Below are 107356 nucleotides of genomic sequence, written 5' to 3'. Positions count from 1 at the left end.
CACGAATTCACAACGACAAACTTTGAATTAATTTGCGATAGATGCTAATAAAAATAGGAAGTCGTCAAGCCACGTGAGCTTTTGCGTCGCAGATGATGCATATGCGTCCATGCATCGGCCGGCCGGAGGAAGGAGATAGCCAGGTAGCTCAAGATAGTTATATTTGACCATACTATTGTGGATTTGTGGTGAGAAAAATCTAATATATAGCAGCAGTTCATAAAAGATAATGCATACACGTGTGTATGTATATATGTTGTAAAAGGAGACAAAAGAAAAAGGCAAGAACATCGATCCTGATTGGATTATTCGCGTAGAATTTTCTTTTTACCGATTGAAGTATTATATATTGATATAGTAGAGAAAAAAAATTGTAAGATTATAGTCCTACAAGGAGTATATGAAGTATGGCAGATATGCAAGTACCAGAAGACATTTTTTTTAAACATATTTTTGATAGAATTGGACATATAATATACTCTATCTATTTCACATTATAAGTCGTGTGATATTCTCTTCTAGTCAAACTTTTTTAAGTTTGATCAACTTCATATAAAAATTTAACACCATCTAAAATATGAAAATAGTTTTTATTAATCTAACATTGAATATAATTTGATAATATGTTTGTTTTGTGTTGCAAACACTACTTAAATATGAGATGGAGGGAGTAGAAAATTTGGACACAGTTTATAAATTAACGGCAGGAATCCTCGTTGGTTTGGTGCCTAGTGTAAAAAACCAGATCGGACCGGCGGTTCAATCGGAAAAAACCGGAACCAGAGGTTGGCACGGTTCGGTCGAATAGAAAGACTGGACATGCAATCAGACCGCCTGAACCGGCCGGTTTTGTGTTGAACCGGGCAATAAACTGCTTTCGGTCGGACCGGACTTGTGTTAGACTTGTCCGCGGGCTTGATTTTTTTAGCAAAAATTGAATGAAATGTGCGCGCTTGTGGGGAGTCAACCCCTGGTCGATCGTTAGTAAGCCAATTCCCGTAGCCATGCTACCATACAGATCTTTGTGCTTGTATGCAAACACATATGCTACATGTAGTTAGTGAACCGCGGTTCGACCGGCCGGTTCACGGTTGGACCGTCAAACCGGTGAACCAGCAGGGTGACCGGGTCGTCTACCGGTCCGGTTTTGGTGTGCATGGCCTTTTCTTCGAATTCTCTATGACTGGCAAGTGGGCCCCGCTCCTTACTTGAAAGCCATTTCAGTTGGGCCGGACCGGTATCGCGGAGCACGTGCCAACATGGGCTGTAACGTCGCTGCGGAACACGCGCGGCCCATAAACTAGTTGGGCCATCAGCCCATAAGTGCGGAACGGTAACAATGGCGTGCGCGCGGCCCAGATTCAATTGCGTTTTAATGTGATTCTGTCAATTATTAGCAGTATAAATTTTTTCGCAAACACATAAAAGGATTAGCCGTAGAAATAATCCTTACCCCATTAGCATTGGCGTTCTGCGATACAATTCTCACCTCAACGAATGACGAGCGAGCTTTGCTTAACGTAGGAACTAGTTTACAAAATTAAGTTAATGCACGTAGTAAATTTGATACGACCAAGTCCAAGATTTACACCCACAGACCCACTTGAATCATCACATTCACGATGATACGCAAAATACAAAAACCCAGTCAAAAATGTCAAATCATGAAGCAGATTGCATGTCAAGTGGCTTAAAAATTAAGAGAGATCGGACAAAGGATCGCCTCAGTAGAGAAGAAAATTCTGCACAAAATTATAGACTTGTTGTAGCCGTCAGTATCGTACATATCTTGGTAGTATGGCACCGATGTCAACATGCTCATAATTTTTTCTTAAAAATTGTTTGTATGGATATCTCTTCCTCCTAATATCATTTTTTCGTATGTACCATTTTTCTCAAACAAAAAAATTATTCACGAAACTCTTACTTACTAATAAAAATCTTAACTACTTTTTCCGTCCAAATTATAAGAAACCTTTGTTTTAAGGAAAAACTAGTAATTTTTTTACTAATCATTATACTAACAATAACTATGCTAAGTATTATGAGTGTTATATCACTATTTTAGTACTTTAAAATACTTTCACTTGATGTTAACTTTATAGTTATTGATAACACAATATAAAATAAATTAGTTATCAAAGTATATCATTGAAGACCGTGTAAAGAAAATTGTAAACCTTATAATTTACAATAGAGTGAGTAATAGGTACTCTTGTTATGAAAAATCATATCAGTTTCTAAAATGTTTTAAATAATTTTGTTAGGTGTATTAGTATTTTTCAATAAGGAATTGTCCAATCACTTACGTTTCACGTAAGCGTCCGATCTGGCACGCATCGCATCGCCTGTCCCGCGGCCGCATCGCATCGCAAATTGCATGCCAAGTGGCTTAAAAATGAAGAGAGATCGGACAAGGGAGATCGCTTCGGTAGAGAAGAAAATTCTGCACAAAATTATAGACGAGATGACTTGTTGCGGACATCAGTATCGTACGTGTCAATTTTTTTTTGCAAAAAAAAAAAAATCTTCACTAAACTCTTACCAATAAAAATCTTAACCGTTGGATTTAATTACTAATAGGTACTGTTGTTATGAAAAATCATACTATCAGTTTCTAAAACTGTTTGTAAATATTTTTTTGTAGGTGTATTATTTTTCAAAAAGAAATTATCCAATCACTTACCGTTTCACGTAAGCGTCCGATCGCCTCTCCCGCGGGCGCCGCTGCTCCCACTGACAAGTGGGCCAGCAAGGCTGAGGTGGCCCACATGTCAGTGGGACGTGGCCCAGCTCACCTCGTCCCCCTCCGGCCATCTCCCCTCTCCTCCACCAAAATCCTCCTCCGATCCAAATCCACCAACCCTCGCCGCCGCCGCCGCCGCCGCCTATGCCGCCGCCGCCGTCGCCGGCTGCCTAGGGTTACGGCGGCCGCCGCTCCCCCCCACTTCGCCGGCGGGATGGGGAACACCTGCGTCGGCCCCAGCTCCGCGGCGGACCGCCACGGCTTCTTCCACTCCGTCTCCCTCGCCGTGCTCTGGCGCCCCGGTGGCCGCGCCGAGCCGTCGCAGCCGCCGGATTGCCCGCCTCGGGAGTCGAGCCACTCCTCCGTCACCTCGTCCACGGCGCCCGAGCGCGTCACCATCGCCAACTCCGACCTCTCCTCCTCCACCCCCAACAAGGGCGGGAATAAGCCCAAGGTGAGGCGCGTCCAGAGCGCGGGGCTCCTCGCCGACTCCGTCCTCAAGCGCGACTCCGAGCGGCTCAAGGACCTCTACACCCTGGGGAAGAAGCTCGGGCAGGGGCAGTTCGGGACCACGTACCAGTGCGTGGAGAAGGCCACGGGGAAGGTGCTCGCCTGCAAGTCCATCGCCAAGCGGAAGCTGGTCAGCGAGGAGGACGTGGAGGACGTGCGCCGGGAGATCCAGATCATGCACCACCTCGCCGGCCACCCGAGCGTGGTCTCCATCGTCGGCGCGTACGAGGACGCCGTCGCCGTGCACCTCGTCATGGAGCTCTGCGCTGGCGGGGAGCTGTTTGATAGGATCGTGCAGCGCGGGCACTACTCCGAGAAGGCGGCCGCGCAGCTGGCGCGGGTGATCATCGGTGTCGTCGAGGCGTGCCATTCGCTCGGGGTGATGCACAGAGACCTCAAGCCGGAGAACTTCTTGTTTGTCAACCATAAGGAGGACTCGCCACTCAAGACGATCGATTTTGGGCTTTCCATTTTCTTCAAGCCAGGTCCGGTCTCGATCCTTGCTGCTGGTGTTGTCTTGTAAGATGCAAGATTTTGTTGGCAATTGCGGATTTTACCCCCACCATAGGCAATGCTAGTTAAGTTGATTTTGCAAGCTTAGCGAGGTAATGGTGGTGCATTGCGACCCCCTATAGCTTTGATTTCTCGATTGGGTTCTAGTTACAACTAGATGGACTTCTTGCATAACTGCACATATGTTGCAATGGATACGTTTGTTTTTCAGATAGATGTGTATTTGACTATCTGTTAAACCCTTTTTTGGTCCCAGTAGTATTGTGAAACTGTTTTTTTTATTTCCTGGATTACAAAGAAAGAGACTGATTTTTTTTATCACAAATTGCCAAAATCTGCAATCAAACTCTTGTGCACATAACTTTCATATCCATTCACTATGATATATGCTTCTTAATTGAATGCATGCTGTACTTGCGGTGATCCTGAAATTCATGTTGCTTAAAATGCCAAGGGAATGGGATGTCATTCCATCTTTCCTTTGCATTTTGGTTGTCAATTAATGCATTGATGTGACAGAGCCTTAATGTACTTAACTAGTACTGTAATATGAACTCTAATACACTGCTGTCCCCTTCTTTTAGAACACTGAAATACTACTGATTGTGCATCTTTTCCAAACTCTAATGCATTAAGATTGACTTTACAGGCGAAAATTATTCGGATGTTGTTGGAAGTCCTTACTATGTTGCACCTGAGGTTCTGATGAAGCATTATGGCCGCGAGGTGGATGTATGGAGTGCTGGTGTAATCATTTATATCTTGCTTAGTGGAGTTCCTCCATTTTGGGATGGTGGGATATGTCTACCCTTTATGCTGCCTTTTCAAACCCATGCTTCTGCTTGATGCTGACAGTTTTCCTCTGTTTTTTGTTCTTTTGGATGCTGGCCTGCTTGCACAGAATCTGAACAAGGGATATTTGAACAAGTTTTGAAAGGAGATCTTGATTTTTCATCTGATCCCTGGCCTGCTATCTCAGACAGTGCAAAGGATTTGGTGAGGAAAATGTTAAACCGTGATCCCAGAAAGAGATTGACTGCACATGAAGCTCTATGTAAGCATAAATATCACATTGCAGAGCATCATGTCAGAGCCTTCTCTAGTGACCCATCTTTATGTTGGCAGGTCATCCTTGGGTTTGTGTTGATGGAGTTGCTCCTGATAAACCTCTTGATTCTGCTGTCTTAACTAGATTGAAGCAATTTTCAGCAATGAACAAGCTAAAGAAGATGGCCCTTAGGGTGAATATTGAGTATATTTTTGCTTGATTTTCTACCAAAGTACAAGTTACGTTCCATACTGATGCACTTCTGTGTGGCATCTGTAGGTCATTGCTGAAAATTTATCGGAAGATGAAATTGCGGGATTGAGAGAAATGTTCAAAATGTTGGACACTGATAATAGTGGTCAGATCACATTGGAGGAACTAAAAACTGGCTTGCGGAGAGTTGGTGCTAATTTGAAGGATTCGGAAATTACAACCCTAATGGAAGCGGTGAATTTTCTAACATGACTATGCCCCTTCTATTTCCAGTTCAATATATGCTAAAACAAACCTTTGTTTTTTGTTTCTGAGTCCACTATCTTGAAACACTCTGTTAAGCTAGTGTATTCAAATACCAAACTTGACGATAGTTGTTAAAATATGTGTATTTGACATCCTTTTTTAGCAGCTTGCAAAGATTTTCTGACGTTGGTAGTGGTTATTTGTAAATCTATTGTATCTCATCCAAATTTTGTGGTTCTGATAAGTTTAACAGTACGTGAGAATGGACCTTTTATGTTCTAAGAAAGTATTGCTGTGAGGCACGTTAGCTGTAATATATGATATATTTTTGGGCCAAGATATAATGAATGCATATGTTCTTCGACTTGCAGGCTGATATTGATAATAGTGGTTCAATAGATTATGGGGAGTTCATTGCTGCAACTATGCATCTGAACAAAGTTGAGAGAGAAGATAATCTTTTTGCAGCGTTTTCATACTTTGATAAAGACAGCAGTGGTTACATTACTCAAGATGAGCTACAAAAAGCCTGTGAGGAATTTGGCATAGGAGATGCACATCTGGAGGATATCATCAAAGATATTGATCAGGACAATGTAAGTGGACATTTCATTCATTATGAGATCTGAAAGCCTAGAAGACTAAGAATCACATCAAATGTCTGCTTCTCTCTTGTTTCGTCTCTGCAGGATGGCCGGATCGACTACAATGAATTTGTAACAATGATGCAGAAAGGGAATAATCCACTAGGGAAAAAGGGGCAAGGCCAGCTAAGTTTTGGTCTAAGGGAAGCATTGAAGCTTGGTTAATGGTAACTGCTCAAATCTTGCATTTTCTTTTCAGTTGATAAAGTGAACAGCCGGAAGGCCCTAAACTTTGGGATCCACGTATTAGCATGAATTAGACTAATTAGAGGACCTATATTTTGAATTGCTGAAGCTCTTCGTATGCTCATTGCTACTAGTGGTAGGATATACTCCCTCCGTTTCACAATGTAAGTTATTCTAGCATTTCCCACATTTATATTGATGTTAATGGATCTAGACATATATATATCTATCTAGATTCATTAACATCAATATGAATGTGGGAAATGCTAGAATGATTTACATTGTGAAACGGAGGTAGTAGGTTAGTGGCACCATACAGTAACAGATCAGTATAAAATCGTGGGCTGTCAGAGCATATTTCATTTGAAGTAGTCAGGAGAAATACTCAGGACTCAAGATCTTTGTCAAGTTCCTGATAATTATGATGCTATCTTGATTGTTTCTGCTACTTCCTTCCCAAATCCCAACTTAGCATTTCATTCTCTTGCGTTTTCGAGAAAAAAAAAACCTTAGCATTTCATTCACATTTTATTATTCCCTAAGATTTTGAGTTGCTTGTTTATGGGTTTATTTTCGATGAATAAGCTTACTGTGAGGTGGAAGAAGCAAACATTCTGTTATTGTTCATGTCCATTAACATTTTCTGCTATACCTTCACTACCTTGAAGTGAGAGCTTATGGTTCAAATATGAATCGAACTGAACATAGGAAAAAGGCTTTGATAGTTTGTTGTGTTAGCTTAATTATAACTCCTTTAGTTTACTAAATAGTGATTGCCTTTTGATCTAGTGCATTGGTGGATATTACACTTTGATACATAATAATAATATGGTTATCCCTGCAAGAAAATTAATATGGTTATCATTTACTCTCTCTCTCTCTCTTTATTTTTGCAGGAATAACTACCCCTGAATGTAGAATGGAGTGCTATATTAATATGGTTATCATTTACTCTCTCTCTCTCTCTTTATTTTTGCAGGAATAACTACCCCTGAATGTAGAATGGAGTGCTATTTAGTAAAGGACGAAGACTGAATTCAAGAAAGCAGAAGATCAAAGACAAACGTTGGTGTTACTCCTTTATCAACACTCTGTGAAGATACAAACTAACTTTTTGGGTTCCATCAGCCGGACACAGAAGAAAGCCACGTACTTGGGTTTCTTCAAAGAGTTCAACATCCATGGACCCTCCAACCGTATAGGTGTTTTTTTTTTCCTTTTTTAAATAGGCACAACTCACAAGAATAGCGTGTGTGTTGTTTCATACTTTCATGTCCTCCTTTTCCGTTCTGGAAACCCTTGTGGGATGCTCTGCTGAGACGGTGAAGCTTTGACACGCTTGGAACTTCGGATTGGAGAGTTGGACGAGATTCCTTTGCATTGGAGAGTTGTATTGTTGCTAGTATTGAAATGTTGTAAGAATTCGTAGGTTGTAACATAAACAGTAAAATGAATGAAATGGTTGTTTTAGTATATTTCTCAAGAGTGTAGCTGTTTTATTACTTAATTCTTATACTTGTCAAGTGTATCATCCTCGATGTACTATGGCCCAACCTCCAATTTTATGCTGCATAATTACATGAACAAGTGATGTCAACTGCAAAAAAAAAATTATATGTTCAGGCAATTGCCATATCAAATGCCTACTCATTAATGCCTGTATATGTTCACATCATTAGCATGAGCCATAGTCCTATGAGTTGGTTATGATTACCATCAAGGAGCTGAAGAAAATTAGTCCGTTCTAGAAAAATGGGTAAAGGGGGAAGAGCAAAAGTGCAAAACTCTTTTAAAATAGAATGAGAGGTTTTTAAACATGTTGGAATGCATTAGAACTTATTAAGATACACATTAGAATTGATTAAAATATGAAAAAAAAATTGAGGCCCTAATCCTCCATGTCTCTGGTCCAACTGATACACCCAAGGCGAACATGTGACATCACCTGTCAATCTCCAAGTATCTGTTTAGACAATGGCCATGTCCAATTCAAGAGAACACACATTTTTTTCCCTATTTCATGCAGAATTAAACCTTTTTGTTTCAAAGAGAACAAACCTTTTCTTTTCACCAAAAATTTAAGAGTAAATTTCACAAAACTACACGTTTTGTAGTCCAAGTTGCAGAAAACCACACACACTTTGACACTTGGCACTTAAGTACATATATTTTGGTAGTGTAGTTTCACAAAACCACACTATCAATGAATGGATTCACCCGCGAGATGACGTGACTGTTTCATCTAGGACAAGGACATGCCATCCTATTACCAGCCATCGCACGAAATTAATAGGATGCCACGTCCTCATCCTAGATGGAACGACCACGTCGTCTCACGGATGAATCCATTCATCGATAGTGTGGTTTTGTGAAACTAAACTACCAAAATATATGTACTTAAGTGCCAAGTGTCAAAATGTTTGTGGTTTTCTGCAACTTGAACCATAAAACATGTAGTTCTGTGAAATTTACTCAAAATTTAAATACATATATATATTTTTTAATCGACTCCATCTTATATGATGCTCACACAACTTCGACGACGTTTCGATGGTCAGCTTTGCAAACAAACTCCATAGCGGCGTCACGACCATCCACAAAATTGTGTGCCCCTCTTTTTGGCGGTCGATAAGCATCGTGAGGCACTATTGCAATTTCTGGATTTATCACCATGTTCTTGAGCACGGTTGAGCTGCAAAGGATATGAAGTGCCAGCTCTACCTGATCTTTCTGACCGAAAAATCCAGTGATCTGAACCTGTTTGAGATGATTGTGATGGTGTAATGGAAGGCTTCTTAGATCACCATCCTCTTCACTGTATGGTTTGTGAGGAGCGTCTATCCACATCTATAAATATGAGAAAACCAGAATATTAGTGAGTGCCCCTGGAATGAAAAACAAAATACTCCATCTATTTTTCTAATAAATGATGTCGTTGACAGTAGGCATTACGTCTACCCATTTGCCTTATTAAAAAAATTAATACAAATATGCAAAAATTTAAATAAATTAACAAAACAAATGATATTTACATATTTTTTTAAATAAGGTGAACATTAGACATGAATAGCTTAAATGGAGGAAGTGATCAATGACGACATTTATTGAAAATGGAGGAAGTCTATAAGATGTGCACCCAATTGTTTTAATTAAGAATGAAAAATTCATTTCATTTTAGCTGTTATACTTCAATATAGCAAAGTATGACGTGTGTTCGGGCACAATGCAGGATCAGGTTTTGTGTTTTAATTAAGTTCAAAAACACAAATTACTACTACTGCACAATAGACATCACATCGCATTTAATCAATCGGCCAAGCAAACAGAACCAAAATTTGGATAAAACTAATTCATGAGTATATACTTTTATTTGTCAGTTGGAAGTGAAAAACTTACATGTAGTTCCAGTTTTTCCATAAAAGGAGCAATTTCTAAAAGATATGCATAGTCAAGGATATCAGTCTTCCTGCCATATCCAAAAACAATCGTTTCCAACTTCAAATGTCGAAGATAAATTAATTTGGGAAGCCTCTGAGGAGAAATAGCTTTCTGGCGTGCATCAGAACAAAAAAAAAAAAGCTAATGAGAAAGTTGACAATAATTTATATGCATGAAAAAAAAATGAACTGCTACAGAAACAAACTAAGTGGTCATATCACAAACCTTATATTCAACAACATGAAATTCGAGCATTCGAACAACCGGCAAATTACTGATGAATCCTGTGACAATATAGTCAAGACCAGTACAAAAAGGCATCGTTTTTAAACGCACATTTGTCAGGCTGGAAGTTGTAGCAAAAATCAAAGGTGTCATTGATGAACCAGTGAAATCAAGTGTTGCCAGATCACAGTTCATCTCTATCTTCTCAAGTACAGGGCAACAATCCACTTGCAGATGCTTCAGCCGGTTCAGAAAATGAGGTGCATGAATCTTTATGAGCATTCTGCAGAAGGAGATCTCAAGGAACTCCAGGACATTGGGACTGCACAGCAAATTCTGAACCCCTTCATCTGTGATATTTACACCTATCAGGTTAAGCCTTTTAAGGTTCAGAAATCCAGTGAAATCAGCAGCCGGTTTCAGATACATAGAGGTAAGCTGCAGACACTGCAAATGAGATCCACCATTGTTGGCATCAAGAAGCTGACAAGGAAACTCATAAAATCCTTCTCTGTCTAGATATGGGTGAAATACCATAACTGGCAACATGAAGAACCTAGTAAGATCTGATAGATCAAGAATGAGTTCTTTCGTCTTGGATGCGACGGCAAATTTCACCCATCTATCTATGTCCCGCCGCGCATTGCGCAATAAGAACTTGATCTCCATGCGCTCAACGCCTACACCACTATGTTGCTGCAGGATTGAATCAACTCTCCTTATGAAATTTTGCTGGTTAAGCATTCTGCAACTAGGAAATGTGGCGCGACTGAATGTTAGCATAGTATGATCACGCCAAAGATCCTTCCATTGCCTTGATATAAGTCCAGTCCTTATAGCATCTCCAATTGGCAGCCGCGATATGATCAAGCCCAAAACATCCTGCATCATAATTTGGAGTCAGAGAATGCAAAGCATCAAACTACACAATTATTCAGCATCATGCTGAAGCACAAGGAGTATATGTATATATATGTAACTTGATTTCAGTTTGACAGCACGATCACGTACTATGGGAAGATCGTTAAGTTGGAGGCCTGATCTTCTCCCTTGTCTGTTCTCAGCTGCGCAATCCAAGGATTCCTCTGGTTTTCTCGTCATGTTCAAATCAAATCTCAGGGTAGGCTGGATTTACTGAGGTTAAGGGCAAAGAAAAAAGATCCCAGATCAGGAAGAAACGCTAGGGTTTAACATAAATTCGACAAAAAAAGATTGTCGGTAATGGATGGATGCTCACCAGAAGAACGGCGGAAGCAGCAAGGGGACACCGGCGACGCTGCTCGCACGATGGAGATCGGCTCAGGCGGCGGGCGAGGAGACGGGAGTCGGCGGCCGAGAAGACGGGGAGATTGAATGAATTTAAGTAAATTGGGACTCTAGGTCCAAAAGATAAATTTTAGGAATCTAGTTTGAAAGCCTCATCTTTTGCCTTATACTTATGCTTATATAAGTCAAAATTTAAATTTTTAACCTTAAATTTAAAGTTGATTTTAGTGTTTTTCACCGTAGTTTATTTTTCAGCCTTTGCTTCGCTTCTAGATCGCTAAGAAAACGTATATAAAAGTTTTAAGTTGCAAATATATCGTTTTACTTATTATGCCAATAAGTGGAACGATAGAGTCCTAAAATCATGTCTCCAAGAGATGCCTAAAGCTGATCCCAATATTTACCCACACCCAGAACCATACTCTATTTGAACCAATTTTGGGCATCTCCACACACTCCCAATTGATGAAATCGCGGGAGGTTTTTGCCGCTCATGCCTTTTCTTCCCCTTGCCGTGCCCTGCCGTGAGATGGCCATGCCCTACCTGCCCCCTCGACGTGCCTTGCAAACTTGCCGACACCCTCGCCGTCCACTGCTGCAGCTGCCAAGAACTCGAAAGATCACCCTGCTGCACAGCTTAGCTGGGCTGCTAGTGCGCCATTGGTTGGCAGCGCCCAGCGCCGATCTCTCTCTTATCAGAAAAATGGAAAGACATAAACAGTTGAAGCAAGATTTACTTGAGATGATGTGGCATAGTTTAAAGTTATTGGAAATCAAAATTAGGGGCACTCTTTAAGTATGAGGTGATTTTTGGGCCCAATTTCCTATGGGATGGTCCCAATCCAAGATTTTTAGGAGTTAAATTTTAGGATGCTCTAAGGGTGTGTCCTTTGGTGTGGAAACTATTAAATCTCATGCACGGAAAACGAAGCAATGGATTAGCATACAATTAATTAAGTACTCCTTCCGTTTCATTAACATCTATATGAATGTGGACAATGCTAGAAAGTCTTACAATATGAAACGGAGGAACTATTAGGTTAAAAAACTTAAAAGATGAGTTAATATAATTTTTTTAAAGAAACTTTCATATATAAATTTTGTAAAAAAGTATACCTTTAACAGTTTGGAAACACATGCACGCGAGAAAACGAGGGAGGGAAGGTTGAGAACCCCTGCAAACGAACTCAACCTAAGGGTGGAGTTTGAATCGCGTCACTCAATCGTAAAACCAGTGCAATATATTCCTCGTCTCAATGAAACCAATTTAAACGAGGTATGAAGACAGTTTGAACGGCGGTTTTAGATGATATGACTAGTTTAATTTGGTCCTTATTCCATGTGACGTTGAGGTGACAAAATAAAACTAAAACAAAACTAGTTGGGTACCCGTGCGTTGCAACGGCAAAAAATGTATGCATTAAAGCATCTCGCCTGTTATGACTGGCAAATGAAGAGGATAGAATGTGGCTAATGTTCCTCTCTAAACAAAGGAATATGGTTAATGTATCAGACTATCAGGTATACTTGAAAAGAATTTTCTCTAACCATTAGGCATTGGCATAGAAGAATATGGTTTCATTTTCTAAGATCACAAGTTCTGAATATTACCCTCTTAGGTGATACATAGTTAGTTGATGTTTTCCTCAAAACAAAATTGGTTGGTGCTTCGGAAGCAGTCACGGACATCACACACATGAGTAAATTTATCAAGGGTCATGCACTTGATAAATCAAAATTGGAGTGTGACCTTTTTGGGGTCTACTGATAATAATCTTCTGGTACATGCTAAATTTCAAGTTATATGCCTTAAACAGACTATATATATATATATATATATATATATATATATATATATATATATATATATATATATATATACAAAACTGAAAATCATCTTAAAGGATTACCACTGAATTTACTTGGAATCCAATCCATTAAAGACATAAATGAATCTGAGTAATTCTCTGGACAGTACACTATGTGTTCACGGTAATCTTTAAAAGCTTATAGAATCCTCAGTACATCGAGTTGCAATTTTGCATAGATAAATACAATTCTCTAAGAAATAGGAATGAATAATAAGAAATGTCAGTGGTAGCATATGAGGCAACTGTGGAGGCACAAATGGACGCGCCAAGAAAATGTAAAAATGTGCTATCAATTGCAACTTAGTGAACAAATCTTGGAGAAGAACAATAGTTTATTAGTTCAGACAAAAATGAGAGTTTTAACTTCTATACTGAGAAATGGAATTTTATACAAAAACCATATACCTTTGAAGCATGAAAAAAAGGGTCACTCCTATGATCACCAGGAAAAAGGCAACATCAAATGAGATTGTAATTTTATAGTGATCAATAGGATTTTAGTACTTACCTGATTATTTGAAATAATCAGAGTCTCTGTTCACTTGGTAAAAGAGTTCACAATTCAAATTAATCTGCTTTAGTCACTACTCATATTGGAACACTATTCCATGTATATACCTTGAGACAAATTCCAGGCCTGATGATCGATTATGAATTGACCAGCACATTTGGACTGCAGTGAAAACAGAAGAAAAATGATATCTCAGTCAATAAAAAGCCAACGTGTGAGAATAGCCGGTAAATTAGAACTAAACTGCACATAGATATTATACTGCTCTTCCTTCCTAATATCTGACCATGTACTGATTTGGCTACTCCCAAGAATCAGATGGGAATGATTAGAACAAACCACTGTGTACAACTATAATATGAAGTATATGAACCGTTCATATCTAAAACTCTGCATTGCAACAAGACTACCTGACCAAACTGATCCATGGAAGCAAATATGAAAAATGCATCAAGCTTAACCAATGTAAACAAAGAAAAAAAAAACCGAATGGGATGCTCATCAGCCGGGATAACACCAGATAAAATATGACATGCTCACAGCCATCAAGAAAGAATGTTGATGGCAGTGGCATGCATGCCAGGAGATACTTAACGATCTTCTCCACCAAGAACCAGCACAACCCATGTCATAATTAACATGCAGCATGGATCTGGCTAGGCCATTGAATGAAGAGTACCCTGAGCTAAATCTTAGCAAGAGGGAAATATATTAGGTACGAATAAAGGTTTTATCCTAATGAAATTATGTTGCTAGGCTATCGAGAAAAATAAATTGTATTTACCATTAGCTTCTAGGTATTGATAATCCATCAATATATGCATATTTCCATCCAAATAGTTCCTTTTTGAATATCTTCTGTTGTTTTTTGATATCTTCCACTAAATTGATGCAAGAGGAAATACTAGTAGTGATTCTCATAGGTAAATTAAAAACATCTTATTACATTGCACTAACTTTACTTGACAACTCATATTATGTTTTTAATATGCAGAGCTAGCTGACGATGATGCCGACGACATCGCCGGTGACTCGCAGCAGCGGGCGCGCGCCTCTCCACACTCCAGCGAGCGTGCTGGTGGGCGCGCCTGCAACCACCGCCATCATCTCGTCCTACCCCTCAACCATACTGAGGTCCGCATTCCTATCCACCATTCCGATGGGTCCGATGCAACAGCGGCAACGGAGGATGATGATCGAAGAGCTCGGTCCGACGATAACGACGGCTGCGCAGATGATCGGGATTTGAGAGAGGTTATGGTTTATGGAGGGGGGCGGTGGCGTGATGGAGAGGGAGGGGGCGGAGCGAGGGACGGCACAATACGGAGGGAGGACAACCGGAGAAGAAGGCACGGGTTGGGCGGGATGGGAAGGCGGCGCGTCGGTGGGGTGAGGAGGCGGCGCGCCGAGGAGGAAGGATGGGGGGCTGGGAGTGCGATGCGAAATTACGGATCGAAGAGAGAGGGAGCGCGATGCGGATCAGGGAGATGAGAAGTGGTGCGACGGGTGGATCGTGGGAGAAAATCTCATCCGCTGATGCCTGTGAGAGGATCCTCCAATGAATGTTAACCATTCGATCGTTCAGGACTCACTACCACCACTACAAATTTTTTAAGTAGTATAAAGATATATAGAGCTACATGTCGGTGGGTCCAACCCTCTTGATCTCCTTCCCCTTTATCGGCAGCCCACGTGCGCGCGTGCCATCTCACCATGGTGGCCCATCAAAAGGCCCATCTCACATGCTGCGTTTTCACTTTTTCTCCGTAGTACTAGTAGTCAGTTAATAAAACTTTAACCGTATTTTTTTTTACTCAAACCAGAATAAAAATAATAAACAAAAAAATATACCGAAAGGGAAGCTCGCAGAGGAAAAGAAGAGCACAAACCCCAATTCCCAACACCTCCGCGACGCGAGCGAGCGAAGCACGAGGAAAAAAAAATCCCCGAATCCGCGACGAGCGAGGCGGCGAGCTCGCTGCTTCGATCGATCCGGAGAGGGAGGTAGGGAGGAGTGAGCTTGCTCGCTGTTGCCGCGGAGGCGGAGGCGGAGGCGGATCGGGGCGCCGCGGCTGCTCGGCTCGGCGGCGGCATGATGGATCCGGAGATGATGCGGCTGGCGCAGGAGCAGATGAGCAAGATGTCCCCCGCTGACCTCGCCAGGATGCAGCAGCAGGTCAGATCCGCGCCCATCGAGATCGATCGTTTCGTTGGAGATGGCGATCTGGATTAGGTTTTGGTGTCGTTCGTTTAGATCGGGAGGTAATCGCGTTTAATTCGGTCCGGTTTCGCGTTTGCGTCGAATCAGGATCGTGTGCCAAGTTCAAGTTCGGCCGGGATCGCGTTTAGGGCCAAAGCAAAATCGTGTCACAAACGCACGTACAGATGTGGAGTTCAGTTTGGTTGAGTTTGCATCGAGGCGAAATCAGGATCGTGCCATGATGAGATCACAGGGTTAAATTGTTCTTAGTAGTTGATAGTATTATTACTCCTTTTAAGTCAAAATAGTGATGCAATTATACATATAATAAAGAAAATGGTGTTTACTCTTCTAGTCTTCAAGTTTTCAAGTCAATTAGACAGTGAGTTGTGGGTTCCAGGTTGGGTTTGATTTGGTCAGTTAATTGATTGGTGATGACAATCTGCGAATGTTTTTCTTTCTGTTGCTATCAACAACTGCGTGATTGTATAAACTATAAGCAATAGGAGCGTTGTTGCTGGGTATTTTACACATTAGTTTATGACTTTTGCTTCAACTGCTGGTGTTTTCGCATGTCCTTACATCCGTTTAGACTTTGTCAGCGTTATCCCATACAAGCACAACCATGCCAAATGGTGATCATGGCATATTTCGTACCACAAGCCTGCTTTTGGTGCTTGTATTGAACTAGAGGCCTTTCGTATTGATCTTCTTGTTGCTTGACATTGCTGGTTATTTTCTGAGGAGCCATGCATGACATGAGATTGACATTTTCCTTGTTATGATTCGGATTGTTGCAGCTTCTGTCAAATCCTAACCTGGTAAAGTTAGCATCTGAGAGCATGAAGAATATGAGAGCTGATGACTTCAGACGAGCTGCACAGCAGATGAATCAAACAAGACCAGATGAAATGCTTGATATGGCCGAAAAGCTTGCCAATGCTAATCCCGAGGAGGTTGCTGCTATGAAGGTTCAAGCAGAGCAACAGATGTCATATGTGATATCTGGTGCCAAGATGTTGAAGCAGCAGGTATGTATAGCAGTCCAACTTCACTTTTTACTATCATATTCTGTTGGAATTCGGTTATAGTAAGGCTGAGTTCGGTACCCATGTTTCCCACCTCACTCCCCTCATTTTCCGCGCGCACGTTTTTCGAACTACTGAACGGTGCGTTTCTTGAACTTTTTTTTTTTTCATTTTTTCAATCTAGAACTAGAATAGAGCTTCATGTTACACTTTTTGGCAAGGACAAATGAGTAATAAAATTTAAATTCACAAAAAAATTGGCGAATGCTGTATATGCTATGAGGTTCATACCATTACAGGTTTGGATCACCCTGAGTTAACTAGTGGAATGCTGGAAAATATACATATGAACTTCATGCTGACGTGAACACTAAAGGGCATTTGATGAGCCTCCTTTTTTCCTTTTACCAAAGAACTACATCTACTGATGCATTAGTCAGGCTGAGCCAGATACACGTACTGTTTTGTGACAAATGTTTACTGAACCTATGCACCTTTACCAATATTATCTTGTTTAAGAAAACTCTGCACCTCTTTAATTGTTTAACTATTTTGAACTTGCAAACTTCCAAGTTTTAAACTATTTATGTAATATTGATATTTGTAATTCCCATAATATCACCTTATTTGTTTCATTTTTTTTTAATTTCAGGGAAATGAACTTCATAGGTGTGAGCAGTATAGTGAAGCTGCTGCCAAGTACAAGCTTGTATGTTTTGAACGTCAAACCTTCATTTTGTAAGTAAATTTGAATGTGATGTATGTTAAATCAATGCATTCCTTTCCTGACCAGGCCAAGGATAACTTAAAGAGCATACCATCGCAATCAGCGCATTCTCTGCAGTTGGTGTGCACCCTTAATTTAATGGCTTGTTACCTGAAAACACGGAATTTTGAGGAATGCATAAATGAAGGCTCAGAGGTATGCCTGTTGTGAATGTATTGTTGTTTTATTACTAAAAGGCAACACAATCTTCCTGTTAGTTTTATTTGTTATTTGAGGTACTAAATCTAAATATGCCGTATGTGTATACTGGTCTAGCAACCTTGAAATAAAAAATATTTTAGGTCAAGAAGACTAACTTTTCAACATGTAATTGCTGTAAATGAGTTATTATATCATTCAACCATAATCTTATAAACAAAAATATTTTGTTGTTTCTGACTGCCACCTTTGGCTATTTCTGAGCTGATGAAATGGAACTTTATACTCTCTTTGAGTTGGGCTTTTCTAGTTATGGTGTATTGTTGTTAGTTTGCTTTCGTTGAGTTCCACCAAGCACATTAGCTCTTCTTTCACATCAAGCTGATTCAGCTATCAAATGTACTTACAGGTTCTAACTTATGATTCAAGCAATGTCAAAGCATACTACCGGAGAGGCCAGGCATACAAAGAGCTAGGAAACCTGGAAGTAAGATTTGCTTGACCCTTTTCTTTTGACATGCCAATCCCTTTTGTTCTTTTTCCCGACTATGGTTGATTGTACAAATGCTTTCAGGCGGCGGTGGGTGACTTGAGTAAAGCACATGAACTTTCCCCAGATGATGAAACTATTGCTGCAGTTCTGAGGTACGGTTTTCAATTATAGGCTTCTTGAATTACAGTCATGTTAATGGGTCAAGGCCCATGGGTCCTTTCACAACCCTACAAGTTGGCAGTAGACCCACCGCATTTTAGGTAAAAAAGAATATAAGTTCGGCCCACCGCATTTTAGACCTAGCCCTCAAATTTATTGGCTAATAAATGGTTGGGCCCTTTACCACCCCTAATTACAGTTTAATATGCATTTTCCGAGATCCCCACATGAACAATTCTATGGCCCTTGTTAAACAATATATGCAATTTTTTTATTATCACTGCTGTACTGATGGATTGCAGTTTCATATGCATTTCACGACAGTCCCCCAGAATATATAATTTTGCTAACGTTATTCAAATGTCATTAATATGTACTTGTCAATTTTCTGCTTCTGATTTCCTTTCATGATATAGAGACGCGGAAGAAAAACTTGCAGTGGAAGGGAAAGGAGCGAAGCATCCAAAAGGTATTTTCCTGGATATTTCTTCTCATGAGAAACAAATTTTTACTGGAATTTCCATTGCCTGGTTTTTTAGAACATTAGTGTATGGAATCTCTGTGTTTAGATGATTCTTTTCATGATGATGTATGTTACTTTTTTCTTTTGTATAAATTGGTCTTAGTAGAGGAAAGTACTATTTTGCTCTCAGATGCTGAATAGAGGAAAGAAATTAAATCAAAGTCAGGCTTGATTGTGGCATACTATAGTAAGCATTTAGCGGGAAAGTACAACAGCATCCCTTTCTGCATTAGTTGTATCCTGACCTTATCACTGAAGTTTGGCTCAAGCAACTCAATTTTTTAAAATTTTACTGCTTGGAAGGTGTGGTCATTGAAGAAGTTGTAGATGATGCTTCTGAGCCATCAAGCAGTCAAAGAAGTTCATCCCCTGGATACACTGTTTCACAACCTCCTGAAGAAGGGAACTCTAGACCTTCAGGGTCTTCAAGCATAGATGCTAATGGCTTATCGAAGCTGGGAATGCAGGGAATGTCACCTGAACTAGTAAAAACTGCCAGCGATATGATTGGCACAATGAAACCAGAAGAACTTCAGAAAATGTTTGAAGCTGCTTCTTCGTTGCACGGAACAAGCTCCAGTCCTCCAAATTTGGGACCTAATATGCCAGAAATGTCTCCTGAGATGTTTAAGATGGCATCTGACATGATTGGGAATATGTCTCCTGATGAATTACAAAATATGCTGAATTTTGCTTCTAATATGGGTGGACCTAGTGCTTCCCCCTTGAGACCAGAGAATAAGCTTCAATCTTCATCAAGAGCCACAACAAGTAGTACTTCCCAGAGATCAGTGGATAACAGCCAACCTTCATCTTTTCAAAATGTCATGGAAAATCCTCATGAAATATTAAGCAACCAAAGGATGGGTGAATCATCATCCCCTGGTGCACCTTCTACAGCTGATATGCAGGAAACCATGAGAAATGCTATGAAAGACCCTGCGATGCGGAAGGTATAGAATCTTTGAACAGAAGGAAATTTTGAATGAACTTGTTACCTAGCAAAAAATGGTAGGCTTTGGATTTTAACAGTCTTTTTCTAAATCAACAGATGTACGCATCCATGATGAAGAACATCAGTCCAGAGATGATGTCAAGCATGAGTGAGCAGTTTGGAATGAAAATGACGAAGGAGGATGCTGCCAAAGCTCAAGAAGCCTTGTCTTCATTATCTCCTGAGGCTTTGGATAGAATGGTGAGAAAACTAATCTAACACCCCACATCCATCAAATGTTTCTAGCTCTTCTTAGCTAGTATTCATCGCTCTCTCCTGGTGCACACGTGCAACTCATACAGCGGGCTACATGTGCTGTGCACCTCATACAGCGGGCTACATGTGCTGCGATGTTTTCCTTAGACCGCACATTAACCACAACTCTGCAATAGTTTTAAGGGATGAGCTAGTTCTACAGGGTAGATTTTATGTTTGTTCATCTTCGGCCTAAATCCAAGTCATGATTTTAGTTTACCTACCCAATGTCAAACTAGAATCCGATGAATCGTTAATGTTTGTTCTGCATCCAGATGAAATGGATGGACCGAGCACAGCAAGGAGTAGAAGCTGCGAAGAAAACCAAGAACTGGCTGTTAGGCAGGAAAGGATTGGTCCTTGCTATCGTCATGCTGATCCTGGCCTTCATCCTTCGCCAGCTTGGGTTCATCGGTGGGTGATGTCCTGAATGCAGAGATCGGCTGTAACTAGCTTGCAATTTGCAAATAATCGTCGGGTAGCGATATTGCGTGCTTCCACTTTCTAACACCTGCTGAAATTCTCCATGGGAAGGAAGGGGTATGAATTCGATGGATCTGCTGCTTTCTTGTAACACTGTTCGTTCTTATTCTTTTTGTCGTGTCGAGTCATAATTATTTGTAGCATCAATTCATCGGATTCTTGTTTTTCGAGAGCGTGAAGGAATCGACTTCAAATTGAGGTAGCACTGTTATTCAGATTCAGATAACTTGCCGACATGTAATGACTAAATGAGATACCACTGTTGTTATTATGCACCTGAGATGGTTGAGAATTTTTTGCTGGAAGGTCCTGCACATGTGCATCTCAGAGACTCATCGTACTAAACCTTTTATATTACTTCCTCCGTTTCACAATATAAGACTTTCTAGCATTACCTACATACATATAGATGTTAATGAATCTAAACACATACCTATATTTAGATTCATCAACATCTAAATGAGTTTTACATTGTGAAACGGAGGAAATGAGTTTTACATTGTGAAACGGAGGAAGTAGTATTTGCAATGGCTACATGAGCGTGTACTTTAAAACGATGCGATTAATTAGGGGGAAAAAGAACTTACATAAACCAGAAGTATCAAATGTACCAAGGGAACATGTACGAGTATCGCATATGCCAAGCCCATGAAATCCGTTGATAGAACGAGAAAAAAAAATTCCGCAACGCAACGCAGTTTTAGATTTAAATTCTGCCCACTTCTCTAAAACAAGGAGAACTTAAATTCATTTAAATTCTGCCCACTTCTCTAAAACAAGGAGAACTTAAATTCCGCAACGCAGTTTTAGATTTAATTCCGAACAGGCAAAGCAATTTTAAATTCTGCATGATGAATCCGTTGATAGATGGTATTAAAAATTCGGGTGATTTTTTTAAAAAATTAATTCCTAACCGACAAAGCAATGCAAATTTAAAAATTTAAACTGTGCGATGTAATTTAAAACAAAAAGAAAAAGGGCCCAACCGGGGACCTATTGATCTGCAGTCAATTGCTCTACCACTGAGCTATGGACCCTTCAACGAAATGATTTACTTATTTACGTTATAAATAAGGTAAACGCGGTACATTTAGCTAAATAAGCGTTAGTGAAATTAAATATGCTAGAGGGTCCATTGTAGTCCGTACCGATCAATATATACTAAAAAATTTGAAGGTTAAATATGCAAGTATTTGATATAAAGCTTAAATGAAGTAATTTATTTGTAACTGAGAGATTAGCATGGCCATACGTTTGGATCTTGTAGGTGTGTCGAATAAATTAGAGATATAATCTCACGTAGCAGACACACACGCTTGACCACCAAACACATGCATATAGGCCGTGTTTAGTTTCAAAGTTTTTCTTCAAACTTACAACTTTTTCATCACATCGTTTCAATTTCAACTAAACTTTCAATTTTAGCGTAAACTAAACACAACCATATGATACTACGTGGTATTTCATCACATAGAAATTAAATACAAGCGACTACTCTATCCGTATTTTTTTTTAAAAAAAGCCAACCTAGTAACCCTCCTCCTAGATTTTTTTTTCGACGGAGTGTACTAAGCTCAGTATAGTTCACCTTATCTACACTGATTGGGTGATTTGATGTCAAGCACCATAAAAATATAATATTACTTTAGTGTAATAAAACATAAAATAATTTGATCCGATGAAATACATTCTAATACCATGAATCTAAATAGTCACGTGTCCCATCCAACTCAACCAAAGTCTGGCGATCCTCTCAACAGGAAGGACAGTTCGTCCGTTTGGTCCGTACGGAATTAAGGTTTTGAGATTTAACAGAAGAGCTTTGCAATAGAGCATATTCTGATTTATTACACTAAAAAAATATAGCATATTCTGATTATTGGAGTTCACATATCATGGGTAGATAAATGTAACATATATAGTAGTGTTGAGGTTTCATTGGAAGAGCTTTGCAATAGAGGATTTTGACTGCAGTTTATACGATGGATAGATAAGGGGGAAAAAGAAAGGCCAATACCTGATTGTAGTTAACATGAAAAGATAAAATTTAAAATAGAGGATTCTGATTGCAGTTTACATGATGGATAGGTTAAGAAAAAAAAATTGCCAATACCGTACCTGATTGTAGTTAACATGAACAGATAAAATCTGCAATAGAGGATTCTGATTGCAGTTTACATGAAATAGATAAAGAAAATAATTGCCAATGCCTAATTGCAGTTCGTACGTGAAAAGATAAAAAAAACTAAAATAAAAGAACTTGAAAACAATAAAAAAAAGAACAATAAAAAAACAAGAACTAAAAAAAGAACTTGAAAATAAAAAACAAGAGCTTGAAAATAAAAAACAAGAACTTAAAAAAGAACTTGAAAATAAAATAATAAAATAAAATAATAAAATAAAAATAGAAAGGGCCCAACCGGGTTCGAACCGGTGACCTATTGATCTGCAGTCAATTGCTCTACCACTGAGCTATGGACCCTTCTGTGTTGATTTTTGTATAATCATATAACTAAAATATCCTTATCAAATTTGTTCTTCATTTCGATGCATGGAGCTATCTACGTTTTTTCTTGAGAATTTTCTGTGAAAATTTACGTGAAATACATATTTATTATAATGTATATATACATGGATCATTAACCACTCGGATGATAAGTTTAATCACGTAGTCCCTACGTTCAGAAGTACTATATATGAGTCATATTTTGACTATGTAATTTTTAATTAAGCTTTCGCCAACTACTAACCCCCATCAACAATATTTAGTTTTTTGACCTTAAAAATGATATTGTTGGATTTTCATCCCACGAGGGGATTTCCTCTACAGATAAAATTTATTTTTTAAAAAAATAACAATATAAGTTAATACGGGACATATCACTCCACAAACATTTAAGTTTAAATTTGACTTATACGGATTACATATTATAACTTATGAACAAATTAAACTAAAACTAGTATACATACATACGCAGTTATATTTGTTGTAGTTTATAAAATTCGAATTTGAGCATGCATATCTGTCAAGTGATCGGTATTTCTTATATTAATTATCTTGTTACTTTTTAAAAAATAACTATTTAGATGATTAAAAAAGAAATGAGTGGATATCAATTTTGTAACTTATATTCGACGCGGTTGACTATTGGATATAAGTTTAATAAAAAACTATGTAATTATCATTTATTTATTGTGACATATAACTAATTTTTATATTTACATAAAATTTTTAAATAGGATGGATGGTAAAAATGGAGGGAGTATATGTATGCATAAATTATAATCATCGATTTACCATGTCCAAGCGTGTCAATGTTGGTCAGAATGTGTTGCAACTTAATTGGAAGCGACCAAAAATTTACCGACCGAGAAAATTCCCGTATATATATATAACACCAACGAGATGATGTTGGCATGTGCGGCCGGTGTGCCGTTTAGATAGGTTGAGAAAACGATGATGTGAGATGAAGTACTCAATCGCGAGCCACGCGCGTAATTTCCTTTTTAAAATATAGAACAAATACAAACATTCGTATTCACAATAATTGTGACCGTAAATTCCCGATTCCTTTTATTGTGATATATATATATATATATATATATATATATATATATATATATATATATGTATGTATGTATGTATGTATGTATGTATGTATGTATGTATGTATGTCTGTCTGTCTGTCTGTCTGTGTGTGTGTAAGAAAGCCTCTCGTGAGAGATGAAAAATCCATCTCCACAAGTCTATATTAGTGGAGGAGTTTTTTTAGATAATAGAATACAATATTAACCTTTAATCAAGAAGCTACAGCTAATTATTACAGCAGTTCAACAAAACAAAAAAAACACAATCTTTAAAAAAAATGAGCGCACCAACTACAAAAGACGCACACAACATGAAAAGTTTCCAAAATTATTGAATTCAATTATTGAATTCTATTTGTGAATCTGCATCCAAAGTTAGCGAAAAACTGTATAACCGTTGACTCAAGATTGCGACATACAGCCTTCACTAACTTTATATATTCATCACACTTCAGTAGTTGAGCCCAAGCTCAGAAGCCAGTATATTAGTGGAGTGAGGAGAGAGATGGCGTCAACCAATTCAACCAGCTGATCAGTGGCCAAACCTAGCTATAATTAATTAGCGTAGCACGTAGGAGTACGCGTATATGGCCGGCGGCAGGTTATTGCCGTCGACTTCCGGCAGCAGGCAGCCATCCATGGCCGGCTTAGACGGCGGCGGCGCACCACCGGCGGCGTGTGACCCAAACAACTTGCCGGCGGCCATCGTTCTTGTGTTTCCGGTGATGGTGGTCGCGCTGCTGTGTTGGAGGGCGGCGAGGACCCGCCGGAACAAGGACGAGTGCCGGCGGCTGGCCCAGCGCGTGGCGCTCCTCCGCGACCTGCGGCAGCTGATGGCGCCGGCGCCGCCGCTGGCGAAGGCGGCGGCGGTGTCGGCGGAGGTCAGGGCGGTGCTCGCCGGGCAGGTGGACGCGTGGGTCAAGGAGGCGGAGAGCGTCGTCCTCGGCTGCACGAGCAGCCGCTGGCCCTGCCGGTTCGTGAGGTGCGACCGCCACGGCGAGCAGCTGAGCGTGGTGAGGATGAACCTGGACGAGGCGTACGACCGCATCCTTCCCGTCGTCGCCCAGATCGACACCGCGCACCGCCTGCATCACTTGCTCCAGCTGCAGGTATTGTACTTCTTCATATATACTAGTATTTCACATTATTAGACGTTTGAGTTTTGAATAGATTCATATATATGGATTTATGTGTTACTTATATATATTCACATGTTAGTGAATCCAGACGAGTGATGGATATGCTAAAATGTTTGTAATTCGAAATGAGTAGGTACTTCAGTTTCAATTTATAGTATCATGGTATTCTCTCTGTCTCGAAATATATTATGATAGTACTATATTATGATAGTACTATTTTTGTCTCTTATACTTTATGATAAAGATAACAGTACTCCTCAAAATAAATTCACTTTTTAAACCAAGTACCTCATTCATGTTATAAAAATATATAATTATTGTTTATTTGGTTGTGATTTATTTTATCTGAATATACTTTAAATGTGATTTACATTTTAGTATATTTAATAAATAAATTGAATAAGAAGAATGATTAACTGATAGTAAAAGTGAATGATCATTTATTAAAATCGGAGGGAGAATTAATTAACCAATACAAACTTTCTAGATATTCGACTAAAGCCAATATAATTCTAAACATAAAAAATCAAATAGGAGTATCTAATGAAGCATCTGTCCCTGGCATTTCAGGTTATTGTGCAGGATGGGCATAAGTCAGCAACTACAACCGCTAGTTGTCCTCCTCCGGCCTGACGATCGTCAAACTCGGTAAATTAGCTGCGTGCCTATAAATACTGACTAAGCCCTCCGTCTAAAATATAAGTATTGTAGCTTTAAATTTACACTAGTGCATATCTAGATTTGGAGCGCTTATATTTTAACAGATACAAATATTTCATCCCCATCTTTAAAAAAAAATTTATATGAATGAATCTGGACATTATCCTAAAAAATATCTTTTATTTTGACAGAGGGTGTATAGTTTTTTCAGGTACAAACACACATACACCACGCTCACATACACCCCCATATATATATAGCTAGCACGTATACTGATTATATATAATTTAATCACATCTGATATTCATCCTTACGTACTACTTCCGTTTTTTAAATAGATGACGCCGTTGATTTTTTCTCACATGTTTGATCATTCGTCTTATTTAAAAAATTTACGTAATTATAATTTATTTTGTTATAAGTTGTTTTATTACTTATAGTACTTTAAGTGTGATTTATATCTTATGTATTTATATAGAATTTTTGAATAAGATGAATGGTTAAACATGTGAGAAAAAGTCAACGGCGACGTAAAACGGAGGGAGTATATATAAGAACGTCAAAGCAAGCTCTCTACTACTCCGTCCCAAAATGTTACGGAGTACTACAGTACTAGCTAATTAATCAGAGCGATTGATCTTGTGAGCGGATGCGTAATTTGCAGGTATGAAGAAACCGACATGTCGAACGGCAGGCAGTACTGCCAGAGGCCCCCACGTCCGAAAGTAATTGATTTGCAGTAGTTTCTATTGGATCAACACCGTTTTCAGTGTCTAAAATCACAGGGATATATATACTCATACATGCATTTCGAGTGCTTGTAGGAGTAGTATGTACAATGCCAGGACTGGACATTAAGTATATTGTACACAGTTATATTATGGGTCTATTTGGCACAGCTCTAGCTCTAACTCCATCCCTCCTGGAGCTGGAGCTCAGCCAAATAGTTTCAGCTCCACCAAAACTAGGAGTGGAGGTAAGTGGAGCTCTCTCACAAAATGTACTAGAGTTGTGGAGCTGGGTTTAAGCAGCTCCACAACTCCACTCCAGACTCAACTCCTAGAGTTATATTTAGGAGTTGGAGCTGTACCAAACAGGCCTTGTTGGCCCAAAACCGGAAGACGTTGGTCCAACCGAGAGAAAGCCTTACTACACCCTAAAAGCTAGCTCGATGAAACACAAAGTAGTAATCACGCACACACAGGCTTCGGCAACGAATGCCTTTATATTTTATCTGTGACTCACACACAACTCAAACAAACGAGTACCTGGCTTATATAACCTGTTTACATGCTGTATATGGGAGCAACCACTACCCGGGTCTTCATGCGCACATACGCACGATCTACATCTACATGCGTGAGCCACTAACTCTTGCATGGCTACTGACCACGAGTCACGCCGAACGTGCACAACTAACAAGCATGCATGCAGCTAACTAATTACTAACTTGCCGCGCTCACTAACCACACAAGCTAATTACTCAGTCAGCTAATCTCCAACACATGGCTGTTAACTGAGCTAATCTCCTACACGCATGCAACATATATGCAGTACTTCACTACGCGCATGACACACATACACAACTAACTAATGCTGATAATTTAAAACATGTGCAAGTCATGATTAATGCTAACAGGCCCTATATTCCGAGTGATCTGGACTCTGGAGCAGTACATTTTATACTACTCCCACGGTCCCACCATGCTCGATATTCTCTTATATTATGGCTAGTTCCTAACTTTTTTTCCAAAAAAACATCACATCAACAACAACAACGTACTCCTATAAAAAAACTACTGGTGTCAGAGATTGTAAAGCCAAAATTCCTTTTTTTTCTCTCATGGACGGATGGCGTATGGAGAAAAACTGTGTTAGGGTTGCTTTATCTTCAGCTCTATCTCTATTTTATCTTTTTTTTTTAAGGTCGGAGTCCAATAAAATAGTTTCAGCTCTGCCTGAAAAAGGAACGGAACCTTCAGAGTGATTTGAAAAAATAAATTAGAAGGGTAGAGTATGTTCAGGTCTCTACACTCAAAACCTATACTACTTCCTCCGTTGTAAAATAAATCAATTTAAGTTGGGATAAAATATAACTTAGTATAACAAATCTAGATATATATCTGTTCAAATTCTTCGAATTAAATTGCGTAGGTTGTTCAAATTCTTCGATGGACAAAATATTTAGGAGTCGGAGTTAGATTATGTAGGTTGTTCAAATTCTTGTTCTAAAAGTCAAATATTTAGTACTCCCTCCGTTTCGAAATGTTTGACACCGTTGACTTTTTAGCACATGTTTGACCATTCATCTTATTCAAAAAATTTAAGTAATTATTAATTCTTTTCCTATCATTTAATTCATTGTTAAATATATTTTTATGTAGGCATATAATTTTACATATTTCACAAAAGTTTTTGAATAGGACGAACGGTCAAACATGTGCTAAAAAGTCAACGGTGTCAAACATTTCGAAACGGAGGGAAGGGAGTATAAAAGAGAAAAAAAAATGTTATGTTACATACACCACTCCCATGGAGAGGACTTGGATTCGCTATGATACATATTCGCCAATTTGACAGATGTGGATGGAAATGTGGATGTCCTCCGACCGTCTTCCGTATCGTAAGCGCCATGGCGAACTTCGGAGCCTCCCTTCTCACCCTTACCCCCATCTCAAACGGGTGAATGCCACTGGTTTTTTTTGGTTTGAAGGATCAACTGGAGCTGCTGCTTCATATTCTCAGGAATTCAACCGTGCTCAAGACAATGAGGATAGAACCAAAGCAGACGGTAGTTGCTGGATTTTGTCCTCTGACCTCAGTAGATGCATTGGCTTGTGCAGATGGTTACAAAGTTGCTAAGAAATGTATCTTTGCAAGGAAGATCACCGTGGTGTTGTCCAGATTGCAGGAGTTCGGTTTGCGAATGCTCCATTGTACCATTGATCCACAACGGCTTCATGCAGGAATCATGCCTGGAAGCTAAATACATAAGGTTTGGCTATTTTGATGGAGCTGACAAGATCTATGCCTCGTTTCTGTGATTTGATTTATGCCATGAAGTATAGCAATTTTATCCCTTTGATGCATCATTTTTTTGTTTTTTTAGACAAAATCAGTGGTCAAACATGGAGAAAGGAGACGAAGATAAAGGTCCATGAACACTGCAATTTTTGTTTTTGGCATTCCTCATTATCAAAAAGCGCTGAACATCATCATCAACAAAATAAAATAAAACAAATAAAAAAATAGAAAAGTTTAATTGCTATACATCGGTGTTTGATCTTCACTGACCAGTATAAACAAATTTCCATCCTTTTTTTTTTCCACCTCCAACAACCAACCAGAATGTCTGCCATCCGTCTCTCTCAACTCGTTCTCATGACACCTTATTTCTTCCTCTTAATTAAGCTTATGTAAAACCATCATCAATTTGTTCGTCCATTCATCCATCCAACCAATCATCATCTGTAGCCTTCATTTCGGTTCATGTTTCAGCGTCATGAGTTGAGCAAAAAGCAGTGGCAGATATACATATTTGTCCATCAAGCCATTGTCGTAGTCTATTGGCAGCTCGCGAATCGCGATCTTCGGCCTAGGAAGCCCATCACTTGGCATGCCCCTTCCAACAACTTCCCTGCAACATGAAGCAAAATGATTTTTAGGAGATCTGAAAGGAATTTTAAAATAACAAACCGTAAAGCCATGGAGATAGATGACAGCAATTGTATATTAGTAAATACTAATTAGTTGCAGAATCAGTACTGTGTCTTTATATTGTTGTGTCGGTGTTAAATTGGTTCCATCAAATTATTGGTACTAAGTCACATCACCCCCTGATGACAATAATCTATATCTATCAACAGTGACCCTTGTAATCTTTGCTTGCAATGGACATCACATTTGGCTATTCCATAATACTTCTAGAATATTATGGCACAAGTAGCAAGCATCTCTACATTACATCAGTGTCAACTACTCCTGTTTTTCAGTTGTCTCCCATTTTCTTTACATCCCATAACACAATTCATAGCTATGTCAAAATTCAGGCCACGATTGCATAGTAGTAATTAATAATAGGCTAATCGCTATGTCAAAATTCAGATATTGCAAAGTAGTAAATCGGATAAAACAATGGTGTTTCAGCTGCATCCATTCCAGCGACTGTGCGAGAGAGACAGAGGAAGCGAGGCCCAGACAGGTGGAGTACAGCCCTCCCAGACACAGACGAGCGGGGCCCAGCAAGAACAACAAAGCGACACCAACCCGGGCCCACGAGTCAGCGGCGTAACTACCCCCCTCCCGAATCACGAGGGCACCATGAAGGCATGAATGATCGATCCACCAACGCACGGACCGTCACACTGACAGCTGGGCCCCATCTAAGGCAATCCAGCTCAGTTGGGTTGAGCCGTCGGTGTCAACCGACAGCTCAGCCCTCGCTGTCTCCCCCGCCGCGTACGGACTCACGCGGTTTCCTCCAACAAATCACGGGTTAATTAAATAGTTCACCCTCCATCTACTTTTATTAGTTATATTTTCAAATCTAAAAATTTTACTCCCTCCATCTATTTTTGATAGTCATATTTCATCTTGGCATACAGATCAAGGATAAATGATTGTACTTATCATCCATTTAAACATGCTACTAGTCATTCCTCGTAAACAAGCGACTCATTAATATTTACATTTCATCTTGTGTGGAAAAATGGAGAGTCATGCATTAAATCCAATAAAGCCATTAAGATGATAAATTGTTAGATTGAAATATGTCTATCAAAAGTAAATTGAGGGAGTATTTTTATAGGTATATTTCAATCCAATAACCTATCATTTTAATGACTTTCTCGGAATTAATACGTGACTCTATTCCTCTACACAAGATTGGCTATATGGGTATCGAGAAATGTAAATATTAATGAATCGCTTGTTTACGAGAAATGATTAGTAACATGTTTAAATGGATGATAAGTAGAATTACTTATCCTTGGTCTATGTGACAAGATAAAATATGACTCTAAAGAATAGATGGAGGGAGCAATAATTAACCACGGCACCTAGCTTGCATTTATTTACCTCGCTCCCCCACCCAACGGAATAACGTGCCGCCAATTTATGGTCGCTGTGCTGCGGGTCCCACACTAGCTGACTGACCTAAAGACTTCAACGTGACACAGCTAAGCTGAGCTAAATGAATCGATTAAGATGGAGGCCGGGCCATGATTAAGTGGAGTAATATTTATCATTATTTAATAAGAGTACTTTGCTATACTAATTAACTCAAAAAAAAAATGTTGGTGAGATGCTTGGCTAGCTGGATGCGTCTTTGCTTCGATTCCCGGCAAATTGCGGTGACCAAACTGCCCGCGACAGCGACCCACTACCTCCAACAGTAAAAACACCCCGCACCGACACTCACTTCCGTTTTTACCCTCTCGTGTACTAATCAGTAATCACAACAAATTAATTAACCAGCATTGTTAATTATATTTTTTTACTGACCTCGTCGGAGCTTGGACTTGGAGTGGGCGGTGACGGCGGGGGCCTTCCTGGCGGGAGCGGCGCCCGACGAGCCGGAGCCTGAGCCTTCGCCGCCGGTGGCGGTGTCCTTGGGAGGGAAGAGCACGGCGTCGATGCCCTGCACGGAGATCCTCCCGTCGGTGTAGATGTCCGGGTCGAACAGGTAGGCGGAGCCCTCGCCATGGCCGAACTTGACCGACCCGTCGGCCTCCCTCGCCGTCACCTTGTTCGGCAGCCGCAGCGTGTCGTACCTCACCTTCCCGAAGCGGCGCACCGCGTTGTACATGCTCTCCTCCGTCTGGTACTCCGGGATCATGTGGTAGTAGAGGATGTTCTCCGGCGACCCCGGCTCGCTGAGCTGGTCGGTGGTGAGCCGCGCCATGGCTTCGTCGTTGGGCGCCAGCACGGTGAGCACGTACCCCTCGGAGACGAGGCGGCCCATCTCGGTGGCGAGCGAGGTGAGGTTGACGAGGATGTCGGCGAGCTCGTTGTAGCCGCCGTAGAGGAGGAGCGTCTGGATGAAGTCCTTCACCTGGCTGTGCCCGTCGAAGTGGTGCTTCCCTGACCCGGGCCCCGGCGCCGGGGCCGGCGCGATGGATGGACCCGGCGCCATCGCGTCCCAGATCGGCAGCACCGGCGGCGCGCCGGGGGGGACGGGCGGCGCGGGCTTCTTGAGGCGGTGCGTCCTCGGATCCACCTCGGGCGCCCCCGTCGGGAGCACCGCCGAGATCGCGGCGAGGCTGCGGCGGCGGTTGAAATCCTCCTGCACTGAGCGGGGGACAAGCAGCCGCTCGATTCCATGTATGACGCCGTCGGGGCGCACCACCGCGTCGGGCCGCGTGACGGCCGCGGCGCCCACCCGCATCGGCGAGGCGGAGAGGTCGACTTGCTCGCCGGAGAGGGTGGGGTGGGAGGAGGGGAAGTCGGGGGAGGAGGAGTCGGAGGCGTGGAGGCGGGCGGGGAGGACGTGGAAGAGGAGGAGCCGCTGCAGCGAGCGGAGGTTGCGGGGCTCGAGGAGGAAGCGGCGGAACTCCGGGTCGAGGTCGCGCTCGAGCGCCTCGTTCCGCGGCGCGAAGATGGTGACGTTCCCCTTCCCGACGGCGTCCTCCAGCGTCTGCAGCAGCAGCGCCTTCTCCACCAGCTCGGCCAGCTCCGTGTAGTGCGAGTCCAGCAGCGCCACCAGCACCGAGTTCGAGTTCACCCCACTGCTCGGCGCACCACCACCGCTGCTGTTGTTGGACAATGCGGGCTGCTCCGGCGGCGCGGCGGCCGCGGCCGCGGCGAGGAGGAGGAGGAGGAAGGGGAGGAGCAGCAGGGCGGGGGCGCCCATGGCTGCGGCGGCGGCGACGGCGGCGAGGTGGTAGGTGGATGAGATTGGGTTTCTTCTCTGTTCTGATTTGTGTCGTGGGAGGAGTGAAAATGGAGGTGGGGGTTTATTCGAGGAGAGAGAGATGGAGACTTGGGGTGGGTACAGGCTGGCAGGTGGGGCCGGGGGGAGAGGGGGTGTGTCGGTGTGCGGCGCTCTGCACCAACCTGTGCAGGTTCGCGACACGTTTTTTTTTACGCCTTTTTAGGTTTTTTTTGTTTCCCTTTAAAAAATTAGTACTCCCTACTCTAAAAAAAATTTGATTAGTTTGGTGTGTGTGATGCCTTTGGGTCATGTTTGCTTTGCGTGGTGGCGCGGGTTTGTGTTGTGTTGTGCCGGCGCGCGAAAACTTTTTGGGGGCGAATTTGCTGTCGTGTGCGTTTTTTTGAAAAACTTTTTTTTTTGGCTGTGCTTTTTGGGGGCATTTGACCTTTGCTTTCATCCGTTGCGTTTGATGGCGTATTGGGCATTTGAGTATTTTGACCATGCCGCTTTGCACGCTGCGTTATACTAGTACTAAGGCTGTGTTTAGTTGAGGGGGAAGTTTAGATTTTGGTTGAAATTAAAGATGATGTGACTGAAAAGTTGTGTGTATGATAGGTTGATGTGATGGAAAAGGACTGAAGTTTGAATCCAAATTTTAGATCTAAACACAGCCTTAACTTTTGTACAATAATACGTCATGGTGGCACAAGATGTAGGAAAGGATGAGTTTTGTTTGGACCACCGTTGAGTCATTGATACATTGACCACTCATTTTCCATCACACGTTGGTAAACATAATTCTGCTTTTAACTGATTGTTTGCCATTCGATTGAGGGCATTGGAAACCTGGGATTTAGGCTGTGTTCGTTTTTTTTTTTTTGAACGCAGGCTGTGTTCGATTCAGCATCATTTAAGATTTTGTTTTTTTATTAACACTTTCCCAAACTGACAAATGCTACATTTTGTGAAAAAAAATTATGTATATAAGTTTTTCAATAAACAAGTTTATAATAATTAATACTTTTTTTATCAATGTTAATGATCTATCTCGTTTTGTGTGAAATATATATTAGGTTGTGTTTAGATCTAGCGGTGAAAAGTTTTGACGTGTCACATTGGAAATATGGAAACATATTTGAAGAATTAACATAGACTAATAACAAAACAAATTACAAATTCCGCTTATAAACTGCGAGACGAATTTATTAAGTCTAATTAATCCGTCATTAGCAATGTTTACTGTAGCAGTACATTATCAAATCATAGAGCAATTAGACTTAAAAGATTTGTCTCGCAATTTACACACAATATGTGTAATTGGTTTTTTTTCTATACTTAATACTCCCTCCATCTACTTTTGATAGTCATATTTCCAAATCTGAAAAATTTATTTTTGATAGGCATATTTCAATCCAACAACCTATCATCTTAATGACTTTTTCGGACTTGATGCGTGACTCTCCATTCTTCCACACAAGATTGGTTACATGGACATCGAGAAATATAAATATTAATGAATCGCTTGTTTACGATGAATGACTAGTAGCATGTTTAAATGGATAATAAGTATAATTATTTATAATTGGTCTGTGTGCCAAGATAAAATATGACTATCAAAAGTAGATGGAGGGAGTACTTCATACATGTATCAAGCATTCGATGTGAGTTGGTGAAAAGTTTTTTGCATGGAAACTAAACAGGGCCTTAGCCCTAGGTGAAAGTCAATGTTCAAACGCACCGGAAGACAAGGGACAAATTAACTCGTCTACAATCAAGGGAGCATACGATGGAAATGCATCGGTGAACAAGGGGAATATTGGGCTGATTGGTGGAGGGAATGGAGATGGTGAAATTAGGAGTTCGTCCATGCTGGTGTCAAAGAAATTTATCAAGTTATTTGCAACAAATGGAATAGTATTTTTCATCGATACTAACAAGCGGCCGGTTACAGTTGTTAATACTTCGATGATTATTATTATAAGTACAAGGCTAACTAGTACGAAGGAAACAACATAGCTACAGTAACAACTAACAAACAAAGGCTTTAATTTGGTGATTCCGTAGGTGCGTGGTCAATGCCAAAATATTGTCATTTTCATATATACGGGGATGATATATACGTCGGATGTGCATTTGTGAACTACCAACCTTACCGAGCCAAGATGTTGATTGATGAACAGATCTTGCATTGCAGCAGTTTCAGTTCCTTCCAGGTATATGCGTCTTATAGTTTTGGACCATATCGATTAGCCACAAGATGACGCCATATAATTCAGCAACAACACTAATCTAACAGAAAAAAATATTATGTTATATTGATTGTATTATATCCTATCAAAAGAAAAACTTCATTGGTTTTTGGTTGGTGTTCACGCGTTTCTGTTGGTGTTGGATGAGTGGCATGATTTTGGTCTGAACTAAAGAGGCGTATTCATATTCCCCATCGTTTAATCAATCGCCGGCCGGGCACTCATATGAATCATGATTCACGGCTAACACGCTGCACATTTTAAAATTTAAAACTGAATAAGATATCGCGCTATGCACATCTCATAGAAAAAGAGTGGGATAAAACTATATATATATCACTACGTTGGTAATGAACTTATGTTGCTCAGTTTTTGATAATTTTTCAACTCGTTGATAACTTGACTTTTTTTTTTATTTCTTAATTATCAACCTATACAGATATTAGTTAGTAGTACTATTTTGAGATCGTCGGACGGGACAAGTCTGGTATCAGGTTAGGTGAGCCCGTTATAAAATCAGCCCAATAAAAGAACTCCAACCCAAGAAACAAGCCTAGGACAATCATGCTAACAGGCACAACCTCGTTTGAGCAAGTGGTAGAGATTATTTTTATTTTTAATTTTATTATTAAAATATTTATAGAAATAACCCTTTGGGAGGGCTGCCAGGCCACCCCCCAGGCCACCCTCACCGCTCTTTTGCAGCAGCCCCCTACACAATAAGAAATCGCCCTCCGAGAGGGTGGCAATGAGACCGCCTGCAAATTCCCCCTCCCTCGGTGGCCGATCGTTAGGGGAGTGCCAACGGCCATCTGCCACGTCGGCAAAATTATCCTCTGGAAGGGCAATGGGTGCCTAGTTTGGTAGTAAATTTTTCAAATAGAAAATTATTTTTATAAATATTTTAATAAATAAGCATAGAGTCAGTCAGTAATAAAGCAAATTTCGCTTTACACCATCCTTTTATTACCGATATTTCACTTTAGATCATCCTTTAATAAATGTTTTTAATTTGAGATGGACAATAAAAGCTAAACGCCCAAAATGAAATTCACTCATAAAAGTATATCTCCAGAAACGTTACGGCGTCTGGCCGCGTTACAACATCCTCTCCACTTTTACAACATCCTCTCACTTCTCCATTTAATGTACATAATTGACAATATCAACTAGTTCCTTCCAAGCAAGCTTGACTGTGTTCTTGAAAAGGGTTTCAGACTGGTCCGATCAGAAATAGCTTACCATAGCTTTCGGCTCTTGAACCCAACGATCCTTCATAATCGCATGAATTTCACGCTTTTGAACATCCTCAAGCAGGATTTCATGAACATCAAGAACATTGCGGTGGTCTGATTTGCTAAGATATTCCATGGCAACTCTATATCCATTCAAACAATTAAGCCCTTCAGTATATAACATCACCGTTCCATGGGGAACAGCGACAACCGGCCTTGGATCTATCTTCATTGCATCGAGCCTGACAGAATTTATTAGGATATGGCGTAAAAGCTCCAACTGATCTTTCACGCCGTAAAATCCAGTAACATAGGCGAACTTGAGATTGGAGTGAGCGTGATTGGGGAGACTTCGAAGAACACCATGATCTTCACAGTAATGTTGGTTATCATAGGGCATCCACATCTAGAAAAGAAAATGGCATATGTAATGTTAAACAGATACTATATGGTACGTGAAATTAATTGTAAATGAGTGATAAACTTACATGCAATTCCAGTATTTCAAGCAAACGAGCAGCTTTCAGGATGCAGGCAAAATCAAACATATCAGCTTCCCTTGGCCGTACGCAGAACGTCAATTCCAATCTCAAATGCTTTAGATACATAAATTTTACGGTCTTCTCTGGCAAAGTAGCCCTCTGACAAACACAACATGAGAACAATCAATGCCACAACTTACACAGGGATGGGTGCACATGCATTTTGAAAATGGAAAACTGAGTTTGTGTCACAAACCTTGAGTTCTGAACAGTTTACTGTCAGAGTTTCAAGACGAGGTAGAGTACTTGGCAGTTTGGTGAAGATATATTCAAGAGCAGAATCTATATCTGATAATTTCATCATGACATTTGTCATCAACAAAGGTCCAGGAGGTGCTAAAGGTATCAGTGGGCCTTCATACTCAAGTTTTGTCAAACCAAAATTTAATTGTATATCTTGAAGCATTGTACAGTTCTCGACTTGCAAATGCTTAAGCTGGTTTAGAGGTTGAGATGTCTGCAATCTTGTAAGCATTCCACAATAAAGGATACCAAGAAAATTCAAGGCATTGCAGTTCGAGACCAAAGTCTGCATATCATCATCACTAATATCTGTGCAATCTAGCTTAAGCTTTTGAAGGTTCCGAAAGCCCATGAAATTCGCTGGCAGCTTTAGAGAAACAGATGTAAGTTTCAATGCTTGCAACTGCAAGCTGTTAGTAGCATTGAAAAGCTTAAAAGGAAAGTTATATGGTGCCACTTTAGGATAGTAAGGATCCAAATCAAGAATAAGCTGTTTTGTCTTTGAAGCAATAACAAAGTTCAGCCACCTATCTATATGGTCTGCATCTTCGTTTTCTAATTCATAAAGAATTGCCATTGTTTGAACTCCTAGACCACTGCGTTGCTTTAACACTGAATCGACTCTCTCGATGAAAAGTTCTTTATTTAACCTCTGACCATTGGAAGTCCAACATCTTTTGATATGATGATGCATTGAAAGCACTGTATAAAATCTAAACACCAAGCTTTCTCGGGAACACCAAATATTTTTCCAGTGGTTTGATAATACACTTGTCCTTGCAGCCTCTTTTAATGGCAGAAGTGATATGATACGATTCAATATATCCTGTAATCATGAAGCAATAATATCAGAAACAAACACTAAAATTTATTCTACCAAGTAATATGCTAGTGCACGCAGGAGAAGGTTGCAGCACTACAAATCGCATACCGTGTGCAAGTCGCCCAAGTGAATCCTTGGTCTCTTTCTTTCGACCATTACACCATTAAGTTGTTTGAATTTTTCACTCTTGCCCTCTGCCATTCGATTCGATGAAACTCTCTATCTGCATGAAGAATATTGAAAAGAACATCAATGTGCGCAGGTGATTATTTGGCCATACAACAACATCTGTATTATTAGTTCACTCCAAAAGCCAAACCAGTTCAATATTCCATAAATGTAAGCATTATCATCCTCGTTGGCTTGATGCTTGATTTACTATTTTTATATACAAACAGGTCAAGGATTTATGTTTTTCTTCAAAAGACTTGAAGGCCACCCAAATAAAGTTACTTGTAGAAGATATTAAATCGCCAAGTGTTCTTTAACACTTAGTCGAAGCAACTAAAGATTGCAAAGTGTGCAGAGTTGTGAATGACATCCTCGCCAAAAGCCATTTACTGTAAATCTAGCATATGAGAAAAGCAGATCTAATCTAATTGTGCCTGTTCCAAAGCAGTAGATTTGCAAGATGTTTATTTTTTTTTCTTTCTTTCCATATGCTAAGTCCCTGGGGTTAAAAGTGTCGTTTTTCTCTACTACTTCGAGTCGGCGGGATCTTGTATGGCTGGATGTTTGCTTGCAGATATATGCTCCTAATTTCCAAGTCAAGAACTTAAAGATAGTTGCAAGACACGGGTATTTTGCTAGCTTTATTTTGGGAACAAGGATGAGTACCTGAGACAGACGCCGGACGACGAGATTGTCGGATGCAGGAATCTAGCAAGCAGCAGCAGGAGGTGCAGATGCAGCCGGCCCGTTCTGTGGAGGAAGAAGACGACCTAGGACCCTGTTTATTGGTGCGGAAATCCGATCCGAAACTGACATGAAATTGGAGAAACTTTCCGAGTTGGTGACAGCCTCACTGGCTGAAACGGACACTGAAAAATTAAATTAGAGTAGGAAAAGAAATACGTACTAGTACAATATAATTCGGTTCGGTTTGCCTGCTCCTCCACGATTATGCGGCGACGGCGATCGACTTCAAGCGCCGGTCTGCTCCGCGGCCGGCCGGCGAGGATTCGCCCTCCCTTCTCCGTCGCCGGCCGTGTCGCCCCGACCTTCTGCTGCCGGACTCCAGCGTCATCCCAGCTCCGCCGCTCGAGGCCCGCGACGGACGACGCTTGGGTATTCAGATCTGCAGAGAGATCTCTGGAGATTCGGGGAAAAAGGGATTGGAACGGGGAACGGATTCTCGCATGGGATGGAATTTCAATGGAATAAGTCCATTTTACGTCCCCCAATTTTTCATACAATACCGCCACCAGAGAGAAATCCGTTGACGTGGCAAATCAGGAATTTTTTTATTTTACATTTTTATTGAATTTTTTTAAAAAAAAATTATTTAAAAATTTATAAACCTAGCCGCCTCGCGCCCTCCTATATGTAAAGGCGTTTATATTTGTAAATTTTTGAAATAAAAAAATATTTTTTTAATATTTTGTAAAAAATGTAAAAATAGAATGCAAATGAGTATGTGTGGGCTGGGCCCCACTCTCTCCCACCTATCCTCTCCCCCAGAGCAAGTACAGCAGCAGCGGCACACCTAAATCTCTCTTCATCCCGAGCTTCGGCAACGGGGTGTAGGGAGGACAGCAAGTGCGGTCTTGGTGACTTGACGTGAGACCAGCTTCGCGATGAGGTTGATGTCTTGATGAGCATTGCGAACATTGCCATTAACAATCGACATTGCCTCTAGGCATTGGCTATGGATGAGGATGAGGCGGCCGTTGCACATTACCTATAAACTTGTGCCTGTAAATTCAGTTAAATCAGTTAGGATAGTTTTCTTTTTCATGCATGTTTCGGTATTTGTTTTTATCTTCCGTATCAGTTAAAAGGAAGAAAAAGAAGAAGAAGAGAAGAAAATGGCACATCAAGTTTTAAGCACCACCAAAACTCTGATTCTTGCGAACCTTTCAATTTTCTATTCATCATCTAGGCTTTGTGTGGAGAGAGAGAGAGAGAGATCCTGTGATTTAGCCAACAGAGACGATCTCCATAAGCAAGATGATGACAGCGCTAACCAACGGGACCTACTCACCGTGAGAGAGGATCGAGAGGAAGGTGTCCATCGATGCCTGCAAGGGCGGAGCTATGTAGGAGAAGAGGGATGCCAAGAAACTCGGCCAAGAAAAAAAAATAGCTATAGATCATTTATTTTCACCATATATGCACCCCGCTCAATCCAAACTCAAGCACTCGTATTAGTCTAAATTTGGTCTAAAGTTGAGCAAAGCAAGCGAGTGGCACCTCGCTCTCTCCATTTTGTTCTAGCTCCGCCATTGGACATTGGAGATGAGGCAATGCGGCGTTGCACAACGGGGTGTTCATGTGGGTGCTCTGCAACATGCAACATGCAAGTCACCATGTTCTGCCTCTTCCTTGACCTCAACGAGGAGCTCGAGGCGATCACGCTCCGCTGCAAGCAGATTGACACGGTGCTCCCGCTCATCACCCGACGCCACGCCATGGTGCACAACATGCAGGCTGGGTCACCTCTCGATCCCATCGTTGCCACGCCGTATTCGTACCTCGACTCTCTACTCGACCTACGTTGAGGTCTGTGACACCGTGCCTACTGACGAGGAGCTGGTCACGCTCTACGGGGAGATGATCAATGGTAGGACCTTGCCAGCTGTGCCATCCTCGGCCTCTACCTCCCTGCACGCTGCCAAAGCTCGGGATGGAGAGAGGTGTGCGGTCGCCGCTGTGCACTAGCGGAGAGGTGGATGAGAAGTTATCTTTTATATTTTTTTATGAGACTTACATGTGGATCCTATTCCTATATTAACTCAATTGCTTCGTCAGTGAAACTGGCCATCTATACTGTCCGAGGATCTATTTTAACATGGTTTTTGCAAGTCTGGGAGAGGGGGGGGGGAAGGGTCAAGATTTTTGGTATTGCGTTTTTGGATGTGATTTAAAGTTGATGAAAAGATGAATGACGTAAAGTGGACTTATTCCAATTTCAGTAGCTATGCTGCAAATACAAGTGTTGGAAAAAAAAGATTATTTGGAGCATGCCATTACAAATTGACATGATTAAAAATCTGCTATTATTGTTTAACTATTTAGAACCATGCCACCGTAAGATGACGAAAATCATGTCCATACCACATTGTGTGTTCGAGATACGTTGAGTTAATTTTGGTGTACCGTACTTTTATTCTATAAACTTAAAACAGTTTAACTTTGACTAAGGTCACAAACGACGTGTAACCTGATGAAAATGGAGGGAGTAGTTTTCGGTGAAATTCGGATAGCACATCAAGCCAATAGATGGGCCGAGATTAAGGCCCACGATAGAGACAGGCCATGCGTCTATAAGGCCCACTAGGCCATGATCTAATGTAAGATGGTAAGAATTCGAGAGGAGAGACGAGTCAAGCGTGTGCCACGACCTGTCCGTACCAGGAGGGTTTTGCTGCAACCATGGCGGCCGCCGCCGCCGCCTACCGTCACGAAGGGGATGGCCCCTTAGCCGACGCAGCGACGCCGACGAAGAGGCTGCAGGAGGGCTCGCCGCGGCGCGGAGGCCGAACGCGCATGGGCACGACGGCGCGCTCTCCACAGAACCTCGCCTTGCACAACCGCGCCGGCCTCGCCCCTGGAGGCTGGAGGTATGCAGCTTCCACTACTCCTCTCCTCGGGAGTATTTGTTCTTAATTCTCAACTCTATCATACTAGAATGGTATTGGTCAATTTGATTTCATGTAACTTTGCAGTAAAAAGACCTATACAACCTGGAATGAAGCACCTGTGCGTGTGGCAATGGCATGCGGCCTTTGTGGCAGTATGTTGTGCTATTTCGCGTTGAAATTCAATTTGGTGAATTTTTAATTGTGCAGGACTCGAAAGGTAGAATGAATGTGGGATGTCAAATTCAGTGACGACTGCAATAAGGATCGCACAAGGGAGACAGCAATTACAAAAATAAGGAACACAGAGAAGGCTGACCATGTTACACTAGAACAGGTATGCACATTTTCTCAGTAGGCTTGTATTTATTTCACTCTGTGCTTTAAATTTTATTTCTTCTGCTCAATGCTATCTGATCGTCGATCAGTCCTAATCGCCATGGTACTGATCAGACGATTAATCGTCAATCAGGCTGATTAATCGACCCTTGTACATATAATAGGACCTAGATTACTGTAATGTCTCAGGACATAGGAAGAAGAGCAAATGCAGGTCTCAGAACAAGGAAGCAGGTCAAAGATACATGGGAACTTTAGGGAGAAGATGGAGAGGAGGTACACTAACCTTTAGATGAGAGTCAAGAATTTGGGATAGAGGCAGGCTGCAGAGTGCAGACACTCAGGCAGGCACGGTACGCGTCCAGCAGCGGAGTATGTGGAGGAGGGGAGAGCAGAGAAGGTGGCAGCAACAGCAGCGGCGCTGGCAGTGGAGAGAGCAGCGATGCAATGGCGGCTGGGGGAGAGGGCGACGGCATCAGGGACGGCAGGGAGTAAACCCTATGGGGAATGGGCCAGCACAACTTCTCAGGCAGGTAGCCCAAGGCCCAAAACTCAAGTCACAATTAATCGTACCCCTTCCCTAATCGAGCGCTCAGATTTCTGATCAGCTGATCAAGTTGATTGCACCTAATCAGAGTTAGGGGACTGATCAGGACGATTAATCGTGATTAATGAACGATCAGATAACATTGGTTCTGCTTCCCTTTTTGTTCATACAGCAAACTGAAAATGTATCCATCTCTGTTCATCCTATTGTGCTCTCCAGTTAAGAGGCAGGTGCCTGGTCCAAAAGTTTAAACCCTTACTACGTGTACAAGAACTCCACATGTTATATATCATATAAATTTGGTTTAGCTATGCATGGATGAGAATCTGTACTATATTATACAAGAAAAATCACTGTAATACAGTTGACTACTTTGCTAGGAGATTCCTGAGGTGTATTTTTTTGGCCTGTTATGTTCATAAGGTTGGGTGGCAGTAGTTGTTTTCCTTCATGTCTAGTGCATTTACTATATATAATGTTGATAACTAGCAAGTTATCTTATATTGTCATGTCTCCCTAACATATTCTGCATTAATACTTACGAATATGTTATCGGTTTTTAGAAGGTAAGGCATGGACATTTCATGGAGAACCAACATCTTCTTTTGCACAATCTGCACAACAAACCGTGTGTAATGAATTTGTGGTAGAAGATAGTTCTGAGGAAGATAACGAGATGTTTGAACTGCTTAATGATGTAGCACATGGATTAGATACAGGGGATGTAGGTCGGCATAATTATTGTTTTCTAGATCCAAGTGAGGGGAAAAATATTTGTATGAATTATTTGGTGATGCAAGTAAAGAGATTTATCCAGGGGTAAAAACTTTTCAAAGCTAAGTTTTGTAGCCAAATTACTATTTACTCCACATCAAATTTCTTGGTGGTTGGGGTGATAAAAGTTTTAATATGCTACTAGAGCTGCTTGGAGAGGATTTTCCTGAGGGTTCAATACTCCCTCCGTTTCAGCTTATAAGACGTTTTGACTTTGGTTAAAGTCAAACTGCTTTAAGTTTGACTAAGTTTGAAGAAAAAAATAATAACATTTTCAGCCCAAGACAAATTTATTATGAAAATATATTTAATTATTGATTTGATGAAACTAATTTGGTATTTTAAATATTACTATATTTGTCTATAAGCTTACTCAAACTTGAAGTAGTTTGACTTTGACCAAAGTCAAAATGTCTTATAACCTGAAACGGAGGGAGTAGTTCCTAAGTATTTTAATGAAGCTAACAAAATGGTTAGATGCTTTGGGCTTGGATATGTCAATATTCACGCGTGCGAAAATTAATTTGCATATTGTCTCGAAAGCAGTATGAGAATGCAAATATCTGTCCCAAATGTTGCACTTCTCGCTGAAAAACAGACATAAAAATCCCAATGGAAATGAACACATAGGGTTCCCAGAAAGGTTCTCCATTATTTTGTATTAAAGAAGAGGATTCATAAATTGTTTGTCTGCAATGTCAGCAACTGATGCACGGTGGCATGATGAGAGGTGCAGAAGGGATGGATTGCTGAGGCATCCAGCTGATTCTCCAGCTTGGAAGCATTTTGATTGCAAACATCCAGAATTTTCCGAAGATACTACAATATCAGGCTAGCTTTAAGTACATGATGACTATGATATGTCTAATGTATTGTTTGAAGATTTAAGAGTGTAAAAATGAACATGTAGACCCATGCCCTGACATAAAGCAGCAATATTGACATTACTGTTGATCCTAGTGATGTGCCTTCAACTAGGTTAGACATAGATGGAACACTTGTTGGCTCAAGTGAAAAGCAAAAGTATGGCATTTTACCTCTGCTGCTATTCCTTCACTTCAATTTTGTGCAGTTATGCTACACTACGGAATAATTTTTGCTGATGCATTTTCCTTTGCAGGGGAAAAATGGCGAGCGGACAAGGCAATAAGTACGATGAAGAGAGGCAAGAAAGGATAAGGGGAAACAATGAAGCCCTTCAAAAAGTCGTTGCTGAAAGAAAGGAGCTGCCTAACAGCAGGGGCAGTCATCATGGATCTGGATCTTCTGATGAATCCCAAAAGAACCAGAAAGGTAGCCCATAGCCCTCTATTTTGTTATTGCAACATTTGTGAGCCTGTTGCCTTTTTTTTTTCCTTTCTTGAAGAGAATGGATACCAGAAATAATGGGCTTGATGAAAATGAAGTTGGGCGTCCAAATCTAAGATCCAGGGTGACAAGATTGGGTGCAGGGAGTGATGCAGTAACACAAGGTGATAGTGAAGGTGTTGATACTAATACAGTTGACACCTGCAAGAAGCATGATGATCAAATAAACAATTTGAACATGGCTAATGATGAGCTAGGGACTAGGGGTGGATAGATAGAGGTACCTATAAAATAAAGTCTTGTGCCTCCTACTAAAATTGGTAGCTCAGTGTTTATTCGTTGCTATTTGAATCTCCTGCATATTGTGGTTGTAGTTTTAAATGTGGTGGTCAAGCTAAGAAAAAGAAGGAAGGTGTTACACAAAATTGCACAGCATCCATAAGAGAGGTGCTGAACAATTCAGCTGGTTATCAACAAACATGGACAACCTGTTGGGGGAAATGCAAAACAACTATCTAATTTCATACCTACACATACACTTGTGAAATCCAAGAATTTTTTTGTTCAGACACAAGGGTTGGAGACCCATCTCAAAGATTGAAGCTCTAGAGATACTTAAAGGTAATTCCCAAACTCCATTGTCAACACCTGATGATAAAGTAAATCCATAAAATTCTACTAAGGCTTGCTTTTTGCATGTAATTCTATGAACTAAATGGAAGAGTTCAAGACTGGGTTATGGGAACAGCTGCCAAAATATGGAAGGATTTCAAGGCGAATCTAAAGCAGCACATTTTGATGAGACAATGACTGGTAGCTACTTATTGCTGTTTGTGATGAAAGAGTTAATCCAGCTGACTGGAAATAGCTTATCGACCATTGGAGAAGTCCCTTGGCTAAAGTAATCCTATTATGAAATACCAAATATAATGCCTGTTACATTGTCCTGTTGTTGCAGGAGCGAAGTGAGAGAGGCAAGGCAAATTGGGCCAAAATGTCTGAGCTGCATACAACTGGCAGTAAGAGCCCCATGAAATGGTATGCAATTTTCCTTTTATGCTATTACTCATTGCAGAAATATTGAATGATTCTATTACTTGTATGATATAAACTGAAACGAAGTTAATTAGCATATATACTATTGTCTGAATGATATGTTCAATTAATTTAGTTGGTTTAATACAAGCATATTGACCATTTTTGTGAGTCTGTGTTGCAATACAGCATGGAGACTATGAATCTTGTTGCAGTACGATGTAGATAGAAGAGTTTTTCCTGCATGCTCGATGTCCATGGACTGATAGTCTTACTGGAGGCCATGACATGTGGGCTCATGCTTTCTGCTTTAGGTCTTCAGTCTTCACCCAGTGCACCAAGCCCATTGGTAAAGAACAGAGTTCAGTGAGATATCTCACTGGTCTGCAGAGTTGCAGACCCTCAGCATCCCCCGCCTCCTCCTCCTTTTCCCCTCCGTGCTCGTCCTATTAGCTCGAGCAGCCTGTCCGCTCTCCTTCCTGTCTACTACCTCCAATGGGTAGCACCAAATCTACAGTGTGGAAGCTTCGGGTGGAGCCCGTGTTGGATCAGCGACGCCTTGAAGCAACGGTGACCATGCAGGGGCAGTGCATGCTAGGTTTGAGCATTGGAGCGCATGGTGCGGTCACAAGAGCTGGTCCCACGTAGTGGAGCAAACGGGAGCAAGCGTGGGCAGCGCGTTCCAGAGCCGACCGCACTACTCCTTCTCCCAAGCTTCTTCTCGCAGTGTCCGTTTTCCCGAGAGAATGCAGGATTCATGGTCTGCAGTGAGGCCAGGCTGGCCGCTGGTAGTCTTTCCTATGAGTATTTTACTTTTCTAGCAGAGTGTTGGAGTAACATATTGATCTGGATGCCTCCCATCGTCCTTTCCTCTGTGTGATCTTGCTTCAGTTTTTCAGTCTTTGATTAGAGCTTTACTTCTCTCTTCATTTATGGTACTGCATATCTTTTGTTACACTATTGTGTTCTTTTATTAAAATGATATATGCTTATTTAATTATTTTGGAAAATGCAGTGCAATAATGCATTATTTGTTGGAACAATGTATATGAGATGGTTTATCTTTTCTCCCTGAATTCTGAGGATCAAGAGTTACTATGCTTGTGTGCAACGTGAACAATCTGCTCTATGAAACTTGTGAGCAAAAATATTGTACATTGTGTATTCATTTTATTTAGCATGTGACAATTGAAATCAGGTGGATAATAGGAATGATTCCTATGTGTGGGTGTGGGTGTGCAGGTGGTTTTCTACTAGGTATTGTGGGTGGCTGGTGAGTTTTATGGAAAAACAATAGACTTTCATGCTCTGTTTAGTTCCGATGTTTTACTAACTGTTCAAATTACATATTAAATTTTAAATTACAACTTACATTTATATGCAGTTCATTTTCCCCCTTTCATTATGATTTGAATATGCTCTGGAGTACAATATGCAAAACATACTGTTTGAATTTCCTCTGTAATTTTGCATGCACTTGTCTAGCTATGGAGAGTTGGAAACCTACTGGCAAGGTTACTTATTTACCATGTAACTGTATTTCAATTGTTACCTGGTCGTTTTTTATTACAGTAGATTTATAATTTTCCCCCATCTTAATGAAATTTGGTCGCCGTTCCTTCGGCCGACCCGGCAAAAGTAGATGTATAATTTGATGCTATTCCAGTTCCAGAAGTCACCCCTTCAATGATCTGAACTATGCTCTCTGACTTCTTTGATGTCTGATCAACACTGTGCTGAAGTTATGTTATTCTAGATTGCAGGCTAGACGTGAAACAAATTTCTCTTCATATCCTCCATTTCATCATATTATAAGTTGTTTTGACTATTTTTCCAAGTCAAACTCTTTTAAATTTAACCAAATTTATTGAAAAAAATAGCACCATCTAAAACACCAAATTAGTTTTATTAAATCTAGCATTGAATATATTTTGATAATATGTTTGTTTTGTGTTGGAAATGCTACTATATTTTTTTATAAACTCGGTTAAACTTAATAAGTTTAACTATGGAAAAAAAGTCAAAATGCTTATAATATGAAATGGAGATTAGTATACAATATGGAATTTCTTATTAGCTGTACTCCAAATTATAAAGTTGCAATAGCCTATCTGAAAGCTTCTATACATGGTAGATACCTCGACAATAATTGCTCAATTTCACTTTTCCATGAACATGCATGCTGCATATAACTGTAACATGAGAGTTTGGCGCCCACACCTGGTGGTGCGTTTAAGGCATAGCATGGCCACTGGCCAGTTTCCTACCTCCACTCATTAGAGAATTGAACAGAGGATTTGGTTTTGCAGAGTGTTACTTTTGCTCAGTTCTAACCGTGGCAGCTGATTTGATTTTGCATTTTATTTTCTTCAGGTTGCTATGAAAGAACATTGTGTTCTTGTTTGGCTAGCCACCACAAGGTGACAGGGTACCAGCAGCTCGTGGGAACTGGTATGCAGCTCCCCTATCTTTATGTGGATGATTACATACATTGATACATACATTTCATACAATACCTGTTTACAGTATGGTACTCCTAAATGGTTATGTGAACCCAGTAATTGTTATGGTTTTTTTAGACGAACTTAGTTGAATAAAACTGTACCATGAGCTCAATTTCTGATATTTCCTCATATCTAGGTAGGAGTAGCAGCTATTATTGAGCTTGTATGAGATAGTGAGAATGTGGAGCTATACCATTAGCACCATGCCACCATCTAGACTAGAATTGGTAGTAACCTGGATGTAGTGTTATGAGAATCGGTAGTAGCCTTAAAATATGGAGCTCGGGGGACTATAAGACAGGGTAGTTACTATGTGCTGTACAATTCGTAGGTCAACGTAGAAAAATCTCTCCCAAAATTTTCTGGCGAACATTTGCAAAAAGGTTCAGGTGTGAATACCATGTGAATAACACATTTGTCAGGTCTGATTGTCTGAACATCATGGTCACGGAAATTAATTCTTCAGGTTTTCTGCTCCAGCTACACGCCGGCGCCTCTTGCCAGGCAGGCTGGCTGCCACAATTCCGGCCCACGGGCCTAATGGTCCGTAGCTCCGGCTACAATCACACAAGATCTGTGACGTGGCGTAACCCTGGCTGTTCGATTCAATCGGTGGATCGGGCCATGGCTCAACTCTGGTCGTTGGATCCGAATATTCTATCCGCCGGATGTGCCTAAGCCTCTATAAAAGTCGGCGTTCCTGACGGGGATCGCAACGAGTACTACTACTGCGCTAACCAGAGAGAGAGGGGGAGGCGCCGAGAGCCCGAGAGGGAGAGGGAGAGGGAGAGAGAGAGAGAGAGAGAGAGGGGGAGAGGGAGAGAGAGAGAGGTCCTCGTCGCCGGAGTCGGAATGGCCGAGGCGGTTGTGTTGGTGCGCAGCCTCGCCGACGTCGAGAAGTATGTCGCGGAGATGAAGGCGTCCGGGAGGAGCGGCGCCGTCTACTTCCTCCTCGCCAGCGACGCCACCCTCGCCGACGCCGCCGAGATCCAGAAGCGACTGGGCCAAGGTGGCCCTGGAGGCTACCCCTTCGCCAATCCTACTCTCCTCCTCCGCAAGAACCAGGCTGAGTCGGCCGTCAACCACTTCGTCAACCAGATGACTCGCGACTGGGTGAAGTCCATCGACGAGGAGATACGCAAGGTAGATGCCATGATGGAGGAGGTGAAGAGCAAGAAAGCATATGTTGAGCCGCACGGCGAGATGCATACCATCGCCATCCACCACGGGCAAGCTTTCAGTGGAATATCAAGCGGAGACACCATTCATCTGGTATGTTTTACTTATTTCCTCCATTTCCTCGATTTGTCTTCCTTTTGATTCCTCTGATCTGTCTTCTCGTCCACTTGAGTTTGAGTGGGTTTGGGTTTGGGTTTGGGTCTGGGCGGCGTTGGCGGCGTCGGCGGCGTCGGCGTGGTGTTGGTGTTGGTGTTGGTGTTGGTGTTGGCGTTGGCGTTGGCGTTGGCGTCGGTGTTGACGAGTTCGAGTTCTGGTGGTCCAATTTACTGTAGGTTGTGTTTGATCGAGATTTGAGTTATTGGTTTCTGCTCTGTTTGTGCGTAGTTCTAGTTCGAGTTCTGTGCAGAGGTCGAGCGCGACTCGTCTTCCTGTTGTTTGCGCGTAGTTTAGTTCGAGTTCTATGGAGAATGCATTTCTAGTTCGAGTTCTGTGCAGAGGTTGAGCGCGACTCGTTTTCCTGTGTTGTTTGCGTGTAGTTTAGTTTGAGTTCTATCGAGATGTAGTTCTAGTTCGAGTTGCAGAGGTTGAGCGCGATTCGTTTTCCTCTTTTGTGCGTAGTTTAATTCGAGTTCTATCGAGATCGAGTTCAAGTTGTTTTGGTTTCCTGTCCTAACTCTGCATTCTGAATAGGGAAAGGACCCTATCCCTTTCGTCCCCTCAGGCTCATTCGCCCCGTACTCAAGGCCTTCTCCGCCCAAGCTTCCACACCCCGAGGATAACATTATCCCGATGTTTGAGGAACTTTCTTTCAAGGCCTTCCAAGCTTTCAACCTGAAGGCACTGGCGGCGAAGCGCAACGTGTTGCTCGCCATGCAGAATGAGTTTGTCAGTCAGTCACAGACAGTCCTGAGGGAGACACTTAACACCCCTTCACTCATGGGCGCAGGCATCGGTAGTGGCTTTGGTGTAGGTAAGAACTGAGAGCCTCATTCTAGATTGGTTTGGTATAATTGGGTATTTACTGATATGTTTTGCTTTGTGTGCAGGTTTTCACTTTGTCGGTTAGCAGAAGAGATGAGAACGATTGACAGCTGGTAGGTCGTGAGAGTTGATATAGTGCCTACTTAGTCAGGAGAGAGTTTGAACATTGTGAGAAGTTGTAGTGATAGAACAGGCCTGGATACGATTGTGAAACATAGTGGCGTGCTTATCCAGTAAAATTACTGAACTGGAGTTCTTTCTGATATATATATATATATATATATATATATATATATATATATATATATATATACAATCATATAACTGCTTGCATTCTATTGTCTTACTGAATGATTGGTACTTGCTTTGCATACTGTCTTTGTTCATGGTGATGATAGGCTGAAATCAGATTTTGTGATTTTCTCTAGAATTTCTACAAACTAATAGTGATAAGTAATTTGAAACGGAAGGAAACATAATTTGATACGTGGGGAAATGGAGGGAGTATCTTGCCTCCAAGGTTATGCAAGGAAAATAAGTGTATTTCTAATGTGGTTGACATACTTGGAATGGTCAAACTCCATAATTTATAGCCCTTCTGACTTGATGTGGTTCTGTGATCATGTGAACACACTGAAAATCATTTGGAAGGGTGTACAATCATGATCGAATTAACTGATACTTTTGTAAGCAGAAAATTCCATATACAAGATTATTGCTGATCCTAAATATGAGAACACTGTTCTTTCACTAAGGCATAAAATACACACAATTTTTTTTTCCCAATTCAATTCCGGTGTTGAAACTTTTATCTTCAAAGTTAGCTCTCAGAGCTCATTTCTGTACTGACCACACAAAGGGCCTTTCTAGTATTCTTTAATTACTTTCTCAGCTGCTAACGATTGGCTACATAGCTTCATGGATGACCAGGAAGCATACAAAGTTCTCCAGAAGCATCCTGAAAAAGCTTAAAACTATGAGCTCTTCTGTTTGGTAAGTTCATCTCTCCTTAAACATAAGCTATACACACTATATAATTGCAACTTGAGGTCTACATAGTATATAATTGCAACCTGAGGTCCCTTTTTGTTATATCACAATTATGTGTTATGAAACTGTGCGCAAAATCTGTTTTTCTGCACTATTAGTGCTTAGCAATCCATTACCCAAGTCAGGGAAATTACATCTCAAATGATGTTGTGGGTTTATTTTGTCAGTTTGTTCAATCAGGTTAGAACAATGACATGTGTATGCTTTTTAGTTTCTATAAAGAGATATTTTCTTCCATCAAGATTTAAGAGATCTTACTTTCCATCCATGCAATACAAATTTATTTATTATATAACAGTAGGTAATTACAAGAGCAATCTTGCTTTTGCATAACCCATTTTTGTGCTATCTGTAACTGGCATGTTTACAACGAGTTTCCTGGGGTTGACAAAGAAAATTCCATGAACAATGCTGTACATGAAACGTGGGAACCATGGACAATAGAACTAACATTTTTCATGTACAGCATGTAGTTCATGTGAACCATGGACAATAGAACCAACATTTTTCCCATGGTTCTATTGTCCAAGAAACGTGATGGTGGAGCTTCTATTTTGACAGGTTCAGAAGGTGACAACTCCATTAAATCAACTCTTTGTCCTTCAAAACCTATTGGGGAGTGTTATATCAAATTCTTTGGTTGGTGAGAGTGCATTAGCTGATCAGTTTAGCATCGGCTGGGGAGTTCCCTACTGACAGCCTTCCTGGAGAAGAAAAGCTCTGGTAGGTTACGTGCATTTTTGGTAATTAAAGGCCAAAATTTGTCAGATGTTCCTAGCAGTTAAACAAATGAAAGTTGATAAGATAATGGTGTACTGGGTTATGAATCCACTATGTTTTGGACACAGCCAACAGCTGAAGTTTGTTTATTGTCGTATGTTTTCCTAGCTAACATGTACTAACTGAAAAGAAGTGTGTTCTAGTTTGAAAGATATTATTTCAGAAAATTGAAGTGCTAGCCTTGGATGGCTCATGGTGTAGGGTACATGATATCATAATATGTTGGTAGCATTACTGGGACAATCACTAACAGTTTGAATTACTTGCTACTATGAACTTTGTAGACGGGTAGAAAATTAATAGAGTTGGATCTTAGTTGATATAATATAAACATCATGGTGTCTTAGTAATCTGATGCAAAAATAAATAAATAAATTGTTTGTTGAACTAATATTGTGCCTATTCTGGATCTTGACAGTAGAGTTCTCTGCTGCTTTATTATCAGCCCTACATGTTGTTTTTCTTTGGCATGTTTTGATGTGTGATATGTTGACAGGCCAGCAGAAAAAAACAGTAGATCATGTTAACTTATTGTGAGGCAATTGAAGATTTTGTCAGGGGAAGAAAACCAAGATGCCCCTCATTAATAGTACTAGTATTAAGCTTTTGAAGTCAACAGTACTCCATTTGTTATGCAATATAACTCCATTGTCATGGATGGAATGTATGTGATCAAACAAAATGTTAACCCCCCCCCCCCTTCCTGAACCTAGTATGGTTTAAGCTCAGATCAGGATTGGCCTTACCACTTCGCACTCTGTTCAAAGAAAAGCTATACTTGTGCATATTGAATACAGCTTTGTGCAGGTTGTTGTTTTATTAACAGCACATTGTTTCTATTATTTGAACCAAGTTGGCATATGAATCTTCATTTGTCCTCGTTTTTTTTTCTTTAATTGCAGGTGAAGGCAGCAGATAACAGATAACACAAGACCAGCTAAATGAGGTTAGATATGCTAGAAAATCAATTTGTTTTGGGTAAGTTTTGCTGAAAGTTGAATGGTGGAACAACTGAAATCAGTTTATACAGCTTCTCTGAATTTCTTTTGTTGCCAGACAACTGAATGCATGTTAGTTACAGGAGGATTGACTCTCACCTAAAGCTCACCTAAAGAGCAGCTTTACCAAAGCTCTTCAAGCTAAGGATTGACTCTCAAATAGCATTATGATGCAGAAGAATGCAGGAATTGATCATGAAATTGATAATCATGCTGATCAGGAACAATCAGTTCCTGGAGAGGTCTCTAGTGAACGTTGCCAAAAGAACTACACGTTTGATTCTATCTTCTGTCTTTCTTTTGCCTTACTTTCACTTCTTTCATAACTGGGACAACAGATCAGAACCTAGACCAATTAGAATCTCCTTGAAAATTGAAGTTCCTCAGTTAATCTATGTCTGATTGTCTGTTTGCCCTATAACACCATATTTTCACAATATCATTCACAACTATACACACTTATATTTCCCCACAAAGAAAAACTTTTTTCTCAAACTTCTGTTTGCCCTTTAAAATGTTTCTTTCTCAAACACAAAGAAAACATTGTTTTAGGTGAATAAAAAGTTTTCTAAAACTTTGCAAAGATAAACTTTTAGGTGAACAAAAAGTTTATCTAAAACTTTGCTTTTGACTTCTCAACCTGCGGTGCTTATGGAGAAGGAAAAAAAAGAAGCAGAACTCCAAAAGAACATTGAGGAGTCAAAGCAAAAGGAAGCCTTCTTGGAAGGTGAGCTTGCAAACATGTGGGTTCTAGTGGCGAAACTGAAGAAGTCTCAAGGCAATGGTTTTGACAATAGTGGCTCATGGCATCATAACTCTAGGCTTTATAATTGTCAGTAGTGTTCCTGGCTTGGATACGCCTGTCTGTATGTAAGATAGGAGATTTCTACCAGGTTTCCTGTTGCAGAGTGAATCAGTGCCTAATCTTGTATGTTGAATCCCCTATACATGTAAGTGCTCCAAACCAGCTATTTGCTTGCTTGACATTTGGTTGCCACTAATTCAGCCAAAGATAGACAGTTTGATTTTTGTTTTGATATATAGATTGAAATTGAATCCATAAAACAATTCCATCTTGTTAAAAATGGGTGCATTTCTACAGGGAAAGATTTTTTCTTTAAAGAAGTTGCACTGCATATCTTATTGACATTGCTTTCTGCTATTTGTCAATGCCCTTCCATATGTGGATTAAAAAACATTATGAGAATGCATACATAATATAGAATTAGTTTAGTTGTGTTATCTAGAGAATGTGGCCTGGACTGCAAATTGCATTTTCCTTTCCTCTATGCAGGCAAAAATGTCCATCTTGCGTCAAAGGTAGATGGCCAGGAGTTAGCGATTAAAGCCTATAAAACATATGCCCTTGTTTTAAATAAGGCATAGATTTATCTGTGCATTCGTCTATAACTGAGTACTTGTTGACAGCTACCTCTTATATTTTGATTATGGATATGTTCTGTATTTTCTAGTAGTAAAATCACTTTGTTCTGGAAAAAGCTTGCATATGAACAAACCGTATCATTTTCTTCTTGCAGGAATAGAGACCAATATGTCCAAGGAGATTACCGCTTTAGACGTGCTTACTTCAAGCATGATCCTTGGAAAATGGTTAAGACCTGCGCTGAAAAGAAAAATGGGAAATTTTTACGGTTAGATTATTTTCATGTTTGCATCAGTCATGCTTTATTCACTATCGATTGTCAATTTAGTGATTGGTAATATTCTTCCCTGCTGCCCTGAGTTTATTTTTGTGTGATGAAGCGTAATAGAAGGATTTTTAAAGACACAGCCCAAAGCGAGACTCAGGTTGCCCATTTAATCAGGGAGAATATAAACTGCCCATTTAATCAGGGAGAATATAAACCAATCCTAGCTCTCAAGTAGTCCCCTACACTTGTAAATATCTGATAGGGCAAATTCTATCCCAGGGTTTTTCCCTTCAAAACCTCTAAAAAGTGTGATGAAGGGATGCATTTATAGACAAATTATTTCTGTTTTGTTTTGATAGTGTTTGTTATTCAGTCCATTAAATTCTGAGCCAACCTATATCTCTTGTTCAACAAGAACAATCAAATAAGGCAAATGCAATAGTTCTATCATCTGAATTTCATGTGTGTTGTTACCAGTTTTCAGAGTTCGAGCAGCTGAAATCTGATGCCCAGTGGCTCCTGACTCCTGAGGCTTCATATACTGTTGGTGGAATTTACAGGTAAAACTTATGTTGACATCTGTCAATTGGATGGTTGTCAACTTCTGTAAAAATGGTACTTCCTCCGTTTCACAATGTAAGTCATTCTAACATTTCTCACATTCACAGTGATGTTAATGAATCTAGATAGATATATTGTCTAGATTCATTAACATCAATATGAATGTGGGAAATGCTAGAATGACTTACATTGTGAAACGGAGGGAGTATATCGTTAACTAATAGCTGTTCATGAACGCTATTACATTGCTTGCAGTTTCTGTAAAAATGGTATACCATTAACTAATAGCTATTCTGGAACGCTATTACATTGCTTGCAGAATATCTCATCTCAAAGTACTTCCTATGTAATTATCAGTAATTTAATACAGTACATCCTGTAATTTGATTTGGTTCTTTCAGGAAAAGGAGGTTGGGCTACTACTCGTCTCAAGGATGCTGCTTTATCTGATGACAAGTTGCGCGAAGGTTATTTCAAGGTACATGACATATCCCAAGAAGATAAAGCTAATGTTTGTAGTTCATATTAGAGTAGAACACATTGGTAGTATCACAACTTGCAAGGTAGGTGCAATTTAGTCACTTGCAAATTGCTCAAGTGAGTTTCATACATATTTTGGTTATAGGAATGCATTATGTTACAAAATACATGTCAGAAATGCAAATCTTACAAAACATTGGCCTAACATAATGCATTTCTGAGCCATACAGGCAGGGCAAGCTTACATGTTTTCTGTATGGCCTGACTATTCTAGAGGATTGTGCGATAGTATTGCGGAATACTGAGCAGAGGCTGGAACAACCCATAGAAGTGTAGGGCCGCAAATAACAAAATTATAAATTAGCACTCATATTTCATGTATGGTGGTATTTGCGTGCTTTCAATGAACAGTCATATAGTGCTTAGTAATCAACAAAAATTCACCTTAAATTGAATTTGACTATCAATAGTTTTGCACGTTGGATTATTTGTGTGGATCTTGTGTGGTCATGTTTGCAAAAGAAACCAACATGGCATCCAAGTTAATAGCGAGCACCCCACATGACACATGTTTTATGTGATTTGCACCCCAAAAACAACATGAGTGATTTATTTGAGCATTTTACTAGATGAGTGACTAAATTGCATCCACCTCGCAAGTTGTTGTACCACTGGTGTATTTTACTCTTGACATTAACTATAACAGGTCCTGTCTATTACATGGAGCATGGCAATTTCTATGCAATGGCTGGCATCAATTATCAGATATTCCGCACTGATGTTCAATTCTTCACATCCTGCTATCATGTCATGTAGAAAGGATTGTTTGTATCCATGTGTATTTATCTTTATGTAAAGAAGACCTTGTATACAAACAATCTACTATTATTTGTAATCTGACAACTGAAAACAAGGCTCTCTGTCCACATTTTCCTCAGTTCATAGAAATTTGGGAAGTTTTTAAGTGAGTAGTGCCATGAATCCAGGAGAGTCTAAATGCATTTGCATGCCTACATAATTAAATGGCAACTTCATTCTGACGTGCTATCATGAAAAATGTGTGGTGGTAATGTTCATGTGTGAAATCAACAAAAGTTTAGGAGTTGAGTAGATTGGTGTGGTAGTGTGGAATTTATCTTGTGACAGAACTTGACATGATAAAATTGTAGCCGCCCTTCAAGAAATGGAGTTGGCAATCTACTAATTTCTGACACCAATTTTCCTTTACGTATTTCAGTATCAAGAGAGATTGGATTCCTTTCTCCCTGCAAATAGAAGCAGAAGGTATATCTTTTTGTGTAGCAGACATTAAACAAGCAGGAGTGGAGGGCCTGACTTTTAGATCTTTTAGCCCAAGAGAGTTGATGGAATGTCAACAGTTGAGGGGAATCATTGTGAACATAGAGATAGAGATCAGTCAGGACCCTGACATTCTGAAATGGGACCTAAAAGCGAATAAAGCCTTTACTACCAAGCGCAAGGTCAATAGTGCAGCCCGCTGCTGGCTCTAAAAATCTCCATGTCATTTTATAGCTAATATTATAGCCAACTACTCCATCTGTTTTACAATGTAAGTCATTATAGTATTTCCCACATTCATATCAATGTGAATGTGGAAAATGCTAGAATGACTTACATTATGAAACAGATGAAGTATTACAATATATTGGCTATTGTATTGACTGTAGCTTAGTATGCTTTCATCCAAAGGGTAAGTTTTTTTTTTTAGTGTGGGGGGGGGGGGGGGGGGGGGTTGGCATTTGACCTTGCTTTCAGCCGTTGCGTTTGATGGCGTACAGTATGTATTTGACCATGCTGCTTTGCACGCTGCGGTATACTAGTACTAACTTTTCTACAATAATACGTCATGGTGGCACAAGATGTAGGATGTGTGTTTTTTTTTACCACCGTTGAGTCACTGCTGAGACATTGAAACACCTCGAGTCTTCATGCTAGCTTCACAAGATATTATATTTATTTGATATATTAAGTCATTTCCTAATATTAGTATCTTTTCATTTATTTTTTACACCACACATTGTATTTATTTGATATAAGGTCATTTTCTAATATTCATGTCCTTTCATTCATTTTCCACCACACATTGGTAAACATAATTCTACTTTTAACTGATTGTTTGCCATTCAATTGAGGGCATTGGAAATCTGGCTTGAGGTGTTCTTTCTATCTACGGGTGATGGAGGGGAAAAGGTCCGAGGAGAAGGAGATTGGGAGGATTGGGAAGATACGCAAAACGATGTGAGCTATTAGCGCATGATTAATTGAGTATTAACTATTTTAAATTTTAAAAATGGATTAATATGATTTTTTAAAGCAACTTTTCTATAGAAAGTTTTTGAAAAAAAAAACGCACTGTTTAATAGTTTGGAAAGCGTGCGAGCGGAAAAGAAACAAACTCACTCTCTTTCTCCAGCTGCCGAACATAGCCTTATGGCTGAGTTCGATTAAGCGACTCAGGTGGTAGGGACTTGTGCTTCTGTGAGAGGGACTAAAGTTTAGTCCCTCATTCCTAAGCACCACCTCAGTTGAGACCTCCTTCCTAAGCACCACCTCAGTTGAGATATTTTTTTTCTTTAACACGTTTCCCAAACTGAGAAAAACATATAGAACCTTTAAAAAAATTATTTACTATTAAGTTTGTTATAATAAATATTTATTTAATCAGTGTTAATGATCTATTTTGTTTTGTACGAAATTGATTAGCCCAGGTGAAACTCAATGTCCAAACGGTCAAATTAACTCGTCTACAACCAAGGGAGGATATGATGGAAATGTATCGGGGGAGCGTATCCTATGCACACAGGCCCTCACATGTACACACCGTGTACACCAACTAAAAATTATCACAAAAAATTCTAAGAAAATTCATACATATACTTTCAATAGTATTACATCTACGTGCAAAGTCGCATCTTCAAATTCATTCTACATAGAGAATAACAAAAAAGATAAAATTCTGACAAAATTGCAACCTTAAAACTGTCAGATTTTTTGTTTTTTTTTGTTACGGCTAAAATATAATGAATTTGACGTTAAGATTTTAACCCTAGGTGTAATACAATTGAAAGTATGTGTATGATTTTTTCTAGATTTTTTGGTGACATTTTTTAGTTGGTGTGCACGTGTGTACACGTGAGGGCCTGTGTGCATAGGATATGTTGCCATGTATCGGTGAATAAGGGGCAAGGTCGCCTTCTCTAATTAGGTGCCGAGTTAGGTCATTAGGCTGATTGGTGGAGGGAATGGAGATGGTGAAATTAGGAGTTCGTCGATGCTGATTTGGATAATTTTTCAACTCGTTGATAACTGGTAGTTCTCAAAAAAAAAAAAAACTAGTTGATTACTTGACTTTTTTATTTCTTAATTATCAACCTATATATTAGTTACTCCTTTTTGAGATAGTCGGACGGGATAAGTCCGATATCGGGTTGGGTGAACCCGTTATATATTCAACCCAATAAAAGAACTCCAACCCAAGAAACAAGCTTAGGACCAACATGCTAACAGGCACAACCTCGTACAATATTTTTTTTATTTCTAATTTTATTACTAAAATATTTATAGAAATAATTTTCAATTTGAAAATTTTATAAAAATAGTCACCCTTCGCTCTTTGGGAGGGCTGCCAGGCCACCCTCGCCGCCCTTTTGCAGCGCCCCCCCGCACAGTAAAATCGTCCTCCTAAGATGGCAAGGAGACCGCCTGCAAATTTCTTCCCCTCCCTCGGTGGCTGGTCGTTAGGGGAGTGCCAACAACCACCTGCCACGTCGGCAAAATTGTCCTCTGGAAGGGCGATGGGTGACTAGTTTGGTAAAATTTTCAAATAGAAAAATATTTTTATAAATATTTTAATGAATAAGCATAGAGTCAGTCAAGTAGTCAGTCAGTACCAACAAAAATAAAGCAAATTTCGCTTTGCACCATCTTTTTATTACCGATATTTCACTTTGGGACATCCTTTAATCAATGTTTTTAATTTGAGATGGACAATAAAAGCTAAACGCCCAAAATGAATTTCACTCATAAAAGTATATCTCCAGAAACGTTACGGCGTCTGGCCGCGTCACAACATCCTCTCCACTTTTACAACATCCTCTCACTTCTCCATTTAATTTACATAATTGACAATATCAACTAGTTCCTTCCAAGCAAGCTTGACTGTTCTTGAAAAGGGTTTCAGACTGGTCCGATCAGAAGTAGCTTATCATAGCTTTCGGCTCTTGAACCCAACGATCCTTCATAATCGCATAAATTTCACGCTTTTGAACATCCTCAAGCAGGATTTCATGAACATCAAGAACATTGCGGTGGTCTGATTTGCTAAGATATTCCATGCAACTCTATATCCATTCAAACAATTAAGCCCTTCAGTATATAACATCACCGTTCCATGGGGAACAGCGACAACCGGCCTTGGATCTATCTTCATTGCATCGAGCGTGACAGAATTTATTAGGATATGGCGTAAAAGCTCCAACTGATCTTTCACGCCGTAAAATCCAGTAACATAGGCGAACTTGAGATTGGAGTGAGCGTGATTGGGGAGACTTCGAAGAACACCATGATCTTCACAGTAATGTTGGTTATCATAGGGCATCCACATCTAGAAAAGAAAATGGCATATGTAATGTTAAACAGATACTATGGCTGTGTTTAGTTGGATCCAAAGTTTGAATTTTGGTTAAAATTGGAGATGATGTGACTGAAAAGTTGTGTGTGTATGATAGGTTGATGTGATGAAAAAGGACTGAAGTTTGGATACAAACTTTGGATCTAAACACAGCCTATATGGTACGTGGAATTAATTGTAAGTGAGTGACAAACTTACATGCAATTCTAGTGTTTCAAGCAAAGGAGCAGCTTCCAGGATGCAGGCAAAATCAAACATATCAGCTTCCCTTGGCTGTACGCAGAACGTCAATTCCAATCTCAAATGATACATAAATTTTACGGTCTTCTCTGGCAAAGTAGCCCTCTGACAAACACAACATGAGAAAGAAACAATCAATGCCACAACTTGAGTTTGGGTGCACATGCATTTTGAAAATGGAAAACTGAGTTTGTGTCACAAACCTTGAGTTCTGAACAGTTTACTGTCAGAGTTTCAAGACGAGGTAGAGTACTTGGCAGTTTGGTGAAGATATATTCAATAGCAGAATCTATATCTGATAATTTCATCATGACATTTGTCATCAACAAAGGTCCAGGAGGTGCTAAAGGTATCAGTGGGCCTTCATACTCAAGTTTTGTCAAACCAAAATTTAATTGTATATCTTGAAGCATTGTACAGTTCTCGACTTGCAAATGCTTAGGCTGGTTTAGAGGTTGAGATGTCTGCAATCTTGTAAGCATTCCACAATAAAGGATACCAAGAAAATTCAAGGCATTGCAGTTCGAGACCAAAGTCTGCATATCATCATCACTAATATCTGTGCAATCTAGCTTAAGCTTTTGAAGGTTCCGAAAGCCCATGAAATTCGCTGGCAGCTTTAGAGAAACAGATGTAAGTTTCAATGCTTGCAACTGCAAAGCTGTTAGTAGCATTGGAAAGCTTAAAAGGAATGTTATATGGTGCCACTTTAGGATAGTAAGGATCCAAATCAAGAATAAGCTGTTTTGTCTTTGAAGCAATAACAAAGTTCAGCCACCTATCTATATGGTCTGCATCTTCGTTTTCTAATTCATAAAGAATTGCCATTGTTTGAACTCCTAGACCACTGCGTTGCTTTAACACTGAATCGACTCTCTCGATGAAAAGTTCTTTATTTAACCTCTGACCATTGGAAGTCCAACATCTTTTGATATGATGATGCATTGAAAGCACTGTATAAAATCTAAACACCAAGCTTTCTCGGGAACACCAAATATTTTTCCAGTGGTTTGATAATACACTTGTCCTTGCAGCCTCTTTTAATGGCAGAAGTGATATGATACGATTCAATATATCCTGTAATCACGAAGCAATAATATCAGAAACAAACACTAAAAATTATTCTACCAAGTAATATGCTAGTGCACGCAGGAGAAGGTTGCAGCACTACAAATCGCATACCGTGTGCAAGTCGCCCAAGTGAATCCTTGGTCTCTTTCTTTCGACCATTACACCATTAAGTTGTTTGAATTTTTCACTCTTGCCCTCTGCCATTCGATTCGATGAAACTCTCTATCTGCATGAAGAATATTGAAAAGAACATCAATGTGCGCAGGTGAATATTTGGCCATACAACAACATCTCTATTATTAGTTCACTCCAAAAGCCAAACCAGTTCAATATTCCATAAATGTAAGCATTATCATCCTCGTTGGCTTGATGCTTGATTTACTATTTTTATATACAAACAGGTCAAGGATTTATGTTTTTCTTCAAAAGACTTGAAGGCCACCCAAATAAAGTTACTTGTAGAAGCTATCAAATCGCCAAGTGTTCTTTAACACTTAGTCGAAGCAACTAAAGACTGCAAAGTGTGCAGAGGTGTGAATGACATCCTCGCCAAAAGCCATTTACTGTAAATCTAGCAAGCATATGAGAGAAGCAGATCTAATCTAATTGTGCCTGTTCCAAAGCAGTAGATTTGCAAGATGTTTATTTTTTTTTCTTTCTTTCCATATGCTAAGTCCCTGGGGTTAAAAATGTCGTTTTCTCTACTACTTCGAGTCGGCGGGATCTTGTATGGCTAGATGTTTGCTTGCAGATATATATATAATTTCCAAGTCAAGAACTTAAGATAGTTGCAAGACACGGGTATTTTGTTAGCTTTATTTTGTTGTCAAGAACTTAAGATAGTTGCAAGACACGGGTATTTTGCTAGCTTTATTTTGGGAACAAGGATGAGTACCTGAGACAGACGCCGGACGACGAGATTGTCGGATGCAGGAATCTTGCAAGCAGCAGCAGGAGGTGCAGATGCAGCCGGCCCGTTCTGAGGAGGAGGAAGACGACGACCTAGGACCCTGTTTATGTTGGAAATATGGTCATAAATCGGCATATTTTAATCTAAAATGTTAAGACAATAATCATGGCATAAATAGTGTAAGGTGATCTAGTGACAACATGTAACATAACCAGTAGCATACTAAAGGCATCATGCGCATTATTAATATCAGGAACAAGAACATAGCAGTAACGCAGTAGCATGCTAGAGACATCATGAATATCAGGAACAGGAACATAGCAGTAAAGCGCTAACAACGGGAATAGGAACCGGAGAAGAAGAAGAAGGATATACCCCGAGAATGGCCCTTCGCTGAGGCAGAATTGCCTCCGTTGGTGTTGTTATTCGCGGCACCGGCTCCAGCTCCTGGTGGCGCACCACCTCCGCCATCTCCTCCAGCAGCAGCAGCGGCGCCGGCTCCAGGCGCAGACATGGTGGGCGAGGACGAGCAGTCATGCGGGAAGCACTACCCCAAAAACCTGATCACCCGCCTACCCGGTGCAGATCTCAGGCGAAGGTGTGGTTCCGGAGGCCCTGCTCCTTCCGATCTCTTGTGCGCGCGCAAGCGATCAGAAGCGAGGAGGCGAGAGCAGCACAGGCGCGGAGGAGGAGGAACTAACACCCAGGAAAGAAGCAAGCGAATCGTACTGATCGGACTCGCGGCCTCCTTATCTATCAGGAGAGAGGCAGTCGTGGGAACGTGGGATCGTGGACGCGCCGTTGCGGAGGCAGTCGTGGGAACGTGGGTTTGTGGCTACAAAAGAGTAGCGACGTGACGCACGCACGCACGCCAGCCCGCCACGCCTCGCCTCGCCCACGGCCACGGCCTGGCCCGACGCGCGCGTGGCTTTCCCACCCCCACCTCAACCAGTCAACAGGGAGCTCCAATAACTCCCTATTTAGGTTGAGATATTCCTCGCTTAAATCTTGAGGTGGTATTATTATCCTTAACACTTATTATGGGCCTTTGAGATTTAATAGGATAAATTGGGCCCAGCCCAATTATTCTAACAATCCCCACCAAATTTCAAGGCTCATAAGAAATGTTCTCAAGGTTGTGCCTGTTTGATATACCAGAGTTTTGGTGGAGACTGTTAAGTTGAACTTCCACCTAGGAAATGAGCTACATCAGACCACAATTGAACAATGGACTATGCCTTGAATTATCAGTTTTGTATGATCAGGTTTCACTCAAACCCTTGACTGGTACTGGGCTGCCGTTCGCATCCCCTCTGTTTGGAGCATATAAGTCAAACTCCATGCCTTTCATGAGTATCTAGAGATCGCCCAAACCTCATAGACTGTGACTAGCAGTCGGACTCATATAGGTGTGTTCCTTCTGAGATGTTCTGCAGGTCAACATCTCTGCTTGGAAAAGCCACTCGGATCACATTAAGGCATGAGCCATCCTACCATGCAGGAAAGAAGAGAAGTACATCATGATCTCTCAGTCACACAATAGTTTGTTTCGCCATCCAAATTCACGGGATCTCCGATCACAATGGACAGGTTTTCACTATTGTGCAACCTTAGGTGGGTATCAAGCCCATTTCCCTCGATGCACTATCTATCACATTACGTGGTAGCCCCTTGGTAAACTGATCTGCCAGATTTCTAGCCGTTTGGACATAGTCCAATGCTATCACTCCGGAGTTTTTCTGCTTTCTGACAGATTTCAGTCTTCTCTTGATATGCCTAGATGACTTCATGTTGTCCTTTGAACTATTCACTTTAATAATCACCGTTTGATTATCACAGTTCATTAGGATAGCTGGCACTGGTTTTTCAACCACCAGCAAATCCATCAGGAGTTCACGAAGCCACTCGTCCTCAACTGTCGCAGTATCTAGTGCTGTGAGTTCTGCTTCCATTGTTGACCTCGTTAAGATGGTCTGCTTGCAAGACTTCCAGGAAACAGCGCCACCTCCAAGTGTGAACACATATCCACTTGTGGCTTTTATCTCATCAGCATCAGATATCCAGTTTGAGTCACTATACCCTTCTAATACTTTTGGATATCCGGTATAGTGAATTCCATAGCTCATAGTGCCCTTTAGATAGCGCATTACTCTTTCCAGAGCCTGCCAATGATCATCTCCCGGATTTGAGACAAACCGGCTCAGCTTGCTTACAGCAAATGAGATGTCAGGCCTCGTTGCACTAGCCAAGTACATCAATGAACCAATGATTTGAGAGTATCTCAGTTGATCCCTTGCTATTCTTCGGTTTTTCCTTAATAGCACGCTGGGATCATAAGGAGTAGGAGCTGGCTTGCAGTCACTATATCCAAAGCGACTCAAAACCTTGTCCACATAGTGGGATTGCACAAGTGTAATCCCACCCTCATCTCCTCTTTGTAGTTTGATGTTAAGAATAACATCAGCCTCTCCCAAATCCTTCATTTCAAAACTCTTGGACAGATAGTCCTTGACCTCCTCAATCATATTGAGGCTGGTCCCAAAGATCAATATGTCATCGACATATAAGCACAAGATCACTCCTTCTCCCCCACCATAGCGATAGTACACACATTTGTCAGCTTCGTTCACAACAAAGCCTGTAGAGGTAAGCGTGGTGTCAAACTTCTCATGCCATTGCTTAGGTGCTTGCTTGAGGCCATACAAGGATTTCAACAGTTTACACACCATTCCCTCCTGACCTTCTAGTACATACCCGTCTGGTTGATCCATATAGATCTCCTCCTCCAGCTCTCCGTTTAGGAAAGCTGTCTTAACATCCATCTGATGGACGAGAAGACCATGAGAGGCTGCCAGAGCAAGTAGTACTCGAATTGTGGTCAAGCGAGCAACTGGTGAGTATGTGTCAAAAAAGTCCTCGCCTTCCTTTTGGTTATAACCCTTGGCCACAAGCCTTGCCTTGTACTTTTCAATTGTACCATCAGGCCTAAGCTTTTTCTTGAAGACCCATTTGCATCCTACGGGCTTGCACCCATATGGACGCTCAACGACTTCCCAAGTACCATTAGACATAATCGAGTCCATTTCACCGCGTACTGCTTCCTTCCAGTAGTCAGCGTCAGGAGATGAATATGCCTCTTCTATGGTTTTTGGGGTGTCATCCACGAGGTATACAATGTAGTCATCTCCAAAGGATTTTGCAACCCTTTGTCTCTTACTTTTGCGAGTATCTACATTGTTGTCCTCCTCAGGATTTTCCTCAGGCGTTTGATCATTATGTTCTATCGGTGCAAAGTGCTCATGGGGCATGACAGTTTCTTGACTAGAGGTGCTAGGTGTATGTTTCATGGGAAATTCATTCTCAAAGAAAGTAGCATCTCTGGACTCAAAAATTGTACCAACATGCATGTCAGGTACTCAAGAATTTACTATTAAGAATCTATAACCCACACTGTGAATAGCATAACCAAGGAACACACAATCAACAGTATTTGGTCCAAGTTTTCGCTTTTTGGCTATAGGTACATTTACCTTGGCCAAACAGCCCCATGTTCGTAGGTATGAGAGATTTAATTTCTTACTTTCCCATTCCTCGAATGGTGTTACTTCCTTATGCTTCATTGGAATTTTATTCAGAACATGACACGCAGTCAAAACTGCCTCACCCCACCATTCCTTGGAAAGCCCCGCAGTGTTTAACATGGCATTCACCATCTCAGTTAGAGTACGGTTCTTTCTTTCGTCCACCCCATTTGATTGGGGTGAATAGGGAGGCGTCCTCTCATGAATAATTCCAAACTCTTCGCAAAAGGATGCAAACTCATTGGAAAAATACTCCCCATCTCTATCAGATCTCAACCGTTTGATTTTCCTTTCAAGTTAGTTTTCTACCTCAGCTTTATAGATCTTAAAGTAATGCAATGCTTCATCCTTTGTTTTCAATAGATACACATAACAAAATCTAGTGCAATCATCTATCAGTGTCATGAAATATTTCTTTCCCCCTTTAGTCAACACGCCGTTCATTTCGCACAAATCGGAATGAACAAGTTCTAGAGGTGCCAAATTCCTCGCCTCAGATGCCTTGTGAGGCTTGCGAGGTTGTTTCGATTGAACACAAGTATGGCACTTGGAACCTTTGACCAAAATGAATTTTGGAATTAAACTCATGTTAGCTAGGCGCGTCATACAACCGAAATTCACATGACAGAGTCGCGAATGCCACACATTAGACTCATCATTCTCGCTAATATGGTTCACAACATTATGATTATTACACATGTCATTCAAAGAAAAGCGGAACAAGCCTCCGCTGTCATAACCTTTTCCAACAAAAGTCCCATATTTAGATACGACACATTTATTGGACTCAAACACAAGTCTAAAACCTTCTCTACACAATAGAGAGCCGCTAACAAGATTCTTCTTTATTGAAGGGACATGCTGCATGTTCTTCAGCTGCACGGTCTTTCCCGAAGTAAACTTCAGATCGACCGTACCAACACCATGAATAGCCGCAAGCGACCCGTTTCCCATCAACAAGGAGGAACCTCTCCCGACCTGATAAGAAGAAAACAGAGAAATGTCAGCATATACATGAATATTAGCACCAGTATCCACCCACCAATCAGGTGAGTGAGAAACAGAGAGAACTGTAGGTAATATTTTACCGTACCCCGATGTTCCTCCGCCCTCGCTAATGACCATGTTGGCAGACTTCCTGTCTTTGCGCTCAGGACAGTCCTTGGCCCAATGCCCAGACTTGCCGCACACAAAGCAGTCTCCCTTTGCCTTTCCCTTGCCTTTCTTCTTAAAGTTGGTTGCAGCCTTGGGTTTGACATCAGGCTTGACTTTCTTGTTGTTGTGGGATGCATGAGGGTTCTTCTTCTGTACCATATTGGCACTAGAACCTCCCTCAACCTTTTTGCCCCGGACGTCCTTTGCCCTCGCCTTCTCCTCAACACCCAAAGAGCCAATGAGATCAGAAACACTGAACTCTTATCTCTTGTGCTTTAGAGAAGTGGCAAAGTCCGACCAAGAAGGTGGCAATTTGGCAATAATGCCACCCGCCACAAACTTGTCTGGCAACTCACAGTTGTTGTTCTCAAGTTCCTTAGCCAGCATCTGAATCTTATGAGCTTGTTCTCAAATTCCTTAGCCAGCATCTGAATCTTATGACTACAGAACGGTCATCGACCATCTTGTAGTCATAGAACTGCTCCATGACATACAGCTCACTGCCGGCGTCGGAAACTCCGAACTTGGCCTCAAGTGCATCCCACATGTCCTTCCCGGAAGGCATGTGCATGTACACGTCCACTATGTTGTCAGCGAGTACACTGATCAATGCTCCACGGAACAGGCAATCCGAAGCCTCGAACTTAGCCTCTTCCTCAGGAGAAAGAGGTGGTTCACTTCGTTTGCCCCGTGAAACATAGAAGCATTGCATCGCTGTCAACCACAATAGTGCACGTGCTTTCCATCTCTTATAGTTAGAACCATCAAAAGCATGTGGTTTCAGTGCAGCAGCAAAGCCAACTACCGAAAATGACCTATCAGGTTTTTGGATTGTTGGAAATATGGTCATAAATCGGCATATTTTAATCCAAAATGTTAAGACAATAATCATGGCATAAACAGTGTAGGGTGATCTAGTGACAGTATGTAACATAACCAGTAGCATACTAAAGGCATCATGCGCATTATGAATATCAGGAACAAGAACATAGCAGTAACGTAGTAGTATGCTAGAGGCATCATGAATATCAAGAATAGGAACATAGCAGTAAAGCGCTAACAACGGGAACAGGAACAGGAGAAGGATATACCCCGAGAATGGCCCTCCGCTGGATTGTGAGGCAGAATTGCCTCCATTGGTGTTGTTGTTCGCGGCACCGGCTCCAGCTCCTGGCGCACCACCTCCAGCTCCAGCTCCTGTGGCGCACCACCTCCGCCATCTCCTCCAGCAGCAGCAGCGGCGCCGGCTCCAGGCGCAGACATGGTGGGCGAGGACGAGCAGTCGTGCGGGAAGCACTCCCCAAAAACCTAATCACCCGCCTACCTGGTGCAGATCTCAGGCGAAGGTGTGGTTCCGGAGGCCCTGCTCCTTCCGATCTCTCGTGCGCGCAAGCGATCAGAAGCGAGGAGGCGAGAGCAGCACAGGCGCGGAGGAGGAGGAACTAACACCCGGGAAAGAAGCAAGCGAATCGTACTGATCGGACTCGCGGCCTCCTTATCTATTAGGAGAGAGGCAGTCATGGGAACGTGGGATCGTGGACGCGCCGTTGCGGAGGCAGTCATGGGAACGTGGGTTTGTGGCTGCAAAAGAATAGCGACGTGACGTACGCACGCCAGCCACGCCACGCCCTCGGCCTCGGCCTCGGCCCGGCGCGCGCGCGCGCGTGGCTTTCCGACCCCCACCTCAACCAGTCAATAGGGAGCGTCCAATAACTCCCTATTTAGGTTGAGATATTCCTCGCTTAAATCCTGAGGTGGTATTATTATTCTTAACACTTATTATGGGCCTTTGAGATTTAATAGGATAAATTGGGCCCAACCCAATTATTCTAACAGTTTATTGGTGCGGAAATCCGATCCAAAACACTAACAGACAAGTATACTAGCTGAAAACTGACGGGAAATTGGAGAAAACTTCCCGAGTTGGTTTCAGCCTCACTAGCTGAAACGGACACTGCAAAATTAAATTACGTACTTTTATCGTTTGTTGTTAATAACTAAAATATTTTATACTTTTAACTCGATTATTAAAAAATATTAAAAGTTACTTAGGAATTTTCGTAGTAAAACACGGGGAATCACCTAGTTTTCATAAGGCTACTAGAAGAGAAATCCCTTGACTGGCAAATGAGGAAATTTTTTACTAAAAAAATACATTTTTTTATTTCAAAAATTTATAAACCTAGTCGCCTCACACCCTATGTAAATGGCATTAACGCCCTCCCAAAGAGTGTGAGGCATTTATATTATAAATTTTCGAAATGAAAAATTAGTTTTTAAATATTTTAGTAAAAAAAATGTAAAAATAGAATGCAAATCAGTTCGTGTAATTCTTCTCTCTCACCTCTCCTCTCCCCCAGTGCAAGTATAGCAGCGGCGGCACACCTAAATCTCTCTATATCCCGAGCTTCGGCAGCGGGGTGCAGGGAGGACGACAAGTATGGTCTTGGTGACTTGACGTGAGACCGGCTTCGTGATGAGGTTGATGTTTTGATGAGCGCGGCGAACATTGTCGTTAACCATGGACATTGCCTTTAGGCATTGGCTATCGGATAAGGATGAGAAGGCTGTTGCACATTATCTATAAACTTACGCTTGCAAATTCAGTTAAATCAGTTAGGATAGTTTTCTTTTCATGCATGTTTCGGTGTTTGTTTTTATCTTCTGTTTTCGTGGACGCCTGTAGCGCGTCAATGTAATGTGTACTTTCCCTTCGATAAAAGGAAGAAAAAGAAGAAGAGAAGAAAACGGCACGGCAAGTTTTAAGCACCACCAAAAGTCTGATTCCTACAAACCTTTCAATTTTCTGTTCATCATCCAGGTTTTGTGGAGAGAGAGAGAGAGAGATATCCTGTGATTTTGCCAACAGGGGTGTTCTCCACAAGCACAATGACAGTGCTGACCAACGGGACCTGCTCACCGTGAGAGAGGATCGAGAGGAGGGTGTCCAGCGACGCTGGCAGGGGCAGGGGCAGAGCTACATAGGAGAAGAGGAATGCCAAGAAATCCGGTCAAGAAATTTTCTTAGCTATAGATCATTTAATTTCACTGTATGTGCATTCGCTCAATCCAAACTCAAACACTCGTATTATCCTAAATTTGGTCTAAAGTTGAGTAAAGCAAGCGAGTAGCACCTCACTCTCTCCATTTCGTTATAGCTCCGCCCTTGGACACCGGAGATGAGGCAATGCGGCGTCGCGCGACGGGCCATTCGTGTGGGTGCTCTACAACATGCAGTTCACCATGTTCTGCCTCCTACTCGACCTCGACGACGAGCTCGATCGAGGCGATCACACTCCGCTACAAGCAGATTGGCACGGTGCTCCTACTCGACATGCAGGCCAGGTCACTACAAGTTAGACCACTCACGCTGGCGGCGCCGACCGACCGACCGACCACATCACCACGACGGCGCGCGCCGCCGGCTTCCAACGTACGGCCGCTTCCGCCGCCGACCGATTTCAAGCGCCGGCTCTGCTGCGCCGCCGGCCAGGATTCCAGAGGCTCTCACTTCTCCGGCGCGACCTTCTGCCGGACTCCCCCCGCGCTATGGCTATGCCCGCTCTACCCTCTCGAGGCTCGCTGGTAGCGTGCTGGTGCCTGAGGACTGACGACGCTTGGGTATTCAGAATTTCAGAAGTCTTTGGAGATCTCCGGAGATTGGGGGATTTCTTTTTTAAAAAAACATTTAAAATTTTAAACTTTGGAATAGACTATTCAAAAACATATTTAAAAATCTGAATCTTCCATACCACTTACACGCGCACGGTGAATAATACGACATTGTTGTTTTGTCACACCAGACATGGTAGGGTAGCCAGAAGATTTAGTTTGAAAATAAGTTTTTTTTTTTTAATAATCACCGGAGGGGAAAGGTTCTCCACCTAAATCTTTCATTGCACTTAAGAAAACTGGTCTCGGGATTACAGGGAGCAGGCATTACAGATGGTGAGGTAAAAGAGAATTCGAGAAAATAGCATTCCAAGATTAATTCACTTTTCTATCCGAGCGTTTTAGGCGTTCTGCCCAGAGGCTCATTTCAAAGCTGCTACAAGCAAGGTTGTAGGCTACCAGCTCATGCCGGTGATTCCATAAGCTCCAGAAACATAGCAGATAAAAGGCTTTGAAATGAGCCAAAATGAAATTCACTCATAAAAATATATCTCCAGAAACGTTATTACAGTAGTTTAGCCATAAAGATATCTCCACTTTTACAACATCCTCTCACTTCTCCATTTAATTTGCATAATTGACAATATCAACTAGTTTCTCCCAAGCAAGCTCGACTGTGTTCTTGAAAAGGGTTGCAGATGATCTGATCAGAAATAGTTTACCATAGCTTTCGGCTCTTGAACCCAACGATCCTCCATAATCTCATAAATCTCACGCTTTTTAACATCCTCAAGCAGGATTTCATGAACATCAACAACATTGCGATGGTCTGCTTTGCTGAGATATTCCATGGCAACTCTATATCCATTCAAACAGTAAACCACTTCAGTGCGTAGCATCAGCGCTATAGGAGGACGAGCGACTACTGGCCTTGGGTCTATTTTCATTGCATTCAGAATGGCAGAATTTCTGAGGATATGGCATACAAGCTCCAACTGATCCTTCGCGCCATAAAATCCGGTAATGTAGGCAAACCTGAGATTGGAGTGAGGGCGATTGGGGAGGCTTCGTAGCTCACCATGATCTTCACAATAAGGTTGGTGATCGAAGGGCATCCACATCTAGAAAATAGCATATATAGATATAAATATATCAACAACTCAAACATATTTTACAGAGATATCGTTTTGTTTTTCTTCACTAGCTAAGTAAAAAAACTGTTAGGTGTGCCTTGCTAATTAGGTTGTGATTTTAGCTGAAGAAGAATCAAGCAAATAACTATATACTGGGAAACATCTTTACCCATAGTAGACAGACTGCAATACTGCATCTAATGACGTAGGTAGATAAAAAAAAAAAGGCACTAACACAGTATTAAATTTACATAAAATTAGATAGTTTTCACATGTGAAATTGTGAAATTAATTAATTGTAAGTGACAAACTTACATGCAATTCCAGTGTTTCAAGCAAAGGAGCAGCTTCCAGGAGGCAGGCAAAATCAAACATATCAGCTTTCCTTGTCTGCTCATAAAAAGTCAGCTCCAATCTTAAATGCTTCAGATACATAAATTTTGCAGTCTTCTCCGGCAAAATTGTCTTCTGACAAACATATAACATGAAAAAAGAAAGAAAATTGTGACAATCAGTGTCATAACTTATTCAGGGATGGGTCCACATGCATATTGTGAAAATGGAAAACTGAGTTTGCATCACAAACCTTGAGTTCTGAACAGTTTACTGTCAGAGTTTCAAGACGAGGAAGAGTACTTGGAAGTTTGGTGAAGATATATCGAAGAGCAGAATGAATATCTGATAGCCTCATCCAAATATTTGTCATCAACAAAGGTTCAGGAGGCGCTAAAGGTATCAGTGGGCCTTCATACTCAAGTTTTGTCAAACCAACATTTAACTGTATATCTTGAAGCATTGTACAGCTCTGGACTTCCAAATGCTTAAGCTGGTTTAAAGGGTGAGATGTCTCCAATCTTGTAATCATTCCACAATGAATAATACCAAGATATTCCAAGGAATTGCAGTTTGAGACCAAAGTCTGCATATCTTCATCGTTAACATTAGTGTATTCTAACTTAAGTTTTTGAAGTTTCCGAAAACCATCGAGATTCGGCGGCGGTTTTAGAAAAACAGTGTTAAGTTTCAATGCTTGCAATTGCAAGCTGTTAGCAGCACTGAAAAGCTCAAAAGGGAAATTATATAGTGCCTGTTTAGGACAGTGAGGTTTAAAATCAAGAATAAGCTGTTTCGTCTTTGAAGCAAGAGCAAAGTTTAGCCACCTATCTATATGGTCTGCATGTTCGTTTTCTAAATCAAAGAAGACTGCCATTGTTTGAACTCCTAGACCACTGCGTTGCTTTAAGACGGCATCGACTCTCTCGATGAAAAGTTCTTTATTTAACCTCTGACCATCGGAAGTCCAACACCTTTTGATATGATCATGCACTGAAAACACTGAACAAAATCTGAACACCAAGTTTTCTTGGGAACACCAAATATTTTTCCAGTGGTTTGATAATACACTTGTCCTTGCAGCCTCTTTTAAAGGCAAAAGTGAAATGATACGACTCAATATATCCTGTAATCAGTAATCAGAAAGCAATTATATTACTTATAGATATTCAACAGAAACAAACATACAAAATTGTTCTACAAAGTAATATGCTACATATGATATTCCAGTTTGAGATCCCATACCGTGTGTAAGTCGCTCAAGTGAATCTTTGGTCTTATTCTTTCCACCATTGTACCATTAAGTTCTTGTTTGAAATTCTCACTCTTTCCCTCTGCCATTTGACTATATAAAACTCTATCTGCATGGCAAATATTGAGAAGAACATCAATTTACGCACGTGAATATATTATTAGTCCACTCCAAAAGCCATAACAGTTCAATATTCCATAAATCTAGGCATTATCAAATTGAATGTTATCTGAAACATATCATCCTCGTTGGCTTGATGCTTCAGTAGTTACTATTGTTATATACAAACAAGACAAGGATTTATGTTTTTCTTCAAAATACTTTGAAGGCAGCCCAAATAAATTTACTTATAGAAGCTACTTCCCCCGTTTCACAATATAAGGCTTTCTAGCATTGCCCACATTTATATAGATATTAATGAATCTAGGCATACATATGTGTCTAGATTCATTAACTTCTGTATGAATGTGTACAATGCTAGACAGTCCTACAATATGAAACTGAGGAAGGTTTAAAAGGGGACGGACGGATGCACTGTGTGCCGAGATGCGAATGACACCCTCACCAGAAGCTATTTATTGAAAATCTAACAAAGTAGAGAAGAAGCTTCTCAAGCAGATGTGATATAATTAAACTCAGTTTGGATGTAAGTGGGCCAAATCGAAGCCCATTTTAAGGAGGGTCAAATTATCGAATCTCTCATTTGTGCATTAGGTGGCTTGTTCCAAAGTATTACTAGTAGATTTGCAAGATGTTAATTCTTTTTACCCCATATATGCCAAGGCCCTGCGGATGACCCCGCAAAAAAAAAAAAAAAAAAAAAGGCCGTGCGGATGAAGAAAATGTCGTATTTTGATGAGATTTTGGGAATAAAAGGGGAAAAACCTGAGACGCCGGAAGACGAGATTGTTGGATGCAGGAATCTCGCAAGCAGCAGCCTGAGGCGGTGTAAGATGCAGCCGGCCGTTCGTCGGAGGAGGACGAAGACCTACGACCTTATATATTGTTCGTGTGCTACTCCGAAACAGAGAAGCATATAGTTGGAAAAAAAAAACAAAAGTTAGTCGAAAACTGACAGGAAATTGGAGAAATTTTCCGAGTTGGTCGCAGCCCGCTCGATCGCTCACTGGCTGAAATCGGACACTGCAAATTAAATTAGAGTAGGAAAGAAATACAAATTCGGTTCGGTTTATTCTGTGGAGATTGGGGAAAAGGGAAGAAGGGGGCGGGGGATCGGTGACGTGGATTCCACCACTGATGGTGGCTGGGCCGGCCTTTATACACGGACGGCTGATCACAAAAGGCCCACTACTACCGGCCCGACCCAACTACTCAAACTGACTGGGCTTGATCGATATTTTGTGGACGAATAAGTTCACCGGAGGTCCCTCAATTTAACAGCGAGATTTTTTAAGATCCCTTAACCACAAAACCAGAAATCTCCACCCCTAAACAATACAAAACCGTTCACTAAAGGTCCCTAGGCAGTATATATGGGTGGTTTCGCTGATGTGGCATCCTAGGCAGCAAAAATAATTAAAATTAATATGTGGGGCCCACATGTAAGTGAGACAATGGTGTGGATCCCACATTTCTTTTTTTTTCCCTTTTTCTCTTCTCTTCTCTCCAGGTTCTCTCGAGCAGGCGCGGCGACAGAGGGGGAAAGATGTGGCCAGTGGCAGAGCGGGGACGGCGGTGGCGGGAGAGGGAGAGAGAGGCGGTCGGCGGCGACGGCGGCGGCGGGAGAGGAGAAGAGGTAGCGACCGGCGCGACGGCGAGCTCGGCGGCGGAGATGTTCAAATGCGCCGTGTGCTCGACCTTGGGCCCAGCCGCCGGCGAGCGGCGCGCTCCCCCCGTCGACCCTCTCTCCCTCCCTCGCCTACTCACCGTCTGCCTCCTCTCCTCCTCTCCCTCCGCCGTCGAGCTCACCACTCCTCCGCTACTCCGCCCGCGGCTGTGCTCGCCCTCCGCTGCTCTGCCCGCATCCACGCTCGCCTGCCGCTGCGCTCGTCCTCCACTTCTCTGCCCGTGGCCGCGCTCGCGCTCCACTGCTCGGCCCACCGCGCTCACACCCACCGCCGCTCCGCTGCCGCGCTCGCCCTTCGCGGCACCACCCGCATCCGCGCGAGCTGCTCCGCCTACCATGCTCGTGGAGGAGATCGACCAGCATGATGATGACGCCGGCGGTGAAGAGCTGGAGCATGAAGAGCGTCGCCGCTCCGCCTGCCGCCCACGACCCGCTTCACTCGCCGTCACTCCGCTGCCGCTCTTGCTCGCTGCACAGCCTGCCGCTCTCGCACGTTGCCCCGCCTCCCGCTCCTGCTATCCTAGTCGCCTCTCTTCCCCTCTCATCCGCCGCTCCTTCCCCCCTCCCCTCCCCTACCGGCTCGACTCGCGCGCACCTCTCGCCATGCGGAGGGAGAGGGGTGGAGTCGTCGGCGGCACCATGGGTGGAGTCGATGGCGCGGCCCACTGGATTTGGGGCGGTGAAAAGGAGCGGAGGTGATGGGTGGTGGGGCGGAGTCGGTGGCGCGATGGGGCAGAGTCGAAGGCGGAGTCGTCGTGGCGTGTGGGGCGGAGTTGACAGCGTCGACGACCGGCGCCGCTGTCGTGCCGACGACGAGGACGCGCCGCCCGCCACGCCCGCTGCGCCCCGCCCGACGCACCCGCATCTGCCCACTTGCTCCGCGCCGCTCGCCTGCTGCGCTCGCTTGCCTCCCGCCGCCGGCCTCCCTCACTGAAGAAGAGAAGAGAGAAGAGAGAAAAGAGAAGAGAAGGAGAAGAAAAGATAATGTGCAGCTGACTTGTGGGCCCCATGTACTTTTTAATTTTTTTTTGCTGACTAGGATGTCATGTCAGCGAAACCACCCATATATACTGCCTAGGGACCTTGAGTGAACGGTTTTGTATAGTTTAGGAGTGGAGATTTCTGGTTTTGTGGTTAAGGGACGTTAAAAAATCTCGCTATTAAATTGAGGGACCTCCGGTGAACTTATTCCTTTTGTGGAAGATTCTGATTGATGCAACGGTCGTTACTCTGAATTCACGTTGCTTTCATGCTTTGCCCAATGTTCCGTTTTTCATGAAACCTCTATTTGGCAGTTGGTAGTTAGGCAAGGTAAAGCCTACTAAACACGAGGATTTGTGCGTGATATTTATAACAGATTAACAGTGATATATGTGACATCCTGAGGGGATATGCCATAACAGCCGAGGTAAACCGCTTGAATTGTCATTTTGAAATTAGCACATTTTTCCTTATTCAGTACTGGTTTGTAAATTGCCTCTTCTCCCAAGGAAACTACTTCATGGGTATCGACTGTAGTAGGCCGAGGGCGTGGTATAGGAAAGGAGTGGATCAAAGTTATTTGTACAGAAGGAAGAGGAATAAAGGAAGGTGACAAGAATGCCAAGCATACTCGACGAGTCAACTCTTTAGAAAGCAACAAATCTCCCCAACTATGAAAACCGGATCAAGTTACCCCCTCGAGCGATTTGAACAACAATTTCTTCTACCTGACACGTTGACGGGATCTTTTATCCAATGTGATGTCATAGTCCGAGAAAAAACAACGGGAGGAGCCTGTAAAAGTCCCCATCTTCTTTCTCTATCTCTTCCCTCTTTACTCATTCCCTTTCTCTTAGTCCCTCGCATGCCTGCTGTGACTATGATAGCGTGGTTGTGTTGGGGAGGCACACGCCGCTTCGCCATGCCTGCATTAATGTCCTCTCCCCCACCCCCGCGCACACATCCACCCTGCCAGCGCTCCTCTACCGTGCATGCCACCCCCTGCGCTTGGCGGCGCTCGACCTCCACTTCCTCCTCGCAGCCGTGTCCGATTCTTTGGCCTTCCGCCCAAACCGCTACCTAACGTCCCTGCTCGTCACCCGCTTCGTGAAGTCTTGGCGCCTCCTTGAGGCCATTGTCTCCCACCCCTGCCCCTGCACTGATCGAGAGATTAACCCGGCCAGTGCTAGAGCCTAGATACTCATATTCACCAAATCACTCACAATTTACAGTGCCATGTGGACCAATCAAACGCCGGCCGTCCTATCCCGCATTCCCGCCTCTACTCCTACCCCTAGACTGATCAAATATGTTAACTTGGCTAGTGCTAGAGCCACCGAATCACTCAGAAATTACAGCGCCACGTGGACTAATCAAACGCCGACAGAACGATCGGATTTGGATGAGTAGATTGTGGAAGGAATAAGATTCACCTGCTGTCCCTCAACTTTACGTCGAGTTTGTATGAGATCCCTAATCCCCAATACTAGAAATCTTCTCTATTAAACTATACAAAAATGTGCAATTTGGGTCTTATGGCAGCATGGATCTCTGGTTTCACTGATGTGTCATCCTAGTTACCAAAATAAAAAATAAAAAAATTATGAGACCCACATGTAAGTGAGAAGAAAAAATGTGTGGTCCACATCTCTTATTTCTTCTCTTCTCTTCTTCAGCGAGGAAGGTCGTCCGCCGCAGAAGGGTGAGAGGCGGTCGACGAGCCCAACCGAGCTCCACCGCCTCGAGAGGCTCTGCCACAGCCACCGCTTCAAGCACCTCGCGACGGGAGGAGGGAATGGGCAGGTAGACACCGGCCGGCGGGGCGGCGATGAGCGAGTGCGGCAGAGGGTGGCAACGAGCTTGGTGGGGGCGGAGGTGGCTCCCCCGCCCTCGAAAGCAGCGGCGGCTGAGGGGGCGGGCGCCACCAGTGCAAGGATCCAACCACCCCCGTCCTTGGGAGTGGCAGAAGGCGGAGGTGGAGACGAAGGCAACGCCCAGCAGCCACGCCCCCGTGACCACTAGCGTTAGTAGTAGTAGCCCGTTGCCATCACCACGCCGGCTGCCTCTCCCCTCCCCCATCTCCCGCCAGCTGCCTCGTCCACCCTCCCCGACCGGTCGCATCCAGGAAGAAAAGAGAAGGAACAATAGGTCGTATGACATGTGGGCTCCACATATTTTTTTTACTTTTTTTTGGTTGATTAGGATGCCACGTCAACGAAACTAGAGAGCCATACTATAGGATCCAAATTGCACGGTTTTGTTTAGTTTATGGGGTGAAGATTTTTGGTACTGTGGATTATAAATGTCATACAAACTCAACGAAAAGTTGAGGGATTGCAGGTGAACTTGTTCCATTTGTGGAATGAAGCATATGGAGGTTGAGGCCCAGGAGAGACAGGCCATGCCTGGTGAAGGTCCACTAGGCCCACGAGAGACACACTACGACGCCTTGGAACCCAGGGGGAGGCGTCAGGCGTGTGCCACGACCGTTCCGTACCAGGAGGGTTTTGCTGCAACCATGGCGACCGCCGCCGCAGTCGCCGATCATGCCGCCGCCGCCGCCGCCGCCTACTTTGCCGAAGCCGACGAAGAGGAAGCGACGTTGGCTCCAGTCGAGGAGGTCGAGAGTAGAGAGGAGGAGGTGGTAGGTAGAGCAGTAGAGGAGGAGGATGAAGAGGAGGGGGGAGCGGGAGTGAGCTGATTCCGACGTGGGCTGGAGTGGACTGGCTCGACGCCGCGGATGGTCCCTCCGCCTCCTTCATGGCCGCAGGAGGGGCCGCCGCGGCGAGCTCTCCCGCCCCTTCCAGCCGATCTCGCCTTGCACATCCGCGCCAGCCACGCCCCTGGAGGCTGGAGGTATATATGCAGCTTCCAACTCCTCACCTCGGAGTATTTGTGTTTCCTGCTTTTATTGCCTTGGTTGTAGTACAATTCAATTTCGAACTGGAGTCTGGACCTGCCAATGTGATGATCCACGAGTTTGCATATACACTGTGCGAGTGGCCAGTTGGCGTAATTACGTTTTAATTTTTAACTCTACCATCCTAGAATCCTAGTATTGATCAATTTGATATCGTGTAACTTTGCCCGTTAAAAGAACCATGGTGGTTATAGAACCTGGAATGAAGCACTTGTATGTGTGTGGTATGCAGCATGCTTTGTTTGTCTGTGTGGCAGTATGTTGTGCTATTTCGAGCTGAAATTGTGAACTTTTAAATGTCCAGGGGTGGGAAGGTAGAAGGAATGTGGGGATGTCAAATTCAGCGACGACTGCAACAAGGGACAGTACACAGCAATTGGGAAAACAAGAAACACATAAAAGGCTGACCTTGCTATTTTCTCACTAGGGTTGTATTTATTTCACCCTGTGCTTTAAATTTTATCTGTTCTGCTTCCCTCTTTGTTTCATATAGCAAACTGAAAATTAATCCATCTACGTTCATCCTATTTTGCTCACCAGTTAAGACTTAAGAGGCAGGTGCCTGGTTCAAAAGTTTCGAACCCCTTTTATGTGTACAAGAACTCAGCATGTATCATATAACACTAGGTTTAGCTGTGTATGTATAAGAATATGTACTATATTGTACAAGAAAATCACTGTAATACAGTTGACTACTTTGCTAGGAAATTCCTAAGCTGCATTCTTTTCATGGCCTATTGTGTTCTAAAGGTTGGGAGGCAGTAGTTTTTCTCCCCTCACGTCTACTGCATTTTCTACAATGTTGATAACTAGCATATTATCTTATATTGTCATTTGGGGTGTCTTCTTTCTTATGCCAGCCAAGTAGCAATCAGAAAACCAATCAATCTTCCTTACACTTACGACAATTCACTTGAACTACCAACATCATGAGTGACCTAGGCTGGCCGTCTATGCGTCATTTCTCCTCATCCTTGTCTCTATTTGTTAATTGCTCGCTACCCGTGGTGGGCCTCAAATAGGATTTAAGCACAGATTTCAAACCGTCTACTTTTTCTTATTCTTATGAGAATTAGAGAGAGAGAGAGAGAGAGAGAGAGAGAGAGAGAGAGAGAGAGAGAGAGAGAGAGAGAGAGAGCACTCCACTGAGTAACCTGAGAGAAGATTCATGCAAGTATGCTGTACACTATTTAAAATAGAGGCAACGAACCACCAATCCATTACGATGCCTGCAAAGAAAACCAACGCTTAAGACACTTAATATTTACGAATTTTGTGTGCTTGGGTATCCAAAAGAATGCTCTCTTTGTCTTGCGATTTGGTTACTTTTGAGCTTATGATTCGATGAAATTTTCATTGGTTATACATCTTTCCTTTCCTATCTAGAAAGAATTATGATCTTCTAGAAGAGATAACACATTTTGACTTGACATGATTGATAATAGTTTTGTGAAGTTGATTATTTGAATACTGGATGTGCCTTTTTTTTGTTCACATCCAGGCTATTGATCCAAGAATATGCATGGTTTTGTTCAAGAGATTAAACTGTGGTGTTTTTAATAACACAAATGGGTGCATTTCTACAGCGAAAGAGGTATATCTTAAGTAACACTGCATGTCTTTTGACATGCCTCTCTGCTATTTTCCAATCCCCTTCCATATATTGTTAACGAACATATGATAATATATACATAATATAGAGCTACTTTAGCTGTATACAAAAGATAAGAGAATGTGGCCTAGATTCAAGTTGCATTTTCCTTTTATCCATGCAGGCAAATGTCTATCACACATCAAAGGCAGTTGTTCTGGAGTTAGCAATCAAAGTTTATAAAACATCTCTTCTTGTTTTAAGCAAAGGCAAAGATCTATCTGCATATTCTTTTGTAATTGGTTACTTGTTGTCAGCTACTGCAGATATGTTCTGTATTTTCTAGTACTAGTAAAATTAATTTGTTCTGAAAAAAGCCTGCATCCAACAAGAGGCATCATTTTCTTCTTGCAGGGATAGAGACCGATATGTCCAAGGATATTACAGCTTTAGACATGGTTTGATACAGCTGAACTTTTTTTGGGTTAATCCCCTTAAGATATTTCTTATTGCTTGACCCAAAATACAATACTAGGCTACCTTTATATACTGAGGTGCCTGTAGATAAGGGAAAGACACAAACTATTAACCTGATACTACTAGGACTCTTATAACAAAACTAGGAAACTCTAATAAGGAGCTTATTAGGACTCTCCAACTGCTGTAGCACTTGCCAAATATGACTTATCTCTATTACGACGCCGCTGATATACTATACCATAACGTCCAACCATAACATGGTTACTGCAAGAATAATCCTCAGAAAATGGTGTAGACCTGGGTGACAAATCTTTTACTGTGAATTCTCATGTTGGAATAAGTCTACATAACCCCCCAAATAATCTCAAGTTGACAATCCCCTCAACTTTCAAACTAGACATTCTACCCCTTTACGTTTCCAATACCGTTTACTTAACCCCCTAAGGTGGTTTTGCAGCGCGGTTTTGCCATTGTGACATGTTGCTGGACAATCTTGCTGTGTTGTAATGGGCTGACATGCGGGACCAGCTTGTAAGCGAGAGGAGCGAACCTGAGGGTCTTTTAAAAGGCAGACGAATCGTCTCGTCCCCTTTGCCAAGCTAGTTCTTTCTCTCTCCCTGGTTCGGTTCTCTCTTGCTCCGGTGAACTGGGCGGCGGTGAGGTGATGATCACTATGATATCCGGCTAGTCGCTCATCTTACAAGCCAGTCCCACACGTTACCCGCTCGAACGCAGCAAAAAGATCCAGCTCAGCACGCCACCATGGCAAAACCATCCTACGAAACCACTTGGAAAGGTCAGGGGATAAAATATCTGGTTTGATAGTTTCGGGGGTTAAATAGTCAAACTTGTGATAGTTTGGGGGGCTATGTAGACTTATTCCTTCTCATGTTTGAATCGGCCATACTTTATTTAGAAGATTCTAGCTGCACTGAATCTATTTTTGTGTGATATAGGGGTTCATTTAGAGTCAAGTTAATTTTGTTCTGTTTTGATCTTAGTTTATCTTCCGGTCCATTGAATTCTGATCCACCCTATATATTTCTCTTTCTTCTGGCAAACTTACCAAATGTTTTCAACTGTTCAACAAGAACAAGCAGGTAATAATTTTAATATTTAAATTCCATATGCTCATTGTTACCATTGTTCAGGGTTAGAGCAGCTGGAATCCGATGCACAGTACTGGTGATGGAATTTGTAGGTAATACATCTGCTAACATTTGTCGATTGGATGTTTGTCAGCTTCTCCTGTAAAATGTGGTATATCGTTAACAGCTGTTCAGGAACATTATTACATTTCTTTCGGAATATCTCATTGCAGAGTACTTTCTATGGAGTTATCAGTAATTCAATACACCTTCGTTTGGTTCTCCTTCAGGAAAAGTAGGTGGGCTGCTCGTCGTCTCAAGGATGCTGCTTTATCTAATGGCAAAGTGCATGAAAATTATTTTGAGGTACATGACATAACAAGAAGATAAAGCTATACTTCATATTAGCTATTTGGTCTCTATATTATAGCATCTCTAACCCAGGATAGAAAGCTTGCTCCATTCATGAACACCTTTTTGTATGCAGTGATTGCCTTCAATTGTCTGATATTCAGCACTGATGTTCTATTCTTCACTTCCTGCCATCATGTCTTGTAGAAAAGGATTATTTGTATCCATGCAGATAACAATCATGTATTGATGTGAATGTTATAATGTGAGAACTGAAAACATGGCTGTCTCTGGCCATATTTTCCTAAGTTCCTAACAATCTGAAAGGTTTAAATGAGTAGTGCCATGAATCCTTTTTGGGTTTGAACTTGTTAAATGACCACTTCATTTGGACGCAATATCATGCAGAATTTATGGTGATAATATTCATGTTTGGAAACGACTTTTGCATAATCTTTCCTGATGATTAATTGATTATCAGATATCTTTCATTTGCTCATGCCGTTGAACAGTATTGTATCTTTAGCAGTAAGTATTTCAGAAAAAGTTCAGCAGAATGAGGTTAACCTCTAGAGGAATGGGAACATAAGTACTCATGCAGTATCTATTTATTGTTTTTCTTAAGGGGAACTACTGTTGTGTTTTTCATATGTGTACCATTTTCAATTTACCCATATGCCTACTTCTCTTCAGACAATTATGACAATGCGGACACTCTACCAAAAATGCAAGCTGGTCCATGGTGATCTGAGTGAGTACCGCATTCTATTTTGAGGTAGTTGAACTCTGTTAGTTAATCTTTTTTTACATCATTTTCCAGATAATTGGCTCTGATTCCCGCACTTTATTCTCTGTTATGTAGGGATACTGGTATACTATTGATGTTTCACAGGCTGTCGACCTTTATCATCCTTCAGCTCTGGACTTCTTGAAGGAAGATTGCTGGCATGTTACTGTGGGTAGAAGTTGAATTGATCTTAAGAAGATCAAGGTCACATGGACATTCATAGATTGTGATGTTCAAATGTGTATATACTGTCTGCAGGACTTCTTTAAAAACTTGGTGTTGCTGTCATGACATCAAAATATTGCTGATGAAGATTTTGAATCACCTGGAAAAGGTGTTTCTCCATGCTATTTTTCAGTTCCTTTATAGCTACTGAGTTCTATATGTGACATGATCATGCTGGTTTTTGATGGGCAGAAATATGTCTCATGTGTTCAACAATTTTCTTGTGCTGTCAGGTTCAATAAAAAATTTCGAAATGGAGATGCACATGCAGTTGCAAATGGCGATGATATAACCCCAGCAGTCTTACTCTTGGTGCAGGTAAGAATCAATTAATACCGTCGTTTCATGTCAACGTATGATGCTATTTCTTTGCCTAAGTTAAACTCCTGGTGTTTGATGCTGTGTTTTATCCAAAGACTGAATGTCTGTCGTTTAGTTTTAGTGTTGCTAGATTGACAAATATTTCACTGTTGTTGTTTAGTTTTAGACTCAATCAAGACGATAATGGATAAATTAATATTAACTTGCGTCTATTTTGTTTCTTTTTTATTATTAATGTTCTGATTTACTGATACGTTGTGCTTATCTGTGGGGGTGAATCGGTGACGTGCAGTATTTCTTCTTCTGTAACAAAGACACAAATCAAGTTGCACCTGTCGGTGGATAGGATCCGGATCGGTGGCGTGGCTTAATCTTGCTCGTTGGATCCAAGACGCGGTACCAGGGTGGCCGTTGATTCAGCCACGACAGCGGTCAGGCCTCTCTATAAAATGGACCCAAGTCGCATTCGGGAGGGGAGGGGACTCTAGCCCAAACCGCAACGAGAGCCCGGAGAGGGACAGAAGAGACCTCGCGCCGGCGGCGAAGCCACGCGAAACCCACCCACCCAAGCCTCGCCGACCCCGTAGAATGGCGGTCAGGCTCGTGCACAGCCTCGCCGACATCGAGGCGGCGGCGGAGGAGGCGGAGGCGGCGGGGGCGGGGCCCGTGTACTTCCTCATCGCCAGCGACGCGAGCCTGGCGGAGGCCTCCGCCATCCGGAGGCGTCTCGGCGATGGAGGACCGGGCGGCTACTTCCTCTTCAATCCTAACATGGCGCGTCGCAAGGAGGAGGCTAAGGCCTGCGTGGATGGCCACTTCTGGAAGCTGATGAAGGACTGGGAGGGCGCCATCGATGACCAGATCACCAAAGTGGAGGGAGATTTGAAGGAGGTGGACGGGAAGGTCCTCAGCGGCGCCGCGCTCAACCTACCCTGCACCTCCTTCCAGTGGAGGGAGGCGTTCGACGGGATCTCCACCCGCACCACCGTCCATCCGGTATTCTCCTCCTCCGCGAGTTGGTGTTCCTTTTTTTTTTTCTCTGCGATTCGAGTTGGGTTCGCGGTTCCAGCGTTGCGTGTGAGTCAGTGTGATGCGAGTTGAGTTTCCTGTTCCAGTGTTGTGTGTGATTCGAGTTGAGTTTCGCGTTCCAGTGTTGTGTGTGATTCGAGTTGAGTTTCGCGTTCCAGTGTTGTGTGTGATTCGAATTGAGTTTCGCGTTCCAGTGTTGTGTGATTCGAGTTGAGTTTCGTGTTCCAATATTTTGTTGTGTGTGATTCGGGTTGAGTTCGTGTTCCTGTGCACTGTGCGATGCGAGTTGAGCTGGTGTTCTGTGCGATGCGAGTTGAGTTGGTGTTCCCGTGTTCTGTGCGATACGAGTTAAGAGTTCGTGTTCCAGTGTTCTGTGCGATGCGAGTAGTGTTCGTGGTTTCCGTGGAGTGCGTGTCCGAAGCCTAATTCTTGAAGTTTTTTTTTCTCTGTTTCTCCTCATCAATTTCATCTCTCCTCTTCTGTTCCTCTCCTTAAAAGAATCTTCTGTGCCTCTTTAATTTCTCAAGTTTTTGTGTTTTTGGTGTTCTGTTTCTCTTCCTTGAGAATCTTGTCTCTCCCTAATTTGAAGTTCTTTGTGTTCTGTTTCTCACTAACTTTTGTTTTTGTGTTCGTGTAATCGTGTTGGTGCTTACTTCTCTGTTCTCACTTTGTTTTTTCTTCAGGGGAACGACCCGATTCCTGTGATGAATTACTCTGCGTTCTTGCTCGTCGCGCCACCACTACCCATCATTCGGTTTTCCGCACCCAGAGGCGGAATTGCTGCCTTCTCTAGAAGCTCTGTCATTCGCATCATTTCGTGAGTTGAACAGGGAGATTCTTCAGGTTAGGCTGGACCTTCTGAATTCTATGAAGGGGGAACTGAAAGTTAGAGTCAATAATCTGCTGGAAGAGGCTGTGAATACTCGGTCCCACATTGGTGCAGGACTTTTCAACAGTAAGTTCGAATTCTCAGGTTTCGTTAGGGTTAAATATTAGCTGATCTTGCTGATCTGTTGTATTGTGGTCTATTGCAGATTACTCTTTTGTGGGATAGGAGAAGTAAAGATCATTGGAGGAGCTACAAGTAGAAGGAGCGACAATATCTGTTAGTTTACTCTGGTTTGCGAGTTACAGGAATAGCTGTTGGTTCAATGAGTTGTGTGTTTGGTCTCTGGTTTACGAGTAGGAATAGCTTCCCTGAGTTGTATGCCCATTATAGTGCTTGTTCACTTGGAGTTGCTTGCGTGCCATCAGGGCAAGTATGACGAGAACGATTTTGCTATACATTACTCGGGTGATTTTTTGCCTATTATTTGATGTTTTTTTTGGCCGCTACTATCTCCAGGGACCGAATTTTTTTTATTTTTAAATTTTTTCTTTTAATATTTACAGAAATAATCCATCGGCGCAAAAAATTATAAAAATAGACCCTGCCGCCCTCCACTAGGGCGGCAAGCTGACGTGACAAACGGGAGAGGGACGGGCGGTGACGGCAGACAGGAGAGGGAGGGTTTTTTTGCACGAAAATCCTTGCCGCCCTTTGTTAAGGCGGCAAGGGGTCTCCATGCAAAAAAAGCCAGCCTAGGCCTAGTACTTTTTGGCTGGCACTTTTTGCATCTGAGTCCCTAGTAGGGCGGCAAGGGACCCAGATGAAAAAAAAAGTACGAGCGAAATGCTCTTTAGGACTGCGAAAAATGCATTTAGCCCCTTGCCGCCCTTACAGGGCTAAATGCAATTTTCGCAGACGGCGGCAGACGGTGTTGTCGAGCTGCCGTCTGCCACGTCAGCTTGCCTCCCTCCACTAGGACGGCAGGGTCTATTTTTGTAATTTTTTGCGCCGATAGATTATTTCTATAAATATTAAAAGAAAAAAATTTAAAAATGAAAAATATTCTCCAGGGACCAGGGTGGGGGTGGGGGCCCATACGGCCAGGATAAAGCAAGCGATTTTGCTATACATCACTCGACTAGGAGTTCTGAGTAGGGATGCAGGTGGGTCAGGTCAGCCCACTGACCCAGCGACCCAACCAACGATTTATGGGGCCAAAATCATGTGGGTCGACCCACAAAATTTCATGGGCCAACGTGGGTCGGGGTCACTCTGACCCAGCAACATAGGTGGGTCGACCCATGGGATTGAGTAACTAGAGAGTGGCTGGCTTGCAGATGCGCCGCCGTTGCCCCGCTGCCGCTGCGCTCCATCCACGCCGCCATCGGCCATCGCCTACACGCGCTCCGCCTCTCGCCGTCCACCGCCTCTGCGACGAGCCTGTAAGCAGCATGCCCTTCCACGATCCATCTTCTAGCTGCTCCTCGTATCCCTCCTCTTCTCCAAAGTTTAAGAAACAAAGGGGATCGATTATCTCGATGGGTTAATCGTCGTCTGCCATTCATGGTTGTGATAGCACCCATGGAAAGCCTCCAGGTCAGCGATGATGTGACGCTGTGTGATTTCCTTCCGTCTAATCCACACAAAATAGGGAAAAATCGCAGGAGGAAAAAAAAAAAGGGCATACGAGCCACACAAAATAGTAGAGGCCCATAAAGCCCACAGCTTTGTGCAGCCGAAGCGTCTCTGAACTCTGAAGAAATCAAGAAATCCAAGCGGCAGCAGCCATGGCGACGAGGTGCCTCTCTTCTCTCGCCCTCCTCTCCCCCTCCCCCTCCAGCTCCGGGAAGGTGGCGGCCATGGCCTCCCCGCCCGTCCCCTCCTCCGCCGCCCCGCGCCGCCGTCCCGGGACCCGTCTTTCGGTGGCCACCGGCGGGGAGCAGCTCGTCACGGCGCAGGAGGCGTCCCAGGGTGAGTGAGTGAGTTCTTGGGTGATTTCAGTTGCAGTGGTAGTTGTTCGATTTAGTGTTCCTGTTAAAGATTTACTGGCTGATTTCGGGAGTGTTTCAAGAATCAAGATCAGTCTGGACTCTGAACTGAACCCTGGAGCTACATATGAACAAGAGTTAGTAAATCTTGGTGATGTTTAGTAGTAGGGGAATCGATCACGATGTGCACCAATCTATCTATTTAGCTCAACTCTAGTATTACTTTTAGTACCAAATTCGAAGTTCTAGGGGGCTTGCAGCTTTGCCTATTAGAGTGGAGGAGAGTGGATAATGTAGTACGGAGTATGAAATTAACTGATACTCGCTGATTTGATGGTACAGAGTATAGGCATATGTGCAATTGTGGTTAAGTTGTAGAGGTGCAAATGTTCAATATGCTTGTACCGTGCATACATTTAATTTTACAGTTCTATGTAGCATACATGGATATGAAGAATCACATACTGAAATATGTTCTCTAAACATGCAAAATTCATGTTAGTTTTTTTTTTTCATCTTAAAACCACAAACCAGTTGCGCTTTTTATTGGCTGGTTCTGACAAGGCAAAATATGGAATACTAAAACTGTTTTTATGTAGATTGTTAAACAGCCATGACCTGACTGAACTGCTCAACAATCCTTACTTTCTTTTTTGTCTTGAGCAAGAGAGTTAAGCCACTATTTCAAAAAAAAAAAAACGCGAATATTAGGGAATGACCTAATATCAAATAATTAGAAGGGGTGAAGCTTTGAACCCAGGTCGTCTAGCCCATCACCTTGTGGAGCTAGCCGGAAGACCCCTGGGCGTTTCTCGTTAAGCCACTATTTCCATCAAGGAAACAAGAATCATCACAATAATTCCTAAGTTAATTAATAGTCATATAAGCACAATGTGCATTTGCTTTGAAATTGTGGGTGCTGAGATGCTGACTACATTTTCCTTTGTATAGCTTTTGTTTGGTTTTTGGTACTCATATTGGCTATAGCTAGAGTAAGTGCCCCTTTTCTCTGAACCAAATCAAACATGCATGATTTCTGGTGCAGAACCTGCTTATGGAGTTGTTAGCATTCACCATGTTGGGATCCTATGTGAAAATCTCGAAAGGTCAATGGCCTTCTACAAAGATCTGCTTGGTGAGTTAGTTATCAGTTTTACATGTTCTTGTGTACATGCTGCTTGTAAAGTAAAACTGACACACAGGAGGAAATGCCCTCACTGCTTGTAAACTAAAACTAATTCTTTATCAATCAGGTCTTAAGGTGAATCCTGCTAGGCCAACCGACAAGCTTCCTTACAGAGGTGCTTGGCTCTGGGTTGGTTCTGAGATGATTCACTTGATGGAGCTGCCAAATCCCGATCCATTGACTGGGCGCCCAGAGCATGGGGGACGTGATCGTCATACCTGTATGGCGATCAAAGATGTGTTGAAGTTAAAAGAAATCTTTGACAAAGCCGGTACTAATGAATTTTTACTTTATTATCTGTTGCTTATACAGTGCACTAGCAACAACTGATAAAGAGTAAATGCCCTGTTTCTCTGCTCGTTGTCTTCATAGCCTTATTAAAAAACCACTGATCTTTGCCGCTATAGTCCCATGGTTCTTGCAATAAAACCTACTAAGACAGCAGGCTATTTTTTTTTCTGATGTGGTAAATTGAAAGCCTGCCCTGTTTGGAGAAATTTATAGATGTCCTGAAAACCTCATCCTTTGTTTTAGGTAAATTTTACATACCACCATTGCTAGTCATCCAAAAGGTCTGTTGTCTTGAAAGTAATACTCATTAGACTACATAAAAGTTCTAGTCAATTAAGATCATAGCATCATCCATTCACATCCGTATAATGTTCTCAAACATTTTCCCATTTTTATGAAGTGCCATGACAAATTATTTCATTTCCTTATCTTAGAACCATTACACTTTGTGTCAGCATTACCATTTCACTTGTTGCACATTTATAATGCTTAATCTGCATTGCAGTACAAACTATTAATTCCATTATCCTCCATTACCAACAATTTGATGACCGCCTTTAAACTGTTGGAATGCAGGAATCAAATACACACTTAGCAAATCAGGGCGACCAGCAATATTTGCTCGGGACCCGGACGGAAATGCGCTGGAGTTCACACAAGTGTAGAAACTGAACCAAGAATTTTCAACTAGAAGAGATCATAGCCCTACTGTAGTTACCAGTATCCGGTTAAGAAAAAACTGATTGCACATATCATTGTATCGGTTAAAAGGGTACCACATCATGATATATTCATAGTGAAGTTGTATGTTGGTATTGGACCCCTTGAAATATTCTCCAGTTTGGTTTGTACTATTATTCATTATTCAAACATATTGTTGTTACTGATAGATGAATACTGTAAGCTCCCACTTTCAGATTAGTACACATATACTCCTCTCGTACCGTTAATATCCACTGTATCCTTCAGATATTAATTACCGAATCACACCATGCAGCTGCCACTTGCCACCTGCCAATTATCATCCCTTTTTCAGAATGATTTATCAGGTTTTGCCTACGTTTCTCAAGGAAAGAAACAAAAATAACTGTAGTAAAATTGAGACTATTGACACTGCGGCACTATCTTTGTTTCTGCTTTACACTTCACTGCCCAAACTAATGATTCTGCATACGAGCGACACCTTTTTCACCAACCTAGTTAATCCTGTTCTCTGCATCACTTCGATGAAATTTGAAAAGTACATGTTTCCTAACAAAGTCATGCAACAGAAAAATCTCCAGGCATGAAAACAACCAGATAATTGCTCTACATCTCAATTCTCACCACCAATGTTTATGGTGGTCCTAGTCCTACTGACATGATCTGCCTTCAGAGATTTAGTTATGATACTCTGCTCCCCTTTGCAACTGGGAACCATTGCAGTCAAGCTGACAGATCATTGAACATTTTCCTGATTCACAGGGCTTTGGATCATGATCTCCTGGACCGTAGTTGAGCTTCGTATTGTCGTCGGATGAGCAAAGATTGCTGGTAGAGGTTCAGGTCAATACCGTCGACATTCCTACCTACGCGTGCTTGCAAAACGGCCTGCAGAGATGTAAATAAGTTATCAAAGTATCTTCCATTGTTGCATCAAATAGGCTCTGATGGACTTTCGAAAGTAGAATGGCATACATCGTTATCTGGTTTGATCAAAAGTTCACCGATGAACTGGTAGGTTGAATTTGTGCGGAAGCTGATCTCTCTCAAATTCTGAGTGTCTACCTTGAGGCTTGCACCGCCGTCTTGAATAACAGCAATTGCAGAGTTCAAATCATACGACTGCAGACTAGAGAAAATACAACAAGATTAGTATAATTCAGGACCTATGAGTGGAAGTATTCAGGACCAATGAGTGGAAGTTCAGAAAGAAATTTATAGGAGGCTTAGAATAGTTGCATCATACACTTACACTCCAGTTACTCTAAGCGATGCTCCTTGTCTGAAGGACTCTGAGGAAGGTTCTAGTTCTTGCAAGGTAACAGGCACCCCAGGCTGAAGAACAGAAGATGCCATCTAGCACCAGGAAACTGATACAACAGAAAATGAGGTGGTTATATCAGGCTTAACGGAATGCGCAAAAGGTAGTAGTAACAAAATGTCAAACAGAAAAAAAAAATACTAGAGCATGTGGTATATTATCTTGTTAACTCTACAAGCATTGCTAAAATCTAGCTTTTGCATGAAGTTTCTCATGCTGGAGAGTTCAACAAATAAACATAACAGGGTAACTAAATGATCTCTCTCATTCTGAAATTTCCCAAATCCCATCAACTACGGTAATGGGAGCATGAAAAATTTGCAAAGAATATAGCACTTATCCATTAATTACGAGCTATGACTACATCCTGTTGTATTAATCTTTACACCAGCTGTTTGGTAATGTCGAAAAACATTCTAGGAAAAAAAATCCCGTTAGACATACATGGAAATTAACATTGCTACAAAATTTAATGGTGACTCCTGAAAGAAACTAATAACACAGGGAAGGGATGATATGAACAAGAGGATACCCTAATGGTCAATAACGAATTAATGATTTTCCTAAAGATTTAATGAATGATTTACAGAGTAGGAAAGTATGTGAAAATTTACAAAATGGTAACGTAAAGCAGTTATGACTGCATAAAAATACATTGCATACTAGAATCCACACTGATCTAGTGTTGTAGTTTTGCTTATTTCCCATTTCCTTTTCTTTTAAAAGGATGGGGAAATGCAACAAATCCATTGTCCATTCTGAGAAATTAAGATCAGAAAGGGATTTAAACTTGGCCCAGAAAGAGTTGCATATGTGTACACTATTCACATAACATTCATAAACAGAGCAGGAATACCTATCGACAGGATAAACAAGAAAGAGAACACAAAAACCATGAAAACTATACATGAAGAGGACAACATATCATCATTTTGTAATGAAATTCTGACCTAGAGTTAATCCCCATTTTTTATGCTTGGTAAGAAATAATAGCAGACTCACAAGCACGAATAGATCCAATAAACTCTACAACCCTGACAGAAATTGCCTCTGAATCGGCTGTCGGATCAGTTGTATCCACAACAATCCTTGGCACATCCCCAAATTCATAATCTGTGCAACCTTGGTACCCATCCCGAAGCCTTTCCAGTTCAGTCCACGTCTTCGGCTTATGCCACCCATCACCACCATCTTCTGGCACTGCAGCACCTCGCTTCTCCAGCCTTCGGCGCCATTCTTCTTCATTGCCTGGCCGACATTCCACAACAATAACAAGGGCACCCGGGAGGCTGGTGAGTGCGTCAAGGTGAGCGCGGCGTGACAGCGGGGAATCCACAACAACGGATAAGCCGAGCTGGACCTGCCTCTCTGCCATCCGCCACAGCACGGCATAGGAGAGCTCATTGAGCATGCCGATAGCAAGGCCGTCGACGCGCTCAAGTGGCAGCGTGCAGTCCCGGACATCGTCCTTGTCCAGGAGTGGGCAGCAGAGCGCGGTGGCGATGGCGCGTGCCACGGTGGACTTGCCAGACCCTGGATGACCCTTCATGGCCACTACCACCACCGGCTTTTTTGCTTCTTCCTCAGCCATCACTGCCCTCTTCTCAAAAGCAATAATCCCGAAATTCCCAATTCACAACACCCTCTCTCCGGTTGCTAATAATACACCGGAAAGAAATGGTTTCTTGGCTGGCAACCACCACTACACTAGCCACCAATCCAAGCAACGTTATCCTACTCCCAAATTTAGACGGCAACCCAAGAACACATTAAGCTAAAATCTACACGGCCCAGAAGCATCCAGGGGGGACGGATACCGACAGGACTATGAGAAAGGGACAAAAATGAACCGAAGCAAGATTGCGACAGGCTTAGATAAGCTCGTGAGGGTGTGGGATCTAGCATAATCCGAGAGACCAAATTCACACCAAGAATAAACAAATCCCAGCAGCCATTGACAGCGACATGAAATCCAATGTGCCAACAGTGTTCCATTTGGGGAGATTAATCCATCCATCCATCCATCCCGGTCTAAAATATATCAACTCGCAAGAAATCGACAAATCAGTGAGGGACAGAAAGATTAATCAGTCCAAGATTGTTCCGAGCGAGGGGCAGGGAGGAGGGAGGGATAAACGATGAGAGATGGATCACTACCTGCTCCGGCGAGATGCTCGCCGTCCGGCCGGAGAGGAGGAGCGATTCGGCGGCGGCGCGGCGGAGGCCGGGTCGGAAGCGGATGCACGGCAACGTGGGTGCAAATGGGTTGAGATGGCTTGTACGGCCCAAGTGCAAAGCAGCCCAGTTTGGCCCAATAGAAAATAACAGAAAAGAAAGAAAAAAGTACACGGTAGGTCCCTCAACTTGTCATCAAGAGTTACAAAATCATAACTCAACCGCAAATCCGGATACAACGCATAACAAAACAAGTGCAAACTAGATCCCTCGGCGGTTTTAACTCCGGTTTTATACGATGTGGCGGCTGACTCAGTGTGGAACCCACGTGAACCCCAAACGTCAGGGTGACCACGTCATCATCATCTCTTTCCTGTGTCCTCTCCCTTCCTCCTCCTCCTCCTCTCTCTCTCTTTCCTAGTTTTCTCATACAGGCCGACCATGGGGCGAGGTGGGAAAGGGCCGCTGGCGACGGGCGGTGTGGTGGTGCGGCGACACCGGAGAAGGGGTGACACGTTGGTGGTGGGCGAGATGTTAAGACTGCTCTTGGCGAGATGACGTGAGCGACGGGAAGGGCTCTGCGAGGTTCACCGTCGCTGAGGGATGACAACGGCTTGGGGGTGTCGCGGCGCCACGCCTGGTCGGAGGCCGCCTCAGCGTGCGCGAGCAGGAGGAGCACCGGCACAAGGCGGCGCGCCGAGAGCGGTCTTGCCTGTCGCCGTTCTGCAGCCGCACTCGCCTGCCCCTCTGTTTCGCCCGCGTCCGGAGCCGTTGCTCGCCCGCCGTCGCCGCTATGTAGCCGCGCTCGCCCGCTGACGCCGCCGCTCCACCTGCTCCGGCTGCGCCCTGCCGCCGCTGCAGCTCCGCCGAAAGACGTGCGGCGATGGGCAGGGAGAGGAGTGGAAGAGCGAGCCCATATGAGCCCCAGTGGGAGAGCGACCCATGCAGAAGACCTCGCCGTTGTCATCGAAGTCGAGCCCCAATGAGCTGTCGCTCCGGCCGTCCTCCCCCGTCCCCGCGCCATCCTTCTCGCCCCTCCAGCTCCTGGCGATGGTGGCGCTTGGTCCTGGCGAGCCGCCGCCGTCGCGCTTGTCGCTGCCTCCTATCGCTCAAGCTCCCAGTGGCGGCGCTGCTTGCACGGCTTTGGCAACGGCTGCTCCGACCACGCGCGGTCCTCAGCCGGCCGCGCCGCCGCCACATTCGAGCCCGTCCTTGGCGGGAAGCGGGCCGTAGGGATAGGGGCAGGCGGGCAGCGGCCGACGGGGAGAGAGGCGGCGCACTTCATCTACAGGTTGGCGTCGTCTGATGCCGTCTTCCTCTCCAGTTGCATCGCCCGACGCCGTCCTCCTCTCCCATTGCCCAGATCCTGTCCGTCGGCCGGTGCCTCCAATGAGAGCCACCACCGCCGGGTTGGGAGCGGCGGAGGATGCAGCACCCAAGGGGACGCGTGGGCGAGCACTGGAGTCGCCTCCCGTCGACCAGAGAGGAGAGCGAGGCGAGAGCGAGGCCGTCGCCGGTGGCGCTGCCGCCGTGTCCGTGTCCACCTCCGCTCCTCTCCCCGCCTGTCGTCAGCTGCGCTCCTCAGTGCTCCCGCGCCGCCGGTTGCCAAGAAGAGAGAGGAAGAGAGGTAGAGAGAGGAAAGGAAGTAGTCATTGATACGTGTGGGTCCCACGCTGACTCAGCTGTCACGTAGAACAAAACCGGGGTCAAAATCATATAAAGACCTAGAGACCCGGTTTTGTAAGTTATGGGATGTTATATATCTGGTTTTGGGTTGAGAGATGATTTTGTAATTCGGTGACAAGATGAGGGACCTCCTGTGTACTTTTTCCAAAAGAAAAGGGTATATATGCAACGAGGCAGATAAGAAATAGAGAGGCAATCAATTGAAGATATACGTACTGTATGCAATAAAATCAATTCTGCTCTATATATGTATATATATGGATGGATTAGATGATCAATACTACTCGTTAATTTTTATATTTATTTATTTTTTCAAAAGACAGTATCGACGGGACGCACGTATAGATATACGCACATTCATACCTATAAACTCACACACACCATATCTCTAAAGACTGAACCGACGGATCTTAATACATCGCCTAACTACTTAAAAGAACAATTAACTGTAAATACGAGAGCCCTTTACAAGCACCCGTGTGTACATGTTTTTATCTCGAAGAACCTAACCAGTTGAGCTATGCTCAATTTACGATTTTTATGTATTATGTATTTTCCAAATTTTCTCAAGTATATGAGATCATAATTGTTGCGGGTTCAACATTTATTTAGCTAGGTTTCCACCAAGGTATAACACAACTACTTAAATCAGATTATTCATTTTGGGAAGTTACGATTCACATGAAACAAATCCATTCTTTGTTTGTGCTAAAAAAAAAATTTAGGGATAGTACCCATGTGTTTTTAAATAAACTGACAACGGACACTATTCATACTTTGACCATTCATTTTCTTTTGCAAAATATTTTTAACAATAAAATATGTCAGGCTATTAAAGTGTGGCATCAAAAATATATGTATGTATGTATGTATGACGACCATTTGAGTATTTTCATGTCCATGTCACCATGTGATCCTTATGACTACTCAAATAAGCCAGTATACTCATTAATAGCATTCTTAAATATATGGAACCCTTCAAGCAAAAATATGTACTACTATATATGACACCCTATGCCTGCTGTCAAACCTCAAATCCAAGTACCTAATATATATAAAAAATATTAATGTTGATCGCCAAAAATGTTATCAGTATGTTAAAAAAAAGGTGCTCTTACAATTAATAAGTTAATATTTTCATTACTGTATGATTATAGTAGTAGAAGATAGTAATCACACACATGCGCCTGCTTTAGACCACAATATCATAAAGACATAATAAAACCTAAGTGATAATTAAGTAAAGAAATAATTAATCAATGGGGACATGCATGCATGAGTATAGAACTCGGCTCCCACATCCCAAAATAAAAGCAACTTATAACGTCCTTAATTTATTTTAAAATATAACAACTTCTTAACCTACATTATATTAATTATCTTGTCAACCAACCATACACATATAACCTTCAACCATTTAATTTCTTCAACTACTCCTTCTCAATCAATTACAATATTTTTTTCATTTAATTTTACATACATTCACTTTAATTAGTTGCGATGGATACAGGCTGTCATGTCATGCAAAACTATCATTTGCTCCTTCCAATAGAATGATATGTAATCCTTTTATGCATTTGAAATTTTTTTTGCATACTTTGTTAATATTAATCCGTGCATATATTCAACCTAAAAGTTCTTATATTTTAGAACCGGTGTAACAGGTATTAGTCGCACACGGGTTGTGGGTGTGACAAGAAAGTACCCCTTCGTTCCAACAAAATAAATAGGAGAATTGCGTTAATGCTCCAACTTTCAATCTCAAATGCAATTTTGCCCTCACTTTTTTTGGGTTTGTGAATTTACCCCTATTTTTTTTCCAATGAAGCCACCGTTTGCCCCTACCATGGATGAGAGTGAAGTGGGTCCCATAATACTGAGTTAAAAGAACAGAAATGAAAAGGAAAAAAATGATTCAGGAATCTTGAGATTACAATTGTACCCCCCCCCCCCCCCCCGATACCTGACTTGTGCTGGTTGTGTCGAAGTTCAGTCAATATTATAACAAAAAATTGTTACAATTTATATTTGTCATACTTTTTCGTATTCAGCTCAGATTTGAATTGTTTCACAAAATCCCAGTTTAAAACAACTTGCAAGTTTCATCATGTTTAGCTCAGATTTGAATTGTTTCACAAAATCTCAGTTCAAAACAAGTTGCATGTTTCCGATACAAATTTGGAATAAAAACACAAGTTTTTTTTTCAAAAGTAGGGGCAAATATGTAATAGCAAGTAAGGGTACATATGTCTTTTCGTGCTCAACTTAACATTGTTATACTCACCATCCAAATCAGGGGCAAAACTCAACTTCGTTTCAAAAAAGCAGGGGCAAAAACGCAAACCCTAAAAAATAAGGGCAAAACCACAATTAGACTTGAAAAGTAGGGGTAAGAACGCAATAGCCCCAAAATAAATTAGATCCTATCTACAAATCTAGATAAACATAAGTTTAGATTTATAGTTAGAATTTGATTCTTTTTAGATGGTCGATCGACGATGTACAGATCAAGTGCACAGGTATTGGTTTAGCTAGTTAGTACTCCCTCCATCCTAAAATATAAGAGATTTTAGCTAGATGTGATACATTCTAATACTAGGAATCTGAACAAATAGCATATCTAGATTTACAACACTGGATTATATATGTCACATCCACCTATAAAATCCCTAATATTTTGGGGGACAGAAGGAGTATAGCCATGAACCAAGCAGCAGCAGCAAACATGAATCAAGCTAATCTAGAGCTAGATAGTGCGTGTGTGGGGTTCGTGCATGCCTGCAGCTCGCTGATCTGTACGTATCGAGCGATATCAATTACTAGCTAGCTGCAGATGCAGCTGCCTTTTGTTTTGTCAGCAGCAATAATTCAATGCATGAGAATCCAAGAGATCCATGATTATTTAGCTTTTGTGCCCAATTGATTGGTTAACTGTTAATTACGTACGTACAACCGACCAATTAATCAAACTAACTGTTTTGTGGGTACACAAACTGCAAGAACCAGGGGAATTTCTTTCCCAGCCCAAATCCATCAAACAATATGAATGTACTAGTTAATTAACGGCATGTGGCACCAGGAAGCAAAGATATTTTTGGTATTTACTTGTAGCCTGTACATATATAGGTTTTTAATTTGTTTGGTTTTGACATGGATTTTATTAGTGTGACAAACTGCTTTTATTTTGATATATCTCTAATTCTCTATCTATATATGTCACAAACGATAATAATGCTTAAGAAATTCAAAACAATTGACAGAGACACATATATAATACCGTTGAGTTAACACATTCAGTGTATCTCTACGAGAAATGGGTATAAGTTTTGGTTTCCATAACAACTTGAAACACAGCAAACAATTAGTCTATCTAGGCTTTAATTTGTTGGTGTGTTGCCCTGAATGAAGCGTCAGTTCATTGTAGCTACACGTTCAATTTTGATGGGATTCGACCAATATGTACACAGCTTTAATTCATGCACTATCAACACATCGAAAAATTGAACCAAACATTTTAATTAATTAATTAATTAACAAAAACAGTTCTATTCATTAATTCGTTTATTTTGCATAATCCAGCATGCATGCACACTTACATAATAGCTAGATTCAAGTCCAGTGCTTGTGCATGCAGTTAATTAAACAACTCCTTGGTTCGGATACAAATTAAAACACTAGAACACAGTACGTACGTAGTAGAAACTCATCACGCACTTTTTTTTTTGTTGTCTACGTACATAGCACAGCACGTACGTATAATACGAGACTAATTAATCAAGATACGTAGGTAATTAATTAATTAACACGGATCGATAGCATAACACAGCAGGTCGTACGTAATTAATTAACTGATTAATTAATTACGCGGCGAAGAGAGGGGCACACGCGATAATAATATATCGTCGTCGTCGTCGTCGTCCCTCCTGCGCGCGCATTCTCGGCCGGTCGCCGCCGCGCGCCGGCGTGGATGCCGGCGATCGGTGGCCGGCCGGCAGGCCGCGCCGCCGCGATTAGTTGCTGCCGCCGCCGCCGTCGGCGACGCTGAGGCCGAAATGGAGCCGGGGAAGATGAGCCCACTGCATATACGCACGAGAAATTAGATAGATCGTGAGCAGAGTGCATCTATATTATGGACTGTTTTAATTTGCATATGGTAATCAATTAGCTATACACGTGAGTACAATTGAGCTAGAAAGTTTAATTAATAATTAATTAGTTGATCATAATTGCAGAAAGCTTAGACCAAGGGTTTTCTTTAACACAAGTAGGAGTAGTATTATTACTCCTCCTACCAAAATATAAGACACAATCATCACTAATCCAAATACCAAGAAATAAATATTATCATATCTTTATTTAAATTACCTATAATAAATAAAATGCATGTAAATAATGGGATTACATATCTCGAGGGTAAAAGATAAAAAAACGAATTTAAAGGGAGGTGTTAGTTAATTTACAAGTATGCACATATTATGAGATAAAAAAAATATTTATGCACTATATGGATACAAGAAGTACTCCCTCCGTCCGAAAAAAAACGAATCTAGAACTGGATGTGACATATTCTAATACCACGAATCTGGACAGATCGTATATTAGGATGTGTCATATCTAATACTAGATTGATTTTTTATAGGATGGAGAGAGTATGTCCTTACTGTCTGTAACGTCTAATTAATTAGAGAAAAGTATTTGCAATTAGAGCACTTACGTTCTTTGCAGCAGCACTGAATGCCTCCCTGTGGCTAATCTCAGGATTGCTGGTTTTAATCCTCTGTATCTCCTCCCTGTTGATATTGACAAGAATTAAATTAAACTAGCTTGTTAAGATTTAACCTTTACATATATACTTTCACTTAATTTTTTTGCATATATATATATATATATATATATATATATATATATATATATATATATATATATATATATATATATATATATATATATCTGAGTGTATATATAGAGATTAGAGAGACATAACGATCCAAGAAAAAACACATATTACATGCGTCTAAAATAGATCTTATCAGATATATATACATGATACATGCATGATAACACTAGCGCTGCAGACCAAAAGGACAAAAAACTCGGTGTACATAATTGATTAATTAGAGCATAGCTATATACTCCAAATGAAGTTGAATTTACTCATTCATCATATATATGGCATTGCACAATTTTATATATATATATATATATATATATATATATATATATATATATATATATATATATATATATATATATATATATATACACACACACACACACACACACGATTTGTTATTTTAAAAGAAATAGTTTAAGTCTCATATATATATATTACTGAAATCTTATTTACAATTAATCTTGCAACATGAACCTCTAGATAAACTAGCATATTTATATTACTCTAATAAAATGGTTTGGTCAATGCATGTTGTATGACACTTAATATGAATTGCATTTCCATGAATACTTAGTTTGGCATTAGGGGGGGGGGGGATTAAATTGTTTTCTCCGTTTAAAAAAACATATTTTATCAGTTCAATATTTATATATCTACATTGGCACAGTCAGTATAATGTATATGTTCCTTGGATTTTAGCAAATGAAATGTATTTAAACAAAACGTATTGTCTAATAGACTAAAGGCTTGTGAAAATGATGGTAGTAAATATTATTTTTGGTTCCCGTTTCCGAATAGATCGACTTAGGTCTACCAATTAAAGCCATATAACATGCACTTACACTAACTGAGGTTTTCTCCTGTCCTTGAAGAAGTATATTCATCCTTACTAATTGCGAGATCTAAAGACTCTAAACTAGTTGAACTAATTAGAATAAAAGTGTACAGTTCAACAACATCAAAACTTTTCTGGTTCTTGGGAGGTACAAATAGGTATTTGTGCATCATAGTGTTAGGCATGAGGTGTATACATGTCGGTAGAGGTATATACCTCTAGACTAACACTAAGTGCCTATACCGCTAAAAACCGAAGAAAAACTTAAGAACAAATATAAAATAAATTTCCAACCATATATGTTACATTGCGAGTCTAGTTTTGGTACCTTCCTTATGGTACCACTGAATTGATTTGATCTCTAACTAGACCGTTGAAAATATTGAGAGTTTCATATTCATTGAAATAAATTACTTGAAATAAGATTCCCTTTTCTTTTCACACAAAAGAAGTTAAATTTGCAACATGTTCTTTCAAAATAAAGAATTCACCGGACACAATCCTAGCAATAAGAACAATTATTCCAAAAGTATAAACTTCAAAGAAAATCTAGTAGCAAAGTTCCAAAATCCAATGACCAAACAACTGATAAAACTTTGTGTAAAGTACATTTCCACAAAATTTACGAACAGAACTTGTGGTCCAAAATGATCACTTCACTAAACTGAAGGGATTTCGGGGATTACTTGCACACCCCATCCCCTTGAATCCCCATGGGAAGGGAAAACAAACACAAGCCCTAACTAGATTATATATGTGCACAAAACATACCCTTATTTACAAAGGAGCGCAAAAAGAAGTAGTAGCCTAGACATAATAATAATTAATAAGTGCCCACAAATTAATTATTGTCGAGTTCAAATATTCCCTCCAAACACCCAATCATTACATAGTTTTAACTCTTGTGTGTGTGTGTGTGCGCCCACAATTAACCGTTCTCTTTAATCTAGAGGCTCGAGTATATATATACAGTAGTGTATGGATCTTTCTGATTGCACACTACGGTAGATAGAAAAAAAATAATTAATCTGTCTTAGGAACTCATGCATTCCCCAAAAGGTCAGTAGGGATTAGTTTGTACCTGCAACTTTAACTATATATGGTTCTTTATCAATATATAATTAGCACCTTATACTCTGCTATGTAATTTTGTGTCAAAATATACATATTCAAGCAAGCATGTGTGGCTTGAAATCTCACTTGATAAATCTGTTGTATGCAGACGGGACACGCTGTCTTTTCTCAGGGGCTGTAAAAGAAGCAAAAAAGGACCAACATTTTAAATATATATATATATAATACATAATAAAACTATAATGTGAATATAGAAGAACAAGGTAATTTAATAAATTATGCAAGCTGACAATATATGTTAATACCTATAGATTCATTTGGGAAATCTAACAGCTCCATATATGGGGAAAAAACTTTATAAATCAGTACTTGTATATATATATATATTAATGCTTACTGGAATTCAGTGTGATCAGGTCGTTCATATATAGCTCATGAACTTTATAAATTAGTACTAGTATATATATTTTTTTATTATACATTAGAAGCCTAGAACAGTAAATATAACCTTCGACTATATTTTTTTTTACCGATTTTGCATGCATGCTTAATTATATATAGAGAAATAAAAAATAAATCCCATAATTTAGCATATCAATGAAATAAAATCAAGAGAAAATTAATTGTGCATACGACGTATAGGTGACACTTGCTGCTGACTGGTTGGCATTGGGTACATGGCTGTTGATGTCCTCTGATTTCTGGAAGCTATGTCATAGCTTCCAAAGTTATTACCTTGAAATCCTCTGTTCTGTACCTAAATAAACAAATTTAGATGTGACCATTCCACTGTACGTAGTAATAATTAATATTAATTCATTTTTTTACATACATACAGAAATTAATATTTCATTTGTTTTGTTTCATAAAACATAAGATAGCTGATATATATACAAGAGATTCTTCGGCTACAGTTTTGAACTGAAAGTTCAAACCATTATTTCAGTTTTTAAACCTGGTGATCTTGAACAGTGCGTGCTTGGTGAAAAGGAGCAAGATCCATGGAGAGCACCATTGTGCAATGCCCACATCTAACAGTCACAATGTTGTAGGAACAATTGTTTGGCACATTCACCTGCACACATATACAAGCAACACTCAGTTCATGAGTAAGGTACGGAGTACGTATTTCGGTATTTACATGTACCACATTTCTGATTTTTTTTGATTGAGTAAAACACAATCTCTTATATTTTCCAATAATATCCATTTACATTTTTTTCGTTTCCTCTCTCAGAACACTGTGATTTATTATATGCATAACAAACTTATTAATAAAAATATATAGGGGTAATTCTATCAGAAACGTAAAACATAAAAAATAGGATTTCATGACATATATATACATGGAATATGTAGCGCCAATTAATAAGTCTGGTAGAGTTAATTACCACACAAGCACACAGTATTATTGTTTAGACCTCCTGGTCCTAATTAATTGACTCCCTAATCCCTTCGTCCAAATTCATTGGATTCTTAAATAGTACTGGTATAAGATATAACTGTTCATAAAATTATTTATCGCAGATCGATCCACAAGAATCCAAGCAAATAATGCTAAAATGCTATGCTAGCTAGCTTGCTAGCTATATGTATCAGCATTGGCCTGAACATGTATATCAACGTATGCTACCGTCTGGTCTCTCTTCAAATAATTCAATGTGTTCTCTGCAATAGTGTTCAGTCATGCACTGCAAATAAGAGGTGAGTAGATGACGATGCTGCTGGAAAAAAATAGTAGCCTTGCAGCTACAAGATTAATTGAAGTATATATCCATATATATTAATTGTCAAATGCCAATGCATGTGTGTGTGTGTTTTTTTTAGAGAAGTGTATTTTTTTACCCGGCCTCTGTATCCAACTGGATAAAAACCTTAGTCTATCAAGTACAAATAACCCTTTTTAAATTAGGAACTTAGCCTATCACGCGGGGAACTTAGCCATCCAATAATATAACCCAAAACCTTAGCCTATCAAGTACAAATAACCCTTTTTAAATTAGGAACTTAGCCTATCACGCAAGGAACTTAGCCATCCAATAATATAACCCAATCTAAAATTCGTTTCTATGGAGATTTGAACTCAGGACCTTAGGGTGCTACTCAGGTCACTGCAACCACTAGACTACATACCGTTTCACAATATATATATGTGTATGTGTGTATGTAGTCAATATATATGTGTCATGACAAAGTAGCTAGCTAGTAGCTAGGAATGTCAAAAGTTGCACCATGTCTCATATCCATATCGTCTTTTGAGTCCTATTTGGCCATCATGCACAAATAACACCTTTTCCCAAGTGTGTCTCCCTTTTGAGAGCTTAGCTAGCTCTTTGCCTGGAGAAGCTTGAGCCATATATGCATGTTTTCTCTTACTACCATGCAATGCATGATGCATCTCACTCACTCAAGGCCTCCAGGAGGCAGAGACATGACATCTCAATCAGGTCTAAAGAAGAATATCTCCCTAGATCCATCTCATCAGTCAGACACACACACACACACAAACAAACAGGAAGAGAGAGACACAGCAGAGAGACAGATCTTGAGATTGAGATAGAGAAATCTATGTGCAGATGACTGAGATCTATACTTAGGTAAGTTAGATTTGGTCGTGTGAACAGTACAATCATCCCCTCCAAAAAAAAGCATGAAAAAAAGAGGAGGCATCTTTACAGTTAAAAGTTCATGTCACACTTCTTTTACAGTTAAAAGTTCATGTCACACTCTCCTCTCTTTCAGCACAACACATACTACATCAGAGAGACACACACAATATATATATATCTACTATACTACTAGCTAGCTAGAGAGAGTATGTAGAAGAGACCCACCTGCGCAAACATCAACAAAGAGGAAAATGACATGACAGGCAGATCCACTTCTTTCTGCACATGTGCAGAATGAGAGACAAAGCTGCAGGATGTGGTAGCAACAGGCAGCAGCTTAAAGCCTTTTTTGTTAATTAAAATTTGTTTATTCATAAAAAATTTCGGTTTTGGAGAGGTGGGCACACTCAGGGCACAGCCAATAATCAGAGGAATAGCTCCAAGTGTGCAGCACAGTACAGACACTGGGGTATTATCGCATGGAGCAGCTAGCTAAAGCTAGAGAGGCAATAATTAATGGTTAAAGATGCTAGCTTTAATCACCTGCACGCATCTAAAAGTTTAATTTGACCTGAAATTATTTCTTTCTTTTTGTGGTAGTATAGTAGATCCATACATGAGAACGCTCTCAGATAATATTATCTTATGTACATGTTCCTTCCAAAAATGTGTATGACCCCATGCGTCGAAAAACTATGTATTTCGGGGACAATACTTTTTTTTTCTCTATGAGCAAATCAAGCATTCTTTCCAAGGAAAATTACCATTTTGTACAAGATATTTTGCCTGATGAGCGAAAGAATATAATCAAATAGTGTTGGATCTGGATAATGCACCGCTATAGGATATATACAAATATGTTGGTTCTCATCCAAAACCAAGAAGAGTTTATCCCTTCTGTAAAAATAAATTAAAACCGTACAAGGTGGATCAAGTCAGAGAGAAACAGTCTTGTTTCAAGGAGATACAAAAATGACACCCTTGGGTGGAAGATATGGATTTTTTTTTTCTTGAAAAGTTGGAGAAGATGAAAAGAAATAGTACAAAGTATGTTTGCAATATCCTTCTATTTATATGATTTTATGTTTGCCATAAAGAAAATCTGTGCATTTCTGTTACCATGTACATGGAAGTTTATGCAAAAAGACCGGATTGCTGGATTTCGATGTACTGGAGAACTCTCCAGAAATATAAAATTACAAACTTATCCAGGACAAAACAAAGTGCAATTAGTTTAGTAAACAAGTAGCTAGCATACTTGATTAGGGTGCTTATTTTCCCCTAGCTTAGGCTAGCTCTATGCATGGACTACAGCATGCACGCATTAGCCCCTTCAAAAAAATATACAAAAAAATTGAACTCCCCATATAGATCCGGCAAACACCTCAAATTAGAACAGAAATACACAAGATATGAGAGAGAGAGAGAGCTAGAGAGAGAGAGAGAGATGAGGGAGGAAGACGATACCACAAGGATAGTGTTGCAATAGTTGCAGTTGACATAGCAAACATGCTCCGATGTAAACTGGACCGACATTTCCCCCCGATCTCGATGCGTCTACTCACCGAAGAGATCGATTGGAGGCGCGCGCCACACAGGGAGAGAGGAAGAAAGAAAGAAGCTAGCTATATATCCAGGAGCAAAGCAAGCAAGGGAGAGATATGTATGAACAGAATGATGCCTCCTGTGCCCTATATATGGAGGATTTTGGGGAGAGCACAAACCCAATTTCCTCTTGACCCTTTTGGCTGTCTATGAGATGGAATTAAGAGGTTTGTGAGAGAAGCTAAGCTAGCAGAGGATATGGCCCTGCAATAAGCTAGAGAGGGTACTACCAGCTGCTGGCTGATCTGAGTGGGGGCACACACAAGAAAGGGAGGAAGAAAAGGTGTTTGGTGGGGTGTCTTGTGGGAGGACAGTGTGTGCAGCTAGCTAAGCTGCAAGCTGAGTGCAAGGAGAGGTTGGAAAGATCAAGGCCAAATGAAATGTGGGTACAGCAGATGAGCAGCCAATTAGCAAATGCTGGTGTGACTAGCTATATAGCTAGTACTCCGTCCGTCCAACAATATAAGCATTTGAATTTTATCCAAGAATTAATGTTACACCAATCACCTCCAATTCTTACTCTCAATCACCCTTCCATCCCCAACCATCAATCTCTCATTAAACGAGAGAGACTAAAGTATTTTCTCCTTAACCTTCACATTTACTCCCTGCATTCCAAATTGATCTACATATTTCATATGTACATCAAGACCAAGAAAAGCTAATAACTCTCTCATACTATATTTACTCTAGCAACAAACTAGATGCATGCACCATCCCCACTATCTCCTAGCCAATAGCAAATCAAGATATTGCATGTGGGTTATAAATACTTGTGTAGGATGCATGCATCAATGTCCATTTACTCCAATGCACAAATAACGAATA

The 107356-nt window shown here is 41.5% G+C and overlaps 12 protein-coding genes, 1 non-coding gene and 1 pseudogene across 31 annotated transcripts; 6 read left to right on the top strand and 8 right to left on the bottom strand.

Annotated features, from left to right (window-relative positions):
* The first annotated feature begins 2839 nt into the window (after positions 1–2839).
* Positions 2840–7581, top strand: LOC127779408 (calcium-dependent protein kinase 17). Of its 2 annotated transcripts, none has more exons than XM_052306173.1 (8): positions 2840–3741; positions 4419–4562; positions 4671–4823; positions 4895–5010; positions 5097–5264; positions 5648–5872; positions 5966–6087; positions 7086–7581. In XM_052306173.1, the coding sequence occupies exons 1-7, from the start codon at positions 2961–2963 to the stop codon at positions 6083–6085; spliced, it is 1707 nt and encodes a 568-aa protein (XP_052162133.1). In that variant the 5' UTR covers positions 2840–2960; the 3' UTR covers positions 6086–6087; positions 7086–7581. The 2 variants fall into 2 exon arrangements, with proteins under 2 accessions (XP_052162133.1, XP_052162134.1); XM_052306174.1 differs by having other exon boundaries at positions 7003–7581.
* A 465-nt stretch (positions 7582–8046) lies between these two features.
* Positions 8047–11099, bottom strand: LOC127779409 (F-box/FBD/LRR-repeat protein At1g13570-like). The gene is made up of 5 exons (XM_052306175.1): positions 11007–11099; positions 10781–10903; positions 9770–10651; positions 9503–9655; positions 8047–8953 (listed from the first exon to the last, which is right to left on the bottom strand). The coding sequence occupies exons 2-5, from the start codon at positions 10868–10870 to the stop codon at positions 8633–8635; spliced, it is 1446 nt and encodes a 481-aa protein (XP_052162135.1). The 5' UTR covers positions 10871–10903; positions 11007–11099; the 3' UTR covers positions 8047–8632.
* A 4168-nt stretch (positions 11100–15267) lies between these two features.
* LOC127779738 (outer envelope protein 61) lies at positions 15268–20791 on the top strand. The gene is made up of 10 exons (XM_052306629.1): positions 15268–15593; positions 16418–16648; positions 17298–17354; positions 17439–17567; positions 17980–18057; positions 18145–18215; positions 18639–18691; positions 19049–19698; positions 19797–19940; positions 20270–20791. The coding sequence occupies exons 1-10, from the start codon at positions 15510–15512 to the stop codon at positions 20414–20416; spliced, it is 1644 nt and encodes a 547-aa protein (XP_052162589.1). The 5' UTR covers positions 15268–15509; the 3' UTR covers positions 20417–20791.
* Positions 20792–22887: 2096 nt separating this feature from the next.
* TRNAC-GCA (transfer RNA cysteine (anticodon GCA)) lies at positions 22888–22959 on the bottom strand. The gene has a single exon. It is a non-coding gene; the product is annotated as a tRNA-Cys (tRNA).
* Positions 22960–24535: 1576 nt separating this feature from the next.
* On the top strand, positions 24536–27171 carry LOC127780435 (uncharacterized). The gene is made up of 3 exons (XM_052307339.1): positions 24536–25174; positions 25775–25852; positions 26529–27171. Exons 1-2 carry the CDS (start codon positions 24653–24655, stop codon positions 25835–25837), a joined length of 585 nt encoding a protein of 194 aa, XP_052163299.1. The 5' UTR covers positions 24536–24652; the 3' UTR covers positions 25838–25852; positions 26529–27171.
* Positions 27172–29012: 1841 nt separating this feature from the next.
* Positions 29013–32796, bottom strand: LOC127779621 (fasciclin-like arabinogalactan protein 15). The gene is made up of 2 exons (XM_052306447.1): positions 31367–32796; positions 29013–29501 (listed from the first exon to the last, which is right to left on the bottom strand). The coding sequence occupies exons 1-2, from the start codon at positions 32712–32714 to the stop codon at positions 29428–29430; spliced, it is 1422 nt and encodes a 473-aa protein (XP_052162407.1). The 5' UTR covers positions 32715–32796; the 3' UTR covers positions 29013–29427.
* A 3119-nt stretch (positions 32797–35915) lies between these two features.
* On the bottom strand, positions 35916–39175 carry LOC127780918 (F-box/LRR-repeat protein 13-like). 2 transcript variants are annotated; one of them, XM_052307909.1, is made up of 6 exons: positions 38906–39175; positions 38665–38807; positions 37936–38050; positions 36958–37830; positions 36708–36860; positions 35916–36625 (listed from the first exon to the last, which is right to left on the bottom strand). In XM_052307909.1, the coding sequence occupies exons 3-6, from the start codon at positions 38026–38028 to the stop codon at positions 36212–36214; spliced, it is 1533 nt and encodes a 510-aa protein (XP_052163869.1). In that variant the 5' UTR covers positions 38029–38050; positions 38665–38807; positions 38906–39175; the 3' UTR covers positions 35916–36211. The 2 variants fall into 2 exon arrangements, with proteins under 2 accessions (XP_052163869.1, XP_052163870.1); XM_052307910.1 differs by having other exon boundaries at positions 38665–38776.
* Positions 39176–41363: 2188 nt separating this feature from the next.
* LOC127778846 (uncharacterized) lies at positions 41364–50561 on the top strand. 8 transcript variants are annotated; one of them, XM_052305482.1, is made up of 13 exons: positions 41364–41609; positions 41838–41964; positions 44408–44580; positions 44654–44875; positions 44970–45216; positions 45318–45408; positions 45554–45633; positions 46646–46767; positions 46873–46903; positions 48004–48081; positions 48601–49406; positions 50004–50283; positions 50360–50561. In XM_052305482.1, the coding sequence occupies exons 11-13, from the start codon at positions 48987–48989 to the stop codon at positions 50377–50379; spliced, it is 720 nt and encodes a 239-aa protein (XP_052161442.1). In that variant the 5' UTR covers positions 41364–41609; positions 41838–41964; positions 44408–44580; positions 44654–44875; positions 44970–45216; positions 45318–45408; positions 45554–45633; positions 46646–46767; positions 46873–46903; positions 48004–48081; positions 48601–48986; the 3' UTR covers positions 50380–50561. The 8 variants fall into 8 exon arrangements, with proteins under 8 accessions (XP_052161442.1, XP_052161440.1, XP_052161446.1 ...); XM_052305480.1 differs by adding an exon at positions 42131–42499 and having other exon boundaries at positions 46646–48081; XM_052305486.1 differs by lacking the exons at positions 46646–46767; positions 46873–46903 and having other exon boundaries at positions 48615–49406.
* Positions 50562–59848: 9287 nt separating this feature from the next.
* LOC127780713 (F-box/FBD/LRR-repeat protein At1g78750-like) lies at positions 59849–62751 on the bottom strand (annotated as a pseudogene).
* Positions 62752–71545: 8794 nt separating this feature from the next.
* Positions 71546–74981, bottom strand: LOC127780712 (F-box/FBD/LRR-repeat protein At1g78750-like). 2 transcript variants are annotated; one of them, XM_052307672.1, is made up of 5 exons: positions 74639–74981; positions 73747–73862; positions 72755–73627; positions 72484–72633; positions 71546–72156 (listed from the first exon to the last, which is right to left on the bottom strand). In XM_052307672.1, exons 2-5 carry the CDS (start codon positions 73840–73842, stop codon positions 71743–71745), a joined length of 1533 nt encoding a protein of 510 aa, XP_052163632.1. In that variant the 5' UTR covers positions 73843–73862; positions 74639–74981; the 3' UTR covers positions 71546–71742. The 2 variants fall into 2 exon arrangements, with proteins under 2 accessions (XP_052163632.1, XP_052163631.1); XM_052307671.1 differs by having other exon boundaries at positions 72484–72636; positions 74639–74980.
* Positions 74982–80560: 5579 nt separating this feature from the next.
* Positions 80561–86653, top strand: LOC127778749 (uncharacterized). Of its 4 annotated transcripts, XR_008018562.1 has the most exons (9): positions 80561–82733; positions 82854–82986; positions 83665–83722; positions 83834–83926; positions 84017–84092; positions 84217–84301; positions 84597–85300; positions 86017–86288; positions 86368–86653. XR_008018562.1 is itself a non-coding variant. In XM_052305367.1 (4 exons), exons 2-3 carry the CDS (start codon positions 84893–84895, stop codon positions 86152–86154), a joined length of 546 nt encoding a protein of 181 aa, XP_052161327.1. In that variant the 5' UTR covers positions 84122–84301; positions 84597–84892; the 3' UTR covers positions 86155–86288; positions 86368–86653. The 4 variants fall into 4 exon arrangements, 1 of the variants encoding a protein (XP_052161327.1); XR_008018561.1 differs by having other exon boundaries at positions 83834–84092; XR_008018560.1 differs by having other exon boundaries at positions 83665–83746; positions 83834–84092.
* A 1211-nt stretch (positions 86654–87864) lies between these two features.
* Positions 87865–90516, top strand: LOC127779632 (uncharacterized). Its single transcript, XM_052306464.1, has 4 exons — positions 87865–88133; positions 89196–89285; positions 89404–89607; positions 90204–90516. The coding sequence occupies exons 1-4, from the start codon at positions 87950–87952 to the stop codon at positions 90290–90292; spliced, it is 567 nt and encodes a 188-aa protein (XP_052162424.1). The 5' UTR covers positions 87865–87949; the 3' UTR covers positions 90293–90516.
* A 199-nt stretch (positions 90517–90715) lies between these two features.
* Positions 90716–93930, bottom strand: LOC127779631 (CST complex subunit TEN1). Of its 5 annotated transcripts, none has more exons than XM_052306461.1 (4): positions 93808–93930; positions 91582–91699; positions 91305–91458; positions 90716–91217 (listed from the first exon to the last, which is right to left on the bottom strand). In XM_052306461.1, the coding sequence occupies exons 2-4, from the start codon at positions 91683–91685 to the stop codon at positions 91101–91103; spliced, it is 375 nt and encodes a 124-aa protein (XP_052162421.1). In that variant the 5' UTR covers positions 91686–91699; positions 93808–93930; the 3' UTR covers positions 90716–91100. The 5 variants fall into 5 exon arrangements, with proteins under 5 accessions (XP_052162421.1, XP_052162423.1, XP_052162422.1 ...); XM_052306463.1 differs by lacking the exon at positions 93808–93930 and adding an exon at positions 92653–92766; XM_052306462.1 differs by lacking the exon at positions 93808–93930 and adding an exon at positions 92601–92736.
* Positions 93931–99011: 5081 nt separating this feature from the next.
* On the bottom strand, positions 99012–106795 carry LOC127779899 (protein YABBY 1). 2 transcript variants are annotated; one of them, XM_052306828.1, is made up of 6 exons: positions 106391–106795; positions 103270–103389; positions 102948–103065; positions 102441–102489; positions 100226–100301; positions 99012–99587 (listed from the first exon to the last, which is right to left on the bottom strand). In XM_052306828.1, the coding sequence occupies exons 1-6, from the start codon at positions 106457–106459 to the stop codon at positions 99522–99524; spliced, it is 498 nt and encodes a 165-aa protein (XP_052162788.1). In that variant the 5' UTR covers positions 106460–106795; the 3' UTR covers positions 99012–99521. The 2 variants fall into 2 exon arrangements, with proteins under 2 accessions (XP_052162788.1, XP_052162787.1); XM_052306827.1 differs by having other exon boundaries at positions 102948–103071; positions 106391–106764.
* Positions 106796–107356: the final 561 nt, after the last annotated feature.

Source organism: Oryza glaberrima, chromosome 7, assembly GCF_000147395.1.
Source record: "Oryza glaberrima chromosome 7, OglaRS2, whole genome shotgun sequence".
Lineage (NCBI taxonomy): Eukaryota > Viridiplantae > Streptophyta > Magnoliopsida > Poales > Poaceae > Oryza > Oryza glaberrima.
The sequence above is the reverse complement of the archived record's forward strand: the minus strand, read 5'-3'. Positions and strand labels throughout refer to the sequence as shown.

Excerpts from the sequence above, each read along its gene's own strand:
- LOC127779408 (XM_052306173.1), top strand. The coding sequence starts at position 2,961 with ATGGGGAACACCTGCGTCGGCCCCAGCTCCGCGGCGGACCGCCACGGC. Across the intron at positions 4,824-4,894 it reads GACTGCACATGAAGCTCTAT|GTCATCCTTGGGTTTGTGTT; the intron begins GTAAGCATAAAT and ends TTATGTTGGCAG. Across the intron at positions 5,011-5,096 it reads TAAAGAAGATGGCCCTTAGG|GTCATTGCTGAAAATTTATC; the intron begins GTGAATATTGAG and ends TGGCATCTGTAG.
- LOC127779409 (XM_052306175.1), bottom strand. The coding sequence starts at position 10,870 with ATGACGAGAAAACCAGAGGAATCCTTGGATTGCGCAGCTGAGAACAGA. Across the intron at positions 9,656-9,769 it reads TTCATGTTGTTGAATATAAG|AAAGCTATTTCTCCTCAGAG; the intron begins GTTTGTGATATG and ends GATGCACGCCAG. Across the intron at positions 8,954-9,502 it reads TGGAAAAACTGGAACTACAT|ATGTGGATAGACGCTCCTCA; the intron begins GTAAGTTTTTCA and ends TCATATTTATAG.
- LOC127779738 (XM_052306629.1), top strand. The coding sequence starts at position 15,510 with ATGATGGATCCGGAGATGATGCGGCTGGCGCAGGAGCAGATGAGCAAG. Across the intron at positions 17,568-17,979 it reads GCATAAATGAAGGCTCAGAG|GTTCTAACTTATGATTCAAG; the intron begins GTATGCCTGTTG and ends ATGTACTTACAG. Across the intron at positions 18,058-18,144 it reads AAGAGCTAGGAAACCTGGAA|GCGGCGGTGGGTGACTTGAG; the intron begins GTAAGATTTGCT and ends AAATGCTTTCAG.
- LOC127780435 (XM_052307339.1), top strand. The coding sequence starts at position 24,653 with ATGGCCGGCGGCAGGTTATTGCCGTCGACTTCCGGCAGCAGGCAGCCA. Across the intron at positions 25,175-25,774 it reads ATCACTTGCTCCAGCTGCAG|GTTATTGTGCAGGATGGGCA; the intron begins GTATTGTACTTC and ends CTGGCATTTCAG.
- LOC127779621 (XM_052306447.1), bottom strand. The coding sequence starts at position 32,714 with ATGGGCGCCCCCGCCCTGCTGCTCCTCCCCTTCCTCCTCCTCCTCCTC. Across the intron at positions 29,502-31,366 it reads CAAGTCCAAGCTCCGACGAG|GGAAGTTGTTGGAAGGGGCA; the intron begins GTCAGTAAAAAA and ends TTCATGTTGCAG.
- LOC127780918 (XM_052307909.1), bottom strand. The coding sequence starts at position 38,028 with ATGGCAGAGGGCAAGAGTGAAAAATTCAAACAACTTAATGGTGTAATG. Across the intron at positions 37,831-37,935 it reads ACTTGGGCGACTTGCACACG|GATATATTGAATCGTATCAT; the intron begins GTATGCGATTTG and ends TCATGATTACAG. Across the intron at positions 36,626-36,707 it reads TTGAAATACTGGAATTGCAT|ATGTGGATGCCCTATGATAA; the intron begins GTAAGTTTATCA and ends TTTCTTTTCTAG.
- LOC127778846 (XM_052305486.1), top strand. The coding sequence starts at position 48,987 with ATGGCCGAGGCGGTTGTGTTGGTGCGCAGCCTCGCCGACGTCGAGAAG. Across the intron at positions 49,407-50,003 it reads GCGGAGACACCATTCATCTG|GGAAAGGACCCTATCCCTTT; the intron begins GTATGTTTTACT and ends CATTCTGAATAG. Across the intron at positions 50,284-50,359 it reads CGGTAGTGGCTTTGGTGTAG|GTTTTCACTTTGTCGGTTAG; the intron begins GTAAGAACTGAG and ends CTTTGTGTGCAG.
- LOC127780712 (XM_052307671.1), bottom strand. The coding sequence starts at position 73,842 with ATGGCAGAGGGAAAGAGTGAGAATTTCAAACAAGAACTTAATGGTACA. Across the intron at positions 73,628-73,746 it reads ACTTGAGCGACTTACACACG|GATATATTGAGTCGTATCAT; the intron begins GTATGGGATCTC and ends TACTGATTACAG. Across the intron at positions 72,637-72,754 it reads TAAACTGTTCAGAACTCAAG|AAGACAATTTTGCCGGAGAA; the intron begins GTTTGTGATGCA and ends TATGTTTGTCAG.
- LOC127778749 (XM_052305367.1), top strand. The coding sequence starts at position 84,893 with ATGGCGGTCAGGCTCGTGCACAGCCTCGCCGACATCGAGGCGGCGGCG. Across the intron at positions 85,301-86,016 it reads CCCGCACCACCGTCCATCCG|GGGAACGACCCGATTCCTGT; the intron begins GTATTCTCCTCC and ends TTTTTTCTTCAG.
- LOC127779632 (XM_052306464.1), top strand. The coding sequence starts at position 87,950 with ATGGCGACGAGGTGCCTCTCTTCTCTCGCCCTCCTCTCCCCCTCCCCC. Across the intron at positions 88,134-89,195 it reads GGCGCAGGAGGCGTCCCAGG|AACCTGCTTATGGAGTTGTT; the intron begins GTGAGTGAGTGA and ends TTTCTGGTGCAG. Across the intron at positions 89,608-90,203 it reads AGAAATCTTTGACAAAGCCG|GAATCAAATACACACTTAGC; the intron begins GTACTAATGAAT and ends GTTGGAATGCAG.
- LOC127779631 (XM_052306458.1), bottom strand. The coding sequence starts at position 93,241 with ATGGCTGAGGAAGAAGCAAAAAAGCCGGTGGTGGTAGTGGCCATGAAG.
- LOC127779899 (XM_052306827.1), bottom strand. The coding sequence starts at position 106,459 with ATGTCGGTCCAGTTTACATCGGAGCATGTTTGCTATGTCAACTGCAAC. Across the intron at positions 103,390-106,390 it reads ATTGCAACACTATCCTTGTG|GTGAATGTGCCAAACAATTG; the intron begins GTATCGTCTTCC and ends ATATGTGTGCAG. Across the intron at positions 103,072-103,269 it reads GCACTGTTCAAGATCACCAG|GTACAGAACAGAGGATTTCA; the intron begins GTTTAAAAACTG and ends TTGTTTATTTAG.